This window comes from Grus americana, chromosome 7 (assembly GCF_028858705.1).
Source record: "Grus americana isolate bGruAme1 chromosome 7, bGruAme1.mat, whole genome shotgun sequence".
Lineage (NCBI taxonomy): Eukaryota > Metazoa > Chordata > Aves > Gruiformes > Gruidae > Grus > Grus americana.
The window spans coordinates 19,082,768-19,226,946 of NC_072858.1; the positions used below are offsets into that span (position 1 = coordinate 19,082,768).

A 144,179-nucleotide genomic window follows, 5' to 3' on the forward strand; every position below is an offset into this window, starting at 1 on the left:
ATGAGTGGGACTCAACGCAGTGAGACTCCAAATCTTGCCCTCCTCACCACTGACCCAGAGCCGCTCCTAAGGTGGTGCTGTGAAAGCCTACACTTAAACCATTACTGACAAATACGGCTTCAGAAAATGTTTTAAGTAGCCATGTGGCCTCATGTCTGACTTCTTTTTCTAAAAGCAGAAGTTACCTGATTAAGTCTGTTCTGGAACAACATTGTTAGTTGTTTTCTGAGTATTCAGAAAGTCCTGCTTTGTTTGCAAAATTAGACCAGAGAACAAACAAAAGTAATTTGTCAGCTTCAGCAAAACTATATATTTGAATCTGGAGGAAAATATCAGGATACCTTCTTGCCTGAACATTTTGGGCCAGACTATACCAAATGTTGGAAATCGGAGTAAAGTTCATTAATGCGATTTTGGCAGAGCCCAGTGAGTGAGCATCTGACGCTGGGCTGAGCTGCCCCATGGGCAGGCTCCAGCACTTACACCCGGGCAAGGTTTCTGCTCCACAGACCTGCAGAAGGGTGCGAGTGACCAGCTGCCCTGCAGATACATGTTTTAATGTAGCTTCAGCATCTGCGAGCGAAGACAAATGCCTTTGCTTGCATAAAGCACCAGGCTCTGCTCAATTTTGCAAAAAGTTATGTTTATTATGTTAAGTTTCTTTAGGGAAGAGGGAGACTAGAATTAGTCTCCTTGAAGCTGTTTCTTCTGCTGCTGCAGCTTTTTTAAATATAGAATTTATTGGTGTAAAAAACCAGACGTGCTTAATGCCAAAATTCCAGTGCCCAACGTTTTATATCCGTGTTTACTTTGCAGCGTCATTCAAGCCCCAGAGCTGACTGGTCTGAGTAGTCTTAATAATAATTGCCTAATAATATTACAGCAGCTCCTCAGGAAGTTCCCACATGAAAAATCCACTGCTGGGCAGATTGAGGAGGGAAGAGGTTCAGGTAGAAATTCTCCCTCCTGCATACACATCTTTAGGATTTTATGTGAACCTAAACATGTGAAGAATATAGCTTTCACCCACAGATGGCGATGAACACAATCTATGCCTTCCCAAAGAGAAAATTGCATATTTAGACTCAAAGAAATGCCAACATATAGCTTAAGGAACAGGGCTCTAGTTTATGTCGAAACATTATAATCAATTTGGCATGAAAAAAAGTGAGAGTCAGATTGGTATCTACCCATTCACCAGGCTCCTGAGCATCGCAGGAAAGCGCAGACTCTGAGAAGAAGACTGCCTCATCCTAATAAGGCAGAGCTGTTTGCTAGCGACATAGTCTGGATGCCATCTATATGAACTAATGCAAACCATCGGGAGAGCTGCTTCTGTGCGGCTGAGGAGCCGTATCATCTTTCCATCAATAACAAAGTATGATCATCTTTGCAGGATTATTCGTGCTGAGTGGCACACAAATGCATTGCTCATATGCGAGCTGCACGAAAATCTCACGTTACAAGAAAAGCCACTTACCGATGTCCTGGGTTACCCTCTGCATCACCTTCAATATGAAAGCGCAGTGAAAAAATCCCAGTCATCGTGACCGAATAGTAAGCATTTTTTCCACGGAGGGAATATAAAATTATAGCAAATATTTGATTTATTTTTGACACTGTAGTAAATTGATATTGCTTCTTAGTTTGACTTGCCAGGACCTTCCTTTGTTTAGATTTAACTTGATATGACTGAATCCTTTCGAAATAATAGATGTGCTTCGGAACAGAAGACAAGAGCTCAGAAGAGGGGCACCTATCCCAACAGCCATGCTTCTGCCTGTTGCTGAGTGGAGGTGGCAGCACGTCTGCTGAGCTAGGAGCTGCTGCTCCCTCACTTTGAAGAAATGCCTTTATTTCTTGATATATTTATGACATTCATATCCACTACTTTAATGTGTTTCGGGGAGAGCCAGATCTCCCTACTGACATGAAGAGACGCAGCTGAAAACAGGCCAATAAAAATTTTTGGGTTTTAAAGCAGGCTCTGTGGCTGTGCGGGAAGGAGGAGATTTCTTGTTAAAAGCACAAATAAGAAAAAAGTCATTTACAAAGAAGAAAGTAAATCATGTCAAAATTATTCATGTTTTGCTGTAGCTCTTACATTTTGTTGCCAAAAAATGATCCTTCCTGCAGCAAGATTTCCATCTGAATTATTAGAAGATTTGCTTGATTAAGGACTGCAAGATGTGGCTTTTGCTCCAAAACCTCATTTTGGTCTATTGGCATTGCGGGCTTTTCTCCTTCAAACAGAAATACCCAATATATTAAAATGAAAATGAACACTCAGCTACATCTACTACATCGTACTGTTTTCTCTCAATAATTATAAACATCTATCCAAAACATGGTGACATTTAGTACTTTTGCAAGAAAAGCTGAGTTAAAGCAAGCGGTGACCTTTTCCTAGAGCCTGCAATAATCAAGTATGGCTCTACTAGCCTGCTAATCCCCTCCATGCCCTCCTTTCAGATTTCTTCCTGGAATGGGATAATAGTGGCTTGAAAGAGAGCAAGGAATTGTGGTGAGGGTAGGAGAACATGCTGTGGTGCTCGTGGGTGAATAAACGGGGCAATTGAAAAGATTTTGATTTAAGAGATGTTTATCGCTGTGCAGAGGAAAGCATGAGCATATTCAACTTGCATTTTTATGAGGTGGTTTGGTTTTGTTTATCATCACTGGGGACTCCTTAAAGTTTGGTTACAATTAATTTTCAGTTCAGAGGAGCTGATGTCCCTTGCTGATCAATTACTCAGGGAACGAAGGTGGCCCCGACATTCACACACAGAAAGGAACCTCCACCACAAACCTGCCAGTTACTGGAAGCAGCTCCTTTAATAGCAAACTTCTGCAAAAACACAAGATACACAAGAGGTGCGACAGACTGAGCATAAATACACCTCTATAGCTAATAAAACAGAAGAGTTGTTGAAATTTTGAAAGGTACTTTTAAAAACCCTTCTAATGAATGTATATACACAAAGCCAAGGAAAATTATGGTGGATCTCTCTGATGTGCCATCTCCTACAGAGATGTCTTTTGTCTATCAACAAACCACACAAATCAAACCTACCTGTGACAGGAGAGAAGCTGGGTCTGACTAGGGATCTATAATTCACTCCCAAGGCCTCCTATTTCACATGCCATTTTCTTTGATAGTTTCAAGTTGCTAGTTGTATGGTTTCGACAGGGGGCAACTTCCCTGCATGAATTATGATTTCCAGTTCAAATTTCCACATTTGAGTAGATGGACAGACCCAGTTATTTGGACTTGTAGATCTTGGGACAGTGCATCTCCATTGGAGCGACAGAGAGGGATTGCAGTACGCTCAGCAAAGACCAAAAGGTGAGCAAGCGTAGGGCACTGGTGTGGCAGAGTGCCACTGAGGCATCGTCAAGGTGCCCTGCCAAGTCCTTGTAGGTGTGGTCAGTATAGTTACCCATCTGAAATTTTCCAGAAAACAGTTTCCACGTGACCAACATCTTCTACAGGTCAAAAAAAAAAAAGTTCATTATTTCACCTCTCTGTCCCAAGCAGACAAGACAGTAACAAATGCTGACACTTTGGCATTTCACACAAGACAGAAATTGTCATTTATGGCCACCTCTGCATTTTTCTCCTTTGGATAAAGGATTTCATTCCTCTGCACCAGAATCTGTCAGCACACACCAAACAACAGTGACGTATCTCAGTGTAGATACTCAGCGCTATGTGCCTGAGCACCTACAGCTGAGCAAGCTATTCATTTAGTAAGCCAAATTCAGAGCCTCATTCTGCTCACCCCGAAGAAATGCTCCATCATCATTCCACTGCTTATGCTCTTGTTCTGCCATCCACAGAAAGCCTGATGACTCAGAAGTGGCCACTCTTGAGCAAAAGAAAATGGAAGACGCTAAAAACTAGAAGTACAAGAAAAGAAACCTCCTTAAATCCAGGAAAGGTAGGTCTTTTTTTTTTTTTTTAAATTTATTTATTTATTTATTTTGAAGTGGGCTGGCCATAGAGGAAAACTTCTTCCCTTTTCCTCCATGTTGCTGGAGTTCTCTAAGTATGCACTGAGTCCAGACTGTGGTTGGGAGGGAGCTCACTCATCTTTAACAGTAGTTGTAACCCAGGGTTTACTAGGCTGAACACCCTCATTCTGGTTGAGAAATAGTTCTCTCATTTCATTGCTTTCTTTACTCCTTTAAGTTTCTATTTGCTCTCTCTGTGTCACTATGATGAGAGAATGCCAAGTCCAGTCCCAAGCAATCATTTTGAGTATGTATTTCAACATTGTTGTTGTTAATTAACTTGTCAGATAGCAATCCAGGAGCAGTTGGATATATAGGTACCTCGGGCATGCTGCATATTTAATCCTTGCTGTATCTCTAATTATAATCATAGTTGTGATCAGAATGCTGAGATTCACGTTTTTACACCTCACTCTTCCCTTGCCAATCCTAACTTTCATTTCAGCCTCCTCTCTCTGGCTCCAGCGGCAAAGAAAACAGACATCAGTGATGGGGAACGCCTGCCAACGCAGCAGGAGCGAGCCAATGCTGATCCCTCTTCCAGGAACATGTCCTGGCTGAGCATGTCCAGACTAAAAAGTCATTAAAGCCAAACCTACACATCCTCAAAAGCAGCTAGTATCACTAAGTACTAAAATGAACAGCGCTGTCATCAGAAGCTTCTTGAACAGACAACCTTTAGATTAATGGAGAAATTGGAAGCAGGTTTAAAACTAATATCTAACCTCTTGAAATGCTCATCCTTTCAGAGACCTGGTAGGGTCCTTGCAATGAGGGAATTCAGACCAATAGAGCTGGGGAAAAAAAAAAAAAAAAGACAAAAAAGGATACAAGGCAACATCAAAAAGGACTTACGCAGGACTCAAGTCTTGCATCAAGTACCTGATCCCAGATTCTCTTTGCTTGGTTGCTTCCTAGCACTGGAGAAAATTCAATTTGACAGATACCTACTTTTTCCACTTCACAATGCCCAGGTGCCCTGAGCTGTGCCACTTTATACATCCAGAACTGTCTCAGCTCAGACAGAGGAGCTGAGCATCCAGCTCTGTTTCCACCTACTCTACATCCCAAGGCAGGGCTTTAGCTCAAACAGGTGGCAGGAATCACTCAGCTGCAGTGCTGTTAGTTTCCAGGTCTGAGATACAGACAGATACCATGGTGGCTCCTGTCTTCTTGTAGGACAGACAATGAGGTGGGGTCCTCTCAATTCGTTATCAGTCTGATGCTTAGCTGCTTCTGCCTGTGGGCAAGAAAGCTGTGATTCTGAGCAGAATGTCTTCGTCACTATGTGACAGCTTCATCCTCCATGAGGCAATGCTCCCCATCCCACCAGCTGAAGCCGTGACACTGTTCAGGGAAGCGCTCACCATGCTCAGGGCACTCCAGTGCAAGCAGGGAGTTCTGGTTGCTCTCTCCGCTGCCAGAAATGCTCACATATACTACTGTTCAAGTGCCAAACACAACTCATCTTGGGGGCAGGAACCACAGCTCACAACACCCGTCTTCCTCATGAATGCCCTAAGCATTAGCCTACAGTCCTGCAGCTTTTTTTATTTCTTTGTATTCATGATTTCTCTCCTTTTAATTAATTTTAGTTTAGTGGCACACATTCAAAAGGAGAGGGGAAGGGTGTTCTTCCAGGATAAGCAGTTACCTTGAAATTAGGACATGTGGATTTGAATTCTCTCAGGTTGAGAAGGGAACTGAAGGTAAATCCCCTGCTTTCTCTGCAAGGGCTGTGACCACCCGTAGCTATGGGAAAGGCGCACATCTGACACACCAGCAAGCCGTACCCTGCTCCTTGAAGGAACGGACCTTGGAACCATCCCCAAGGCAGAGCCAGGACCAGGCTCCTGCAGGAAGCTTCTCCCTGAAGCTTGAAGCTCATAGTAGGATGTTTCACTCAGATAATTATCCAGGCAGCTTCCTGCTGAACATACAGACTTCACATGATCCTTGCCACAGGCTTTCTGGCTGCTAATCTAAAATATTGGGAAACCCGCACCCCTGTTGGTTTTGCCTAAAAATTGGTGTGGTAATGATGATGCTTTCCAGGTTGAGCCAATACATGCGAGCATTACACTGTCCTCACAGTTTGGGCGAGATGATCGTATACCTGATTTAGTTACTTTTTTTGGCTGAAATATGCTTTCCCCCCGTAACTTCTTTTCAAGCAATGTTAGTATTGGGTCCGGGTTACTTAGAACAAGTCAAACTGCAAAAAGGTTTTCTCAGGGCATGATCTTTCTGAAAAAATGCCAACAGATATTCCCAAGCTGGGCGTAGATCACATGCTGAGTTTTGTAGGCTACTGTGAAGGTGTCAAATGATGACCACTTCAGGCATCCATAGCAAAGGCCTAGGGGCTGGGGAGGCTGTGACCCTGCCAGTCCTTTAAGCCCTGCTGTCCTGTGCGCAAAAGATCAAAAGCAACTGAAATAGCGGTTATTATGTTATGTTGATTCAAAACACAAATATACATATTTTCACTTCAGTTTTTCCTGTGCTTTGAGGAAAGTGCAATTTAAAAAAAAAAAAACCAAACCAAAAAACCAAACCTGTGAAATTAAATTGTCTATGTCCAAAAGCCAAGCCTGTTATGTTTTGCTACTTTTCAATTAATTTACACTAACAGGATTTTTAGAAGTTCAACATACCACTGCTGTCCTGTAATAATACTTCACAGTATGGTAAGATGTGCTGCCTTATTTTTCTCTTTGGCCAAGAGTGAATAATTCAGTGTTGCATGTTTCATTGTCTGAGTCATAAATGTTGAAATTGATTACACAGAGGCATTGGAGTAGTCTCTCATTTTGCTTGCTTAAAGATCCACTGAAATTTGTTGAGACATTTACAATTCCCATGAAACTCAGGCTACTAACTTAAAGCTTTTTATTCCCCCCTGCCCCCACTGTCAGGACAGCAACTCCGAGGACACCATACTTGTTCAGAAATCACGAGAATGCCGAAAAACCCAGATATTGTCTGAGAAGGGAAGATGTGATGAACGTTGCTTAAGTTGCTTAAGCAGTGAGCAGGTATTACCAGTACAGAGGCATATGCTAATCCTCAGTACCGTGTGACCTCAGTGGCAGTCCCTGTTCCTCTGCCTACAAAGAATTTTAGCATTTAACCAAATTTCTGTTTACTGAAATTACCACTTTTAACTCTCTAACACCCCTTTTGGTAGCAGAAGAATGTAAGATCCTCCCAACCTTTTCTGCTCCTGGGTCAACAAACCCACCCCTCCTAACTCTGTTCTCCTCTGTCATATGCTCAGCCTCTTCCTCAGCCCCCCATTTTAATGCCTCACCGCTGAATTAGTCTATTTGTCAATAATTGCACTTGTTTAAAACAAAAAAAAAATATATTGCTTGTCTTCCTACTGGAAGTAGGTCCAAATACACTAGGGTGCAGGATGAAAGACATTAAAGTTGGTTTTTTTAAAGGTGGGATTTTGCTTCTTGCCAACAGAACCAGTTGTGGTCAACTCAACAAGAGTCATTTGGGCCCCTGGTGAAGTCCCTACAGAGCAGGAGTAAATCTACTACAGGAAATGCAGCGAGTCCAGGGTTGTTTGATGTTGTTCTTTGTACAGGTGTAACTGACTTGATCCTCTACACCAAATGCAATGCCAAAGCAGATTACTGTTTGCCATTTTGGAACAGAGATCAGACCTGATACTCGGCTGACTTCCCAAAGACACCCCCAGTGCAGGAGCTAGCTAATTTAGCAGAAAGGGTGCAGCCCAAGGTAATGCGGCTAGCATAAAAAGGGCACTAGCAACACCTGCTTCGAACTCTGGATATGCTGCCCGGGGAAAAAAGTCAGTGGAAGACTTTAGGAATTTGTAAACACGCTGGCCATTTAAATAATTGTGTTATGTTACATACCATAGTGCAGATCTTCATCCATCTGTAAGTACTGGGCAAACTTTTAATGCAATGCTTAATTATTTTCTCTTCTGCAAGCCAATGGGTACTGAAATGGAGGCTCTGGGGCAGATCAAGGGAGCTGATGGAACAACCTCAGCACCCTGCTCATTTGTCCTACACGCACGACCAGGACTGGGCAGGATTTTCTGCACAGCATGTTCCTCTTCCCCATCCTCACAAAGCAAATTAGAGTACATCCAATTAAGACACAGAGGAAGCTTCAGCTAGAAGGAAATAACCTAATTCGTATTTCACTGGGACATGAGGGTGATACATCCATCTTTATTAAAGTAAACAGAACAAGGATAACAATGCTCTGGGGTCCAGGGCCAGAACACAACCCTTATTGTAAATAGAGGGTTTAAATGTTATTCTTCGAAGGATCATCTTTTAAAGAGTTACCAAAACCCTCACTGGCCAGATGTAAGGCCCTCTGACATGTAGGGGGCTGTATTTATATAAATGCTTTGTCTTCGTGACAACTTTATCCCCTAATGAAGGGCCATCATCCCCTTCATTCCCCCCCCCGCCCCCATTATAGTTTGCTGTGTCGCAGCTTGCTTTGTGCGTGTTTCACACCTTGCAATCCTCCCTTTGTTGGTTGGATTTGCAGCACTATAGTTTAATACCGCTCTGATCAACTGATTCCCTGTAATAACCTTCGGAATCACAGAATCATTTAGATTGGAAAAGACCCTTAAGACCATTGTGTCCAACCACTAACCTAGCACTGCCAAGTCCACCATGAGACCATGTTTCCTGGCATCCATGGGGAAAGCAAATACTGTTGGTATCAGATGATGATAAATCAAAGTATTTTTAAAAGACTGCATTCCACCGTCTCTTGATTGCACAACAGCTTCATGGAGAGGAGCACAGACGTGAGGCAAAACAGTGCCCACCAAGAGGGAAGAGGAGGGCACGTGGTGACACTGGGGCACAGCCAGATCACCTGGTCCCCCCTGGTGCTGCGTGATTGCTCTGCAAAGCCCCAGGTACATGGAGGGCTTGCTTTGCTTGCTGCATGCTTTTTCAAAAGAGGAGTATCGCCAATGTTAGAGATGTCTCTACGGCACAGTAATGTGGGGAGGGATTTGCAGTGCAAACGAGTAATGCTCTTGTAAACATTTTACACCTTCCAGCCTAAGACCTCAAAGCATTTCCTAGACGCTAGTGGAGCCTGAGGGCCTCCCCAGGACACGACAGTCCCGAGCACAGCGGCTCCCACCACGCTCCCGGAGTGGCTGCTCAGCCCCACAGCATCTGACTGCGAACCCCTCTCTGGTGCTGAGCTCTTCTGGTTTTAGCTCTGGCAGGGAACTTTTCAGCTGCATGAGTGCAGAGCCATTCTGTTCCACGGGCAGCCTCCCAGAGCAATGCATGCGTTTTAAAAGCTTACTTAGCACAGATCAGATTTCATATTGTTTCATCTACCATTTCCCACCCCAGTCCCAAGGCTAAGGACAAAGACAATGACGCAAATTTGCATTTCTGATCAGTTTGCTGCCGGTCTCCTCTCCCAGGGTTTCCGAATAACAAGCATTACCACTTCCCTAGCAGTCACTCTAAGCCCACATCAACACAAAGCCGAGCGAGGCCATGGCACCTTTTCAGGAACACAAGAGAAAATGAGACCCAAGACACCCACGGACTGGTAGAAGGTAAAAACTATTTCAGTCTGCTCCTGGGTTTAAAGAGCCAGCTGCCAGGACAAAAGACTATGGAAAATGTCCTCTACAAAGACTCACAGTAAATGAAAAAGTTCAGCGGTGACAAAGCTGCTAAAAAGACAGTAACTGTAGCTAATTAGATGGGCTACTGCCTAGCTGTCTGAAACCCAAGAATTTGTCTGTGAGATATTGTATTTTAATTTTTTTGGGGCCTTGCCAGCCGTGCATATTATGCCAATGTAGTTCATACAACACAAAGGTGTTTCTTTTCCCTTTCTTTTATTCTTCATACCTTAAATGCATCATTGTGTTCTCCTTTAAGTCTTTTTTTTTTCTAGAAAAAGTGAAGGTAGATAAAGGATATAGCTGCAAAATCTTACATATGCTGTATTAATGGACACTTGTGAACTTAAACATATTTTGCAGGTGGACAATTATTTCAGTGCAAATTTTTTCTTTAGAAAAAAGTTTTAGGATTTTAAATGACCGGTTCCAACATTTTCCAGTTCAAAATTAAACAATATTCCTGTTAGGGTCATTTTAGCTTGGCATCTCCAAGCCAGCATCTCTCCCCCTTTCTTAGCACGTCTCTGTTCTTTCCCTGCTGGAGATAAGCTGGGGGATTTGCATGCTATTTTCTCACTGACTCATTTTCCAAATATGGCCATTTAACAAATATTATTTCTGCAGGCAGCCATCCCCTTCAGATCCTTCATAAAGGAAATTACTCAATCAATAAAGTTAATTTTCACTCCCCCCTGAAGCAGCCACCCACCCCAGCAGATGTTCAGAAACAGACTAAAACAAAGCCGGAAACCTACTCAGATCCAAACATCTCTTGCCAATGCCCTCCTGCAGCTAAGGTGGAAATTAATACTTTATCTATACTAGGAAGCAATGCAGAAAGCAAGAGCATGTTCTGCTGCTTTAATTAGCTAACTGAAAGATTAATAAACAGCAGTGACGAGCTCTGGTCCATTCTCACTATGTTTACAGGCAACCTGCTTCTACTAAAAATGCTGTTTTCGTGTTGAAACAAAGTCAAAGGTGACATTGACCCGAACTGGGTGTCCCCTGAGGACAGCACAAATTCCTGCGCTGCTGCAATTGGTGCAGTGGGACAGAGGAACTACTCTCGCTGCCTTGTTTCGTCCCAGGAGCAGGTCCACACTGGAAAGGGAGCAAAGACTTACCTGGAGATCCCGAGGAAATCCTGCAGCTGCGTTACTTCAGCTTAGGTCTGGATGCCACTGGGGAGACCCCCAAAACTTCTTGAGTAGGGTCTGTGTTTTGCAAACCTGCAACCTGTGGCAAGTAATGCACAATAGCATTAATCACAAGAGGAAAATACACATCAACACTCTTTTTAAAACTCTTGTTTGCAATAAGAAAAATGAGTTTCAAACAAACAGAAAAAAAAAGAAAAAAAAAAGGATCTTGGGAGCTAATCTGCTTTACATGCATGTGGTGTTTGTGGAGCAAGTCCAGACTTAAACTGAGAAAGCTTAGACTTAGGTTCTCCTCCAAAAGGACCTTGACCAAATTATTGCCACCTGCAATCTCCCTGATCCTGACATGTTGGCAAAGGCAGCAGAGAAGGGGACCCCAGTTTGAATTTCCTTGGAAGTCACACTGGGGTAGAAGGGGCACTGGCACCCTTCAGCAAGATTTCGTGAGAGTGTTAGTTGGTCTTAGATAAAGTTTGGTAGAAGACAGAAAAATGAAGGTTTAAATTTAATGTTTAAGCTAAAAAGAAAAATTACAGTTGTTCTCAGGCATAATATCAAGAAGGGTTGTTAACAACTGAAGCAGGTCTCCACAGAGGCAGAGAGGAAAAAAGAAGAAAAAGCACTCGATTATGGAGAAGGGGATTTCACGGGCAAAACAAACATCATGAAATGACTCAGAAATGCAATACCAATGCAGAGAATCCATCCTTGCAGTATGGAGAGCATAATGTAATAGTAGGACAAAGGAAAAGGACCATTGATTGTAAGCCTATGATATGAAGCTAGAACCAAGGGAAAAACACTGTGAATAATGACAGCAGGAAAGAGAGAATGAAAGGAGAAACTGATCTATTTACCTACTATCTATTTGCCAGGATAAAAAGAAAATAATGCATTCTTAACCAAGTGTGGCTAACCAGGGCACTTGTGGAACAGACCTACTCACATGCCTAAAATAACTCCTGTCTCTGCGGTGTCAGAGTCTCACTACCCTAGGCACTGCAGGGCACTATTTATCTTACAGGTGTCACCATTTAAGAGACAAAAATAGCCCAAGGCAGAGGTGGGCAAATCAACTAACTCTCCCCTGTGCGCCAGGGCAGAGGCTGGGTGGGGGATGCTGCCGCTGCCCCGGAACCCCCGTGGGTTTGTGCCACCTCACACGGGTGGGACGGGAACTTTCCAGAGTAGGGGCTACCTAGGGAGGATGCCCCATGCTTTGGTGTTGTGCTAATAAGGAAGGAGCACTTGAGGACTAAGACAGCTTTGCATTCAGACCTTGGCAACTGGACCTATCTGTGACTGCCGGTTTAGCAGCAATTTCCATCCTGCTGACACGACCGGCACCAGGAGAGCCAGCTGCAAAGATGTTAACCACTGTAATTTCAAGCAGAGCTATTGCTATTAAAAGCACAAAGGCATTTTAATGACAAACAGGGGGAAATCTTCTGCAAGAAGATCTGATAAGTGAGCACCTGATTTGATCCAATCTGAAAGGATGGAAACTGGTAACATAACACAGCTGGCTTCTCAGATGGGACCTCTGGTGCAGAAAGCAGACAGAATAGTCACTGTTGCTGGTAAAATTAATGGCAAACGCTCATGGCTTCATAAGCCCATCGGCTGCTTGAATCGAGTTGATAACAAAAGATGGTGAGAAAAATCCTTCTGCAAATTAAACAAATACTTGTGACACGTATCATATAGAATGAGCTTAAAACATGGAGGTCCAGCACTTTCCTACCAACAGCTCCTGAATATGAATAACTGCTTTGCTCTCTTTTCTGCTTATTGCAGGGTAGCAGAGTATCGGATCAATTCCCCTTAGTGTTTCTACATAAATGCTGTCAGAAGAGATGCAGCTGCATCACCTGTTGAAAATAATAGATCCTGGACATTAAGGATGTTTTTAGAAATCTTTACCACATAAGAAAGCTAGAGCTGCAAAGTGCTGCTTGGTGTCTCATCCTGCCTGGCTATGGAGTCGCTCTATTTAACTAACACCAAGCTCCTAAAGGTCAGGACTGATGACAGACTGCAAACAGATGGAGTTTCCAAACCTTAAGATAACTCTCTGCACCTCCTCCCCAGCTATCGCAGCTGATCTACAGCAGCTGTCTCCTGCATTTAAGCTTAGTTTTTTGCCTAACCACTGTAAAGGTATTATTTACAGTTCAAAACCCTGACTTGGACACATCTGAACCCAGGGAGCGGCTGCTCTGGACTGGTCATTAACAGCAGTAAATTCTATGCTAACAGCTTAGGGCTCAACTATTGTCTCTATACAGGAAAAAGGCCAGATAGTAATGAACATAGAGAACATCTATAAAACCATTAACAAGCTCTTTTTTTTTTTTTTTTTGTAATTCTGCTTTCCTTGGCTTCTACTTTGATGTACAATCCAGTGCATTATTTTTTAAATCTTCTGTAGCTTTTTCTATTTAATAAGACATTTTCCAGTCACAGAACCCTCTTCCTTTGCTGCTGTCACATTTGTAGTATTTCCATGCCACTGAAGGTCTCTCAGTGCTAAGGGAGGAGCTTTGCTTTCTGGCCTTCCAGTATTGGGTTTTACTACTAAATTTAGAAAAAAAAAAAAAAAATTCCTGGGGCTTTTGGGAAATTGTCAAAAAGTAATTTTTCTTCGTATGCAAAGCACAAACTCTCCAGATGCATTCCACCCTTGACAAAAGCACTGGGTGTGGGTGAAAGCTCAACAAGCCTTGATCCATCCGGTTCTGGAGAACCACGGAGGAACTTTTCCTCCCATTCCTCGGAACAGAGGCCTCTGTTTTCTCCGTGTCCCAGTCTGCAACCTGGGCCTTGCATACATCCACACTGCTCTGTGATAGCAATCAGCTGTGCGCTATGTCACTGCTCCCCATTCTTACCCAGAATCATTTTGGCATCTGGGCATTGCTGGCATATTCATGGAAGTCAGGGAAAATCTTCTTGCCACCTCTCTTTGTAAATTTTGTAGAAGCATAACTGGATCATCTAAAATGCTGCTTGGAAGGGATCTCTGATGCTTTGAGTATTCTTAATGCAACCTTCACAGGTCATCACTCACCAAAGCTGGATTTCTCCTCCTTTTCTAAATATTACTGATGCATGAAGAGATACAGATTCAGTTCAGCTTCAGCTCCTCAAATTAGAAATGTATGTGTGCCTTGTGGTCTGTTGCATTAGAGGTGCTTGTACCTGTAGGCTTTTAGAGATGTGTATAATTGACCCTGTACTGAAGTGGAAAAAACCACGTTTGACTCACAGGGTAAATGGAAACAATTGCCAGCCTCTGTGGGGACCACATTTAGATAAGTTCTCTTAGCAGCAGGCTACAACCCACTACGCTCTTGCTCTTGGGACATGGTATCTTTCCTCAGAAGCTATTAATAGTATGAAGCACTATCTAGTGCTTACCTCCTCACAGAGATGTTTTATTTATATTCACAACTGTGCACTCCTTACCCCATTATTTTCCACCATTACCCCTCCCAAATAAATATTCTTATCCAGTGGTTGCTTGTGAGCAAATAAAAGCAGACCAGACAAACAGCTGCTTCACAACAGGTGCCTTTCCTTTCCCAAGACCTATGCTCCCAAAGTACTCAGCAATAAGAAACCTGTGAATCCACAGACTGAGTCTTGCCCCGGGTTTCACAGCCTCAGCCTGATGGCCACACCAAGAAGCCTCCTAACTTCTGCCGTAGCTAGTACACCCTTTTTTCTCTCTGTAATTCTACGGTAAGGCTCTAGGATGCCCTTCTACTTTTTCCACGGTCAAATTCCTTAGTAACTCAACGCTAACAGTGGCTGGAACTAAGTCTAAGCTTCCTAGTAGTAAAATATGAGGACATTTAAGAAACATTCATACCTGCTGGTCACCTCTTTTAACCTGAGGCATGGCTTGGCAGCAGTTAAGAAGATGGGTGATATTAAAAATGTATTTGATGGTAAAAGGTACAATATACTTTGAAATAGTATTTTGTATATACCCCATCGGCAAACATATTGTATACAGTGAAGCATGATGTAAAGGTAGCCTGGCGCGCAATGACCCGAGTTGGTACCTTGGCTCAAACCCCACAGCCGCTGCCTATCTGCTGCCAGTTTCCACGCTCATTGCACAGAGCTGCTAATCGCTTGAACAGTGCTGCACCAAGGCAGCTACGGTACTTGTACTCGACTGGTTGCCTCACTGCTGCTCCGCAGGGGGCTGCCTGGTGTTCCCCTCCGTTGGCATGCTGAGCAAGTTCCTCCACATGGTGCTAGCTGTGATGCTACATCTTTGGAAATCTTGGCCCCACCTGCTGTTGTGCAACTGAGAGAGCCGAGAACTGCAAGAGCTGAAGACAATGTCTTACAGGCTATTCAACTTTGGCTTTAGCGAGTCTCCTTCTGTGACTAACAGTAGATGACATCAGAATAAAGAAAATTAGTACACAGTCCTCTCCCTTGGAAAAACAACTAGTCTCTCCCCTCCACATCTATCCCCTTCTCAAAATCCGGCAGATACTATGAGGAACTTAAAAGAATTTAGGTTCACCTCAGCTTCTTTAAGCAGGGATTATTGTAGTTTCCCCATGTTGGGAAATGAACCTATATAAAGGCTCATAGTGATAAAGCATCTTACTCTGTTCCCTGATGAAAAAATTTTTTTACTCCTGAGAATTTGTTTGCCATAGAACAGGTCTTGGCCAGGAGCTGCAGGTAGAAATGAGTGTTTTGGGGCTGAATGCAGATGGTAAGCAGCTCACCATGGGCAGTCACTGAAAGGGTTTTTCTGGGCACTTTTCTCTAAAGCAGGGGAAAAACTGAACAGATTTCAGTGTGAATTCTGATTTCACGTTACTGTTACCTTGAAAACTTATCTTGCAGTTGCAGCTGAATGTAGTATTACTTTCTTGTGCTATGTTGCTCTATTCGACTTTCACCTATGGCCACGTTGCCATGGCAAAGTCACTCCTGCATGTGTATGTTTTAAATACATAACCTACAAAGCACTTTGGATTCCTTTGACATGGTAGGCATCTATTTTCCAGGTGATTTTCTTGTTTTAGATGCAATCTGTAAAACAAATGGAGAACATGCTACCAATAGGCCAATTTGTATTTCCACAACAGCATCACTAAAATCCTATGTACGCATGTTGCATGTTACACATGTAAGTACTCTTTAAGCATATGCCTGTTTTTTGGATCAAGCATCTACATAATACGTCTTTGGTTTCATGCTGTTATCATGCTGCAAAGTAATTCCTTGTGATTTTCATAGCAAGTGTAGAAAATTATAGCAGCCTTTGGTTGAAAACAAGAACAGTACACATTTTATCCTTCATAGTATAACTTCTCTAAATAAGCTAAAGCATTATTTATTTATTCTTGTATTAACACCTGTTTCTACTTGCCTGTCAAAATGACCAAACATTTTTGATTTTATATGCCTATGAATAAATAAAAAAAGAAGTCAGATTAGATAGGTAATGCTCTGAACACGTACATTGATCCTCTCAAAGTACTAGCCAGAGCGCTCTTCAAAATATCAATTATTCAAATATTGAAAAACAAGTTACATATTGCTTACCTCAAGCAGATTAGCAATGTTCTTCCATTTATTTATAAGGTACTCTGGAAGCACCTTTTCACTGTAAGAAGAAAGATTCTGGCAATCAGCAGAACATGAAAAGAGAGGGTGGTTGACTGCTGCAAGTTACAGAACTATTTACCAGTGCAGATCCTGGGCTCTTTTTTCTCTTGTGCCAGGGATTTTCATTACCAGAGAACAACAATCTGAGCTGAACATTTGCAGAAAGAGAAAGGGTCCAGAAGAAGTCCGTGAAATTGCTGTTTAACATTATAATGCAATCAACACTGGAGGTGAAGAAAGAATACATATACAGGTGCTATTCTGGATGCTGCTTGCTTCTAAGCGGTACCCATTGGGAGAACATCCCTTTCCCTTCTAATGGATTCAAATACATCCCAGAACTTAGAGAAAATGAATGCTGTCCAGATAGCCATTTCTGGATTCTGTACTATGGAACTATTTAATATATGCAGTATAAAACATAAGATATATCCTATATACAATGCTGTATAGTAGGTTTTACAATAAATAGTAGGAAATTCATTATTTTCAGCTATGCTAGCGCTTTGTAGATGTACACGAGAACAAGGGCCAATTTTTTTGCAATGATAAAATTATTTTGCATCAAGGCTGGTGACAGCCAAAATGTTCACATGAACCAGAATCAAGTTACAGTGTTGAATTTTGTGACTCCTGTGGAATTAGGCAAGTAGCCCCTTATATTACAAGTAAATAATTTATTTCTTAACATGAGTCATGCATTATCTCTCTCAGAAGAGACCATTAGATCTGCTGTTCAAAGCCATTTTTCTGCTGGGAGTTCTTCATGAGCAATAATGTGGTTTACAGATTCAACACCATAAACTAGCAAAGCGTGGGAGCAGCAGCAAACTTCCTGAGCCCACTTTTTAAGATCTTCAGAAATCTTGATGTTGTGTGCAGCATAAGGGCAAGATGAGCATACAGAGTAGTCTCTTTATATCTGCATCACTTTTAGTAGTTTATGGGGAGGAGCATGGGAATAAAACTAGTCAAGACAAAATCATAGCACTTTGAGAAAGACATAGACAGAAAAAGTCAAGAATACTGGCTAGTGACAAGCTCTGCCAGTCCTACAGGTACACAAGGATGTTACAATCTATAGAGGCTCCTGGCAGCAGGACCAGAAGTCTGCATGGGCACTGACACATACATGCTGTGGATCTTCAATCACTAAAGAATGACATTAAATCCATGGAATACCAAAACTGGTATTAAGTACAGCTTTTCTTAAGAATAGGCTCATTATTGTAATTATTTTCCATATCTATAAATGCACTTACTATAGTTATTTGTATACTGCAGGAAAGGACAGAGCTTCACCTATAAATAGTTTAGAAAAGATGGACAGAGTGGTTTTGGATATAAGAATGTTTTCTCTTCCCGTGTTACTTTAATGGGATAGATGCCAATGCTTTTATGAATTATGAATGTAGCAGTCTTCTTTCCAAATGAAGATGTTGGAATTTTGCCACTGGAACGAGGTGCTCATATTACATACTGCCAGCAAATTTCTGTTTCTTTAATGAAAACTAGATTACTAAATCACTTTTCTTTTGAAAAACATTACTTTTGTCTATGATGATGTTGCAGAGCATATTCTCCTCTAGAATAAAAGAGAAAAAAATAATCAGGATAGAAAGCAATTTGAATCACAGTTCTAACAGGGAAATTCATATGCTGTGCCCCTGATGTAAACAGCTGTTTCTGTACCACCTACCTTCCTCCTTCAATAAAACATAATCTGGGTTTATGACTGATCAGGCATTTGTTACTAGTCCCATGCATGTTTTTTCCCCCACAATGATTCTCTTCTCAGCTACCTGAAGCAAAGTAATTCCTTAAAATAATTTAATCACCAACATTTTTAATGGAAATCTTGCTTGCTGAAACATGGCTCCCTACTTAGGAGCAGAATTTTGCACTTAAGTGTGATTCAGTTTCTGTTTCATAAAGAATGTAGTAGCATTATGTAAAGTTTGGGGGTTTTGCATCGAGTGACCCTACATCTCACGAACACCTTTAGAAGAAGGGAAAGTATTAGTCTGTGGCTTTTGACAAATCTGGAGGTCAAATATTCAACATGAAAAGGGTTCAAAGCAATCAAGTGAGGCTGCACAGGTTACACAGCAGCCAGCGGGGCCAGCACTTCTCTCTGCCTATCAGCAAACTGCAACGTTACTAACAAATCCCATGGAAACATATTTCATTTAATCGTATGTACATACTGCAAAATACTATATATACCTTCACATTTTGTGTTCCCAAGCAATTGTTATCTTCTTCTGCTAACATCTAGAAGGATTTCACGAGAGGATGCAAAATGCTATTTGTCTCAGGTCACTTTGGTTTAATCAGCAATCCTTTCTATTATTTCCAAATCTGAACCACATCTCAGGTCTCGTGCGGTGGTATTGCAGGGTTCACAGTAGCATTTCAGACAAAAAGTATGAGTTTTCTTAAGCAACAGCTCTCCCTCCATTGTATTTCTCTGCAATAACTCAGTATATAGTATGAAGACTGTTAGTTCACACCAAGGGCTCCTTTATAAGGACGTCCTCCAGCTTCTGATTTGCATGTGCATTTATTTTATGTAACCTTAGAGTTAAAAAACCCCAACAACATAATAAAGGGTAATCAGAAGGTAAGTGCGCAGAACAATAAATACTACTGAAACCATATTAATTCAGAAAAGCATCAAAAAGGGAGAGAACAGAAAGGAAAAAATAAATCTGACCTGATAAAAACCAGTGAAATTAGGTTTAAAAAAAAAACGTAGCAGAAGCTCTATGGGATTGTAAAGGACTGAAATGCACTTTTTTAAAAAAGCCTCAAACACAGACTCACACTGTGTAACCCACCTAGTTATATTTTACAAATGGGGTGCCAAGTCCAGTCAACTTTCATGTTAGGCAGGCGTTGCACCCATCAGAGTTAATGGTAACACTCTCTACGACATTAATGAGAACAAAATTAGGCTATGTAAGTACCTTCTGATTTGTCTATAAGGGAAAATACTACTGCATTCCATTTTCTACTCTGCATTTCTGTGAGTTGATAGTATGCTTGCATGATTAAGATATATATGCTAGAAAATGTTTTAATTCAAATATTACAAACTAGAGAGAAGTCAGATAAAACCAGAGATTTTTTATTGCACAAAATAAATTATATAGAAACAATGCAACAAAACAACTCGTATTGTAGGCTGCACAACAGATGTTACAACATGAATATATTTATTGCTTTGAGAAAGGAGCAATTCAGTGCTAGTAAGCAGATTAGTTATACTTCTTGCTCATCTAGATTTGTCATAAAATTAATCCAACTGGGCTAGAGGCATCTTGCAGCATACGGGTCACACCAAATTGTTATTTGTTATCAGCTGCTGTAAAGGTGCTGTGAACATTCCTGACATTAGCATGAAGCACTCCATTTAACATCATGGGTACTGAGCCAGACAGGTAGTTACATAATTAGAAATTTCATTAGATATTGGATATATTTATACACAAGATTCTAAAAGGTCCATTTACAGGGTTTGCATGAGCTGTTGTTCTAAAATAGATCTTGCTTACAAACATTGATGCAGCTTTGAACAGGCACACTTCACTCTACATCAAGAGGCAGGATCATGGGCTTTTGCAAAAAAAAAAAAAAAAAAAAAAAAAAAAAAACCAAAACAAAAAACACCACACAAAAAAACCCCAAAAACAAACAAACAAAAAACCAACAAAAAAACCACAACAAAACCCCAAGCCCCTAGTACCAGCACTTCCTTTACCTAATTGTAAAATTGCTCACTACTGTTAACTCACTTACAGGTGTCTCATTTTCTCCAGGGCCACACTCAGCTTCTAAGGATTTTAGCACAGATTGAAAAAAAAAAAAAAAAAAAAAAAAGCAAAAGCAAGCAAACCAATGTTCCTTTGGTAGAACTGGGTGAAATTTACAGTGTTTTTTAAAATACTTCAAAACATAAAATATTTGGTTCTTTAAAAGATACAAGACTGCAATCCTGGCATTGCACTCACCTCAAATGGATTTAAGTTTTTAAAATTGCTACTTCATGGACCCTGAGATGTTAACCCCCAATGAAATAATACAGAAATTAGCTCTTAACAAAAATTATAATAATGGTCAATATTGAAATGATAAAACACATCAGAACCTGATCACTTGCAGATCTTTGTGAAGCATGCATATTAACGAGATAGTGGCATTACAAATGTTCATAGTCTGAGTGAAATTCTCCCCCAATTTGACAATTATGCAAGTATTTACTCAGCTGAGTTTATAACACTGAATTCTACTGCTAGTGTACACACTCAGTGTTGCAAAACTTATTTACTTCTGGGAAGGTTAATATAATAAGATTAAATTTAAACAATATTAGCCACCTATGAAAGGAAATTCAGTGAGGAAGTGGGAACTCTGGGATATTTCAAGTCTTAGCTACAAGGATAATTAGTAGCTCCACTGAGGTCAAGCTGAAGAGCTTAACTCAGCATCAGGCCCACGGAGTAGACCCCTGTAAAATCCCACTGAAATAAGTAAACAGATTTTAGATTGTACGCTAATAACTACAAACAAATGTGGTTGCCGCTCTTTACTGTGCTTTAATGAAATTCTTTGCTTTACTGTTCGTTTTGTTGTTGTTTTTTTTTTTCCTGAAACTGTTAATGCACTATGTTGAATCAAAATACAGTTAAGAGTGAGGCTTGAAATAGCTGCAAAATATTACAAGAAATGAGTTATTCTGAACTTAAAAAATACTATTTGTACAAATGCTCAGAAACTTTAGTGATGCAATCATGTTCCATGTGTGTACCCAGCAGTAGTTTCCTTTGCAGGAAAGTATTAAACATGACTAATCTGGCATACTTTTTCATCAGGGGAACTGTTTTTTTTAAATACCGTACGTAAAATTCTGTCACCATTTTATAAAAATGTTTGTAAGTACAGTAAGATTCAACTGAATAACCAAATACACCTCAAAACATCCATAAAACACAAACATCACCAAAAAATAACTAGTATTTTTTATAATTATTATGAAGTAGAAATATAAGGCGGGATGAAGCTAATATCAAAGATGAAAAACAGCACCACCAGTCTATGTTTTGCAATTAGCTTTCTGATCGGACAGAAAATATATCATCATAGTCAGATACAATTGATTAAGAAATGCATTTAGCCCAGCTGTACTAACTATACAGCTTCACACAGAATAAACATTCCATAAATCAACCGAAAATGCATTTGAGCACAAAAAATAAAAATATGTAAGTGATTCTCTAAGCAGCATTTTGTTGTGTTTTTTTTCTTTTTTCCCCAAAACATTAACATAGATATTGGACTGATTAAATATCTACAAGTGCTTTTCCTTTACAAAAATACATATATTCTTAATAGTAGGATAGACTGTCATTAACAATGACCTGTGTTTTTTTCACTTCAATTTGAATGATTTATAAGCTAAATTTTACAACCACAAAAAGGTTTATTTGTAATATGATGTTATCACTTTTGACAAAAAGCTTAAAACATTTTATATTTTAAAACAAATTAGCAACATAACATCACAATATGTTCTATGAGCTCCTAAGTACTGTGAGGGCTGTTATATTAAAAACTGGTGACTACTGATCAAATGCAAGGAAGCATTAGAACGTTATTACTGCTCACCACAGGCTCCTTTCTTATCCTAACTTGGATCACAGCTTATATAAGGACACTTAGGCCCCCATCCCAAAAAAAAAATCCATTGAGAGCAACTCTAGATCATCTGTTCAGTAGCCTGGAACATCCAACAATTCAGGCTTTGCATTAATTTTATAAAACATAACATATTTTCCTTTCAATAGTTAAGTCTGCAATAAGGGAAAAAATGATGCATTGCTTCATATTTATTCTAAGAAGCTTGTATTTGAGAAAAAAAAATATGATCAGTAAGTTTTTAGAATGAAATATTTCAGTCAGCTAAGTAATTAAATTGTCCTATTACTTTCCAGTTTAGTTAATCACTATCCTGGAAAAGGAAATCAGGATATTTGGATTTCTTTATTCTTTCTATTTTATACTGCACAAGTAAAATAATCGACTTCTGGCTAATCAATGGTCTCACGCCGAGGACAGCAATGCCATTTGCTAAAAAAATATCTATAAAAATCTGTAAAACACACTTAATATCTTCTCATTATCCTCCAAGCCTGTCCTTTCCACCCTCCAAAATATCACTGAACTACGACTAGAAACCCCAAAAGTAGCTTGGTGAATATTTTGTGCTTTGGAAGGTTTACAGGATTGACAGCACACTGAAGTTTTTTATTAGTTCACAGACCAGGTATAGCAGACACATCAGTAACGCAAGCCTTTGTGCTTTTCTTCGTGAACATGAGCTATGACTCAAAGAGCTACTCTAGGTCTGTCAGCTCAACCTTTATGCTACTCCAGTTGGTTTTTCTCCTTCTCTATTTTGTTTTGGAAACTGCTAGGTGTGCCTAACCCTTCAGCATGGTGACACAGAGAGCTACCACCAGTCAAGTGCTGCGTGACTGATTCCGGGTGTAACTCTTGACCACTGCACTCCGGAGAAGTGTCAATGCCTTATTCCAAGTCAGTTTCTGGGTGTCTTTACCTTTGGTATTAAAGAGGTCCTTAAAACTATTAGGCAATCAGATTATCCATAAAAATAGTTTATTTTAAAAAAACCCCTTTTTTTTATGAACAAACTAAATATCTGACAACAAAGAGTAATTTTAAATCAATTAGTATGTGATTTTTTCAGTAAAAAGGGAGCATATTTCATTTTACTGCATCAAAATTCATAAGACAACAGCAACAATGTCTACTATACTCAGTATAATACAAAACAGAATTTTAGGAGTAGAATACCATCACAAAATATGTGCCTCGCACTTTGATAATAAACATCTTAATTACAACTTCATTTGTAATACAAACCTCAGTATGTTAACTAGCAGCACAAACGTTGCAGCAATTTTGTATGGTGTATAGCAACCTATTCTCAACTCTTACTTCGCTTTCCACTCGCTATCAGGAGGAAAAAGGAAAATGCACAGTAACTACTTCTGTTCACCTCATCCTGTCACCTGTCACATTATTAAACCTTGTTAGAAGCATTTGCTAAAAATACACGTAAAAGTCACTTCAAAGACAAGTACGCCTAATGGTTCAGATAAACATGCAAAGTCAAACTAATGCCTCTCTTTGGTTAAAATTAATGTAATTAGAAAAACTTCCACCCGTAGCCGTCTTTCATTCGAGAATGTCTCCTCCTTCCTGAGCCTCCAGATATGGGTGTCTCTCTGCAAGTACAAAAGGTAGCCCGAATCTTTCTTCCCATCTACAGAGCTCCTCCATTTCACTGCCACACGTCAGAACCACACAGATCTAAATTGCTTACTAGAGAATGAAACAACATCCTTACTCAACTGTAGTAGCAAGCTACCTGAATTCAGACGATGATTTATGGCACACACCTTGGATGGAAGAATGTGTCAGGAATTCATTAATTAATCAGTTTTGTATTCTGAAATCTGATGTTTTAATCTGATCTACAGACAGTGTAGACAGTAGGTTTTTTTTAAAAATTCAACAGGTAGATCTGCTTATGGAGAAAAATACATTACCATTATAAGATCACCTTTGGGGGACATTCCTACAGAAAGATGTTTCAGCTGAGTTCTGAAGGCCAGACTACCCATGTGTGATAACATTAGTGGTAAATGAGCAGTTCGAAGCCTTTCACATTTCCTTTAGGGTGAATCAATCCCTTCGTGTCTTGGAATCCATCCTGGAACATGCTCCGGTAGAGTGCAATCCCTCCTCAACCAAGTGTCTTCAGCTGAACATCTTCTGGAAGCATTATCTTGTTCAAACTGGTTATAAAGGATTCAAAATGCAGAACTGTGAAAACTTTACTGAAATCCATGAGACCTGCCTGATGAACCAAACCTCTTCCTCATCTGCACTTTCTCCTTTATAACTCCTCAGTGTTTCTATTTGTTGGGCATGAAACGGGGTGGGGTATGGGAATGGGCAAAGGATGTGTAAGAACCTAGAATTAATTATGGAACACAGGGTGCCTGAATAGACATTTTAAGGGAGATAAATAATAAAATAACATTGCATGAAGTAAAACAAGAGGTGAATATCCTGCATGATATGTGCATTTTCGATGGAATCATATGCCTTCAATCTGTCTAGGTTAAGTGAAGAAACTGGACCAAGCTCTTGATCTAAGCATCTCTATGTATTTGCTGTGGATAGGCATGTAAGTCTTAACTGACCTTGGTCTCTTCCAGGATAAAAATGAGTTTGATCAGTCCATGTAATTGACCAGTATTTTAAGTAGCCCCTCTATAAACAGGGCTCAATCTGTTTATTTTGAGACTAATGACTGGCTTTGAACAACTATCTGTTCTCTAATATTTCTACCATCTGTAGTACCTGGCTGAGCTGGATGCTATTCCTTTTGTTGCAAGTCCTCCCAAGAATATTTCTTCTGGAGAGCGAATGCCTCTTGGTGTCTTCAGTGATATGAAAATGTAAAAAAACCACAAATGGAACAATACAACTCAGTGATTGGTTCAATTAAAGGACTAAACCCTGGCCTGCTTTGTTATTTTAGAAAACAGCAGAGAAGGAAAATTGTTTACTTCTCTCACAAAGTCTTGTCTAACAATTATACATGGGAGACATAAGATGGAACTTATCATTTTGTCTGCAGCGGAGAACAAGAGCCTAGCTTATATCTAAAGGGACTGTGATCAACCTCTTTTCTCTTGCAGATATACTGGAACTGTTTTTGATAACTGTGGAAGAGAAAAGACAAGTCAAATTGCTGGAGCCTAAGGAGAAAAAAGACCAAGATCCAGAATTCAAGGGTTCCTCACGCAGAAAATGAAATAATTTCAATATAAATGTAATTCTTCTCATATAGTTTCTACTGAGATAGGCTTTTTTCAATTTTAAATTATCTAACAGAACACATTTCTTTTTCTGCTTGTTTCCCATGAAAGAAAGCTTCTCAATACAGCATGTTTATGAAATAGTCTTGCTGAAAATATTAAGACCATAGATAAAATACAGAAGCAAATATTACCCTGTCAAATGCAAATAACGGGCTTAAAAGGTATTCTGTATTAACAATCAGGCACTTTGCTTTATATAACATTTTCAGTAAAGTCAAAATAATACTTTTTAGAATTTTTTTTTGCATAATAACTGCAAGCTAGCTGAGTATGCACAATATACTTATTGCGTTGCATACTCATAGGACCCAAATCCCAGAAGCTTTCATACAAACAGTACCCACTATAGTGATGAGTCATTTAGATTACTGTAGTAATCTTATTTGGTATTTCATCCAAATAAAAATATGCTTATAGGACCAGGCCCTTTGCTACGAGCAGTGTAGTAATGCATGACGGAAGATATATTTCTTGATTAATCATTTAATTCCGTATAGTTTGAGATATTATAAGATCTCGCTTGTAAAATCTAGCTTACAGTTTGTTTCCAGACAAATGCAGCATACAGCTATGCTCAACAAAAAGTTGTTTGTGACTTTCATTAATGAGTTGCCCCCACAGTTAAAAGCAGACAAAAGTTTTTCACTTTTTTGGGGGAAAAAAATGAGCACCAAATGTGCTAAATAAGAGGCAGCAAGGTTAGGTAGTAGCATGGAATTTTTTAGGTCTTATTTCTCTGCAGCTAGGTACTGCCAGTATGGGAAAGCCATAGAAACATAGTGGCAGCAACACTTATTTTATATTCCTATTCTTTACAAACATGCAGTGGTGACACTTTGTCATGGAAATGCTCAGGAAGTGTGACTGTATACAGCAATCTGCTCTAGGATGGCATATGGTGCAGCTTTAACGGAATGCTTAGGTACTCATTTTGCTTTACCTCATCTTTGGCACATAGGAATCTGTACACGCATTCTCATATTCCTATGCTGTTCAGATATACTTAATTGGCACAAATGAATTAAATATGCATGTCTGTAGACACATGGCACATAGGTACTATACAGGAGAGAAATTTTCTGTAAAGGCGGCAATGCCTGTGCTATACAAGCTGCCCAGTTACGATATGTATTTCACTGGCACTTCACTGCTACAAAAACTATTAAACTACAACAGCACTCAGGCACTGTGCCATCAGATCAGAAATGTATAAAGTGTAGGTGGCTAGATCATATGCATTTAATGCCATGATTCTCGGCTGGGAACATTAAATCATATCTGTCAGTATTTTCCATGCTTAAAATGAAGATTTGCCTTCTGTAATCTAGCTTTAAGTTGCATGAAGAAAATATCATGAATTAAACCAGTGTTCAATTCCGATCAAGAGAATTCATGGTTCTCTGAATTGTGAATACAGAAAGTCATTAAACAGTCAAAGCTTCTATTAGTTGCCATCCAGAAGCCAATACAAAGTAGTCCTAATTCAGGGGTCCTGTTAGGTGGATGCAAACTTTCATGTAAGATACCTGAAAACGGATTAAAAATAATATGTTCTTCTCTTTCTAAAACAAGTCCATTCAAATTTGTCAAAACAGCGAGAGCAACTGCTGAGAAAAAAATTGTCCCCTGAACCAAGCAGAAATTATGCTTAAGATTACTACCATTAGGTTTGTGATCAAATGAAACAGGCGTTTTATGTCAAGTGAATCTACAGTGAAAATTCTGGTATAAAAACACGCGAAATATATAAAAACTGTAAGGTGTCATTTGTATGTGCATGTAAATATTTACAAATAGTATTCTATTTCTACCGTACAAAACAACTGTATATACTAAAGAGAAGAATGATTTGCAATTAGAATGCATGCTCTGCTCTTCCAGGCTGCTCCATGAGGAGGACCTCTATATACACAAAGAACCTACTTTTCCCTAGAGACTCTGCAGAGGAGAAGAGCTTTGCCTACACGGAGTATCTTCTTGTTTCTGTCAAGTAGCACATCACAGACTGGGTGGGCAAAAAGACAACTGCTTCCAGCAGCCAGTATGTACACTCCTTCCCATCTACAGTGTGGGCAAACCAGCGCCTATACCAGTCAGCACACGATGCCTGCAGAAACCAGCAGCAGCTTCCTAAACATTTTGCTTCCCCAGGTTCACTGGCGTCTGCACAATATGTGCAACCTTGACCTGCAATGGCAGGTTTCCTAAACAGACCGCTACCGACAGCATCTTTACTTCTGCATGTCATATGGGCTTTGGAGTGCAATGGTAGAAGTTAACCTTACTATATATGGATCCCTCAAGTCATCAATGTCAGAACTCCTACCAACATTAAAGGGGCCAGATTTAATCCACAACATGCTTCTTTCTCCTACAGAAACATACTAATGTACACAAACAAAAATTTTCAAAGGAGCTACAGCCTTGCATCTATCTTTTACACTCAATCCCAAGATAGAATTTTCCCTTCGTCTTATCTAAGTATGATTAGTTCACTCTATAGTAGCTTCTGAGAAGTTGATTTGGTTCCTTTTTGCTGTATGCAAAAGGCATAAGAAAGTAAAGAGTTATCTACAATACTAGCAGGTGTGTATTAAGTAGAAATTACATAAAGGTACTGAATTATAAGTATCTTCACAGAATTTCAAGTGAGAAATCAACTGACTTTTAAGCAGAGCAAAGACAACGGAAGACTACAGAAAACATATGCCTTACTATGTTCCCTGGAACATTACCAGAAACCTCAATAAACATTCTATACTAGAACCATTACACTTGCAATACCTAAGGCAACAATCACTTTTTATCCAGCACTACCAGGTCTTAAGAAAAAGACGACCTGAACTATTATTTTGGTCAGACTGCTTATCTTCAGTATTGCATTACCTCTAATTTTATGGAAAAACAAATGAAAATTTCTGTAATGAATTCTAAACTCCAGATAGTCACAAGAGATACATAATGTAATTAAAGCTATATATTATTTTTGTTTTAGCATATTATATACCTCCAACCAATCTTAAAAGGAAACGCTTACTACGAAAGGCAATAATTATGTAAAATTTTGCCTTGGTTGCAGTCTTACAGTGAAATTTATTTACTCCATAGACACTTACATTATTTGTAACTTCCTTTCCATGGAGGCTTTATTACAAGAAATGTAATCTGACCAGAAGCCATTTTCCAAAAATAGCTAGTATCCCAAATTCCAATCGTTAGGGAAACCATAGAAAAGTGCAATCACAAAGGCTGCGATGCTTTTAAGCAATATTAGCCGAATTTATTTAGAAGATTTAAAATTTAAAATGTTTTGAATTACCATGTTCTACATCGCTTGTTAAAGGTAATTAATCTTCACTTACTGCAAAAGGACTGTTGCGCACTCATGAGTGAGCTATACCTGGACCCATGAGAAGCTTCTCAAGAAAAAGATAGTGGCCCAATCACCACTTTTCTAAATATATTTTCTATACAAAATATTTTCAAGGTATAATCCTTAGTTATTTGTACAGTACTCTATGATTTAAACAACAATATTCAGTAAAATAGTAAGTGTGTGAAACTGCAACACCACACGGAATGAGCACTCTGCCATTTTGCTAGTGTGATCAATATTAGGACCAGAAAAATTTTCTACCACGCAAGCAAAAATATTCCATAGTTTTTGAATCTTGACTGTACACTTCATGATTTTGGCTATGATTTGCAGCACACTCGTAAGATACACAAATATCTTATGCACATTTCAGTAGCAGAATGGCACTTGGCTTGCTCTAATAGAAACAACAGAGATGCAACTGACAATTTTAAGAAAGACAATGTCCTTATTTGCATGCTGAAATCTGGTTGTGTCCCCCTAATCCAGGCACATCCATTCATTGTGCAATCTGTCGATGGGTAAACAAATAGTGCAGGATTCATCTCAGTGGGATCTGGCCCTTTGGTCTAACCGAAGTCAATTCTAGGTCGATACTGAAGTACCATAGGGTAAGACTAAAAGCAAAACCAAAACAACAAAAACAGACAAAAACACATGAAGACGTAATTCATAAAAAATACAAAGAAAATGCAATTAAAGAGTGCCTTAAGAATAGCCAGAGCTTATCCCTAAGACACAGGTATATGGCAATCAGTTTTATTTATGTGAAATAATTCTATACATTTCAACAGTTAAATCCACACCTTTACTTCAAATCTATATTTAATCTGTCAGTTACTCGTAGCTATTTGTCGTTAATATAAAAAGCCCATATCTGCTTTTATATATTTCATGATTTATATGTTTTACAGCATATATATATATATATGGAGTGCTCAAACAACTCTTATTCCTGTGTTGCTGTGTTTGAGGAAAAGCAATCTTGAAATTTTATACTTTCTAAACCAAAGTCCATTTATAGATGATGTACTTGGTTTGATTTTTATATATACGGAGGTTCCATAATTATACTAGTAGTCAGCAGTAATTAATGGGAGCCAGGCAGGCTACTCTGGTATTAAAAAGAAAAAAAAAAAAAGAAAAAAGATCAGGTCAAATTGCTGTCAGCTGATTTTCTGAGACATGAGGGCTAACTTCTCCCTCAACTCCTCAACTTCAGATCCAGCGATACATTTTTATTAGTTCTTAATGGAAGAAAAAAAAAAAAAAAAGGCTAATCAACTGCTTGATCCCTGAAGTGGACAAAACTGTTGTGGAACGGGAGGCAAGAGTGGGTGGGTTTCCAGAAAGTGCTGTGGAATACCTGGGCATTTGTTGCTGGAAGTTCTGTTTTACTAAATGTCTTATTTTTTCAGTCTTACAGCATTTCATTTCAGTCATGTTTTCCTCTTAACTCCATTAGGGTACTAGACATTTTCTATAGCATAAAACCCAGGAAAATCTTATTGTCTCAGCAACTGTATGGGCTTAACTACCTCTCTGCCACAAGGCAGAGAGGAACATCACTAATTTAAGTCTCTTTTTATTGCAAATTCGGAATTATAAAGAATTATTACAGAAGCTATCATTAAAACCAGAAATATTTTACTGGCTCCTTCAAATGCAATACAGATGAACTTCAGTGACCAAAAAGAAAGATATCACTGCAGACACCTATACAGGTTAATACACTTTCCATGCCATGGTAGTGAAATGATCACCAGAACTAAATGTGATCATACTTGTTGGGGATTTACAAACTGGAGTGCAGAGAAATCAAAACATAAACCCAGAGGTATTCAACAGTAGCAGGAGCATTGAGGAGAGAAGACAGGGAGCACCGTGTGTAGTCTGCACGTGTAATTAACAAACATATATTTGTAGTACCATAAATTACTGATTTTTTTTTGCATAGGATATGACTACCATATTATTTAAATGCTATCTCACGTGTTTTTCACTTTGATTATATAAATTGTCTCTAAAAGTACCCAACTCTAATTGGAAGTGCACACAGGCAGAGACAGAGCAGTCGCCTCACTGAAACTGCCATGTAAACTAGTCAGGCTCAGTGTTTTTTGCAAACAAAATTACAAACCAGCTGTATAAATAAAATGCACTATGCTGGAACAATTCTAATTATTGAAGTAGGTACAACTGCAGTAGTTTACTCCCATCCATAGTGGGGAGTGACTCTCTACCATTAACTTTAATTTTTTGCTCAAACAAAAATATTATATCAAACTTCCAAAGTAACTTCTAGAAATTAGTTCAAATCAAAATTCTCAATGAGGAAACTGAAATATGGTTTCATATAGGTGTGAACCAATTTGATCAATGACATTTGGAAATCAGCTTCAGTTTGCAGGTTCTGGAGGTTTAGGTTTGTTATATTCTAGAGACAAGGCATTATTCCATTTTTAAAGATGTGAAAGGAATACAGCATTAGAAAAATCTAGCATTTCTTTACTCCATTAAAGAGAATATATGAATTGCCATAAAGAGATGAAACCAATGTAGTCTCTTTTGATTCACACTCTTCAGTTTTAATTCCCTGTCAGTGACTGCCCAACACTAGTAGTTAGAAGGATGAGATAAGAAGAGGTAGATGATGTTTCCAGACTGATGCAGATATCAGCCTACAGAATGGTATCTTTCTAACACAAAGATAAACGGCCTAATGTAAAGTGAAAGAAACCTCTAAAACTTTTGAATGGATTCTATTTGTTCATTCAATAAAGTTTTCTCTGAATGATCAAAAATGTTCAGGCCTTGCTCATAGTTTTAGCTCTTTGTAGCGAGGAGTTATAAAAACTCCACAACTTGGATTACAATTGGAGTCTGACAGGACCTTAACGACTGTAGTATGTACAGTCGTGAGTGCCTCTTACCTGATAAAAAGTGCCATCCTGTGAGCAGACTTGCGAAGATGAGCAGTTCTGACACCGAAACTGCGGAGGAGATGATTTTCTGATCAGATAAGAGGCATCCACAGCTGGACATATACATTTACCATTATTTTTTTTTAAATTTTCAAATGTAAAGCTTAAAATTAGTTTACTTATTTAAAATAGGAAAGAAGTCTCCAATGAATAAATGGATATTTTCCCTTTACTACTCTACTTCTTGTAAGGTCCATGGGTGTGCCAGTAAAAGCTCATGGTGAATAGTACCATAGATGGAGATAGTGGATTTACTTGATCTTCATCCAAAAGAAGAGATTGTTAACTAATTACCATTACAACTTCTGTTTTATAACAGGACCCAACACAGTTACGGAAAACAAAATCATAGAAGCCCAGATGTTACTGGATTTGCTACCAGCACAATGTAATGTTTACAGGTTTTAGTTTGTCATCTCTGACTTCAGGGTAGTGATATAAAACTACATAAAGCAAAAGATGAACACATACCTGACTATACTGTGTGTATATAAACACAACTTACAAATCTAATCAAGAGTTTTCAACTCTTATATTCACTTAATGTTAGAAACTATAGTTCTGAGATTTTTGAAAAATTTTAACCAGAACAAATAAAGTCCTTTCTGTCAAGTTGATAGTTACTGTTGCTTCCAAACCAATGCAACTGCCAAAAGTCCATTTGTAGGCAGGGGGTGCAGAATTAAATGTCATGAAAGAATTCTATTACCACTAAAGTTGTTGCCTCAACACTTCTTAATAGCACAGCCAATGCTAACAAAAATATAAGATGGTAAACCAAACAAACACCCACTGGTTTCAAGGTAGTACTGGAAGAAAAACAAACTTAAAGCTCCCTTATTGGTATCATATTGGGGCTTCAGCAATCATCACATCTCAATATAATATTACTTTCAATTTAATGAATACTTGCCTATATACATTAACTCCCCTAATTCCTATCAAAAATCTATCCTTCTCTCCCCTTCAGATTTAAGTAAAACTTTAAGAAACTTGTGAATTGCTAACTCCACAGTGTGCTTAATTCTCTGTCTTCTCTCTCTGTGCACCAGTGTTTTTTATTCCAAGTACTAGAAAGCTTAAAAAAAAAAAAAAAAGACGACAAAGTTTGGAATTTTCTACAGATCAGTACACATAAGTGCTTAACCTTAGCTGCACTCCAATATAGCCTCCACTGGTAGTGGTAGACAACAAATCTGCATATACTACAAAGCAATAAACAGTGAAGAACAATCAACAGCCACACACAAACAAATTTATAAAAGAAAGAGAAGAAATGGGGATATGACTTTTAACAAAAAAACCCCAACAAACGAAACAAAACAAAACCAAACCCAAGGCAATATAAGGGCTACTAAATCAAAGTGAATATCAGACCTGAAAGAAATGTCTTTTAATAAGTTAAATATTGCAATTCTAAAATATACACATGCAGCAAGGAAAACTCATTTAGCTGTGTTATCTGGATGTTAATGTTATGCAGCATATCTAAAAAAAATGGGTGTAGTATTGAAAGAAACAGTAATAAAACAACTAGATTTCTGCAATAATTTTTCAGTGTCACTTTCAGTTTACTACTGAATAAAACAGACTCTTAGTAAAGAACTGCTGGATGCAGATTCCCCAATTATTGTAACTCAAAAGGTCACAAAAGCAAATTTGCAGAAAAAAGAACAAGTGCTTGGGTTTTTAAATAGTTGACTAAAAACTCCGAGCAGAACTTGCATGTAAACTTTGATACATGCTATTTTTAAGTTTCAGAATCTGCACAATATACGTACTACAGGTTTTCACCTACAGGATTTAACATAAGAAAACCAGAAAACATGCAAAATGCATTTTTAAATAAGCATTTTTTGAAGGGTCATAGAACATACTTTGGACCAATCTGTGAAGGCATGTATACTTTCTATAATAAATGTACCAAAACATCATTTATTAATAATGTAACAGCATTTACGTTTTCGCCTCTTAGTCTCCATCTCGTCATATAGATGAATTCCATAGTATGATCCTTCCCCATGATTTCTCCATTGCATAGTACATCCAGCTTAAAATACAACAGAACAAACAGTAAGACAAAGGAAGGCAAAGTTTTAATGTCTAAATGAACTCTTAAGTGAATCTCTGAAAGTTAATCCCTCAACTCCTATCATTATACAGTAATTCCATCAGACATGTATATCAAACCTCAATAAATACAGCATACTGACAATAAACTATACTGCTGTTTTTAATAGTAGCATTCCACTTTATTTTTTCACTTTTGTGTTTTCAGTTAAGGTGTGGGCAAAAGAAAGTCTACTAAACGAGGTAGAAAATCACTAGTAGACAAACACTCCCTATATTTATCAATAGTACACACTGTTTGAAGAGAAAGCCTTGTGCTGTATTTTGAAGGCCTTCTTGCTATGTCAATGCTTTTTCAAACCCAAAGATACAAAACAGAAGTACTGTAATTTTCATTTTTTTAAAAATAATGATAAAGTAATTTTTAAAAATTACTTTAAAAATAACTATAAATTACAAGGAAAATGCACTTCTGAGTATACAAACATGATTCTTCATTAACCGAAGACAAAATAAAACAAAAGTAATGATCTTACTGTGAAAAATGACTTGTTCAAACTGTATTGTAGCATCTTATTTCTACCCTCCACTGAAAATGTTTGAAAACTCTTTCATTACTATAGACACACTGCTTTTCTGGGTTATAGAAGAAAAAAAGTCAAAAATTTGAAGTAAGCGTATAATATGTAACACAAGGCATTAAGGTGCCAAGGATAGATTAAATTAATATAATTAATAAAACCAAATGATATCAAAACAGCTGGTCAGCACGTGATGATAGTGTGAAACTCCTGCATATAGCTCTGCAACAACCTAACTCAGCCGTACCGCCAAACAAAGCTGGAATGCTGCCGTTTGTGCTGAAGGCAGCCTGCAGTTCACGGAGTCATTGACTCCTGTGAGAGAACTGGATGACGAAACAGTCTGTGCTGAGGTCAAAATTCCTGTATCCCTGGGAAGAGGGAAAGCAGAGGCAGGAGTCTCACACTTCCCAACACCATCCTGCATCACAACTTCTATCATGTTAGGAAGTCCACCCAGGGAACAGTCTTGGCCAAGATCAAATCACTCATGGAGCAAAGTCTCTCTCCGTCAAATTCCACCTAATTCCACAGAAGGTGCAAAAAAAGTATCTGCAGTTTGAAAGATTCAAATGGTATTGCTCCTCACTTCTTCATAATTACTGGATAGTTTCTTACATCTAAAGAAAAAGAAACTGTGGAGTAATTTGGTGTATGTCTAGTTGGATCTCTCCTCTTCCCCAGTAGCTACTAGCACAGAACTATATTAAGTGATTTTGTTAGTCACATGGATAGAGAAAGCATTTCTTTCTTATGTAACAATAGCAAAACCTAATGCATCTGTTCCTTCACATGCAAGTAACAAACTGAAATTACTAGAACTGTGTGAGTTCCTGGATTAGCAACTTTAGTCACCCTGATAAAATGATCACTTCTGTCTCATTTAAGGGTAGAAAATATAACTTCGAATACTGAGCAGTACTTAGTGATTGGGCTAAAAAAATATTCCTCAAGTTCAAATATGATTAAATTTCATAAAAACCTAATACTTTGCAGGGAAATAAAAATACAAGCATTGTTCTTTCAAATGTACCTCATAAGAACTTGGAAGTTTTAATTTTAAGCTGAGAAACTTTTTGATAGTTCCCACGGTCACTCGAGTAGAACAGCGGATAAATTTCTTCATTAAACCCTAAAGCAACGCAACAAAACAGACAAACCATGTTAGAAATTTTGGAGCATGTAAGCAATCTTTACTGCAAGAACAGCTGCAATTGCTATTTTTTTCAACCAGTAACCAATTTTACTGCACTCTCTTCTAATTCATAATGGCACCATAGGTTCGTTTTTGTCCACTTTTTTGCAAAATCTACATGACAAACAAGTTCATTTAACCCATTAAAGAAATTTCCAAAAGATACAGAAGGGAGGAAAGAAAAAACAAAAAACAAAACCAAACCCCAAAACCACCAAAATCCCCAGAAGAACTTAAACAATCTAAGCACCTGTACTACTAACATTGGGGGTCAAACAGATATTAAATTTCTTAGAATTTCTTCAGTCCTTGAGAGAAAAAGGAAGTAAAAATATCCTCAAATAATCTAGGCAAAATACAGGGAAGCTACAAATCTGAGATGTGATCTATTATCACAGATTCTGTGATCTAGAACCTAACAGTTTTGATTCAACAGAAAAGCTGGAAAACTGAGACTCCTACATGGTGATGGAATTACAGATTTCTTACTGTATATAGCATAAACAGACAGTGGTAACACATACATATGTTTTCTTGCTGAATCCAAACTTTCTTACTCTGCAAGGACTTCCAAAATTACACATGTAACATACTACATAGAAAATATAAGTAGTGTTTTATTGGACAGTTTTTAAATTTTTTTTAATTCTTGTATTTGCAATTTAATAAAACATTATTAAAATCTAAGAGGATTTCTGAACACTTTCTTGTAGCCTCGATACCATTAGATAATCTTCCCTTCATGAACGGAACCCAAATATTCCTAATTCTTAAAACAGTAGTTAGCAGGTATTACCCTACGTGTTTTACAGATGGAAGTGACCGGTCTGAGGCCACAGATGACACATCAGTGCCGGAATTGGGCTGGATCCCAGTCATTCAGTGCACAACGTATCTGAAAAGTAGCTTCATGCTGGTGTGGTGAGACAGCAACCCCAAAAGTGTGGGGCAGCTCACCTACAGCTCACTTTTTAAGTACCTCTGTGGTATGCTGTAATCTGTTGTGTAACACAGTTATATACCATCAAAGCTGTAGACTACAAAACTATAATCCATTTAAAAAAAATAAAAATCCACTGTCGCAGATGGATTTCTGTATGGAATTGTATTTTTTACAAAATTCCAAGATGTGTTGAAATGTTTCAAACAAAAGGACTAAATAAGTGTGGAAGTGGAGACAGGTCACCACATTAAAGTTTATTGTTGCTGGTTACAAAATGATTCAGTTCCTGTAAGATGCTATTCTGCCAACAATAACAACAGCACAGATTATTTTTACTACTCACTTTGACTACATTATCTCCTGACTGCCCATTGTTGCGTAAACAGTCAAGGCAGATAGCAATCTGCGGGTCACTCCTGTGATAGTCTTTATCTTCTTCATTTTCATCACACTCCTCATCTACTTTGGGTTTATCAGCTTTTGGGCTTTCATCTGTAAAATATGAAAATCATATTATTTAAGTGTAAAATAACTAAAAGTCACAGTAGCAACAAATATGTATTTAAAGTAATACTTCATTTTCAAGAGCATATTTTTTCTTCAAGTTAACTTTATACAAGTTTAATTCAGTGCATTCTTAAATTGATCAATTTACAAATCTCTGAAAACAAAGTTATACTACTGAAATTTTAATGTAATATGCAAACAACAGATTTCTATGTGACAGAAAATAATTAGGCTGATGGACCACTAATGGTTACGGCTGTGTACTTCTGTCTGTGTCCAGTGATTAAAACCCTGCAACTGCACATGCATCAAGCTCACTCAACCACATAAACCTACTCTATGGTGTGGCAGTTCACAGCCAGAAAGTATTACTTCTCAATAAACAGTGGCATAACTAATCCCAATGCTTGTGTACCAAAGTAACATGGGTAATCAATTCATATTAACTGTCTGCCACAATAACTCAGTGGAGATAAGTTCCTGAAATGTTATCATGAAGTAAACTAAGGCAAGATAAAACTTAACTTTCATCTACTTTTGACCTGGTCTAAGTAATGCCATTGTAAAAACTCCAGGTGTCTCTCCAGTAGGATTTTATAACTGAATAGGCTTTTACTTACTTATTCCCCTTTAAAAATAAAAAATACAAAAAAGAGAGTCACGGATGCTGTTACATGTTCTATTGATTCCTGGTTTAAAAATCTAAGTCTTTGGAAAAGGTACCATCTCCTACAGTTTTCAAAGGTTTGGCATAGTTGAACACTCGAATCCTAAGACTACCAAGTACATCTAGATAAGGCCACAACGTATGTAAATAATAACCATACAATGAACCATAAAATAGAGCAATTTTTACAGATTTGGAATACAGTATACAATAACCCTATTATACACGTTTGTTGTAATGATTTTTTCTGTATCCCCAACTTATTTATATTGATTTAAAACAAAGGTTGCTCTCTGTTGGAATAAAACATTATCACAAGTAACTTGAATAGGCTACTTTTGCATTTCCTGAGAAACCTGCAGATCAAATTCTGCTGTTTTCTTATACTTACCACAAACTTTTTGCCATTTAGAAGAGTTAAGATGAGAAGAGAGAATGAAAACTTGAACAAATATCAAGCTATGCCTAAGCGTCTAGATACTTAGTTCACTTCATTCAATTTACATATTCAAGACGAGTTTTAAGCTACATTCATTGCTTTTCTTTCCTACAATTTTGAAGCATTTTAGAATGAAAAAGATTTGTCCACAAGTTCCTACTAGCTACTCACACATTTAGTTGAACGTGTATCATACATACATTTTGTTCCTATCATCTTGTTATGAACAGAATTTAGAGTATCAAACTACAGGTTATTTTTTTTTCTTTTTGTGAAAGTCCAGGAAGCAAAATCTTCTAAACAAGCAGGTGCAGTCTACCTGTCACAAGCATTTGTCTGAGGAGCATCTGCCTATGATTCACAGATTCTTTGGCAATGCAAACACATCCACAACTTTCAACAGTTATCACTGTTGAGTTATGGAGGAAGATTTAGTTATGCAGTTTGAAAAGTCTTGAAAGGCAAACCAGCTACAGAACTAGGGAAATTAGCAAATTTCCAATATAAAATCATTCCAGAAACAGGTACACACACAAAAAAGGTCACATCTTTCAAGGTATTCTGATAGAAATTCAAATGCTCCTCCATGTAAATGGCACCAGAGTATTTACTTAAAAAAAAAAATCCCTGTAGATATTAGAATTAATGATGTTTGTACAGGCAGCCTCCAGAAATCAATGTAATGGTTCATTAGAGGCATGTTATTAAAGTTCAATATGATAGAAGTTTACAAAAAAAAAAAAAGAAAAAAGAAAAAAAGAAATTTTAATCTCACCAAATTGGACTCTTGTGTTCTCTAAGTCAAAAGCATCAAGCCAAGAACAGAAGAAAGGAAAAACAAACCAATGTCCTACCCACTTCCACGCCCCTTTTTCTTAAGGCATAAATAGGTGTCTCATTTTTTTCCTCATCTTTTTTGCAAACCTGGGAAATTGTCTAATTCCCATGCTTTCCTCAGATATTTGATGTAAAACTGATTGCCAGAGAGTGACTCAGTGCAAAGCTGTCTGCCCTCACCCTTCTCCAGTTCAGACTGGAGAGGACAAACAAGGATATTTTTCTCTGTACCACAGTATATTTCCTATCATCATCCATGAATTCTCTCTCGTAACCACTCTCCTAGTGGAGTCACCAATGCCCGAGATATGCTTTCTTGTTTGGCTTTTTTTTTTTTTAATTCTGACATGCGAAAATTGTAAGTCCTGGGATTATTTTTTTTTACAGACTTTAGATCCTAAGGTTGGGAACTGTGTTGTGGCCTGTCGTAAGGACTCTTTTAAACCAGACTGCCCATGTAATTCCAGGGCATGGTATTGACAACTGAATCAGTCCCTTCTTACTGAAAGTATTCTCACCAAATAATTTATTCTCAGGCAAGATTCTAAATGCTTACTTATTGCAGAAAATAGTTTAAATGCTCATAATTTGTCTCAATGAGTTGTCACGACTTTCAAATGGTTTGTAGATCCAAATTTCCATAGCCCAAGGATACAGTCATTAACAGAGCTGGATATATCTGTAGCTACCTAAAAGTATATTTTGAGAGTTAGAGCCTTCCTCTGATTCACAAAACAATCCAATCACTCATTACACTTAGTAACTGATCTCCATTAAGTTTGTCATTAAATTATGGGAGGCAAGTAAGAACCAGAAGATTAATTAGGATAAAAGTAAGTCACATTGTACAAATTTGCAAATTATATGTTATTTTTTTCTGTCTATGCATATACCAGAAAATAGTTTTCTAAACCATCAACAAATGTCTATATTTCATAAAAATATTTTCTAAGTATTTTTAAAACTGAATAGGTATACACTACACAGTTTGTTGTAATAAACTAATATAATTTCATCTAAACTGTCCTGCAGTTCTTGATTTCATTATATAACAAAGATCCTTGTCCCTTATAATGGATGACAAGTGCAAATCAACAGAACTGGTGAGAAAGGAAATGAAATGTTACGAAATTGAAAAGAAGATATTATAAACAATTGAGTACAGAAGAGTATTGCAAGATGTTTACTTGACAGTGACCCTTTCCTAAAAGTAGCTATTTCTTTAGCTTAGCAGAGCTTTTAAAAAAATTCTTAAAAATCAAATAGGCTATGATATCAAAACCTTGATGTCTAATCAGAGAGGCATAAAAACAGTTGGATGTAGTCCTCACTTAGTACTTCAATACTGAGCTCTCAAAGTTCATGGGTCAACTAAAAAAAAAAAAAAAAGAAAAGAAAGAAAAAAGAGAAAAAGCATTTTGGAATCTACATAAAACAATTGTTTTAGCAAGTGTGGAAAACTGTTTTACTACTTGTCATAACTAATTCTTGACAACCTCCTACTTAACAGCTGGTCAAATTCAGTACCAGAAAATAATCTGTAAAATCTCAAGTAGTTCTGCAGCTTGCTGTATTAAGAGAATTAAGAATTCAAGTGGAAAATTGCATGAATTGTTGAAAGTGAGAGCTTAGGGAAATGCAAATAAAAATAATGGTAAAACAGCTAATGTTTGTAAAACAAATGGTTAAAAGATAAGCAGCAGTGCATGAAGGCCCAGACTACATTTACCTGGATTTGTTAGGAGTTTCTGTAGTCTCTTTGAATTCAGTAAAAACAATGTGCACGCAGAAGTGTTTGAAGAAACACGGCCTAATGAGCAGTTACTTAACATACAGATAAGAGAGGGAAGAAAAAAAAAATCATCACCTTGTCCATTTTCTTGAGGTTTGTTTTTCTTCCAAAATTCAATCTCTCGCTGCAGTTCCTCTAGTTAACATCAAAGAACAGGAACGTGACTTTTTAGATCAATACTACGGGATGTCATTATAAGTAGCTATATTCCCTCTGTCAACCCAAACAGGTACTCAAAACCAAATCAGAAACTTACGTTCTCGAAGTCCAGGCACCAGCTTAAATATAATTTCCTCTAAGGTATTATCCAGCCTTTCAAAGGGAAAAAATACATTTTACATTAAGTAGAAAGTAGCATTTTAAGTATTTCTAGCCTTTAAACAACAAAAACTTTTGAGTAATAAAATGCATTGCATATTTTTGGTAATTACTACATCATGGAAAACCCAATTGATTTTAGCTTGAGAGACAACATGCATTAAAGCTTATCTCAACCACCTCTTGAACTGTTTTTTTAGAAATAACCAAGGAATTTATTTTTTTAATGTATAAAGACAAAAATGAAGCAAAAGAGAAAACGCATTATACTTTTGTTTTAATTTGTGTTACATGCAAACAGTTGTGTTACTAAAAAGAACAAACTGGAAAAGTAGTATCCAATTTTAAGGTCCAGGTCATGAGCAGTAAGCCTGAAAATTATTAACTCCATTATCATATTAAGCATTCAAGTGCTTTGTAATAAGGCTGTTATGAAAAACTGAACAGACTATTCCCTACTCATTACAACACAGACAAACCAATCTTGGCAGGATAAAGAAGACCACAGAGCATCCATGCTGCTCTGGCTAGACAGTTCTCAGTACTCAACCTAATTAATTTAAACTATTTAAATCTGTCATGAGTTTGTCTACCAGATGACAGTACGCAGCACAGGCATATCCTCTGATACCCTGAAATGATCTATTGTTCTCTATAGTACCAAAAATAGCTATTACAGTCCCCTCCAGAAGGCACACTGCATTTACCTTTGTTGTTGAAGCTAAAATATTTTTCTTTTCTCTTAATTTTACCTATCGTCCTATCCATTTAGTTTATCATCCTCTTTCTACATCCACTTCTTCTCCCTGTCTCACTTATTCTTTGGTTTCCTCCATCTCTCATTCTGTTTCCTTTTCCTTTCTCTCCTCTGTCCTCTTCATCTTGTGAACAATAACTCCCACTGTCCCCAGCCTAAACAAAAACCCATGATAAAACAAAGTACCAAGTAATATGGCCACAGAAATTAAGTACCTTGAGATTCAGTCAGAACCTACAAAACAATAATTGCTTTTGGTATATTTTTAATTGCCTTAATTTTTCATCTCAATAATAATATATATCTCTCTATATATGTTTGCATATATACATACCTGTATGTGTACATGTTATTAATAATACACTATATGCCTGTTATAAAACATATGGCTGTTCTCTATCGTTTGTTCACTAGCAGTGGCAAAGTAGGAAGAAGAGTGAATGATTTTATTGTTGAGGAATGCCTAAAGGCCATTTTAATAGATAATAATTATCACCTTATAACAAATATATGAGCATTCTAGGTTCTCTTCTTTACAGAATTTGTATTTATAATTAAAAGTCTACAATTAGATTTATTACTCAATCATCTTGTTTTGAGACTAATTCCCTAAGTTATGCGTCAGTTCATGGAGATATTAATGCCATAAGAATATTCATATTTAAGCTCCGACCACGACCCATTTTTAATTGCTTCTTCTTATAAGGACAAAGAAAAAAAATAATTCAGCAAGTAAAACAGATCTCCCCTAAACAAAAGCAGCACATAGAGCACTTTCTCACAGATAAGAAGAAAAAAAAATAAATCCTTGGATGTTATGTCTTCTAGCCTCTCCTTTCAATATCTAATGCAACTAGATAGTACTGTGGGTTTGGGGGTTTTTTTATGAAGTTCCCACAGCAGAGCACTGGGAACCTGCCCGGGAAATGGAATTCATTTCACATTGTAAGAAAACTCCAATCTTCATAACTTACTCATTAAGAGAAAAGAAGTAAGGACTTCAAAAGAGAACATCACTACCTGAACTCCAAAACCCACGAACCATCCTCAGGATGATATAATACATGCTGTTTTTTCTACATTTATTTTTGAAAATTCCCACTTAGCGCTTCCTAATTCGTCTTCAATGGCCCAAAAGAAAAGTCACTAGTAACGCTAACATAGCAAGAAAACCAGTATACTTAGCAAATTTACGATGCTAGCAGCAAGAACTGGCTTCATACTCTAGTCAATGACTTCATTTTCTTTCAAAAACAAAACAAAAGGAGCTATTCAATCCTTATGAAGTATAATTCCTAATTAATACTTTAAAAATGCAGAAAGAGTAACACTTATCTAATCTTCAACTACAGGGAAACCAAAATTAAACTATAGGAAAAAATAGGAAATTATAAAAAGATTCTCAATTTCAGATGCATCTTACAGTGTTCCTATTATCCACGCCTATGAGAACTCTAACAAAGATTTGTATTTCTGTGACTCGCATCAAACTCATTCCAAAACGAAACTACTTGACGTAACTCCAAAGTTGGCCTCAGTCATTTAATACCATACTTCCTGGTAACACTGAAACAAGAACACATATTTGTGACGCACCTCTTTCCACCCCCACCATCTTCCAACCTCCAAACCAGAAAGTATAGAAAGAAGAACCAAGCATTTATGTCAGCTTCGTATAGTTTCTTTTTCCACCTCTTCTATAATACTGAATGAGTTATAAAATTAAAGCTACTCTCTGATAATTGCTAATTATCTGATGTGAAGCAAATGAAGACTATGACTCAGGAAAACTTGCATCCAAAGAAGCATGCTACCAAGAAGAGCAGCCTGCCTTCATGGTGTAACCAACCCAGACCCAACTGAATATTGCTGATGCAGAATTCTGCTAAATCAGGAAAGGGAATTCTAGAATTTAGCACTCTTCTTGAATTTTCATTTTAGAGTTCCATGTTGAATTTCAGACTTAGGTTTATAGTTTCAACAAACCCTAAGTGTTAAAGGTTAAAGTTTTATCTCAGTTAAAAATATTACCCAGAGTGTTCAATACCATTTCTCAGAAAATGACTGCATTCTTGAGCAATTATGTGGCTGGTCTCTAGTCAGAGTATAAGACATGAATTAAGTTATGCAAGCAACACGCAAAAAAGACAATTCCATTACACTGCTCATGTGCTCTTCTGATTATTAGTTTAGCAAATGTTTAAAACTGTTTCATAAAATACAACCAGCAAACTACTAGTTATATGCAGTTTGTTGGCAAATAAACCCAATTACTCTAAGAGAGGTTTCAGGAAATAATCGCAGAGAAAATAGCTCTTCCCACATTTCTGGCTTGTGGTCTCAACTCTTCTCACCCTTCTATCATTTCCTGCTTTAAAGCACGTTATTATTTTACTAAACATCTACTAGATGTTTCAGAAAATGCATTTTTCAGCTCCTATGAAATGGTCCTGTCAGAATAAAAGAAATATTTCTAAAATGCTTTTGTTTCCAGCTTATTAGTAGCCTCTGTACAGCATCTTCTGTTACAGCTGACACAGCACCTCAGACACTGACAGAAAATCAGAAAAATACTTATGGTAAACATCTACAGAAACCCTTTTACCCCTTCCAAAAAAACATTCAGACAATAAAGACTTAAGCTAATAACACCCTTTAGAGTTGCTGAATTTAATCTCTCTCACCTAGGCTCTTGGCATGTAACTGAAGCATGGGAATTGCTCTACACACATATCTGTCATAAAAATCAAAGCAAAATATGGCAAACTGTAGCAAACACAATTACATTAGGAAATAATACCAATCCTAGTAAATTCCAGAGGTAAATATTTATTTTAACATTGATGTAAGAATATTTCTTCCTAAGTTCACAACAGCATTACAAACTAATAATATTAGGGGGTGGGGAGGTGGAGGAAGTGTTGGGAGTGAGGGCAGGGAGTGGTGTCATCATTTTAGGAAAACATGAAGTTCTTCCACTTATGATGACATTTGTTGATTTCTCTGTACTATACTTGTAGGATGGCTATCACCTTTGCTTCAACATAACATCAATAAATGAGAATCCAGAATTTAAAGAAAAATAATTAAACAAAGATGTGTTATTGTGATATAAAAATGCAAACTCTCAAGAAAGGGCATTTTCAGTGTCAAAACTTTCTTTCATTAATGTCGTCTTTAATCTGACAGCAGATTTCAATTCAGATTGGTAGATCTACACCCTGGAAAACATTGTTATTTGCATGATTCATTTTCTATATTGCTCTAAGAAGAAAAACAAGTTGCACGCAGTTTGGAATACCCTAAATCATTTGAAAAAAGAAACTCTAAAATTTAATTTCATGTAAAGAATAAAAGGTATCTGGTTCATTTGTTTAATAGATGTATTAAAATATTTATTTTAATTTGTACAATATACTCAGCCTTTCTGTGTCTTTCTCTTATCTTTCCTCCTTTTATTATATCTGAAAAAAACCAATTTACGATTTATCAGGAGATGAGAAATTGACAGAATCTATGGCCAAGAACAGTTGATATATGTATTACACAAATAAGCAAAAAAATAAATTAATTCCCTTTCAGGATAAAGATATTAAGAATTTTTTAAAAAAAATTTTTCTTCTTTCATTTCAGCAAATGTTGTGCAATGTCATCTTACCTTAACATTTCTAGTGGATTGGTCTCATGCACTTGGTTGCCACACCTGGGACAGTCATTGCTGTCTTCAAAGTGTTGAACAATACAAGTCTTACAAACTGGGGGACCAAAAAAAGAAAAAAGAAAAAAAACAACTTACGATTAAGATCTAAATAATATTGCTTGAACATGACCTAATGGTACCAGCCAACTATTCACGCATCAAAGATAAAAGGCTATTATTTTAAAGCAAATAACTACAATGTATCCTATTCACTTCTTGTTCCTCAAAGCCATAGCTAGTTCTGCTCTGCCAAGACACTGAGTTCAGCAGTACTGAGTTCAGCAGAACAGGTTAGACAAGCGCTGCTTTAAAGTATGCAGTATTGTTACTACTTATAAGTCTCCCAGCATCACAAAATGCAAAACCCGTACCATGTAGCACATGTAAAGAGCAGGTTCTGAGAAAGCGCATGCTGGGGAGCTCTGGCCCAGCAGAGCCAATCATCACTTCAGATGATTTGAAAATGACTTCTGCGCATTATTTTCTTTCCAACACTGTTGCTGGCAACTGAAAATACTGTTGTAAATACTTCTCATAAGAGAAAAGTTCACAGACATCGTACACAAGTTCAAAGTGGGTATGTTTCCCTTACGACATAGGGCCTTCAAAAGCAACAACAGAGCTTACAGTAAACATTTAATACTTGATTCTTATAATAAAAATGCAGGATGATGACCATGGCAACTATAAACAAACCCGAAACAACAACAATGTGCACTTAAAATCCAATGAACTGCAATCAAACTAAACAAGGTGCTACACTACTGTTGCTTCCAAGTGATTAATTACAGACTGTAGATTTTACCGCCATTAATAAGAGAATGGAAGCCAAGCTGATGAGAACAAATATGCCTGCTATTATTATTGTGTTACAACATTCTGGATGGAGATAAACTCTATCCTCTCTTTATTACTACTTTACCTAAACTGAAATTAGAACTGCAAATTCATCAGTAAACGGACTGAAAAAATAAATGGACTGCTGCAATTGCAATATGCTTTCTGCTGAAACACTGTAATTTCTTTCATCAATTACCTAAAGAGCTAAGAGTACCTCTAAAATGAGCTGGTAAATCCTGATTATATGACAATCTTTAAGGAATCTTGAAACTCCTTTAACAAATGTCACCTAACAAGCAAAGCCTGCATTTATCTTTGCCTTAGTATGCGCAGAAGAGTTACTACAAATCAGTTGATGCTGATAATGCACACACATTAGGTCTTTTTTCTAACTGCTTTAAAACACTAACTTAAGGGCATTAACTTCATCGCCTTGGTTGAAATTACAATGCACTTTCCCCTTTAAGTCTGATGGACAGACTTCAGAGCTCGCTGGCTGGCTCTTGGCACTCTCCCCAAGCTAAATGGCTCTACAGCAGCGCTGTATGCAGGGCAGATTTCTGATGATCCAGTACAATGAGCCCAGGAAGCCCACGGGTCCTGCCAAACAAGCCCAGTAAGTGGGGTGCAGTGCTGTCTGCTGCACATGGGGACTCCAGAGCAGAGCTGAGAACACTGATGCTATGAGAGCACCGTTCACCCCTCAGGAGACAAGTTAATTTTTTCTTAACCTCGAGTTGTGAGGTATTTAGCGCTGGCATACAGATGCAAGAACCTGTAATCACAGAACTCTTCTTGTATCACAGATCTTTTATAATTTGTTAAATTACTAAACTTAATTGACTTTTGCACCTGTATTCCCCGACACTTCCACAGGGTAAGAAGTCTAGTACAGAGCAGCAAACGTGATGCGCTGTACTTCAATCTCTTCACTTTTCTATATACTTTTTATAACTAATGTTCCTAAAACTAAACATTTTGCTACTACGCCTACAGAATACAAAGAATTTCATCAACCACACAGAAGCCCTCATGCCAGCCCAATGCGGCATTTAAGAACACGCTTAAATTAAAGCGCAAGTCTCAATAACTTTTAAAATATATGTAGTTAAGATTTCTACAATCTCTCATTAGTATGACTGAGAATCTCCTCTAGAAGTGAAAATAACAGAAGTTATCCTTGAAATTGAAAAGATACGAAGATTCTCAGCTTGAAGTTTTTCTTAAGATGCAGTGTTTGCATACATTCAACCCAGGGGCAAACATCACAAGATGGAATTCTTTAGGTGGTCCGTAACTCCTCAGCCATCCCAGCTCCTGTAACTACGTGAACTATCTTTCCTTCTGTCACCCACTTGAAATACAAAGAAGCACAGGGAGCAACTGAAGGCATAGTTCAGTTCCTTCACTAACCAAAACCCAGCCACATACACACAATGATATAACAGGGAAGAGGCACAGACAAATTATATACAAAAATCACCTCTCCAATCACTGTTCTCTTTTCTTAAATTAATGCACTAGTGGGATAAGGGTTAGGGCTTTCTGATTTCAACTAGCTATGCCAAGATTAAATAGAGGTGTGATTTTTTTTTTTTCATTTCTTCACCTACATGTATTATAGACATTTTTAACTGAGTTGTTTGCTTTAGATATCACAATTTTTTTTTGCACTTTACCTGAAAATGGTTTAAATTTTGTAAGATTTTAGAGTAAATAAATAAGAAGACAACATTGCTCACCAAAACATATCATGAATCTGCTTTGCAGTGCTCCCTTTAAACAAATATTCTAAGTACAACTTCCAGCACCTTCAAAGGTAATAGAGTGTACCCTCATTTCAGGCACACAGCCCTGGAGAGGAAGGGATCTTGTATAGTAACATGTAAGAAACAAAAAGCCCTCTCACCTGTAGCTAGATAACAGGGTGCATGCCTTACCCCCTGAGGTGCCAGGGGTGTCATAAGGAGGTCTCAGAGTCACAGATGAAGAAGCAGTGTCACTTTCCCAAAGTTATACTTTTTGAACAGGCATTGCCATAAGACATAATGCTCTGTAAAAACATGTACTAAGGAACAAATAGAAACCCTACAGTGTCTGGACCTGAATTAGTTGTAAGCGACCACCAACACCATTCAAGTGCACAGATAAAATCTGATTAGCTGGCCAAACAACATAATGTAATATTCTCCAAAAATGTTCTTGCTTATCTTCAAGATCAAAAGAAGAAAAAAAAAAAAATGGCTCCAGCTAAAACACGAGCATGCCATGTTGTTTGACTTGAAAGAAACAACAGCCAATAACACTAATTAATATGAAATTCTGATAAAGTGGTTCATGAGAAAGCTAGGATGAAGTGAGCTTTTCTTTCTGAAACAGGCCATCCTGGTATCAAGCCATCCATTTATCTTGCTCTTCTTGAGAAGTGAAAAATGAGCCAATGATAAAAAGGTCCTATTCTGAACATGACAGGAAAATTAAAACATCAAAATCAAAACAAGACAATGTGGCACAAAACCATGATGGACAAGGCTCTTTAACTGATAGTAATACGTATTAAATCCAATGTCAGATATAGTAAAAGTCTGAAGCAAATGTCCTAGAACAAGCACTTCCTGGATGACTTCAATGAGAATGAAAATAACCATATTCTGCCCAAGCTTCTCAAGGGATCTGTGAAATGTGCTGCTGTCAATTGAGCTCTTCAACTGCAGCACCTGATATCTCATAATCCTGGTATCTATACTGTGCTGAAGGTGGAGATGACACACTACCTCTGTCAGGAGAAACCGTACAGATTAGTGGCGAGTGATGACAATACTGATGAGAACTGCAAGGTTAAGAATCACCTGTTATCTCAGAAATTCCATTAGTTTGAGAACCTCACTTTAAAGAGTGTGGGGGGGAGAAAGGCTGAGAAGCTAGTATGATGGTGAAATTGTGAAGTCTAGCAGAGTCAGCTGAAAGTCACTGATGTAAGTAACATAAGGGTTTGGTTTACTGACTTGATTTCATAGAAACTGAGCTTAGGGATAACTTTTTCAATGGAGAACTGCAAGTGAGAGAGAGTTCCTCTTCTGCTAACTCCTATAGCAAATGAAGGGGTTAGTCTTTAATTTTACTTTTTTTTTAAGCCTCCTTTCCAGTAGACACAGCAGCATCTCTATGGAGTCAGTGTTTCTAACCTGACACCAATTTTAGATGACTGATAATTAAAAAAATGGAAAAATGGTATAAACGTGATTGGTATTGGTCAATATTAATTTTGGAACTGATAAGCCTAACCCCTAACCTTCTCCGATTTCAGAAATTTTTAGCAATAGAGGCTCTAAGAGGATTAGCACAAAAATTCTTCCAAAGGATTACCAGTGGCTTTGTATCAATACCAGAGAGGTTTGGGGTTTTTTTCCTGTAAGCCATTAGTACTAGCATCCTTCAGAAAGCATTTCCCAGTGTTTTAAGCAAGCTATGTCTGAAATTCTTTGAGGAGGATTTAATTCCCTTCACTCGCTCTTGGGATCCCTGCTCCACTCATGTCAGAGAAGTTCTTGAAGTCTGTGATGAGATGACACTGATCTGACTGCTTTGAAAAGGACAAATTGATTTGTCTTGTAAAGATATTTTCAATTTGGCTTTGCTAGGCTTTTTGTTTGTTTTCAAATCCAAAGACAAATAGGACCTATCTAAGCTATGGCTTTCATTTACACCTAGAAGAAATTTGAAATTATTACTATTCAGAAGAACTCTATGCCACACGATAGATAACTAACATATTTGTTTAAAGTCATAGAAGTGTAGAATCATCTAGGTTGGAAAAGACCTTTAAGATCATTGAGTCCAACCGTTAACCTAGCACTGCCAAGTCCTCCACTAAAACACGTCCCTAAGCACCACATCAACGCGTCTTTTAAACCCCTCCAGGGATGGTGACTCAACCACTTCCCTGGGCAGCCTGTTCCAATAATTGACAACCCTTTTGGTTCAAGAATTTTTTCCTAATATCCAATCTAAACCTCCCCACGCACAACTTGAGGCCGCTGCCTCTCGTCCTATCGCTTGTTACTTGGGAGAAGAGACCAACACCCACCTGGGTACAACCTCCTTTCAGGTAGTTGTAGAGAGCGATAAGGTCTCCCCTCAGACTCCTTTTCTCCAGACTAAACCACCCCTTTCCCTCAGCCGCTCCTCACCAGACTTGTGCTCCAGTCCCTTCACCAGCTTCGTTGTCCTTCTTTGGTCATGCTCCAGCACCTCAATGTCCTTCTTGCAGTGAAGGGCCCAAATCTGAACACAAACTTGAAGTTTGATAACTCACTCCCCAAAACCTCCCAAATACTAAACACTGCTAAACATAAAGCCTGCTAAAATCCACACTAATGTAACTTGAAGACATATTTAGAATATAAACCAATCTATGGAAAGGAACTGAATTCCTCAGTCTGAATATATTTATGTGCTCTCCTCATACCTTTTTTTTTGAGAGTAGAAGCCACACATGGTCCAAGAAAGAGACTAATGATTAATGAAGAGCTTAATCTCCAGTGTAAGAGAGGTCTTTGAGACTATATACAGAGAAAGCATCGTAAGACACCAAGAATCTTAAGCCAGTCCTATATGGATATATTTCCTGCCCCAACACGCATACAGATGTGGATCAAGTTTTTGTGCAGCCAGCTCAAATCATAAGGTCATCTTATACCATGAAAAAAACCCTTGAAATTCTAAATCAATACTGTAGTAATCTAAAACAACTTTTGCTTTTTCTCATGTAAAGCTACGGTGCTATGAGGATTTGCCTGTCAAAACTAAATGTGATTTACTGATAGCAATGCAAAAGTAAAAAATACACATAAATTCTAGCACTCAAGAATAATGAACTGATGTGATACTCCTAGTAGAAGTAGGATCATCAACCAGTATTTTCAGATATGATAGGTATAATCATCCTCTGTTATCCTCTGTTCTCAATATAAAACACTGAACATTTTCCAAAGCTTATCACTTTGAAGTTTCAGAGAACGGGATGAAGTCTAAGCATTGGGTGAAAAGGGTAGGGAAAAAGGGAATCTTTAAACACAATTAAATTACAGATATATGTAATTGACCACCTTAGGGAAGAAAAACAAAACCCCCAAAAATCAAAACAAACACCCAAACACTTTTAACACTTCCAGTATAGATTACTGAAATGACATGGTTTCACTTGCTTTACTGTGGGTCACAGTGTGACAGCAGACAGGCAAAAGAAAATGGCTTAACCAAAATGTACACAGTTTGCAGAATTCTGAGGTATGTGCTGAGGTATGTGCTACACGTGCCAGTGAAATGAGGACCTGAATTTCATGGTTGTACTATGACAATTTGGATGAGCCATAATAAAAGTTAAACTCACAGAAAATGATTTGCTACAGCTGATAAAACTACTTGTGTGGCATACGCTAATTGGCTGGCAACCATAACATATTACACAATGCTATGTTTTCCAATACAGAGATTTCAGATCTTTGTAATTAGGTGAAAAATACAGATACAACTGTCAGGACTGTGCTGTATGTCATCTTATGCAAAAGAAAAGCTTATCACCATAATCACAATGATTATGGGAGGTGCTCAATGACTGGAAAAGGTTAGTGTGTTATGACCACCTTTAAGAAAGGTGGGAAGGATGACCCTGGTAACTATAGCTACACAGTCTCCCCTAGATCCCTGGAAAGATGGCAGATCACGTCACATCCCTTGGAATCAATTTCCAACTACATGAGGGACAAAACCATAATCAAGAATAGGCAGTATCAATTTACCAAAAGCAAATCGCAGTTGAGGCTAGTAGATGATCTAATAACAGCCTATACCATTTGAATGGCAGTGACAGGAGTGGCGGAGCCCAGCTCTTCTTGGTGGTGGCAAAAAGTATCACAAGGAGCAATAGTCACAAGTTGTTGTTTGGTAGGACGTTCAGAAAAACTTCAACAGGTAAATAGCGTAGCACTGGAAATGGTTATTGAGAGAGGCTGTGGGGACTCCATGCTTGGAAATTCACAACTCAACCCTACAGAGCCATGGTTTGACCTGGTATAGTGTTGGCAACAAACCTGTCTCGTGCGTGAAGTTGGCCTAGACATCCTCCAGGTGTCCCTTCCAACCAACATTTCTACATTTGTGTAAACAGTCTGATATTTTTTAGGACACTAAAGAATGTTCCGAGGAAAGTTTATTTTCCAAGTTTTCTAAGTTCACACTGTACTAAACAATGGAGTAACTCAGGAAACAGATGATGGGACGTACCCTTTAGCTCTTAACCAGTAGTTCTTAAACAACCTTGACAACTGTGTAACAGACTAGAAAAAAAAGCCTCAGTCCACAAGACAAAAACATTCTGTTGAGAGTAGCAAAAAAGAAACAAAGTACTGTATTTGCAAAATAGTTAATTATTTTGTAGCAATATAAGCATTTCCTTCCCAACAGAGATAGGAAAGTTTGTACTGCTGATGCCTGAGTTGCACTTATTCTTCACAGTGATTGGTGGAGTTGTCTGTCCAACATTTCCCAAAACTCCATCAGAAACATCTCTTATTAAAAAGGCACACATTTCTCAGAGCAGAACTTTAGTACTTAACATTTTTCAGCAACACAGATGATGTGAATTAATGGCTAACTGATTTGGTTACTATTGATCACATGAGTTCCTCTGTGATCACTGGAGAATATCTATGTCAATACATGCTTTTCATCTTGTCCAGAGTAATATATTGTACTCCCAGTATCTAATGAATTTAGGCTGCTTCTTAAACTGTTAATATCTGCAGATTTTGATAATTTGTGCAACACTGTTTTGAATTACAGCTATTAGTAGTACAAGACAAATACCAAAGCACAGTTAATATCGTTGTATTTTGTGGTAAGTATTTGGATATGACTGAAGAATCATACCTGCATTTCAAAAAACCAACCAAACAAAAAAGCTTAAATATTTTCTAGAAGCCAAAGTGTAAAATAATTTATCAGCGTACCTTCCTGAATTCTGCCACACACAGATCACCTTTTCCTCTACAGACATAGGACTTCCATATCACCACTTGAAGTTTTTAATTTTCCTTGCCATCATTGTAAGCTTCATATTTTGGCAACTTAGCTGTACTGTAAAGAAACACCACCTTCTTTCCCGCAGTTCTACTTAATGACCCAAACACGTGGCAGCTTTTCTGTGAGGACACCTGTGCAACTAATATGGCAGTTCAGTAAAATCCATGCGCACTAATCTGGGGACTAGACAGTAACAGAGCTGTCTCAGTGAAGAACTCAAAATCTACAAGTGAACAAAAGAAACAGATGCTGCTGAGAAAAAAATGCTCCTTCTGCCATTATTGTTTTGTAATGGGAGCAAAAGTAAATAAAATACATTACCTAAATAGAAAGATACCACAATAAAACAATTTTTTTTTTCTAAGTCTGAGCTGATATCTGATGCAAATTTTTTCCCCTCGCCCCAAGCTTTTAAAAGTTACTACTGTTCATTAAATTTCAACCATAAAAAAATTAGCTAATGCTGGAATTTTTCCATTTTCTTTAAAGGGAAAGATAACTTATTAATAGCTACTATACCTCTCTCCCTCCTGTTTCACTTCAAGTTCTTACAAGGACACTTTGCTTAACTTCTCTCCTCCTGAATCTAAATTCCTTCACCAAGAAATTCAAAACTCAATAATAATACTACATTATAAGCTGATATTAGAATTGGAAAAAGCCAGTTCAACACTATTTTTTTCTCAAAAACTAAACTAAAAATAATATTATTAAAATGGTAAACAATATTATCTTTATACTAACAACAACTTATAGGAATGACATGGTTTAATTCTCCATGTGCTTGATATACTAGGGACATAATACCATAATGTAAAAATTAACAGTGAAGACAAGAACAACACCATGCAGAAATGACAGGAAATGCTAAGACAAGGCTTTTAACTGATATTTATTCAAGGTTTAAAAATGAGAACTCTACCAGAAAACATATAGTTCCCCTTACTCTTCTTTTAGAGGAATTCAAATTTTATTTAGAAAGATGCCAAATTCTCAAGAAGGTCTCAGAAAACTCTCTTCTATTCAGGAAAAAACGTAAAAAATTCAAGCGTGTACGTAACTTAGCTCATGGAAGTAAGACAACTCAGTTTGACAGGACCGTTCATACATTTAATATAAATCATACATGCCAGTGTTTGTGTTTGAATTATATGAACGACCTGAATAATTCTTCCCGAGTCAGTTTCATTCAAAGAGATCTACTCCCTAAACAAATATTTTGCCAACTTTCAAGTATTTCTATGCATTTTGCCATGGAACACGTTACAGAGAGCTGTGAGCCAGTACTGACCAAACTGGTGTACCCATCATGCACACTGCCAAGAGATACATTGGCTGATGTTTCAAAAGCATAGTTATATTATCAAAATACCACACCCAGCCTAATGATCTTACTTGTGATCAGCCAGGCCACACTGATACGTTTGGTGCTGGAGCCACCACTACCTTGGGGGAAAGAAAAGGGGTACATTTACTCTGCAAGGTGTAAAGCAGAGTCAGCATGCCCTCAAGATGACCCAAATGGCAGACCGGTGTCTAGAAACCCCACCAGAAACTGCATACCATTTCAGGCAACACTTCAAAAGTAAACAAAAACCAGCACAGAAATCATATTAAACACATAAGACTTCAAGGAAGTATCATGAAGGAGGGATATTTTGCAAAGCACTACTTACAGGTATGGAGGCACTCAGTTACTGTAGTTGGCTTGATGAGATAGCCTTTACAGATATAGCAGGTGATATGAGGATTGAAATCTTTCACCAAGTGCTTCCTCTGAGTAGCCATTCGTGGGGTAGGAAATGCTGGCAGAGTGCTTGGGGCCAGAGGAGCAAGTCTGAGAGGCGTCGATGCCTGTGGTTCACAAGAGCTGCGGTGCTGCTCAGTGCAGCTGGACCTCTCCAGGCATTTGCTCTTAATTCTGGAGGACTCACTGGGACGTGGCTCCTAACTCCTGCTCCTGTGCCAGGCGAGTCATTTTCCTACCTGTAACACACGTGGAAAGAGAGAGGTGTGTAAGCCTGGCAGCACAACACAGGTGACGATGCCCCGGAGGACAAAAGTGTCGCCAGGAACTTGGCAGGGGCACCCCGGTTACTATTTACATAACAGCGGCTGTGTGCCCGGCGCCCGGCAGCCGAGGTCCGAGGCTGCGCCCCTGCCCCCGCCAGGCTCCGGTCGCCAGCGGGACAAGTTGCCGGGCACCGCGGGACAGCAGTGACAGGTGCAGGGGCCGCTGGCCAGCCCCGCCGGCGCCCCGCTGCCCGCCCCGCACACCCCGCCGAGGCGCGCCGCGGTCCGCAGGCCTCGGAGGGCCCCCGCGGGGAGGAGCCCTCCCACAGCCCCGCCGCCGCGCAGCCCTGCGGAAGCCCGCCGGCAGGAGAGGGCGGCGGGCGGGGCACCTCGGCGGCGTCCGCCGGGCTCTCCCCCCGCTCGCCCGTCTCCCGTCCTTCCCCCTCGCGTCGGCCCCCCCGCCGTACCTGGCGCAGCCCAGCGGCCTCGGGCGGACGGGCGGCCGCCCAGCGAAAGAGAAAGGGAAACGGCGTGCGACTCCCGCCCCTTTCGAGCCCTCCCTCGTTCCCTCCCCGCCAGGCTGCCGCGGCCGGTCCCAGGGCGAGCGGGCGGGCGGGACCGGCGCGCAGGCGCTGCTCCCTGGCCGAGCCCTGCTGCGCCACGGCCCGCAGCGCCGCTCCGGGGCGGGAGCCGCCAGGAGCCCTTGAGCGGCCCCGCCGCCCGGGTAGCGGGACGGGCAGAGGGGCAGGGGCGGGTAGCCGTGGAGGTGAGGCGGTGGGCAGCGGAGCGGGGGCGCTGCCGGCCACAGGTAAGCGCAGGAGCGGCCGCAGCGCAGCCCCAGCCCGCTCCCGGCGGCACGTCACTCGCCCCGCTTCGGCCCTTTCACCCCTTCTTCAAAACAACTTCAGCTTCTGCCCGTGGAAGGGTGAAACTTAAACCCGTTTTTCCACCCCTCAAGAGGAAATAATAAACCACTGGACTAAGTTAGGCCCAAATCCTGTGAACAGTTATAGATGTTATACATGTGCTTCTCTCTAACTCGGACCAACTAGCCGGAGACCGATTAAGCATGAGTGAGAGCTGTCTCTGTGGTTCAGTACATCTGCCTTTTACTCCCCTATTCACAGAAACACACGGTATTACCAGGAAATTATCCATAAAACTAAAGCTGCCTTAATAGTATTTTTCAATTGCACTCTTTCTAGAAAATTTCTTCTATACTACTTTTAACAATAATAACAAAAATATGAGTAATTTCCTATATTAGCTGCAATACCATCATATTACCTATGACTGTGCTAGGTCTTTGCTTTTCTAGTGTGCATTTGAAGTAAATGCTCATTTTGCATTGGTCCTCCAGTGCAGTCTCCCTTTCATCCTTGGGTATGTGCTGCAACAGCAGAAGCTTTAATAACTTAGGGCTACTCTTGCCATCCATTCCTACTTCTGGAATATTTACCCTCCAGTAAATCTCCGTTTACATCAATTCAATTGCCAGGCTGAGGCAGATGCATTAAAAACCTAAAGTTACAGTGCAGTGGTGAATGCATGATAAACCCGATATAGGTTAATTCAACAGAATGCACATAATTTTTCCTGATTAAATTTTCATCTTGTATGAGATTATTTCTCCACAATATGAACAAAAGTTTTTAAAGCTAAAAATCTTTTGAAGCGGCATGTGATACAGTTTAACAAAAACTTGTGTTTAGATGGTTTTGGCCTTCTATTGTTAACCACTGTTTACATTATTATACCATAAAGCAAACACTGCTGCATCAAAGGTTAGAGAACTCTAACAGAGAAAGTAGATAACATAGACTATATATATCTCATGGGAATATTTTAATTAGTAGTCACATTCTGTCAGTTTAGCAGAAGTTGACATTTTTCAGAATGAGTATGAGTGGCCCTGCTTGAACGTGGACTAAGCATGATACAGTGTTATTAAACTTATACACATGCAGTTAAAACAAGCAACTGCTGATGTTCTCCTGGCTGTTTCAAAATGACTGTGTCTGGTAAGATTTGTTTTAAAAATCAACTGGATTCTAAGTGAGATTTCAAAGCATAGTTGATCAAGTGTCCCTATTGAAAAAAACCCCAAACAAACAGCATTTTCTAAACAAATTTATCAGCTAGGGTCATGTTTATACAATAGCGGATACACAATGTTCTACCCAAGCACATTAAAAACACAGTTACAGTAGTAATTGGGCAGCAGTTGTGATACTTGGAAACACACACAACCGGTACAGATTCCCTTTTTTAAGGACTACCAGGTAAGGGACAGTGTGGATGACAAATTCTTGCCTCATGTCTCCACAATGTAGGAGCTTGGTCCTGCCAGTACGAAGTTGTACTTGTGAGATGCTGAGTGGCCTTAACTCTCACTGAACATGATGAAAATTGAAGCATTCAGCACCTTTCAAGACCACAACATAAAGAACAAATGAGAAGCAGTGCAGAAAAAGCTCTCATTTAATTATCAGAGGAAAGCAGCATAACAAAGATCCTAAAATACTTACTCCTACTTTATAGCATGAGGAAGAAAATTATGTTAATAAATGCTTATGAATTAATTATAATTTCAAAGGTGGTTAACTCCTAGCATTGCATACAACAGGTTTATTTAAAAACATAGTGCCATATAAGTGATGTGAGCGTTTTGATTTCCTTATAGCAGTTAAAAAGTAACAGAGGAATAGTGTTTGAATCAAACAACGTGGTCATTTTCATGTTATGAGAGAAACAGAATTAACAAAATAAACTGAGCTAGTCACAGTAAATATATATCACATATTAGCAACAGCAAACGTGGTATTACAGAGAGGGTGATTACAGCCCTCAACTCAGTGATGAAAATACAGCTGCTCTCATTTTTCAGTGTTTCTTAAACTTCTGACTTTCCTGTTGACTGACTTGTACTCAGTAGTTCTTGGAATGTCCTCTAACAGTACTTTTTTAAAAAAACTCATTTTGTACATATATGCACTCATCTAACACATAGAAAATAAAGATTGCTTTCTCAGCATTATCAAAGAAGGGGAGTAGTTTGTTGAAATCCCTGAAGAACTACTGGATCATCCTAATGTGAAACAGAGTAATTCTTTACATAGGAATAAAATGTATCCTTTAAAAGGAACAGCCAGGACACATTAGAACTTGTGAACTCCAAGCATTTCATTAATTTTACTCATTAATGCGGCTCTAACATTTTTGAAAGATATCAATATTTGATGTCAGTTCTCAAGTAAATTCCAGAGAGAAAATAAACATTGGTCTATACAGCCAAGTTCTCAGTAACATTTGAAATAAGTGAATAATTCTAATTCTGCAAGTAGATCTACGTGAGTGCAACCTTACATCCCTATAGGGCTACGCTGGAGTGTGTTTCTAGGCAAGTCTCCAATTACCCTCCAGTTATCTAAGAGTTACTTGTATTTTGTAGATGGTAGAATTACCGGGACACATCTGGACTGGGAAAATAATGAAAGAAAAAAATTTCCCTATTTTTGTTAATAGACATTGTGGAACAATCTGAATGATATTTAGAGGGAAGTCAGAGCATTCACCTTCACTGAATACCAAGTCTCTAGACGTCTGATGGAAATGCCATTTTATGACTTTTAAAATCTTGAAAACTTCACAGCATTGCTTAGGTTGGAGGAGACCTCCTGAGATCATCTAGTCCACCTCCTCTGCTCAAGCAGGGTCAGCCAGAGCAGGTTGTCCAGGACTGTGTCCAGCTGGGTTTTGAATATCTCCACAAATGGGGACTGCAGCTCTCTGGGCAATCTCTTCCTGTTTTGACCACTCTCATAGTAAAAAAAAAAAAAAAAAAGTTTTCTTGTGATCAGATGGGATTTCATGTTTCAGTTTCAGTTTGTGCCCATTATCTCTTGTCCTGTTAGTGGGCACTACTGAGAACAGTTTGACTTCCTCACCTTCATTCCCTCCCATCAAGTATTTATACATGCTGATAAGACAGACACACACACACACCCCCACCCACCCAGCCTTCTCTTCTCCCAGCTGAGCAGTCCTCACACTCTCAGCCTCTCCTCATATGAATGATGCTTCAGTCCCTCAATCATCTTTGTGGCCCTGTGCTGGACTTGCTTCATTTCTTTCTCATACTGAGAAGCCCAGAACTGGACACAGCACTCCAGGCATCGCCTCATCAGTAGAGATGAGTAGAGAGGAAGATCACATCCCTTAAACTGCTGGCAACTTGAATTACGGCATATTTACTCAAGTATGAAAAATAGACCAAATATAACCACTTTTGGATCTTTTATTTCCAGTGTTAAATTCCCTATCCACTAGAACAGTATCTAGGATAGAACCACACACTAATTGGGTTGGATGGGACCTTTGGACACCATCTGGTCCAATGTCCCTGCTCAAAGCAGATCTAACATTAAAGTTAAATCAGATTGTTCAGAGCTTTATCTAAATAAATTTTTAATTTATCCAAGGATGCCAATTCTACAGCATCTCTGGGCAACCTGTCTCAGCCCTTGGCAATATTCATTGTGGATTTTTTTCATTAGGTCCAGTTGGAATTTTCCTTGCTGCATCTTGTGTACTTTCCCCTATATATAATTTACTAGCAGGAAGTAAATGTAACTCTTACTGTCATTACCACTGTCTTTGCCATTATCTTGGGATCATGCATCATATTTCTTTGTTTTTTAGGCAAAGAGCAGTAACATTGTTTATCATATAAACAATATTACTATGCTGAGTGTGAAGACTGTCTTTGATTTTATAGGAAATGATAGGAACTAGGCTATTCTTATCCCCATCTCTTATTTGTGAAAATGATCAGCAGTGAGGTTTTGTGTTTCTGCTGTGAGGGCTTATTTTCATCCCTACTAAGCTCCATATAAAATGCTGTATATTAGCAAATATTAGCACTTCTGGGATATATATAGCATTTTTTTCTTATATGCTTACTTTTCCTTTATAGTCTAAAGTAGCAAAGCAGGTTGCAAAATGCTAACATCTGTATTATTACGCCATTGACAAATAAGTAAACAAGACAAATACATTCAAGATACATTTCAAGAGTAAGGTAAAACTGTGTTCTAACAGTTGAACTAATTTCAAGCATTCCAACTTTGTTGAACTAATTTCAAGCAAATTTTAAAAAGAGAAATTGTAAAGTAAGTTCTTACAGGTTTTATAATAATTGGCTGCTAGTAAAGAAGAGGGAATCAAATTAGTAACTCTACCAAGGGAAAGACGAGCAGATCTGTATTGTTAAACATTTCCTTGGCATGCTAAAATACTGATCAATCAGAGCACACGCTATCTCTTCCCAGTCAGAGAAACACAGAAAACAAGTAAGGAACAAGGCCATAGCACTGTGAGAGTGAGATTACCACTGCAAGAAAAAAAAAAAAATCACAACTGTGAAATAAAATTTACTAGAAATTGTCACTACCACAAAGGAGAAAATTTAGCCACTTGTATGCAGAGGCTGAAGTGAAAAAATACCTGGTTTTGAACATATTATTAGTTGGCCATTAAACATACTGAGGGAAGATCTTGTGACCAGCTTGACATATCTCCCTGTGAACAACAGATTTAAGAACTGTGGTTATGGTCTTCAGGGGTATTGCAAATTTAAAAATACCAATCTATCACAGCAGTATTCAAACTATTCAGCTGAAAGCAGCTGTAGATTTAAGAATTAAGTGTGATAGGCATATTTTAAAAAAAACATTTTCCTTGTGTTGCCTTGATTATTTTGTCGCTATTTTGTATTTTTCTTTTGAAGAATAGTTTTAATAGGTATGACTGTATGCATCAGACAAAAACATGTCCAGAAACTTCTCAAAGAAAGTGGGACAAACTTTTAAAATATTAGTGACCAAATTCTCTATTTAGTTACTCTAGTATCGAGCTGTGTGAACTGTGATCAGCTGTTGCTTTCTGGTTTTTGTTTGGTTTTTGGTTTTGGTTTTCTTTTTTTTTTTTTTTAAGCACAGCAAAGGTACACTATAAACTGCCACATAGCCAAGCTGATTCTTCATCTGAGAATGACCTAATTGACATCATTTTGGCTTCATGGCAAATTCTTCATTACGGTATAGAGCCTTGCATTGTGCCACAATGGTATTTTTGATTCTCTTCATACATAATTGATTTTTGGTGACAAGGTGGAGAGAGAGGTTTTAAACCATCAGAGATTAGGAGTGATGCAACAGCAGGAAGGATACAAGACGTGCAATCCAGAGGCTTCTGTGCATCCATTTGCCTCTGTGCTCAGTTTCAAAACAATGATCTGCAGTGGAGTTAGGAACTATAGGCAACTAAAATACTGGTGGTATCCTCAACCTCTCCTGGTTTTGTCTTATAGCACACTGTAGTTTCAATGCACTTTAGTCTCCTGCATTACATCGCCTTTAGTTTTTTATAGGGTATTGAAAAAATGTTTTGTGGTTCTTGGTATGTTCTGTAGGCTGAAATGGAGTAGGCATAATTTCACATAATTTGCCTGTGATTGTGGGGAATCACAGAGAATGACCAAAGTAGTCTTTTACAGCCCTATGTTTTATATAAATTTACAGCAATTCTGTATAAGTACTTAGAGCAAGTAACAGTCACACATTTTGGTAACAGCTTAAAGAGATGCATAATTTGGAACAACCCACCTTGGTTCTAAATCAGCTGTTCTCCATGCACCACAAAGATCTTGCATCTTCAGAATTACTTTTTTGGGCTCTGGCCAGTTATTTCACTTTCACTGCATAGTTTGTTACACTTTCTCTGAACTCAGTGAAATCACACACGTATTGCCATTTCTATTGTATAATCTCTAATACTTCTTAACTACTTTACTTGTATTGGTATCTGATTATATGCTTCTGCCAGTTCAGTTTCCTTTTACTCTGCTCTCTACAATAGCATCACCTGCTTATTCTGTGGCTTTTCCAGAGAAAATCTACGAGGGAATTAATGCTATTTCAAATCTCCCTGCTACTGCACAATGGGGAAAAAAAATAAAAATCAATCAGTGACAATCAGAGCCACATTATCAGAAAATGCCAGTGGTGTAACATGCACAGGCCAGCCTGAATATAGCTGCTGTCTGTATGGGCAAGACTATGTCTCCTCCACAGATTTCCAGGACCTGTTGGTCGTGAGGCAAACACTTTGCCAACTCTACGTATATATACTTCCAGGGGAAAAATACCTCTATACCAGTATAAGCACAGCTTTCAAGTTTTCTAATTGGGTCTCAATGAAGTCTATGCTTTTCCACAAGACATCCCAAGGACTATTTGCTATAATTCAATTACCTTTTTTAAAAAAAAAAATCCTTTTTTCTGTCAGCATTATATTGCTTTTTCGATTCTATACTGCATATTATGTATCATATATTTTATATATATATATTTTAGTCTTTTTTCCCCTGAAAATATCAAAGCCACTTACATCAACACATACAGCTCAGCAAAGCAATAACGTGAAGCGTTCAAATAGTTTTCTAAGAGTGTCATCTTTCAATCTCTAGGAAATGGAAAATAAACTGTAAGAACCCTCCAATGACTCCTGCTAAAATTGCTACTAACAGATTTTGTTTCTTACAGTTGAAAACTGGCAGCAATGCAAATCAAATTGTATCACACATGTCAAACAGCTTCACAATTATGCAATCAACTTGCACTGCAAATTAAAAACAAGACTTGCTACTAGATCTTAAGTCAAAACAAATTTAAAACTCCAATAAGCTCAGCAAAAGCAATCCTCAAGAAATCTACTCATACCCATTATGATGGCAGAACCAGCAAAGAAAGAGGCTTGCAAGGAAATAGAAAAGTAGCAACCAAATTGCCTCATCTTTTACAAGACAAATTAATGACATTCACAATATCTTAAGGAGTTAACTACCCTACTTCAATCAATTTTCAGTTCTGTTTCCCGTTCTCTCAAGAATAAAACCTTTAACTTAATAAGACAATGTTGGATGGACTCCATTTCATTTGAACTGTATAGGAAGACTCTCATTCACGGGAACTGCCACTTTGTCTGCCCATTAAAACAGTAGGCTTCACTGGAGGAAACCTGATACAGATACCTGTGAATTTCATTTTTAACTTGTACAATAAATAGATAATGGTTTTTTTTCTGGATAAATTAAGAGAAAACGGCGGGCAGACTAAGATACTCCAACCTAAGCTTCACATCCTCATACAATCTTTTTTGACAGCAATTTAGCAAATACATAGAGTCAAACTGTGCAGCAACATGTTCCATGTGATCCAGTCCATCCAATCATACAACCATAGTCACAGCTGAATTTGGCCTACTGAGTTAGGTAAAAGACAGTATCTCCATCTTTCCCTGGCATTAAGAAAAATAGAAGGTTTTTTACATATTTTGGACATTTGTAACAGTTCACATTAATAAATGAGAGTCGCTCCAGATAACATTTTACTGAAAGCATTATCTTGAAATAATAATAGTTTTTATCCAATATACTAATGGAAAAACATTAAGCAAAACTGATACTTTTAATTGATTCTTCATTTGAATAATATGCCAGTTTTAGGAGAGACAAACTCAGGATTCTAGCCAGAAGCTATTCTCAAGTGAACCATCGCTCCTCAGCCCATAACTTGGTATCATATGCCAGTTCTGCAGTCATATTAACTTAGGAAGTTGACAGTGCTGGTTTCCCAACTTTAGTCCTCTGACTGCAGTAAATCATAGAAGTTTGCATAAGCAGTGCCTGCGTCTGACATTATCATCACTGAGTTTTCTAAAGAAAAGATGTATAAAACAATTCCTAAGTATGCAAAAAGAGGTTTTGGTTTTGTTTTTTTTTTTTGTAATTACAAATCATGGCCTTCAGACTCTGTCTGCATCAAACAGCATATTCTGGATTGATGTGCATCTAATCAGACTGAGCACAAAATCAACCAAAAGCAGTGAGACTATGTTTATCATCCCTGCATCTTGAGCTTCCTTTTTGTAATGCTTGGAAGTCTGGGTTCAGCACGGTGCTAATGAGAACACGTGGCTTTGAGCTGAGTAGCCTATGGCAGTTTGGACTCTCTCTTTTTAGACTCTGGACAAGAGCAGGGCTGAGTCCCTCCCAGAATACAAAGAATATACACAATCCTGCTTTTAAAAAGCTGTACTGTCTGCTGAAGTTCATTCTCACATTACTAACTTGTCCAGTCTCATTAACTAGACAGGATCATGAACTACATTGCTAGAAAATTCTGTAGGAAGAAAATTATGGCAAGAAATGTAGGTAATATTTCAGGATATTACATGCTTTTGAGTCTAAGAAATCAGTTCTTAAGCACACTAGTACAGACAAAGCCCTTCAAGAGATGCAGTTGTTTGAATAAAACAAAATAATGTCTGTTTTGGTCCTTAAATATCTAATGGCACTTACTGAAAAGCTCTGACAAATGCTCAAATTGGATCATTCTATTAAGATTCTTGCTTTATATTTCAAAAAATAGATCTTTATTTCCTCTTTAAAAAGTTGTCATTTAGCAAGAATCACTTCCTTGCTAAATTCACTACATTCTCCTACAGGGGTATCTATACTTAAATAGCAATTGAACTATATTTATATTTTATATTTAGGTCCTGATTCTATAAACACTACCATTCATGCTTCACTATGCACGCCCATAATCCGTGCAAGTCCACAATCCAACTCATTAAAGTGGGTGACTATTCATTTGCATCAAGCTTAGTATGTAAGTCCATGCAGCAGTGTATATACATATATATGTAACAGTCACCTCCTTATATTTTACAAAGGTGTATAAAATCAGCAGAGAGCATGCATCATTCTTTACTATTGTTTCATACCTCACTGCTATTTCTAATCTGTATTGCAAAAGTTCCAAATCCTATAGTCACCATCAAACACTAAGAGATTCTAAGAGGTGAGGTTTATCTCAGATAAACCTCAGCTTGAGGCTGCCAGCTGGTTGTTTGGTTGTTTTTTTTTTTTCCCCAGTATCAACACATTAAAAAAACCCCCATACCCAAAACCTTTTCACTTTCAACATTTTTCACAATTGGTTATGGTCTGAGTTGCCTGTTAAATACATTTCAAATATATTTTTCTAAAGTAGATGATAAAGATACCATACAACATCTGACCTTTCTACATTACTACAACCTGTACACACTTTGCTGAGTTTTTTTTTAGATGAGACTGTTCTCTTCAGCACTGCGATAAGTTTTGGTTCTAGAGGCTTAAAGCTAGAAGGTTTCACCTATCAATTTACATGGCAAATCTCACTCCATTCCCTAACCTAATATCCTTGGTAGGCTTTTAAGAATAAAAGACATGATACTCTTAAAATTATTTCCCTTTATCACAAATGCATAGATGGGAATATGAATTTTTGACAAGGTATTGGGCTTATAAGAACTTGTTGATACATATAACACATAGCCTGCTCCTATCATCATCATGCTGTCTATTTAATAATTCACATTTAAATACAAGACCTTAGTTGCCACAGCTCAGTAGGAATAAAATTAAGGAGATTTACATTTTCCTGCAGAGAAATCTGGAATGCTGCCTAATGTTTTATCCTTGTGTCTTTTAAACTTGTCAGAAACACTGGTGCCATCATAACCCACCATCAGTCAGGAACTAATACATGTATTTCGGTGCTATGTCTTCCACTAAGCAACTTACCAAAATCATGAGAGAAACCATTGTTAGAAAATATATCAAAAAGAGATACCTTCAAATACAGACTGCCAATTTACAGTTATCCAATATATTTTAAATCTATTGTACAAATTTCTTCATTGCATCTGTTGGTCTCCATACTTGTCCCAGTGAAGCAATTCCCATGTCCATCCATGTGCCACCCCTCCAACCCTGCCTTTTTTGAAAAAAAATTATCAGTGAACAGTGTAAAAAATGGCAAGAACAAGTTGAAAACCCTCAAGGTGAGGTATTGAAACTGCTTCCTAATAATACTATTTTATGTTAGTGTCCTTCATTCAAAAAGGACAAACTAATGAATTTTAGTACAGAGACACTCAATAATATTCATGAAAACTACAATTTTTGGTAGAATTCATGTGATGCTTACAAAACCACATAACAAAAATTGTTATAAAGAAAAGATAAAGAAGAAAAATAGAAAGTATACTCTTTTGCTGTAGATAGATTACATACAGTCACTTTTTTGATAAAGGAAAAAGCAGCTCCATAGTTTGGATTCTAGAACAACCATCCAAATCTTTAGAAACATAATCTTTACTTTGTAACAAGGTCAATATTACTAATTTTAGGCAAACATCCTGTGCTAGTTTTGGCTGGGTAGAGTTAATTTTCTCCACAGTTGCTGGTAGGGGGCTCTGGTTTGGGTTTGTGCTGAAAACAGTGTTGATAACACAGGAATGCTTTCGTTACTGCTGAGCAGTGCTTACACAAAGCCAAGGCCTTTTCTGCTTCCCACACCACCCCTCACCAGTGAGTAGCTGGGAGTGCACAAGGAGTTGGGAGGGGACACAGCCGGGACAGCTGACCCCAACTGACCAAAGGGATATTCCATACCATATGACGTCATGCTCAGCATATAAAGCTGGGGGAAAAAGAAGGAAGAGGGGGACATGTTCAGAGTGATGTTGTTTGTCTTCCCAAGTCACCATTACACATGATGGAGCCCTCCTTTCCTGGAGATGGCTGAACACCTGCCTGCCGATGGCAAGTGGTGACTGAAATCCTTGTTTTGCTTTGCTTGTGTGCACAGCTTTTGCTTTACCTATTAAACTGTCTTTAGCTCAAACCAGGAGTTTTCTCACTTTTACCTTTCCAATTTTCTCCTCCATCCCACTGTGGGGGAAGTGAGTGAGTGGCTGTGTGGTGCTCAGTTGCTGGCTGGGGTTAAACCACCACAGTCCTCACTATGAACATGACCTCTCAATGATGTTATTGTCCAAACCACTGGCACTGATGGAAACAGGATCCAATTTAAATGGTACTTAGTGCACAAAGAATCATAAACTTGTAACCACTTACAAGACTACTGTAAGTAATTTATTTAGCATAGACAAAAGATTATGATCCCTACTTCTTTGATAAGTGTCTCTTCTTCAAAGCCACAAAATACAGTAACATTAATCAGACAAGATACAAATATTGACAGTAGAGTGAAAGGTAACTGCTACTCTACCACATAATTTTCTCCCTCTGTTTATGATTTTATCATACGAAGTTCCTGAAGAGCCACTAAGATGATGAAGGGATTGGAGCATCTGTCATATGAGAAGAGGTTGCCTAGCCTTGCTCAGGGGAGTTCTTATCAATACCTGATGGGAGAAGTAAATAAGACAGAGCAAGAGACTTCTCAATATTGTCCAGTGGCAGGACAAGTGGCAGTGGACACAAAGTGAAACATGGGAAATCCCATTTAAACATAAAGAAAAAAATCCACTGTGAGGGTGGACAAACCCTAGACTTGTTTGCTTGGTGAGGCTGTGGAGTCTCCATCCTTGGTAATTTGTCTAGTTGACCCTGCTTTGAATAGACGGGCTGGACTAGACAAACGGACAATGAGGTGGACTGAAAACTGGCTGAACTGACAGTCTCAAAAGGTTATGATCAGCAACACAAAGTCCAGCTGGAGGTCAGTCACTATTGGAGTAACACAAGGGTTGATTGTGGGGCCAGTACTGCTTGACATCATCATTGAACAGTTGGACTTAATGATCTTAAAGGTCTTTTCCAACCAAAACAATTCTATGATTCTATGATTAATGACCTGGTAATGGGACAGAGAGCATACTCAGCGATTTTTCAGATGATGCAAAACTGAGAGGAGTAGTTAATACACCAGATGGTTGTGCCACCACTCACAGGGACCAGCAAAGGCTTCAGAAATGGGCGAACAGGAGTCTTATGAAGTTCAAAGGGAAATGCAAAGTCTTGTACTTGCAAGGAACAGCTCCTGCACCACTACATGCTGGGGACTGATGGGACTGAAGCAGGTTTGCAGAAGAGGACCTGGGTGTCCTGGTGGGCATGAAATTATATATGGTCCAGCAACGCACCCTTGCAGTAAAGAAGGCCAACAGCCACCTGGGCTGCATTATGAAGAGTATTACCAGCAGGTTAGGAGAGGTGGTGAGACACATCTGGAATGCTGAGTGCAGTTGTGAATTCCCCAGTAAAAGAGATATGGACATACTGGAGTAAGTCTAGTGAAGGGCCACAAAGATGACTGAGGGATTGGCACTTCTATTGCATGAGGACAGGCTGAGAGAGCTGGGAGTGTTTGCCCTGCAGGAAAGCAGGTTCAGGGGAAATCTTATCATTGTCTACAAATTCTTGAAGGAGGAGGGAGGGAGGAGTAAAGAACAATGAGCAAGAGTTGTCAGTGGTGACCAGTGAAAGGACAAGACGCAATAGACACATATTGAAACACAAGAAATTCCATTTAAACATCAGAAAGTTTTTTGTGAGGTTGTGGAGTCTCCATCCTGAAGAGATTTTCACAACCCAACGGGATAAGGCCCTGAGCAACCTGCTGTAGTTGACCCTGCTTTAAGCAGGGGTGCTGAACTAGATGATCTGCAGAGATCCTTTCCAACCTTAACATTTCTGGGATTCTGTGAAATACTAACCAGAATTACTCAGTAGGTTTGGAATATGCTCACTACATGCAGTTGTAGGCTACCTGAAAGAGTTAGTAATTCCAGTTGAGTCTGAACTGTATCAGAGGCGTACGCCATGGTGAATGCTGGGGTCTCGTCTCATGGCCATGACATTGGTCCCAGGCGAGTGTGCAGCATGGATACTAGGGATATACCCAAGCATGCACTGCCTGTCACCTCTTTGGCTTCATTGTCATATGGGATCCACTGTGGTGAGCACCATAATGTAAACTAAACAAAAGCCACGGGGTTTTCCTAAAAATCATTACAGATCACTATCATTATATTACACAGTAGCTCTGTGTCCATTCCCATTTGCTCAATGACATGTCTAAAACTTTAAATTATGAAGAAACTACTGTATATGCTAAATAATTAACAATTATAGTAAGCTTCCTGGAATAGTGCATAACAGCAAAATACACAGTCCTGTTAAACTGGGTTAACAGCTGCTTCGCATATCCCAACTTCCCTCTTCTTTCCCTTAATTCAAATTTTTCCCTTTCTCTTGTCCTTCCTGTGTTTCTCTGCTTCTATGGGTTGCTACATTTCTCAGAGGCCCCAAATTTTAACTCAAAATCTGATGAACCTGTTAGCTTCCAGAAAAATAATTGTGTTTTCAAAATATTGTTTTGGGGTAGAGGTGTTACTCCATGTTACTTTTGTAACAGGAGTCTAAATACTTCTTGAAGAGGAAAACTCAACAATCTCAAACTGCAGAATATGTCCTTCCATAGTATAGAATTCTACTCGATCAAGTTTTATATTCAGTGCACTACCTGACATTTGAACAGCTATAGCCCAACTGTCATAGAGGAGAACGTAATTTAAGAAGGAAATGAGTGCTCTGTTAGAGGTGGTTCAGGACGGGAATGAGGGTAACTACATTTGGGGTCTGGATTATGTATTACCACTATCCAGCCCTAGGCAAATCTGTGCAAATCTGTATTGACTCAAGCTTTAATTATGTTTATTTCTTGTTTTTCTTACAGCACCAAGGAAATCATACTTCTTGGGAATTCTGGGGCAGCTGTCAACTAGTATTCCCCAGCAAAACAGCTTTGTTTAGCAAAGCAGCCACAGAGGCATGCCTTCTGGTCGTCTGTGGGTAAAGGAAGAATCTGCGTATTATGGTGCAGGGAGGGCTAAGGGTAGATAGAGGATGGAAAAAACTTGCCTCTACAGGAGAATAAATCAGAAGAAAAATCTAAAGGTTGACTGCACAATTTAGTAAAGGAGTAAACCAGAAGCTCATAAAAATAAGACTTTATTTTTTTTTTCATTAAAGGAAAAAGCAAATCTACTCTTTAATCTAGCTAACTCCAGTAATTATGGAAGTGAACATATAGAATGTACATCAGCATAACCTAGCCACACAAGGGTCCAGAGCAAGCTGGGACCCATTTACTGAAACACCTATTTTTATTGATATTTAACAAAGCTGGCTAGATTACACTTAATGCAAATATATCCATTCAGCTAATACACCTTCAGCTGCAGTGGAAACACACCCTTTCAGAGTCCATCTGGTCTAAAGGGTCTCCAGTCTAAACTGTGAGAAGAAAAGGATGCATTACTGAGACTGTTTTACACAGAGAGTAAAATTTTCTAGTTGGTTTCCTAATAAATTTCTGATGTCAGCCACATAGAGAGACATTAATTAAACTTCCAAGTCTCAAATTCCAATACAATGTTTTAATCACAACATTATTCTTCATCTGAATGTTCATTTGACATGCATTTAAATCAGACACCTAATCTCTGAGGTGAGAGATTTTATTTTGGAAAAAATAGCCATACTGAACACTTAACCTACATACTGCCTCATATTGCTATTGATACTAGCTCCTGAAAATAATCAAGATATCTGCAGTTAGTTTATAACAGGATTGGTAAGGAATTAAAAGGTAAATCTCGAATTTGCAGTATATGGAGGCAAGTGTAATATTTTGCAAGCTAAAATATTTGAAGATAAAAAGCTGGATTCTTCAGAATTTCATATCTTATATAGTATATGTGTATTTATGAATATATAATTTTATACACTGGCAAAATGGGGGATTGAAACAGAACATTGTGTTTTAATTGCATTTTTGCATTCAGTTTTAAGAGAGAGTAAATGACCACTTAAGATGACAAAGAATCAGACCCATCTACTCATCTTTCTTCTTCATATTAACAAACATCTCATGAATGTGAATATCACTGTTTACACAGCCTAATCCCACACAATACCTCCACAACTTCCTGAAACAAGTTATTTTTATGTCTCTATGATGTAATTAAATATGCTTTTACCTCTGCTGTGATGAAGAGGTCGTTGGTTAATACACATCTAGTACTGATAGAGTGTTTTACAGCTACACATTCATTATTAAAAAGGAAATAAAAATGCACAGTTATGCTCATTTCCAAAGCAGCAGTTAATATTAACAATCACTGAAACAGAAATACTGTCTCACTTTATACTTGTAATTAACTGAAAGTATTTTTGGTTGCAAATAAAAGAACATTATTACAGATTCCAGCAGACACACATACACTCTGCATTGCAGTTTAAAGACAACATCTCCATCATTGCATTCTTTGCACCATGGTTAGAAGTGTACTTGTAAACTACTCTTATTCCACACATGCACAAGTACCAGAATCTCCCAATAACTAGCAGGGAATATGTCAAATAAAGGATACCACCGGTGTCCACAGTGCATTTGCAACTCTGGGAGAACAAAGTGTCACTCCTTCTAACTCCTGTAAGCATTCCTAGGTGAGAAAATTCCAGCACTACATTATCTAATAAAAAATGTGCTGGAAGCATGTGGACATTATTAAGAACTGAAGTGGTCCTCTGGTCTACTGCTCTACTACACCTCTTAGTCATGAGGCCACAAAGATTGCATTATAATCCCATGGATGCTTCGTTATCTTTGGTTAGGTTTGATGACCACTGCACAGGCAGAAACTGCTCATATGAAAATGCCAAATTTCTATTCTTTTTTCTAGTCCCTTCCTCACACCTCCCAAACCCAGGATGGTTAGATACTGTAAGTACCTTCTGCTCTGTCTAAAGTACTTCCATACTTTATAAGCATTCGAGTGAACTCTTTACTTCACAGTGGAGTCAGTGGCTCATTTCACTAATGACATGTGAGCAGAGATGAGGAAAGAATAAGGTTTTCATGCAATATTCAAACATTGTTATGGAAATAAAATTGTTCACATGAAGAATGCTAGACTGCTTACATCCCTACAGACTCCACGTCAACAAAAATAACAGCAACCTTTTTGCTCTATTCCCAAAACAGCACTGCTAGTAAACCTGCAAAATTCTCAGTAGATTCCAGCAAAAATTTCAGTTTCACTAGAGACTAATGCCAAATATGATCTTTCAGATGTTATTTCTCTATAAAAGGAATGCATTATGTTAGACAGGAGTAGGTGGAAACATAAGACACTTAGGCAAAACATCCAAAAGCCTCCTGTACAAGAAAATAAACACTTTGAGAAAGTTGAGCATTATGCAATGCACGCAACTGTGTAAGTAGTCTGTTTTCTGCAGTAAAAGAAATGAAACAGAACACTTACTGACCTAAGTACAAATTTGTGTCCAAGACAAACCTAAATTCTTATTTTTCAATTCATTCAAGTCTTGAGCACTTCAGCGGGACACACTGCTTAAATATGTACCTTGAATATCTTTGATGTGTGGATTCCCTTCTCAGTCTGAGTTAGAAATATTCATCATCTCCCCCACCACGAGAACTACACAATATGTTCAAAAGCTCTAAAGATATCTGTAAAAGACTGCCCTCCTTCCTTCCTGACAAATATTTTGTTATTCAGATGCTACATATAGCTTTTTATAGTTTAAATCTAAATGCTTCCTAGGTCATCCTGCTAAATAACCATACTGGGCCTGGCTAGGATAGAGTTAACTTTCTTCATAGCAGCTCATATGGTGCTGTGGTTTAAATTTTTGACCAAAACAATGCTAGTAAAACAATAACATTCTAGCTATTGCTGAACAGTGTTTGCACAGCATCAAGGCCTTCTCTTTTTCTCAGTACCCACTGCCATGAAGATTAGGGGGTGTGCAATAGGTTGGGAGAGGACACAGCCAGGCAGATGACCTGAACTAACCAAAGAGATATCTCATGCCATGTAACGTCATACTCAGCCATAAATAGGGAAATGAGGAGGGGTTAGGGAGGTTAGCTGTCTTTTGCTTGGGAACTGGATGGGCATCAGTCTGCCTGTGGGAGGTGGAGAGTGATTGTCTTTGCCTCACTTCTTCCCTTCCCTTTCCCTTTCCCTTCCTTTCCTTTCCTTTCCCTTCCCTTCCTTTCTTTTCCTTCCCCCATCTTCCACTTATCCTTTACTTGTTAAACAATTTTTTTTTTTATCTTGACCCCCAAGTTTTTTTGCTTTTACTTTTCTTTATCCTTTCCCAGTCCCACGGGGGGTTGGAGGGGTGAGTGAGTGAGCAATTTGTGGTGCTTAGCTGCCTAGCACGGTTAACCCACAAAAAGAACATAATCGACAAAATGAGTAATGTCTGACCTTTCTGTTGTGTTGTCTGGTGATGTGTGAGTAGGTAGTGTGAGGGTTTATACACACTTATGACATGACTAAGCCTATATTTGTGTTACAACCAGATGTATGCTGTTCCACTTCTCATGGCCAGATACAGATGTGCATTGTATGACATGCCCAACACCTCCGAATGATGGAAAGAATGTGGGAGTGGGCCGGGTGCCAGATGAACTACTTACCCAGGCAGTATCCAGCTCAGTCTGTAGTTTGCCTATAGGTCAATCAACTATAAGACAATAATTTTGTGTAACACTGTACATTGATTATGTATTGTCAACACAAACGCTTTCAACATACCTGCCCCAAAATAAACACAAAAAGTCTACCAAAACATGGCCATCTACTGCACATGCTTCTCTCCTTGGGGAGAGGATGTGTTAAAAGCATGTGACAGATGATAGGCACATTGTTTAATACACTGCTGGAAGATGTTTCATTTACACGGCAATAAACACAGTGTAAGAAGCCATACAGAATAATGACATGATCTCATAACAGATAGATATTTATATCAAGTTATTGACTTTTTTTTTTTAGAATGGGAATATACTATACATCATACTAGTGCCATCTCACTGATACTTGTTACTTTTACTGCATTCATAGTAAAGCACCATTTGTATTACCGAATATTCTTAATGTCCTCTCACTGAGCATGAAAATGCTGCATTACATCAAAAATAAAAAGCCTCTTAGCAGTAGATTTTCATACAGAAATTTTATGGGTAAAATAGAAATCAGAATATATGGGCTATAAATTAGAAGTTGTTGCAAGCAATTTTTCCTATTGACTTTAGGGGGATTTGAACCTGTGGCTTTTGACTTTCAAAATAAACACTGCATCACTGTCACATGAAAAACACTAAGAACACTGAAGTATACTGCAGAACTAGTGTAATCTACTTGTCATAGCAAACTGAGTATCTCTTACAGGGGCTTAAAGATTACTGTACATCTGAGACAAAGCTCTTTCTTGCACACCACTGGAATACAGTACAAATGACTTAAAGAATGCAGTTATTAACAAGGATGTTTATCAATTATAACAAAATATTTATTTTCTAGCAGCGGTATGAAAAAATCTGCCAAAATGAAGAGAAGCCGCCTGAAAGATAGGAACTCTGACTTCTTATGATTCCTAAGCATCTGTTAGCTCTACTTACACAACGTATACCCTTGTGTTACCTTAGGGAAGCTAGGGCATACACTTCCACACAATATTTATATTCTCTAACCTTATTATTTGCAAAATAAATATGAGACGTTCACACAAGTCTGGCTTTCTTCTTTCAGAAAGAACTCTTCTGGAACGCTGATCTCGGACCATTCTCTCACCTTAGTTTGCTTTTATCAGTTGTTAAAACAACACATCTTTTCTATGTTTATTTTTAAAGAACATAAAAATATAAATGGAGGTGGGTTTTATACAGAACAAATAGGGAACAGTATTTTTACAGATATCTAACCTACTCTGAGACCAACATGTTATGTAAATACAGTACACAGCTCTCCCTTGTATCCAAGGGCTATCTTTTGCAGAGCTACAGGGCTACATGTTGCTTTTCCATATACTTTTTGAATACTACCTACACTAAAGGAATATAAAAGGTCATTTAAAATGTAAATAGCCATGTATTTTACAAGGGACCCTGTCATGCCTTTATAAAGTGCTGACAAACTACACTAGATATGCTGTTCTTGAAAATGCCTCATCTGTTTAATAACATCCTACTGCCTTCTTGATATAAATGTCCCTCTATTCTGGTTTTACTTAATTAGCAATCTGAATTCTGGAGAATTTCAGGTAATCTCATGCAGAACATTCTCTGCCAGGGCTGTGTATAATTAAAGATCTAAATGTTATGGTAAAGACTGACTGCACAACCTTTACTATAACACATATTAAGTCAAAAAAGACCACTGTGATCATCTAGTCTGAGCTGCATTAAAAAACCCTACAAACCATAGGATTTATATTAATTCCCACCTGAAGTTCAACAGATTACTTTGACTAAATCATCCTTCTTAATTTTCAAGATTACCAATGCTGAGGAATCTACCACAATCATCAGTAGTTCCAATTAGCAAAAAAATAATAATAATTAAAAAATCCTTAATTGTAGTCTGAATTAGTCTGGTTTTTATTACCTCATTTGCTAAGCTACAGTCATTTGATTTTCTTTTAATCCGCAAGATTGAACAATCTGGTTTTGAATATCAATTACTTTATCTCAAATGTTTCCACTTAGTTTACCAAAGATAACATTAATGGATGGCTTGATTACTGTCTGGAAGTGCCACCTAAGCTTTACTTACACAACGCTGTGCCTCTGGTCTTTCATGATAAAGCATGTTTCCCAAGTCCTGTATCATTCTTTTAGGTCTCCTATACACCCCTTTCAATTTTTCTGCATCCTCCATGAAATGCAATTGCCAGAACCAAGTTCAGTAGTTGAGTAGTGATCACAGCATTAACAACCACAGAAGTGATGTAATTCGACAACTGCTTGATACTCCCCTTGCCCATTCATCCACTACCTTCATTCTTGTGCCTCCCCTTGATGCTGGCAGCTGATTATACCATGACCCTTCAAAACTTTTTTAGAAGTCTGTGCTTTGTGAGGGAAGAATAAGGAACCTGCAAATAGTTTCTACATAGTGATTTCTCTTTTGCTATTTATCCTATTCTTCTATTTTATTATCTCAGATCTTGGAGAGATCATGGAAGTGTATGAGACCTCTATTTGAACTCATCTAACGTCAGGGAGCTTAATTACATTTATATGTAATATATTGGTTTTAGAATTACCCCTATGGGTTTTGTTCTGCTGTTTCCTTCATGAACACCTAAACACCGTATGATTATTTCTGCAATTTCAAGCGAGGAAAGAGTTGGTAGGATATGAATGCCTAGCCCCCCATATGCATTCTCTGGCTTCCATCTCCTTTGTGATACTTTTTGGATTCACAGTTAAGCAGTACTCTAGGCTAACATTTGAATCAAATGTCTATTGTAGGGAAATCACAATTATATTACCTTAAGAATATTGCCAGATTATATCTCCATTTCATTTCTGCTGATGCGCTTGGTCCTTATTCAAAGTTTTGTATCATCTAGTTAAAGTACTTTTGTAATGATTTCCTCCTCTGTCTCCTCCCTGTCCTTTCTTTGGGTCGCCCTGAACATAGAACTTACAAACTCGTAGCTGCAGCATTTTATACCAGCTGAAGTCGGTACTTAGCAACAATGAGATCATAACTTGAATTTCAGTTCAGTGGGCACTAAATGGGTGTTTTTATATAACAGCACCTAGGATATGGGCCTGGAAAACATACATGGCAACCTTCCAGTCTTCTGTCTTATACTTACAAAAAGAAAGCTTTTGAAATTGTACCAGTCAGTCCATCTACATAAGACTAAAAATAATCAATCCATTTCTCTAGGATTAGGTGGTTGGTTCCAGCCAGTCAACTTGTAATGCAAGTACACCTGGTTTTACCCTGATGAGCTTTTACATAGCCAAATTCTGGAAATAATTACTACTCAAAAAAATTCAAATTTAATGCTACAGAAGTGAAAAAAGAGCAATTAAGGTTTTCTAAAATTAAATAAGCTTTCGTGGGTTTTAAACATAATCTGACATCAAGGGAAAGACCTTTTTCTTCTAGCTTTGTGCAAATTCACGGGTCTAAATTCAGAATATCCACAATAAGTTTAAAGGATTCCAATTGTAGCCCCTTAAATTAGTAGGAATGCTTGTCAGTACCTTCAGTGGAAATATGGAGTCAGAAATCAACCAAGGTATTCTCTAGGTGAATACTGATATAGTGTTATTTAAATGCGTGGAAGATTTCAACATCTTCAGTATTAAGAAAATTAATTGCCTTTTGACTTCATATTGTGGGGATGGAAGAATGCACTCAAGAGTATTTACATATGGTTTTCCTTCCGGTATCTTAACGAGGAAAAAGTCATACTCAAAACATTTTTAACAGTGGCAAAAAAATCTAGTACTAGAAAGTTGTCCTGACTTTGCAGTTAGTTTTCATACAAACAAGTTTTCTTGCACGTAAGACACTTCAACATTTGGATAAAGCATGAAAAATATCTTAGTGGATACCACATACAACAGCGTAGGAACTAGGCTAGTCTGAACCCATTTAAACATAGTTTTTCTGTTAAGAAGTAATCTTTGTATGGCCAGCACAGACTCAGTGGAACTATTTTACATGCTATACTCTATATTAAGCAAGGTTTGTCTTCCAGAGCAGACAGTGCCCTGAATTCCAAGGAAAATACTTAGAATTTCATACCAGAACTTGTACTCTATATTCTTCTCCACAATCCTTCCGTGATTTCTTTTCAGTGTATGCAAGTTTCTTCTTATTCTGAAATTTGTCTTCTACCTGGAGTTTCGATCAGTTTCTTGTGCTTGTGAGATAAGCAGGAACATGCAAAGAAAAAAAAAAAGAGACAATGAAAAAATAAAACCATGAATATGAAATCTCGCTAACTCAGAAATGTAAATGTTGCAGAAAAAAGCACAAGCATAAGACCTAAAAACCAAAAGACTGCAAACATATGTTTACATAGACAACAACTCCAGCCCCCCAAACTGAAAAAAATTAGCACCTACTTGCTCACAGGAAAACAACTTTGAAAAAGATTCTTAGCCATTAAGCCCAGTAGTCTCTTGTGCAGGTAATTGCAATGCAGTTCACTCCTGCAGGGACCTCCTAACTATGAAGGTACTTCAAACCGGTATCCCGCAAAGATCTGATTTACTGCCTTTCCTCTAGAGAAGGAATACAGTCTAAATATCTCCTCCTGCATCTGTGCATGGTCCCCACCCGCCCCCCCCCCCCAAAAAAAAAAAAGTTCAAGCTGCAAAAGCAACTATTCTATCATAGTTTTCTTTCTATGTTAGTAGCACTTAAAGTTCTGGAGCTCCTGCTCTATGCTCTGTTTCTGGGTATACTACACCAATTAATTTTGGTACAATGTGAGACAAGAGCAGCAACTGCACAGTCAGCAGTTGGATTTCTCTGCCCTGTTTAGCTAGATAGCTTATATGGAATCATTGCTTTTCTGTATTTGGTATAGGTCCAGGGACCAATGCATGCAGAGGTGGTGACTTCCAAGTGAATGTTGCTCATGATAACATGATAAAATGAGTAATGATGAAGTATCAGGGGTTTCAGCCACTATTTAAAACCTTTGCAGACCACAAGATACATAGAAATGTGGGATTAAAAAGAAAAGTTACTATAGTTTAGAAACTAAATTAACACTTGAGACACAATGTAAACACTTCATTAACACTCCTGCCAGATATCTGACTTAATAGTCACAATCACTAATGCCAACATTTTACCACTCACTTTTAGAGCAGTACCACACTAAGTTGCCTGACCTGCTCTGACCTATGACAAACTCCTACAGCACAAGGTTCTGAAACATCTATCAATACAGGATGTTCAGCAATGTTTATGCTTTTCTTACTAGTAGGAAAGCACAGGAATCGACATTTAACTGTCTATCACCACTTTCAAGGAATGTGTAGGTTTATTGCTGTGAACAAGGTAAATCTCACCGACTCCAATAAGCAGGATCAATAACATCCCACTCAGGTATAGAAGAGAAGGTTCTGCATTGTCCAGGTTTAAGTATTGTGGGCTTCTATTATTCCACAGTTGCACTAGTTCTTTCCTAAACTTTGCCTGTCTCTTCCTGCAAATACTATATTCAGAACTCATCCATAAGACCACAGCTTCCTAAAAACCAGTTTGTTTGCTTTAATAAAGTATGTTTAATGAATCTTGTTTGTTTTAATGACAAAAAAAAGTTGCAAGCTGGGTCTACTAGCAGTCAGATATGTTTATGTTGTAAGCTGATTAAAACCCATATTCTGGTGTTACCATGGCACTGAGCCACAGCTAATATACTCTGTCTTGCTATTACACTAACCATAGGCAGATATCTTCTCAGTTTCTTTAAAGTCAGGCAGCAGGGGCCTACATCTTCTTAAAATCACATAGATGTGCCCCAATGCATATGTAGTTTAAGGAATAAAATAACGCCTTTGTACCTCCAAGCAGCACACCCTGGTACATTATGAAAAAATTTCTGTATGACTGGTGCCTCTCCCTGACCCCAATTTGTCTGTTACATTCCTCTGTCTAAACATACAGCCTTTAGGCAAAACCAATCTCTTATACATCTCCATGAAACCAAACTCAACAGAGTCATTTAGCATCCAAGACGGGTAGAAACTAGTCCTCCAAGGCGGCATTCAACCTCCCTAAGCTGACACCATTCTTTGCCTTCCTGCATTCCTCTGCACCCATTCTACACTCTACTGCAGACAACTCCTACTGATAAATCCCCAAACACTTTACAACTTTGCAGCAAATAACAGGGTGCTGGGAAGAAAGCCTTTTAAGAACAGAATTGAAGAGCACTACAATGGATAAATTATGGTCACACTAACAGCCTAAAATAAGAAATGCCCTAACATTTTAGCCCTTCGGCCTTAAAACAGCTATATTACAACAGTCTATTTTTTATACTTAACCATGCCCAAAATACAGGAATTCTACTGCAGAGTCAGTATGACTCCATGCAGTGTGAGTTGTCAGCAGCTTGACTTCTGCACCCACCAAACAGACCTCACATGTATGAATAAACAGAATCGATACCAAACCAGCAAGCACTGAAGGGAAGAGACGTTCTTTGCCTGTTGTTCTCTCTGCTATTTGCTGATAGTAGAGGAAGGAAGAGGCTTAGGAAGTATGCTCTCTACTGGTTTCGGACCCTTACCCTCCCCTGAGCAGGGGACCTCGCCAGATCACTTGACATCCATGTACACATTTCCCAGTGCCTAGACACTCCTAATGGTCTTCTAACCTCCTTTACCCTCTGATACTTGTGAACAGAAGACACTTGCAATTCTCACTTTTCTGCAAATGTCTGCATTCCTTCATGATGTCTGTGCCTCTAACAGTCAAAGCAGAGTTGATCTCCTCCTTTTTAATACTTGCATCGGAGTCCACATTGGGATTCCAGGAGGAACAATGACAGGGAAAGTTCTACTCAACTACTTGGCTGCAGATGCTGTCTTTGGAAAATGTCACCGCCAAACTCTCACTAGCTTCTTGTAAGAACATATATAAACTTAGATTTTTTTTCAAAGGCTTATACTTAGATCAAACACTGTTCTATTTTCACAAGAACAGGAAAAATACATTCATAATACAAGGGCAATAATTAAGCCAAATTTGAAGTCCTGGCTTAATGAAAAGGTTACAAAAATCTGTTTAACTGGGCAAAATGACAACTTTTCCCTAATCTTGTTCTTGGAATTATTTAATAACTGACAATTTTAGAAGCAATTCAAGGCAAGGTCTACAGTAACTTAACTATGGTAAGTACAAGCAGTACTTGTGGTTAGACTTTATCTACAGGCATATTCAATATTGGCATAAAGTCAAATGAAGCAACTGAAGTTTAAGTTGCAGCAGTTTTCATCAGCTCAGGCTAAAGTTCTAAATTATTTGTATTTTTATGGCTTCTACCTTGGATTCATGAGACTCAAGACACTTCCTCTGACAACATACAGTAAAAATGACATGGTAAGCAGCTATCACCACTGGTAGGAAATACAGGAAATTTCTTTTCAGTCAGCACATTACCTGTCAATGTTATCACACATTACCCCCCAATAAAGATGGAAACTGTAAATCCAAAGGCCCAATGTTCAGCAGATCTTTGCAAATATTTTTATATATGAGAGTTACTTGAGAAATCTAGATACAGGACAGCTAGATGGGAGAAGCAGGGAGGGTTCTCCACTGCCAAAAAAGAAGTCAGATGCAGAGTCTGCACCTAATGGTCCGAAACCAGAGAACGTCAAACTTGCTCCAGCAACACATGTCCGTGTGACCCAAACCCACTTCTAGTACAGCAGCCTAGCAAGTATCCAAGAAACGAAGGTGCCAGAATGAATTCCATGAGAATGTTTTTCATCAGAAAATTCCACCTCTCACTTCTCAGTCCTGATCACCAAGTCAATGCTGGAAATGAGGATTCATAGATCTTCTATATATCAAAACTGATAGACTTACTGGAGATGCTGCCTCTACTGCATGATGGTACTCCAGCTAAAGCTTTCTGGTGGTAATGACCTGTTTTCTTTCTGCCCATGATGGAGCATTACCTCACAATTTCTCCCTATACTAATATCCCCTTTGTTTTTACAGGTGATAACCACACTTTTCCCTGAAATTAGCTATTTGATTGCTACAATTATAATAGACTCAAAGCAACTATTCCCAACTTGTCCTAAAGCTACAGTTAACTGAACAGCAGAGCTGATCTAACGGACCAGTTGTACCAAAAAAAGGAAGTATTACTCTAGAGCTCGTTGATCTATCTTTAAGTCCGTTTAACATACTAGCCTAGCAGAAAACTTGGTTTTGTTAGTTTCTTGCTGGGTAAGTTAAACTTATTTTGGGGTTCAATTACTGCCAGAGGTCAGATAGCATAAGAGATAGTAGCAGCACTTCCCTCGTTCAATAGCAGTGACTTTAAATGCTTTCTGAAACTGCACCCTTAGTTCAAGATTCGCTGCTATTGTTTGAGACCTGAAGAACGGCTTGTATGCCGAATAGTTTGTGTGTTTTTCCCTATGGTATTAGTTGCTGTAATAAGAGCTATTATACCTTGAGTAGCCAGGTGTTATAGAAAAGCTCCTCTGTTACAAGTTTGTCACTGGTTTCATCCAGCTTCACATTGAATTCACTGGAAAAACTCCTCTGCAATTAAGGGAAATTTTGAATTGTAGACTAGTCCCATGTAAATTTATGTTCTAAATTTTCAGCAATGAATACACAAAAGTTACATATCAATAGTAGATTTTAAACACTTGCCTGTGTGAGGCACCAACTGTCACTGAGTACATTATTTCAAATACATCCATTTGCATTCTGTGATCACTGTCCGCACAAAACACTTGTAAATTTTGGTAAATATGTATTTGGGATGAAAGCATGAAAATTTAGTTTATCTATGATATATCAAAAGAGTTAAGATGGAAAGCTGAAAAATATTGGTTTGATTAAGCAGCTCTTCAAAATCACTTTGTATGCAGGGAAATTCCACAGCCAGAATCAACCAAGAGTACTTAGTCAAAATATCATTTATATCATATAAAGGATCTTTTGTCTCTGCAGCTAGTACTGATGATTCTTCAAAAAAGTAAATAACAATTTTATAAAACCATAAAAGAAAGAAACATCTTTAACTTCATTCAATCCACACATTGGCTATTTAAGAGCTGATCTTCCATCTGAAAAAAAGAACTGTGTTTTCATTATGAAATTAATCAAGAGCCTGGTTTCTTACATATTCTGTTCTTCTTGAGGGAGGAAATAGATATAATTGCACTTGCTTTAATTAGTGGTGATGCTTCTCTAAGAATCACTCAAGACTTTTATCTCAAGATCAACTACTTCTTTGTGGCAGAGAGAGTTTATCTGTCTGTCAGATCAGATCAGTAGTAACTAGCACTGAAATCTATCTTCAGAATATATAATTTTTTATTTTATTACTTCAATGGGCTTTGTTAGTACACAAAGATTTTACTACAAGTAACACAACGCAAAAAGTGATCTGAAAAATTCCATCTAAGAAACTTACATAAATAGATAATCCCAACACATTTTACGTCCCAAAGAAAAGTGATAATTTCTCTTTTGGGGACTTTGAACACATACTGGTATAATCTAATAAATAGACTTTCCTATCCAAATTAAATTAATAAGGTGATAATATTTTAACAGTATCGTTAAAAAGGAGAACCAGAGCTAGGAAACGTAATGTAAAGTCTTCTGCTGTTGAAAGGAACTCCCATGCCTTTTCTTTCTTCTACATACAGCTTCAGATTCAGGAAATTAATACCTTGTAATAGGACATGTCAACAGTATTACATTGTATTGTTACATCAGCAACTGTTACGGAGACTCAGTGTTGACTTGGAGAGCTGCTTTTATGAATCAAGCCCTGCTATTGATCAAGACCAGTTAGAAATTATGACCATACAAGTAATTTCAATCTGCAGGTACTTCCTTTCTGCATCACAAATTCACAAACTAAGAAAAATGCAGTGATTAGGAGAATGCCAAGACTGGAAATAAAGACTGTTCCATAACAGGAACTTTTTCATGGCTTAGGATGCTCGTGCTTTTATGAAAGCTACATATAACTGGGCCAGAATACACATTACAGCCTATGTTCTTGTCTTATATTAGGGTGTTTTTTAAAAGCTCTTATTTACATGAATTATCCCTATTTTAAAATGACTGAAACAAAAATGAAATGTCTATAGGCAGATGAAAACATAAGAATTAATCCAAGTGTGTTCTTGTACATCCACACTATCGGTATGAACACATATTAAAATACTTTCATTTCTTATATGATGGTAGACATTCTTTTAAAAAAATGTAAATGTTAATGCATATAAAAATGTTCCATTTTATAGTTCCAAAGAGAAATCTCAGATATTCTACTTCTGCAAATTAGTTTGTCAGGTGCAGCCACTGGGAAATATATGTTACTGTCTCATAAAAAGTCACAACATCATCTCTATATGATCATACAACTCCTAGTTCACAGTTGTTGCAAACTAAGTTGGGTATTTTCTTGTTTTGTTTGGTAAAATGGAATTCATTAGTACTGACTGAAACTGCTACAGAACAATTATATTAGTCCTGAAAAAGTAATCTATTAACATTAACACTTTTAAAGATGACTGCAAAGAAAAATGAATATAAACATACCAGGTAACACTACATTGAAAATCCATGTATTTCTTATACTCTGATATAGTGCCAATGTGAAATCACCCTTGTAATTACAAGGTGAAGATAAACTGCCTCTCTGTCATCAAGTTATAACCACAGCATTTAGTTCCTCATGGAAGAAGTCAATTGTAGCAACTTCATCTGTCTATAATCAGTGTAAGCAGTCTCTTATCTCCACATCTCTGTGAAGAGAACCAGGATAGCTGGTACAAAAAGAACCGTGTGATTCCAAGCCCACAACTGAACAAACTTCTACTCAGGATACCACAGGGTGTTTTGGCTACACAAGAAAATCACCAATATTTTTTTTTTTTTTAAGAAGAACCAAAAGATACTATGAAAATTACCACCAATCTGTCCCTTACAGAAGTTCATCACATTTGAGAATTCCTGTGAGATTCTTCCTGCTGAACTATGTTAAAACAAAATCGAAGTCTTATTTTTCTTAGGGTTTCATTTTGCTCTTGGTGGCATTCATAGTCTCCCTCACTGGAACTTCACATGAGTCACAAAAATGTGAATACAAATTTCATCTGTACTGTTGTCTATTTGGAGTCATATTTTACTTATAGTGTTGGTCTTTGGACAAATGTTCTATTAAAACTGCAGAAGAGTTGTTCCATTTTTTCTTTGCACTGGGATAAAACACAGTAAAGATTCAGGCAAAAACATCTAAAATGAAAGCTATTATTTATTACTTATTTCCATAGAGACCAGAAGCCAAATCAGCCAGGATACTGAAGTGCTGCAAATTTTACAAATACAGAATGAATGACAAAGTGTTCTCCAAGAGCTCATAATACCAAACCTAAGCTATAACAGGTGAACTAAACAAGCGTGCAGGGTGGAGTTTGGAAGATGGGAATTATAAACTGGATGCAAGTAATTCTATGGCAATTACAAACTATGGCCCTCCCTGCTAGTATCAGATTGTACTCACTGATTCAGCTGTCTGCTATCCATAGGTACAGAGCCACACATTTTTCTAAGGAAGCAGATAACTGCCAGAAAAATTGCCAGAAACAATGCATCTTTGTCAGAAAATAATTTTGTAATGCAGCCATCAATAATATGCATAGAATGAATCATACCAATGAATCAGGAAAAAAACATAGCTTCACCATTTAGGTCCCGACACTATTTCTTGGTACATCTCCATGACTGATTTAGTGTGTAGTGTGTAAGAAGGGTTCTTTTTTGACAAGAATTTGCTTTGAGTAGAAGTGGTATGACTACAAAGTGGTTTTCCTCCTTGTGGAAGAATGAATACTGAAGGTGTGCACAAGGGGTCACCAAAGGCACCCCACTTGCAGCGTGGATACTTGGTTCTTCAGCAGTCGTTACTCAATGCTCATGTGGTACACTCTTTAAAACTACTAGTGCCAACTCAACTGGCAGTGAAGATTCAATGTGGGAAAGCAGTTTGCAACAACTTGAAGCCTGGTGCCTCCCTCTCTGCGATGCATCAGTCAGCAATATAACACTGTCTTAAGGAAGTGAAGATACTCCCAATAACTTTTACTCTCATATTTAACATCTTCTGAGAAAGTAAGTCTTCTTGTCTTTTCCTGTCTAGGTCTTTTATGAAAATAGGATTATTATGGCAAATTAGCAGGCTATTTTTTTTTTTAATTTCAGCCAAACCTCTAAACACATATAAACCAATGACAAACAAAGGAAGAAAATTATTCCATACAGGAAAGAAATGACCAATGCACAGTAGCAAATGAACAGTTTGGCCAGATGTTAGGAAAACTGCTGAGACATGCATGAATTCAACTATTAATAATGGGATAAATGGTTTCAGCTTTAAGTAACCGGTCAAAAATATTTGTTTCACATGTAAGAACTAATAGCGACAGCTGTTGAGACCATAGCGGTCAAGTAACACTATATATCTTTCATTCCAGAAGTGTCCTACACTTGACAGTGCACAATTTTTATTTTATAAGCAATAATTAAGATAGAGACAGTAACACTGACATTTCCTACGTGCACACATGCAGCTAGATATACACAGTCTTGTCATAGCATGGTGGAGCTTGCTGACAGAGCTACAGCTGCTCTGCTCATTAAGGGCTTCAGTCCCAAAGTCTGTCAAGCTGGTACTTTTCATGGCACCACATTTAGTGGAAAAATGTAAAGAGCAAAACACAATAATCAGGGAAATAAGCTTCACTGTAGGAAATGTCTAAGACACTATCCGCCAACATTCAAGAACAGGTTAGTTACAACTCTAATATACAAACCAATACAAAGTGATACACCTTGGTATAGTATCAACTTTTCCTAACTATTTTCTTAATATTTTAAATATTGAGACTAGTAATAGAACTTAAACTTCTTCCCAGACAACTGCAACAAATGTTTTTAACTGAGGATTTGAGGAGCAAATCACCCCCAGGTGAATGTGCACTTGGTGCAAAGTTTTCAATAGTTGAAGAAAGGATTCTCTTTTTCAACACCAGCAGTATGTCCTTCAACAAGAATAGTTCAAAACTTTGCTTGGGACTGCTGCATCTGTCCAGAAAGGGTCTTTAAAGCAAAAACTGTGAAAAGTAAAGAATTTTTTTTTTTCCATTGGGATGTTAACCATTCACTTCTAGTTGAGATAGCTGGAAGGACATATGAAGTGGCTGTTGGCACAAGTCTTTCAGAGCACAGAATCTGCAAAGCATGCGATAACTTGAACTATTTTTTTAAGCAAAATACTATTCATTTCAAATAAGCATTATAACTTCATCTCTTTTTTTTTCTTTTTGATAAAAGGCAGTGCAAGATTTGATATATGTTCATAAATTTATCATGTTAAGAACAAGGCCTGTGTATCCCAACATAGCAAAAAACAAGACACAAAGTTCAGGCTCCGCTTTTATCTGCATTGTGCTCCGCTCTTCTCAAAGTTCTGCTGTGCATCCTACAGTAATCTGCTTATCAATCCTAAACATGGAGTTGCACAGAAGCAAGCTTAAACCATTCCATTTTATCTCACTTTATTTTGCACATTCTGCAGGCTTAAAAGTGAAACCTAGAATTTTTCACTTCTACTTTGAAGCCCAGTGCATATACAGAACAGGGGGAAAAGGCTAGAGCAGAATGGTGGGTCCACTTTCAGTATTATTTGCTTTACTGCTTTCAGCTGAGGTCTGGGCACACAGAATGTGGCACACAGTGTATGTTTCTATCATTTTTATGAGAAAATTAAAAAAAACAGGATGAATGCTATTTGACTGTTGATTTAAATGCACAAATAAAATAGCATTTTTTCCTGTTTGTTAACTTGACCACCCAATATGCCTAACTTAAGAGAATCTCTATTACAAACAATGTGTTCACAGTCATGTGCAATCTTAACTTGGTTAACTTCAGAAGTTTCTGATGGTGAGGTGTTAAAAGCCACACAATGAACCCTGAAGTAATACAGTTTTCCCACACTTAACTGCTCCAGTCCTGTAATTAATGTTATAAAACTGTTTTGGAAGTGCCGGTGCACTCAGTTCTAGACAAGGAAAAATGGTAACATACACTTTCCCCCCCACACCCTTTCCATGACTGATTTACTCCTCCATTCCTGTTTGGAGGATGACTAGAGGTACAAAACACAGGTAGCTAGATAAAGGATACCTGATGCCAAAGGAGACATACTTTTATATTGTAAAACCAAGTGCTTGCATGTGTAAAAGCACTACCTCCCTGATGTGAACAGTGACTTTGTTTCTCAACAGCAGCAGGCATGCTCATAAAAAAAGGGGAATTAATTTTGTAAAATTCATTGTTCTATGTCTGTACAGGGAGAGATAGATATGTCCAGAAAACATGGAGGACAGAAATTCTACTTTGGAACCAAGTTGGAGCTGAAAGAAAAACTATATATAGGACCCAGCCTCCATCCGATTTACAAGAGCAACAGGCAAGAGGATCGGGAACAGAAGTCTATCTAGGCACAACTCTAACATGCTTATTAAATAAACTAGCTTCATTTGTTTTCCAAATATGTATTTATATATTTTTAACAGAGACTATCTACTTTTGCTTAACAAAACTAAGCAAAACATCCCAGATTAAAAGCATGTGGGACCTGTCTTTGGCTTCAGGGTATGGACATAATGTGATACCATTTCAGGGGTTTTTGTTTAAATTTTATTTTAAATTAACACACTTTGAATAACCCATTTACTTAAATCTTACCATTAATATCCCCCTTTTGAGAATTTGGCTAAAAGAAAGGTAGCAAGTTGGTAAAGAAGGAGGTTACCATTCAACCACTAAGCCATGAAAACAGCAATTGAGTGTTGCAAAACTTTCACAGCTCACAAACGAGCCCCAGGAAACCTGATGGGTTTCTGAGCACTGTCTATACCTCTTACATCCCATTGCAAGTCAGAAACTGACACTAACCTTTCACTATCTACAGCAACAACGATGCTCCCTCACAGTTGTGTGTGTGTATGAGAGATGATTCACTTGCTTTTATTCCATGGAACTGATGATTCATTCAATCGTCTCCAGATCATGCTAACATACTAAACGTGCACACAATGGAAGCAAAAATCAAGTTCTTCTTAAACTTTGTTCTGCTCAACTGCCTTTTTTTTTTGTTTTAGTTTTTTTGAGAGAGAGAGAAAAGAAGAAATCAAACACGCGGAGAGGAACGAGAACAGGTTATGTTTCTGCTCACAGGCAAGGTTTGGGAAACACACCCAACCCACGTGTAAAACGAGCTGCCGCGTTTCACCGGCGGGCTGCGAGGTGAGCTCCCCGCCCTGCCCGGGCCGCCCGCTCCGGGCCAGGGCTGCTCCCTCTGCTCCGGTACCTGGTGCGGAGAAGGCACGGCGGACCGGTGTCGTGTCTCCCCCCGCCACAGAGAGGACTTGTGCCTCTCCTCCTCCGGTGACATCTTATATAATAAGCCAAGCTAATCACGACGGAAGCGAGCCAAACTGCCACGGAGCATTAGCCAGGGATAATTACCCGCAGGAACAGGCGCTTTGGACCAGAACCTACTCCTCGCTAACTAGCCGCCCAGGCGCCTTGCTAGAAAAATCCTCGCAGCGGTGGAAACGGCTCCCGCAGCAGCCAGACACGAAGCGCTCGTCACCCAGCCGCGCTGCGCGCCGTCCCCCTCAGGAAGCTACAAGCATCGCGAACGGCATCAGCCTCTCCCGAGCGCATTCCGCGGTCCCCGCCAGCAGCCAGCACCGCCGCCCTGCCCGCGCCGCAGCCGGTTCCCTCCTTAGCGGCGAATTCGAGGAGAAAGTTACTCGGCGGCCCCTGCCCCGGGCGGCCCCCTCCCCGCCGCAGCGCAGTTCAAGAGCAATGTCACGTTCAACAACTTGTTATGACACATGATTCCCCCCCCCCCCCCGCCTCCCCGCACGCATCCACACCCCACCGCCTGCCTGCCTGCCTGCCTGCCTGCCTGGCGGCCCCCGCCCGCCCCTGCCGCCGGCCGGCTCGGCGGGCCCCTTACCTTCCCCCTCGAGAGGCCACGGGCACCCGCGGGCGTGTGCGGGAGTGGGGTGCGTGTGGCAGCGCGGGCGGCGCCGGCTGGGCGGGCGGGCGGGGGGAGGGGAGGGCGGTTGAGGCGGTTGGGCGGCGGGAGCGCGCGCCTCGCCGGAGTTGTTGGCGGGCGGCGGGGGAGGCTGCGGGGCGGCGCGGGGAGCGGGCGGGAGCGGCGCGGAGGGGAGAGCGGGGGGCGGAGGAGTTTCCCGGGGCTTGTTTACGCATTGCCGCCCCGCTCGGTGCACGCACTTCACTCTCTGATTGGACACAAACTGGGGCACAGCCTGGCTCAGGCGCTGCCGGCCCGGCAGCGCGGCAGCCCACGGCGCGGCTCGGCCGCCGCTAGAGCCCCCGCCGGGCTGCGCCGCGTCGAGGCACGGGGCGTGCCGCCACTGCCCCACGGGCTCCGCCAGCGCCCGCCGCCGCCGGCCGCCCTCCCTCCCTCAGACGCTTCTCGGCCACCGCCTCTGCGCACGCTCGGCGCTCTGGCGGGGGCTCCTGAGGCGCATGCGCCCCCGCGGCTGCGCATGCCCATTGAGGCGGCGAGGCTGGCGCCAAGCCGCTGTCCGTTCTGTGCCCTCACCTCCCGCTGGAGGCCGGTGGCGGGGACGCTGTGGGAGCTGGGGGCGGCGGGTCAGTTTCGGGAAGCTCGGCGCAGCGGCCGGGGGGGGCGCAAGAGCGTTGTCCGCCCCTTTTGGCGGGCTGAGGACGTGACCGAGTGGGGACCGGCGGAGTTGTGCGCTGTGGTGGTCGCGGCTCCCCTTTCCTGCGCTTCCCCTGAGGCGTTATGTAACCGGCGGTGTCAGCCGCGGCCCCGCGCTGAGGGCCCGGGGGCGGCGGGACGGGACGCTTCGTCTGTGCCGGCCTTCGTCGAGTGAAGGCGCACGCCCTTGCTCGTGCCCCCGCGTCTGTCCGTGATAACGTCTGGGAAGAAGAGGCATCGCCTCGGGGCTGCTCCGCTCGTTGCTTGTGTGAATGCGTTTCCTTACCAGCGAGATGTATTTGCTGTCTCCGGCTCCTGCCCGAGGACCGGCCCCCAGCATGTAACGGGAGCCGCCGGGGAGCGCCGCTGCCCCTTTCCCGCCCCTCCCTGGGCAGGTGCGTCCCCGCGAGCAGCCTCCGGCCATGCGTGGGGCTGTCCCGGGCGTTCAGTTCGTGACAAGAGCACACCGTTACCAGCCAGTGAGGGCAATGACCTTTCTTCTCATGCTCCTGGCACATCGGATCAGGAGAACTTCAAAGTTTGGGTGGTACGCGGGCACAGAGCATCAGGTGCAGGGCGTGCGTCGTGAGGCAGCGAGGTTTACCTCTTCTGTGAGCAGCCGCTGCACAGAAATACCATGTTATTCCTGTTTGTGTAGGCAAAAGGCCATTGCAGCAATGGGTGTTTTCTCCTTAGTTTATTTCTGCTGTGCTGATCGTGACTCATATCTTATCCTTGGTAATTTCCAGTGAAAGAAATAATTTTAACCAAGGAATTAATGAAAATATAACACGAGTATGACATTACTCATGTATTCATTAATCCTAATTAAGCAACTCCTCACCATTCCTTTTACTCCCATCCCACAGTCAACAATGGCAGTAAATGTAATATTAAAATATATGCCATGAGAGCTCTTTGCAATAGAAATCCCCAATTTGCAGTCTTAGCATGCACCACAGGAATTTCCCTGACTCATTTTCAGATGAGTAAGCTACTCAAGCAAGTTTTCCTGAGATTTAATAGTAAAACACTCAATTCTTCTGGCTGGTATAATATTCCCTGTAACCTGTCTGATGTTGCGTCTTGCATGAAGTTTGGGATAAGGCCCCTTGCAAGAACTGCTTTCCTGCAAGCCAGTAGAGCAATTGGCCAGCAATCAGGACTGCTGACGCTAACTTAAAGCTGAGCATTCACCTGCAAGTTAGCACCTTTCATGAGTTCAGCTTTCATTCTTAGATGGAAAGTGAGAGAGCAGTTTTGAAGGGCTTGCTTTATCCATGATGCTTTCCAAGTAGCACTGCATTAAAAAAAACAAAACACCACAACACACACACACAAGAAAAACCCAAACCCAAAACATTATCTAGGTAAGAGTTCTCTTTTGCCTACTTAGATCTTTTTCCCTTTTAACCACTTCAAGCCTTTCTGGGAGCACTTACCAGGATATCTGAGTTTAAGATGCTTTAGCATCATCTGACCAGGTCACCACATCACATTTATTTAGACATCAATGTGCACTGTAAGTGGATATTCTGAGGACTTGCTGGTCAGACTAGCGCTCATCTTGACTGTCAGGTCAGCTGTTGGCTATAATTGGGTTTGTTGGTAATCAGCCAGATTTGTGATATCAGAGCAGTGCTCAACTCCTTTGAGTTTATACTGAGTGGGGGTCACACAATGCACAGAGTAATTTTAGAGATTAAAAGAAACACTGAAAATAAACTAGGCTGTCTATCCTTTATTGCATCAGGCTCACTTAAAACTCAGATGTATCTCAATTGTTTACCTGGGTTCTATCCTTAAAAGTTTTGGGGGGTTGACAAGTAAAACTTCTCACTGCTTTCATTTGCAGAAAACGGAGATACTCTAGATCATGAAAGAACATTTCCAGAGAAAGACAGTGGTTCTCACTGGGGTTTTTGTTTATCTTGGAAAAGGGCAGAAAGAGAAAAATTCCTGTACACGAAGGTACTTGAGCACTCAGTGATTTTGCTGGAAAACAAATCCTATATTAAAACTGAGAGCTCCCATTTCTGGGAGGCAGGATAACACCAAATTGTAACACCTAGAGGGAGGACTGTGAGTGAGGAACAACTGATGCCTGCAGTGGAGTCATGGAAGAAACCATACTAGAGGATACCCAAATTATTGTTACAAGTAGAAAATGTGGCTACCAGTGATGGTCTAGATGTGGCAGGACAGAGGTCAGAGCAGATTAGCTTTCTTTACAGCAAGGAAGGCATAGAATAAAACCAATGCAAAACACAATTCAGGATTAAGATGGTTATCTCACCAAGTGTTCTCTGTCTACCTAAATGATAGATGTGGGTTTCCCCTTTCAAGGTTTTCTTCACAGCCAAGAGGGCCACAGATTTAAATATAACTACATACATATAATATATAATAGTAAATTTAGATGAAAGCTTATCTTCTCACGTTTGCTTGGCTCCTAGGAGACACCAAATAGCAAGAGACCAATAATCAAAGCACAAGAGTTGGCACCACTCGCTCTATTTGTTGCAATGTGAGACATAGAGGTCTAAATCCATTAAGCGGCTGTGAAAACCTCAACTACAGATTCCAGTTTTATTTTATATTTTTAGATGATACTGAATTTTTAGTGTAAACAGCTTTTACATCTTCACAGTAGACTTTGCATACAGCAGAAAAAGGTTTGTCTGGTTCAAGACTCAGTTTTCTAATTATATTTCTTTCACTTCCTCTGCTGACTTTATTTCTAGTGGAGTGAGGAGCCTTCAACTGCTCCCTGGGGCTCTCTTCTTGATCCCAAGCTTTTTAACATGTAAGCGTTCCCTCAAGATAATAGCTTTTATAAGCTGTCAGTTAATTGTGATTAGAGCAACATCCACATCTGGGTCTCCTCTTCTGATGATGCATCTTTGAAGAACTGGCACAAATGTGGTTCTCAACTGTAAAATATGTGGTTGGGAAATATCTTTTAAAACTAAAAATAAGCAAAATCAAAGCAACTCAGCAACTGCTACATTTAGGGTTGCAAGTTAACTTACAAGTCATTAGGAGAGTCTGCCTGTCAAATAAGCCCACATAATTTCCACTGAAGGACGAGCCATAACCTTTTGGTATATGTTTATCTTTTAGATCCCTGGCTCTCAATTTCTGACTTGCATATGTGCCTCAATGGGTGCCCTCCCTACCTCCTCAGGAATATTGCCAGGGTACATTTTTCCATTTCCAAAGCTTATGTAGGAATTGCAATTCATGGTTTCAAAATATCTAGCATTAATTATGCAGCTTTCTTATGAGCTAGGACTCCTTGCCAGAGTGAGTGATGAGTCCCTCTCTCCCTTTCATCCAGAATTTGACTACTAAGCTATCTTGTTTAGCAGAGTACTAGGGCACTCCATGACTGCTTCCATTTGAAAAGAGCATCACCACTCACAACTCCCTATTTAGAACCATTACGCTATTTTAAATACTATTTTACACTATGATTTTGCATTTCAGGCATTTCAGTTTCATTCATTGTATATGTTACTGTGTCATATGCAATAGGCTCTCCAAGCAAGGTTATCAATTATTTACTGGTCAGCTATAGGCACCGTTGGGTTTTAGTTTTACTGAGCACAGCTTAGTGGTACTCTAATTCCAGAGGATCTCATAGCAATAGTAAGACTAACTTGTGAATTATTCTATTTGGTGGATGTTTTCAACTTGAGCATTGTTTTATTTCTATTGTATAAGTGCTGAAACACACTAACATGAGTTACACAGCAGAAAACAAGTATTCTCTTGCCTTTGGGCTAGACTGAGAGAGTTTTCACGCGATTGCAGAGGAGAAGGAAGAGGTGTAAAACACCTGCTCAGCCTGGCTTCAGCTCCAGCAGGAGGAGGAGTTGCCAGATGGTCTCTCTATCTTCTGTCAGCTGGAATAGCTGCTTAATTACAAAGTTGGTACAGAGCCTACCACAAGAAAATGTAGGAGTTTACTTTCTCCTCAGGACAAAGCTATTGAGATCAGTGGGTAAATGGCATGTTTAATAACATTTATTGGTGCATTGTAAATAAATGACAAACATCATCTAGCTCCCAGCCAGTATCTGGTACTAAAGACAAACCTTTCCAGTGTTGGAGCAGATCATAAGCACAGCTACAACAAAATCAGGGCTACTAGACCCTCAACAGGATGTTCAGCACTCCTGCAAAGGCAGCAGAGTCTCCACAGACCCTCTCTAGCGCTTTGAGGCAACTCGTATCTCATCTCCAGTTGCAGCAGAAATTTTCTCTACTTCCTTCCATTTCACTTTTTTTTAACTAAAACATGCTCTATAGCTTAGTATTATTGTGAAGCATTTTAGTTTTAATGTCAGAGAAAGGTGTTTCCCAGCAGTAGTTTAAATTTCATCATTTTATGCAATATGAGCTAAGGTATAATTACATTATGTAAGAGACTATTACAACATATCATTTTGTAGGCGGGATGAAATACCTGTGAATGACTATGGGCAATCTCCCTCCAAAATAAAGGGTATAGATAGGTTGTCTCCTAGTAATAAAGCTGTATTGTTTCACACTGGGGAGTTCTGTTCAGAGAATTGCAAGAGTAGATTTTAATAGACTAAACTATTAGCGTTTGTTTGTGTGGGTTGGTAGGACAGGACTGATGCCTGTGCTCAATAATCACTGTAGCTGTTTCTGAGAAAGTCTCCCTCCTGTCAGTGAGGAAATAATCCCTTATCAAGAGATTTCGAGCATAATTACTGAATCGAGTCAATCCTTCAGCAGCCCAGAGACCACAACAGACAGTCATTTTTATGCTGCTGAAGGGACAGAATGAATGAAGGAAAGGAGGATGACAGAGCAAAGGCTCCAGGAACACTTTTCTTCATATACAGATGGGGAGATAACTGATCTCCTGCTCTTCCCTTCCGTAGCCTGTGGTGTGCAAAACAGCTCACAAGTCCATTGAGGATACCTACATTTGGATCACATGCATACCCTGCCATGTGAACATTTTTGGATTATCTTAAAATAAAGACTCAATACAATAAATATTTTTATTTCTTTTGATGATGTTTATATGTTGAAGTGGAAGAAAGTAGAGCTAGACTTTTTTTTTTTTTTTTGTTAAGATCCCTAGAAATCAGTGTCTTAAATATCTAGAGTTTCTGCTAAAATACCTGCAGTGGGTCTTGCTGGCAACATGAACAGTTAGATAAATTACAACCAGTCAAATTCACTTATTACAACCAATTTCTAAGTTAGAATTTAAAATCCTTAAGGTCACAAGTGTTTCATCAGGTATGTTTTGCCACAGTCCTCACTGGGGCATCTGAACAAAGGGCAAATATATTTTAAGGTATATATCAGCTAGAATGTACGACTAGAGATTTCTAAAAGCTATAGAGAAAAAAAGTTCTGCTTAACACAGTATTTATTTTCAGTGTAGCCTGTGGACCTTGTTGAAAATAAGCAAGTTCTGAGGGGTTTATGTATTCAGGATGGAGCAGTTAAGGACTCCATGTAGATAACTAGAGCTGTGGATACTGGAGATTTCTATTACAATGAAATGCAACAATACGAGGCAGAAAGGAAAGAGAAAGATTTGTGTGGCAAATCCGTCCCACAGATCAGAGATCTTCCTTGAATTTCTTTAAAAAGAAGCAGCTGCTAAGAACTCTTCCCACAGGACAGAGCACAGATACATTGAAAAGTTCCTGTATGAGAATAAGCTTTTCTAATTAAGGCTCAGCCTGTTCCCTAGAGAATACTAAGGATGACACAGCACACATGATATTGAATTAAAAAAAAAAATCTATTTTTTAGCACATACCAAGATGTGCAATATAAGACTTCATTTATTTTTTTCTGGCCCATAGCATGAACATATTTATCACCTCTGCATGTACCTGATGGCACCATCACTTGGAACATAGTAACATTCCTTATAAACTTCCTCCCAGACAGCAGGGATTGAGCAGTTTTTAATCCCAAATGATTTTTAAAAACTATTTAAAAACATATCTGAGCAGTCCAGTTACTATTGACAGCTTAAATTATTATTAGGTGATATATATATTTTGAAAATGAGTCAGTGAAAGATTTACTTATCAAGCAGTAGTGTACTAGTATATTTTCTTGGCAAACATAATAAAGATTTTCAACCAAGAGATAAGGAAGGGGATTTTGACAAACTGCTCTTTATACTTCTAATGAGAATGGTTACCAAGATATTTTGATTTATCAAATGCATAAAAATTCTCCCACTATGTGAAAATTTTCACTTGTTAAAACATTAAGAGCTTATAGCTGCAAGTCCATGCAGAAAAAAAATACAGTGTTTTCATAATTTGATTTGTCATATTCAGAACCAGGTACTGCATAGATCCATAGTGGTATATCGAACATTATTTATTTTCATCTCATTGTATTTAATGAGGTGCATGATCTCCGAGTTCTGCTGTTTGCAGATGAGTTTATAGCAAACTGAAAATGTTTTAGTGGCATGTCCAATGGTTACTTCTGACTTCACCCTGCTTAGGCAGAGCTGCCTCTGTCTTGGCAGCTGGGCTGCAGCTTCATGGTAGGTAATGAGAGTAATCACAGGTGGCTTTTATTTGTTCAAGGCAGACATGTCAACACCTTGGACTGTTATACTGAATACTCCACAGAAAGACTTAAATATCCTGTCCTTTCAATTAATTTTCAACTTTGCATATGAAAAGCTGGCATAAGCATGGCTGCTGGGAAACACTGGGACAACCTGACATTCCCCAATAAACTGCATACAGGCAGTTGCCTGTAAGTCAGAGAAACACCAGAATTGCAGAAACACTCTGTCCATCAGATTAATGAGAAGTTTCTTGCCAGAGCAGCATGCCTGAGACAGCCATCTCTCACCTCTGGATAATTAGTCTGTAAAGACTAGGGGAAGGAGGCCATGCAAAAGTACTTCTCTCATCACATACTCCCTTCCTGCTGGTTTTAAATATGAATTACTTTGTAAGCCAACAAGTTGCTGGTCTGCAGCCACCTGTTCCCTACCCATTTTTGTCCTACAGGCTAACACTGCCCCTTTCCCCAGTGCTTCCAGATACCCTTTTCCCCTCCCAAGCACGGCATACAAAGCATCACCCACCGCCCTTCTGCATCCCTTGGAGCTAGGCACATGTCAGGGACCAGCTGCCATTCACCTGGGTGGTTCTCCTCTGACCAGTTACTGGTTTTCACAAAGCTTCAGGAGCTTCATGTTCTCAAAGTGTCTCTGTCAAATATAGCTAGAACTTGTTGGTCAATTCAATCATCATTAGGGAAGCCAGCAGATGGACAGACTGTGGCACTGTAGGGTCTTATTTCCTTCAAATGCCCAGCTGAACTCCAGTTCAATCTAGCCTTCAGAAGTTCTCTTAATACTAACCAGTTTCCTGTAATACTGACTAAAAGCCCAAACTATGCTTTCAGTAACCTTATCATAAACATATTAGTGTTTTTAATTGAAATTCAAAGTTTTGAGAAAGACCTTTAAGCAATCAAGTTTATAGACATCCTTGGTGACAAATCAATGGAAGCAGGAGGACATCTAATTTAACATTGAATCTATTTTCCACACAGACAGAACTGTAAATAGGAAAACTCTACAAGATGAATTGGCAAAACTGAAAAACTTTACACCCCCAAATTTTATGTAATGGAAATTTCAAGATCTCATTTAAATTCCTGCCAAATCCAGAATCCATATGCACTGCTGTGGAGTTCATTTGAATTTGGAATTTAAGGTGTTACTTCTTCACTAGTTTATAGCATGTTCGATAAAGACAGATTCATAGTTGGAGAGATTAAATGAGAAAGAGCAGCAGAGCATGAGGAAATAAAGATTGGAAAAAGAAGAGCAGTAGAGAGAGAGGATGCATGTCAGGTGCCTGTATAATTTAGGTTCTTGGCTGCACTGGCAGTTCCTCTGCCCATCAGAGAGCTAGCTGCAGGTACAGTGTCAGGCTTTTTCATGCTGTTAGGAGATTTCATTCACAAACTCGAGGGGGAAGTCAAGAAAAATCAGTGCCACTTTTTCCATCTGGTTGCCCACAAGATCATATGAATGAAATCTGCCAGTGATGCTAAATGGCTCGCCAGGCTAGATGACTGTGTCGTTAATGCAATTTCCTTCTTCCTCCCTCTGTGTTTAGTTTATGTTTTCTCTGCCGCATTCTGTCCAGCCCCATATATCCTTAGGTACTGACAGAAGTCACTAATTTTAAGCTTACTAATTAAGTGCATTATAGAGAATCATGTAGACCTACCAGAAAGAAAGAGAAGCCTTCATGATTGCTTAGATACAGGCATTGGTGGAAGAGTAAATAAGATGGATGCACAAACCATCTGGTGAACTGCACAGCGAGAAGCAGGTAGGTTCTGTCTACCTAGGATGATATCCTCATTTACAGTCTTATACCTCTATTGCAATGCTCTAAATTCAAGGAGGTATTTTGGAAACACGAGGAGAAAAGGGCACCAGTTAAGTATAAATCCAAGTTCTGCAGAAAGCTCTCTCCCTTTAAAACACTATGATATGTCTATGTATTTTCCTAAAATAGACGGGAAGCTATCAAATACCTTGAAACCTATTTAAAAGGCCCTCACATATTAGAAGTGAGAAAGAAAATACCTTGTTCCTGACTGCTTATTTCCTACTTGGAACTAAATAATTTTTATAATCCTGTTGCCACCACACAAAATAAGCTGGTCAGACCTGGTTTAGTAACTGACATACAGATAAAGCTTCATCAATTCTCTCTATGTATAGGCAGAAATACAATAAAATCAGAATTTTTAAATAAATATCCAGAGATCTTTGAATGTTGGTATTTTCAGTTTCAAATAATTTCACTAATATTTTAAGATTTGCTTTTACAGATGGAGGCTGGCCAATTTAAATTTTGCTGTCACTGCAGCACTTTGGACTTCATGTTTCAAAGCTCAGACATCCCTAACTGGATTCTTATTCAAAAATGAAAGTCTTGTATGGTTCAACCAAATTTTAATTTCTGTTTGAGATTAATTCTTTCAATTGTCAAGTACCAGGCTCAAAAATGAATCACAGTATCTGGTGAAATAATGAAATCAGATGGCTGTCTAAATGAGACCACGCCCTGACCAGCAATAATATTTAGTGAAATCTGACAGCTTATCATTTGATGTTTCAATATCTCCAAAGCCTCAGAAACCTCAGAAACCTTCTTTTTTTTTGTTTAGAACAGTTCTTAAACCATTAGCTGGAACCCCTCATCAGTGATATACAGACACCTCCAGTGCAGCCCCTGCTGCACCATGATGAGGGACTAGGAGAAACTGGAAGACTTTGCATGCAAAATACATCACCTTTCCTATAGAAAAAAAAAGTACTGATCTTTTATTTATTATCACTTTGACTCAGGAGGTTGTTTGGACTGCGACTGCAAAGCCACTTAAGGTGACAACTGGAGCGAGGTGTGTCCTTTCTGCTGTATCATAGCTGCCTCACTTGGTGAGGTGAGGAAAGAGGCATACTGATGTGACAGGATACACTTACACTGGCATTAGCCATGCTACGCCTGTCAGGTAGATAGAAGACTTTTGTCTCCAGCGCAGATTTTAAGCACATTTCATCAGCCCAAGTTTAATCCCTCCTGACAGCATCCCTGCTTTAATGCCATCTTTCTTTTGGAAGATTTCACCCATCATTCCTCAACGGCTTTTACCAGAGTTCCTGGGTAAGTAGACCTAGGGGTGTGAAGGGTGCTGGTTTGTTAGCAAGAGAGGTCAGATTCCTTTATCCAAGAGATGTGGTGCAAGTCCCACAAGATACTCAGCTAGACAAGTGGCTTCACCACTAGCGTGTTTAGATGATGCAGTTTATACACTGCTTTATGCTTAGCCAGATGCTTGAGGCTGATAGTAACTCCTCATAGCCGTAACTGATGATTTGTCTTCTGAAGATCAGTCCACTATCAAACTTTCCCCAGGTACAAGAGACACCAAATGAGGGGTCAGCAGCTAAAGTTAGCAGCGCCTGATTTGTTCATCTTTACTCTTTGCCAGGAAGGTACCTTAGCTGCCTTGTATTCATTCTTCATTCAGCAAAATGTGGAACAAATGTTCAGTGAGCCTGTTACACATCAGTTTAATAGTGCATAAACAAAAAGGCTACTGATAGCAGCTTTTGGAAATTTAGCATTTTGTATTTAAAGCTATTCAGCTTTACAGTAATGTGATGGTTCATTCTGCAGTTCAATTTCAAAAGATGTGTGGCTTAAATACAGTAATACTGCTTTACATAAAGACACTTTTGGATTTCGAGTAGAATCCTTTGTAAACTCCTAAGAAAGAAGTTTGTTCCAGATATTGCAACAGGAGGGGTTAATAATGCAAATATCCCACTAACCTCAGAAGTGTACTTTGTGCTCCATGTTCTCCAAGAAGTCACTAAGAGATTCTTGAAGATGCAAAACCCAGCAGCAATTTAAATCAATAATAACGATACATTTCTCTGGCAGATATGTATTTCTACCTACTGGAAAATCTTAAATGCTATTTAAGCACTTCATTACCAGACCATGTATCTTCTGACCACTAGTGAAGCTGTGTTGCTGCATTAGTGAAAGACATGTTTGTATTAGAGGGGAAAGCCACAACCAGTTTTTCATACTTCAGATGCGGACTTGGAGATATATTGTCCCAAATTTCCTTCTGTCTTCCCAGCCTTTCCCTGTGCTCTTTTTTCACTTTCCCACTTAGGACTCTAAGTAGGTGCATTTTTTCAGAATTCTCTCTCCATCACAGGTCTCGCCTTACTATCAGTTACTTTCCTCCTATATTTCTGTTGTCCTGCCATACCTTGCAGAGGTTAAGCATTTTCCCTCCATAGCACCCATAGTGGCTGCATGAAGGAAATCCCTCCATCTCTTCCGGTGTGTCTGGCGAGTGGTTCAGTGCGGTACGAAGAGGCGTAGAAGCACCTTTCCTATGAGGATCCTTGGTGTCCCCACGCCTCAGTTTCTGCCCTGGCTGCTGTAAGCAGACTGTGGGACGGATACCCCATATAGCCATGTGCTCTGCCCATTACATGAAAGGCTCCATTATTTCCTGGGGCTGAAGATAGCAGTGCTAACCTATTCCTATCCCTTTCTCTTAAAAGGCTTTCAAAGATTTATTTTTTGTGTCTATCACTGGATAGCTGCTTTCGCAGCAGACACTGCTGAAGGCTGCAGAAGGCAGGCCCCTTTCTCCCTGCTTAAAGGGCATCCCTGGGATTACAGGAGAACATATTGGGTCTTTCCAGTTGTTCTCCTCCTTGCTGGACTAATATTCCCATTGGCAGCCAGCTCTTCTGAGCCAGCCATGAGACATTCTTGTAAACAGAACAGAAGGTAAAGAGCAACAGAAGCCAAGAGCATGCTTTTTACACATAGCACTTGGTTTTATAAGAGCATTTGGGGGTCAGGTATCATTCCCTGCCTGTATTCAATTCCTGTGAAAGTTTTTAAGCATCTTTGAAGACAGCTCTTAGCAGAGCCTTCCTTTTCAAGTCATACATTAAACATAAGAAATGACATTTGAAGAAATACTTTTGTATATGGTTAGTCTCTAATCTTCTAAGAATAAGCCAATCAGATGCAAATCTATTTCCCAACAGCATGTAATATGTCATCTTAATATAGACATCTTTCCAGGCAGAATGGTTTCCCTAATAGCAAAAAATAGAAAGCTGTCCTCATGGAGCGGGGTGGAAATAATACAACAGTGAGGAAGTAAACCTATACAGTCAAGAAGCCTTCAGACTGTAAGCTGCCATTGAATCCTAATTGTCACCTGCAGCTGGTAGCAAAGCCAATACCTCTGAAGAGTGGCCCACTTCAGTGGTTTCCCTCTGTTTCCCTCCGGCACACTGGCAGCATTGTTGGAAGGACGCAAGCTGTGACAACTCCAGTCGTTTGCGAATGCGAAGGAACTACACACAGAACAAAAATGTCTCAGCTCAACTATCATCCATGCCCAGAGATTTAAGCGAAGAAGAGGTAAGTGTCAGATCCTTAAAAAGTCACCACCTGCTAAAGAAAACCAGAAGAACCCAAGTGACTGCTAGCTGAATGTTCTTACCTTCCATCAGTACTGTAGCTGGGAGGTGAGCAACATGAAAGGGCAAAGGTTTTGTGTGCAAGCTTTCTTACAGCAGTAGGTGAGAACAGCAGTTTTGTTTCAGGTATAAATATTATAAAACTGAATATGTTCTCAGTTATCCCTTTTAAGACTTTTCCTTAACAAGGAAGTAATGGTAGAAACACTAATTTTGCGTATGGAAAAACTCCACAGTTGTCTCTATAACACTGTAAGACATTAAACAACATTTTATAAATCAAGTCAAAGAAAAGATGGTATTTCTTACGTCCTGAAAATACATTTAACATCTCAGGAAAATAAAACCCAGTAGCTCGACATAACTGGTGGATCGGTGTGGTTAATTTTCTTCAGAACTATTGAAGTGCTGAACAACACTATGAGAATTCAAACAGCAATAACGTGCCAAAAGGATGATTTCATTCAGTTTCATTTATGCAGAAATGAAGCAACAAATTACCCCCATCAAGACAAAACCCAATGCATAGAGTGCAGCAAGGAGTCCATATTTCTACCTTCGTTCATCCAAGAACAGCAAGGGAAGGTTTGCAAAGTGCATACTGGTCTGTCAGAAGCACTCACTTTAGAATGTTTCAGTCACCACAATGCCTGTGACCTGGAACGCCTACCACTTTTTTGTGTTGATTAAACTTCAGTAGAGGTGAAAAAGCTGCATGCTGTTGCAAGGGAGGGGAGGAGGCGACACTAACAGGCCACTTTCCAAACAGATTTCCCAGAAACAGAGCAATTAATAAAGGGCCCTAGAAATGCTTTTTTGTGCACTTCTATTTGTTATGTCACGAAGTGTCAACTGAAAGCTTAATGAATCATAAAATGCAGACTTTTATGATTATTTCTTCACGCCTCTTCCAGATATTTCTAAATACAGAGTATTAGTAATGCATAGGCAGCATTTGGCTCTAGCTTCCCCTTGACCAGGGTCACATACACAAAACAAATAGTTCTGTGAGCAGAGGAGCTAACAGAAAAATCCATAGCAAACCAGTCTATCTGGGGGCTGAGTTCACTGTTAGCAAGCTGGGTGTGAATTTCAGGTGAAGTTTTTCCTGGATTTAGGATACTCATAACATAGCTCTTAGAGGACAACAGCAGAGTAGAGTCCTCAGTAAAGGGGCTTCCCCTTGTTAGGGGCACTCAAGGCCTCCACACTCCCCTCTAACGGGCTCTCAATTTTCATGAATTTATAAGAATATAAATTGCTTGGAGACTACTGCTGCTGTCTAATTTGGTTAAAATTTGCTAGTGGGTTAAAAAGCTGCCACAGCAGGACAGACAGATGCATGACCACATCTAAATCACATGATTGCATAAGCTTTGTTTCCTTAGAAAACCAGACCGAAAATTCCCAGACCCACAAAAAGGAAATAGAGAAAGAGGAGAGCAATTTAAACAATATATTGACAACAGCTAAAAAGTACCTCTGACTATCCACAGCAAATCTACGCACATGAAAGAAGGTTCTTGAGGCAAATGTTGTTCATAGATTAAAAACATCTTAATGGCTCTCATTTACTACAATAGTTTCACTTTTTCACACAATAAACACAACTGAGCTTCACTGAGCTACCAAAGTACATGCTTCGTTATTATAATATCAATAAAACAATACATTGCATTAACGAAATGTTATCTAGTGAATGACATTTCTTATTGTAGAAGCAAAAAGACATCAATAGATGTCCAGCTTAGTTCTCTCTGAAAAAAATGTAGAAATTAAGTCAGGTACAAATATTTCTGTTCAGATAAATAGGAGAATAAGGATTCAATCTCTTTAAAGATTCTTTTTGTGTCTTGTAAGCCCTACAGTTTTCTTTTACGCAGTATTTTTCACTAGAAACAGGATCAAAGCAAACTTTCGGAAAACATCTCCTTGGTTCTGCAGAAGCTCTGCTTTGGAAAATTGTCTCCTTTGATTCCCTTCCTTTTCCCTCCCCATGAGCTACTTTCAGTATTTCCAACAAGTTTTTAGTCATAACAAGTTACTGAACCTGGAGGGTATTAGCTCTGCAACGAAGCAGGAACAAGTCATAGATGAGGTTATCTCTGGATAGCTTCATTGTATGACACAGGAATCATAGCACCCTGGGTATACTGATGCAACTTTGAACCAACAATTTGGTCATATTTTTAAACAAACATATTTCTGACGAAAACTCTAAATAAGCATCTCTTCCACAAGAGAACTTCATGTTGTTCTACAAACATCAACACGGGTGATAGAAGACAGTGTTGTAAGGCACCAGGAAGGCACGTTTGCCCTAAATTAAGATCTGTAATGCTAATTATGGCATGACAGCAACACCTGTAGTCCTCTCCCAGCTTTACACACACCTCCCATCCTTTCTTTTATCCTTTCTCTTGTCTTTCCTCCTAGCTGTAGTTCCTGCTCCCTTGGTTCTCACCTCCCCCACCCCTCCTTTTCTTCACCTTCTCAGCCACCACGGTGGAGCAGAGCAGCAACTCAGACACTGGCCGCAAGCACCCAAACTGCCCGGCAGCTGGTGCAGATGGTCTGTCATCCCCGCGCTGGAACAGCAGCACTGCGCCGTGTGAGCTGACCTACGGTCTATCTGCAGAAAGAGCGACACTCGGCATTTGCATACGTGCCAGGGTTTTGCATAGACTGAAAAAAGCTCACTGTTTCCACTGAAGTGAGCTTAGGTGGGTGATGCTCAAGCTAAGTGAGTCTTCAGCAGTGGAACCCATCCCTGCCAGCTTTTTCCACTGCAGCTGCTGACCTGACTGCCTGTGCTGCACAAGCATCATTCACCTGGGTGCAGCGCTGCTTGAGGGGCTCCGTTTGGGGAGGCTGTGCAAAGCACTAGTGCAGCTTAATAAACAGGAGATAGTGCATTTGTGAATGCTTAAGTTGGTAGGTAAATTACATTTGATACTGGGAGAAGAGACTATAAAACCAAAGGTTAAGTGATCTGTATTGTCACTCAAGAGAGCAAATTACATTATGCTTTCCTTGCTTCTGAATTAGCTGCAGTCTCAGTATCATTTTTTATTCTCTTAAAGTTTACTCCCTGCAATATTGTGTTGGGTTTGTGTGGCAGGGTTTTGGTAGCGGGGGGGCTACAGGGGTGGCTTCTGTGAGAAGCTGCTAGAAGCTCCCCCTGTGTCTGACAGAGCCAACGCCAGCCGGCTCTAAGACGGGCCCGCTGCTGGCCAAGGCCAAGCCAATCAGCGCCTCTGTGATAACATATTTAAGAAGTAGAAAAACACTTAGAGAGAGAGAGTTTTTTGCAGCCGGAGAGAGGAGTGAGAAGATGTAAGAAACTCTGCAGACACCAAGGTCAATGCAGATGGAGGGGGAGGAGGAGCTCCAGGCGCCGGAGCAGAGATCCCCCTGCAGCCCGTGGTGAAGGCCATGGTGAAGCAGGCTGTCCCCCTGCACCCATGGAGGAAGGATGAGGGGGTGTAGCGATTCCACCTGCAGCCCGTGGAGGACCCCACGCCAGAGCAGGTGGAGGCACCTGAAGGAAGCTGTGGCCCGTGGGAAGCCCACGCTGGAGCAAGTTCCTGGCCAGACTGGTGGACCCGTGAAGAGGGGAGCCCACGCCAGGGCAGGTTTGCTGGCAGGACTTGTGACCCCGTGGGGGACCCCACGCTGGAGCAGTTTGCTCCTGAAGGTCTGCACCCCGTGAGAGGGACTCCATGCTGGAGCAGGGGAACGATGAGAGGAGTCCTCCCCCTGAGGATGAAGAAGCGGCAGAAACACCGTGTGATGAACTGACCGTAACCCCCACTCCCCGTCCCCCTGTGCCGCTGAGGGGGGGAAGGTTGAAGCCGGGAGTGAAGTTGAGCCCGGGAAGATGGGAGGGGTGGGGGGAAGTGTTTTTAAGAGTTGATTTTATTTTCTCATTCCTCTACTCTGTTTTGCCTAGTAATAAATTAGATGAATTCCCTCTCTAAGTTTGGTCTGTTTTGCTCGTGACAACAATTAGTGAGTGATCTCTCCCTGTCCTTATCTCGACCTGCAAGCATTTCGTTATGCCTTTTCTCCCCTGCCTTACTGAAGAGGGGAGTGAGAGAGCGGCTCTGGTGGGCACCTGGCCCCCAGCCAGGGTCAACCCACCACAAATATATGCTAGTTAAACTCAAGTCAAGACTTCAGTATTTTTTCTGTTTAATGGAACACTCTTTACTTGACAAACAAACAATATGGGCCTCTGCTAACAAACATATTTGGAGTCTTATTTTTTCCTGGGGAGGTAACAGCACAATTTTCCTTACCAACTGTTCAGGTAAAATAGTCAGTTGTGAAGTTTGTGTGTTCAGAAAAAAGCTAGTGAAGTGCCAAGTTCGAGGAGTAATGTAAGTGCTCATTATAACGGTAGCGTTTCTCACAACAGTCATGCTTTGTCTTTTTAGCAGACAAGCTGTACTGGTTGCTGCAGGTTTGTTTTTCTGATGGCCTCCTCTCCCAGGGAAACAAAATCTCCAGCAAGCAACAGTGACTGCTATAATTGCTGAGAGCAGAAATAAATGCACATTCAGGACTGATGTACTAATAATCTTTACCCCCCTTGCCCCCAGCCCAGCATCCATGTTTTGCATCAGTTACAGGGACGCCTAGAAGTAACTAGACAATTCTGAAGCCTGAGCAGCTGAAATTGTTTCGGTCCCTCCCCACCACAGAGGAGCTTGATCCATCTCTGGCAATTACACCATGATTAAAACCCAAACTTTAATTCAACTGAACATGTATGTATTTTGAAAAATACACACACTGGATCTGGGGTAACCCAGAAATAGCAAGGTATTAATGCAGACAAGAATTTTACTGCTCTGATGTACAGGGTATTTGTAACTTATCACACTTGAATTATTATTTTCTCATCTCTAAATGGCAGTCTGCCAGTTGCCTCTACCTCTTGAACTGCTCCTTTGTATGCTAGATCCAATACAAGCATCAGCATGCATTAATATTTCTATTTTTGCACCGAGCACCAGCTCATAAAATGACAAATATGATAACACAAAACCAGAATTTAATAGAGGCTGCTGCTGATCAGAATCAGATTTTTCCTGGTGAGAAGTGAAAAAATTTTGATGAGATCTAAATGGAGTTAAGTTTTGTCATGTGCAGCTTTGGGTATTCAGATGAGCACTGATTGGAATTTGTTCCTTTTTCCTCCCTTAATGTATTAAATATCTCTGCTCAGGACTCATCTTGTTTTCTTGCTGGAAGAGAATATGCTCTCAAGATACTTGCTACTTTCCCTGCCCCCTCCCTTGCAGTTTTATCTCAAGTTCATGTACAAATAGCTGTCCACCATTATTCTACAGTGCAACATTCAGATTTGGCACTTGGGTCTCCTTTGAGATGGGAATATACAAATGCACGCATCTTAAAGTATAAATGAAGGATCCTTTTTTATTTTCATAGTTTAAACATTTCATAGTGCAGAGGGCTTATTTTTAGTTCAAGATCCCACTCTAGAAAGTTCCGACACCACCCCCCCCCATTTTTCCACTTCCATTCAGGCATAAGAAGTCAGGATTCAAATCCTTCCTTTCCTCATTTTTGTCCTCCTTCATACAGCAGCAGAGCTCACAGTATAACCTCCATCAAGTGTTCCTCTTGATTCTGCCTTCATAACAAGAGGCATTTTAAGAGACATGTGGAAGAAAGTATAGTTTATTCTGCTTACTGTAATGGAACTAAGAGGATGATAGGCAAGAGACAGCAACCACACAAAGCAAGATTTCTGCAGGAATAGATATTATAATAAGTATCTAAGCATTGGATCCTCTATTTCATTCTAAGCGATCACTAGCAGGGGTATATCATCAAAACCAGTCAGGTATACAGCTGTATTTTGGAACAGCACAGCCTAGTTTCTAATTGTAAGAAATTAATGTTTCAATCAGTTATTTTATTTTAAACCAGAGTCAGAGCAGGCAAGTTGACAATATTAATTCCCGCTGCTCTCACCAAAAGCTGAGACTGTCAGGCAGTACTGACAAGCTCTTTAATTAACAGTGGGGTTTGCTCTTTGTTCACTGAGTTGATCTTCCCAAACTCGAGTCTAGAAAATGGCATCTTCCATTTAAAGTCCAAACGTAGCCCCAAAAGTTAGATATACACTTATATACATAAAAATACATATATAAAAACATATACATATAAAATGATAGTTAAAACAGCTTTGCACTCCCCCTTGCCCTTATTTAGCTGTCCTTATCAAAAACACTATGAGGAAGCAGCTGATACTTAGCATTACGAACAGCACAACTTTAGATACCCTGCCTTTATTTTTAGTTTGTCAATTGTTAAAGAAATTGGACACAGAGGCACTTTGTGTGACTTCCCCCACTACTGAGGGGTAGATAACCTTGAACAACAACATAGCAAGAAGCAGGCTGGATTTTACTGGCCCAAAATCTTGCTCAAATTTGGTTCCCACCCCTCCTCACCTTTCAGGCAGATGTTGCCAGTGTCAGAGTTCCTACTTCCCTTTCAGAGGCAGCTTCAGGAAGGGACTGTTTTGGCTGGTGTTAGGCAGGCAGTCATGCTATCTGCTGCAAGTCCTAAAGCAGGACCCCAAGAAAATATTTCCTATTGCAGTAAGAGCTGTAACTTCACCATTTTTCAGAAGGCAAACAGCATACTTCTGGAGATGTCCCATGTCCAGACCATGTACCACTGCCATCTGCAGGAATATCAAGGTGCGATTCAGCTACAGCGCCAGAACTTCTCTGTGAGTACACAGACACAGTCACACCGCTGCTCCTTGCTAAGGTTTCCACTCTGGCACTTGTGGCCCTGATTTCAAGGTAACGCTAGAAAACGTTACCACTCCAGAGACCTGCAGTCACAGTTACATGAGAGAGCAGGGTAACCTTAGTCAGTGGTGAGTCTGCAGTCATGAGGCCATTTACTTGCCAGGTATCTCAGATAATTTCCTGCTGAGTAAGGAAACATCCTCTCTATGGAGAAAGGTTAACAGAAGCACTAGAGAAGCTATGTGTTGATATCACCCTAGAAACCTGCTACCAAAGCAGCTTTTCTGAGTCCTAAGGAGTCACCTTATTCCCTGGTAGGACCATTCTCCTTTTCCATCATCACTGGTCACTCTGAGTTTGGTTTGTGGTCACTTCATGACTTGTAGCTCCTGCTGACTTCAATGGGAGTTAGGCCAATATCAGATGCTTTTCAAAACTAATGTCTGAAGTGTACCTTAAAATTAAAAAAGTTTTCAAAATAAGGCAGATGAGAACAAAGCCATATCAACACCTAATCCATGCAGTTAGAAGGCTCACACAGAGAGCCTCGATGTGTATTTCAGTTATCATCTAGCTTGGTTTTATAGTCTTTAGCTTACTGGATGCATTCCCTTGTCACTCAATAAGGCTGAATCTGAGTTCTGTACAGAATTTTCTGCCAGCTTCAGGATTTTAGTTACCTTCCTAGAATCCGAAAGTGTGGGGGAAAGGAACCTAAACCCTCATCTTTAAATTTTTTGGGGAACCAGAAAGTGCTGAACTTGCTGATCAATATCGTTTAAGCAGCTTTTCACTGTCACTGTGATGAGTAGGAAACAACCTTTCACTCAGACTTGAAGTAGTGGAAGTAAAGCTCTAATTAATTTCAGGAGAGCATAGACAGCCAAGTCAGACAATTCTTTCTCAGGTTCAAAAGAGAAGAGACTGAAAAAGGCTTTGACTCATCTGTTATTTATGCTGCCCTAATATACATGGACTACAGAACTCCTTATGAGAGCAAACTCAGACTAAAGAGGAATTCTCAAAGCTCATTATACAGTACTCGCAAATAAGTCAAAGTGCTAAGGTTTTGATTTCTGGAGTTGCCAAACACCGGCTCAAATCCCAACCCCCTCAGCGCACAGCCTGCATAACTAGGATATGCACTGAGGAAATCAACAGGAGAGAGGTTTCTTTCCTCCTTGAGAGTTCAGCACAACAACAGAGCCACTTTGCACTTAACCATTCAGTAATTTGATCTCTAATAACTCTCAGACATGTCTTTTCTCCACTGCAATGACAGGCATGGTTATGTATCTGCAGTGTCCTACCCTTTTCTTTCCCCAGCCCTGAGAAGACTTTATTAGTTACCCTCCAGGATGGTTAACATGGGTCTCCCTGTGCAACAGATGCAGCGTCTGCATGGCTCTGCCTGGGTGCTCAGATTTGGGAAGCTGTATAGCATATTGCATCTATCTGAAAAGATTAATGTTTCATTGTCTTATTTTTGTGTCTGGCTTAAAGAGCCCCCAAACCCTCAGCTTCCTGCTGCAACACTACATATCAGCACAATCCCAATGAGCATTTGCTGCACTGGGCAGGAGCACTTCAACAGGAGCGTATTCTCTAGTCAGGCTACGGCATGGGCAAGTGCCAGAGCTATGCATCACAGGGCCAGTTAAGAGGCTTTTTTATGCACCTTGAATTCTGGTGAGAAAAAAAGCCAGCTAACATTGCCATTTCCTTCTTTTTGCTGTTTAAGGGTGGGTGGGGAGGAGAGGAGAGGGAGAAATACATTTTCATCAGGAAGTGCTTTTCCAACATGATGTCATCTGAACATGGAGAATTAAATCCTCTGCTAACATAGACTGACATAAGTCAATTGCCTTAAAGCATTGTAGCTGCATTACATCTGGCCCAAAGCTTCTTCAGTCATCTTTGGTCATCAGATAATGTATCACTAGTTACTTTTGGCATCACTAGGACTCCTTCCTTTCATTCCCAGGAGGCAAAAACTGATATGGAGTTACACAACTGAATAGGCATCCTCCATGTGATTTACTTCTTTGTGATCATTGAGAACTCAGTGTATGAGCTCTGTCTTTGTTAGTTTTGTGAGACTGAGCTGCCATAAAACCCAATAAGTTGAATTTTATGATTATGCAATTAAAGTCAGGAGGGAAACCTTCCACAGTCTCAACAGGAAACAGTCTAAGGTAATAGCTTTGGTGTGTTTCTTAAGATGTACCTTAACTACATGATTCTTCTATTTGGGTTTGGTTTTTTTTTCCCCCCAGCTAAATAAACCTATACTGTGTGGGCTGTTTACAGAGTACTAGTAACCTCATCAAGGCTCTGTCTGATCCCTATATGCTGGGAGCACACTAGGTAGAAAAGGGTTCATGCACCTCAAAATACCCCAGAGTAGCTGGTAACTTACAGCCCAAGGGGGCAGAAATCATCCTTTTAGTAAAGCTCTGCAGTAGGTTCCATAGACACCGCGTAGGATTATCCACCACCAGCATTTTGCAAGAGGAGAGAGCACCAGCAAGCACATCATCAGTAGGGTCTAAGAACGTAGTCTCTCCTGCTTTGTGGAGAAAGAACAGCCTAGATTCCCTGTGATCCTTTTTATCTCAGGGTTAGGTTTTTCTAAGGCCTAATTTATTCCTTTAATCCACAGCTGAGGAGCTACAGGCTCCTCAAAGGTAAGTCACAATTCATTTTGTATCTGTTTTCTGGATTAGTAATTACATGTGGAAGAAAAACAAGCCTCTCCTGAATCATACATAGTTATTGGTTTGATTTCAAAAGCTCTTGACATTGAGGGTATAAGTAATCTAATTAGTCTTTTGTACAACAAACCTTTCCTTTCTTCTAATGAGGATAGTGCATTTTAATTATTATTGTGTTACCAAACCAGGCCACAAATTAAATAAAACCTGATGCAGTTGGTTAGCAATGTTAACATATTTCCATTTAACATAAGAACATTAATGGTTAAATTTGGGGAAACACATCCTGCATGCTCCTTCACAATTTCCACCTCCTCTTTCTTCTACAGCCAGAGGCCCATGAAACAGAGTGCCTTTCTGTTGAGCAGGGCACCAAGCGTCCAGGAGACCTCGTGCACTTACAAGATGTTGTTACAAACTCGTCTCCAAAGGACCTTTCTTCTGTAGTTCCCTGGAGAAAAACTAGTGGTGATGTATCAAGCTGATTTTCATGACACTGGAGTCATCTGTCTTTCCTGCCTGTGAAGAAGGATGTATACCACCAGACATTATTGTGGTCACAAAGAGAAGTTGATAACATCTCACTGAGCTTTGACTACAGCTCTCGCATCCTTTTCTGAGATAAGGAGTTCACTATAGTGGTTGGTTGCCAGGTTTCTCTTCCCTTAAATATACAGTGGAATGAAAAAAAACCACTCTCCCCTTGTCCTTACAGTTAATACTTTCAGGGAATCTCATATTTTTCTTTAGACTATTAATAAAGTTATGACCTCAAAAATACACATTTTGCTCCTGCTGCCTACAGCAGAGAATGCATCTTGTGTCATCCTCAGCCTTGGAACTCCCTTGTGTCCCACCAGGTGCAAAGCAACTTCAATTTTGTCTCCTACTGCTAAGTAAAAAGGAAAATAAATCAGTTGGCAATCATTTATAATACAACACTCTAATAAGAGCAGGCCAGGAACTATTATTTCATAAAGTTAGGGAGCTGTGAAGTTAAGTGCTGGTCTAGCAAAAGAAAATATTTGTACTGTGGGTTTACAACTCTAAACTGTGGGCTTCGGAGACCTGAATTTTAAAAGACATTATACAGTTTAGCACAGTCCAGAGTGCTTGGGCAAACTTGCATTTCAGGTGTTTTCAATCTAAATCAGCAAAGCAGAAGGGGTCAAAGCTGAAGGAAGAAGCTGTGTTTTGGGTCTGGTGTGTCAGGAACACCGTGGGGCAGAACAGATCACAGCTCGGTATGCAACTGGATATGCTGTGAGCAGGTAACCTAAGGACGGAGCTGATGACAGAGTTTAAGTTAACAGTAAAGAGTTATTTTCTTTGACTTTATCCATGTTGCTTTGCAACAGTTCCATATGGCAGCTTAGCACTCACCCTCTCTCCGACATCAATGGTAAGTCTCTGCTGAAGGGCCTTTCATGTAGCGCTGAGTACATTTTAGAACTTTAAATGATAAATCTAAACAAAAAGGAAAAACTTTCATGCAAAGATTTTCCTTTGGGGCTTTATAGAACAGAAAATCTGTTCAAAAGTTTCTTCCTTCTACTTTTCCTAAGTGCTAAAATATTCTGATGTGATAATATAATTCATAGTATTTTTGACTGTAAAATTCTGTGTCAGCACAAGTTGTGATTTTAACCTTCCTCCTGAATGGGCAAGGCTAAAAATTAAGGACTTTAATGAATCTATTAAGTCAAATATCCCACATCTACAATTCAACATTGAAAGAAATCTGTAGTTTTCTCACTTTATCTTGTTTCACAGCAATTATCAGAATACAAGAAGAATTATTTAATCACTCAGTTTTCAAATCTGGCAGCCATACCAATGAATGCATAAAGCCTTGTTAAATAAGTTAGCTCTGATTAAAGCAAACAACCTTTTTCACCACTAAAACCTTGAGACAAAGTACATATGCATGAACTCACACATACTTCTCTGTCATCCTGAAAGCATTGCTTTAATGGTTGCACAGATGTGCAAGCTGGGGACTTAGGCTGTGCACTTCCACAAGATACCAAACACTACTGCACCACTGTATAAAAACTGGAAGAAATTGCAACTTGGATTCCTGTGCACGAAGACTTCAGGGAACCAATATTTGACCTGAACTCAGTACCTGGGCCCCATCTCCAGCCAGAACCAGAGAAGGAAAAAAAGCCCCACAAAAACCTCAAACCAAACAGATTAAGGCTCCCTATGCTTGATCCTGCTGTCCCTCAGATCCAGAATAAATGCACATTCAAACCACAAAGGAATCCTATTTGACTAGCATCTCTTTGGCCCGTCATCCTAACACACTGGCAGAAAGGGGGTGGTTTGAATTTCTGGTCTCTCCCATCTTCCAGGGCCCCACAGACACTGGAAAGCTGGTTCTGGACCACAGTCAGCACCAATGCTGCACACAGCTACATTTGTGTTTATTTTTGCCCATCTAACATGCAGCTCTTGTTCAGCTTTCCTACACAACAGGACAGCTAGAGCTGCTACATTGACAGGAATAAAAGGTGTAGAGGGGGCAGGGAGATGTGCTGTCCTGCCCTTAGCAGAAAAGCACTGTCAGCCTTTGTTGCCCACTGGAAGGTTCAAACAGGCATTTCTATCCCTGCCGTTCTACCCCCAGGCTTGAGGAGAAAAGGTTTTTCCAGTGTTTACAGGGAGCTCCTCACCCTCTTTTGAATCCTTCCTTCAAGCCTCTCTTCTGCTTTAGCAGCAACACAAAGATGAGAGCTGTTTGGCACCTGGACATCACTGCCATTGCCCACCATGTGGTGGTGGCTGTCCACCATCCTGAGGACCCTGGCTGCTTGTCTCCCTCACCATCAGCTGTCCGCACACCTGGAGAGGCAATTCCACCTCCCTGCAGCAGGGACCAGCTTCATCCTCTGCACCTGGGCAGCACCGGGTACAACAGGACCCCAGGCAGCAACACCAGCTCTGGGATCAGTAGTCCCAGCCCCATCGAGGGAAATCAGAGCCTCTCATGGACCAGGCTCTTGTGCAGAAAAAGAGCTATCTAAATCTTTAATCAAGTGGGTTCACTGGAGGTTGTTTGAATTCATCAGCCTTTGGACAAAGATTTCAACACCCAACCTGTTCAAAGGCCACAAGACCTACTTCAGACTGGAGTTCTGCAATGGAAGTTGGATTTGGAATTATAAATACACTTCAGTAAATATTTTTGTTGAAAAATTCCTCCCTTGGGAAGAGGAAATCAGTAGAGAATGCCTTCATGAATACAGTTCAGATTTAGGATGCAATGGTGACCAAGAGGAAAAAATAGGAAAGTCAAAATACATTGATATTTAGCTGATATTTGTTTTGAAAATTGCCAAACAAATGCTAAAACAAAGTAAGCTTTCTACTTTTGAGTCAAGTAAAACAGTCACAGGTAAGGAGATCTCTTCCTTATCTTATTGAGAAGAGATCCAAGAGAATGTCACTTTGAGTGTCAAATATTCCAGTTTAGCCGCTGATGCAAAAGCCCCTGCTTATTTAGGCAGCTCTGATTGCAACCCACTCCCTCAGCTAGTTTCTAGAAGCAGAGCTCTGAGGACCTTTTTGTTGCTGCTCAAGGGGGAATGTTTCATAGGCTCAATTATAAGAGAAATTGCATCAGTTAAAGCAAAAACACCAAAACACCTCCATGTGCAATTTAAGAATAAAAATTTAAGTTATCCTAGTTAGAGAACCTATTTCAGCTGCGTGGGCCTTCAGGAAACTAGGTATTCCTCCACTGCCATTTGTAGAGCTGAATGAAGATTAAATGTTTGAATAATCATTTATCAACAACAGAAGAGCTTTCCAAGTAGGGTTGACACCTTTCTTGCACAAAATGTTATTTTTTCTATAATTGGTGAAAAGGGAGGTAAACCATTGTTTCTACAATCCAAATTTTATTGGCAGAAGCAACATTTATCAAGGAATTGTATGAAATCCCATATCTTTGAAAGTCTGTCTTTTCAGAATTAAGATGCTAATTTAACTAAACTCAAAAATGTATTGGCTTGTCTGAATTTTACCCTGCTACCTTAATGAAGTCTATTTGTAAAAACCACACACTTGTTCAAATGTAAGGCTACAGAAACAATTTTGGAATAGCAAAACTTGCCTAACATTAAAAAGAAGTTTGGAGACCAAGAGAATTTATCGGTCACTGTGAAGAGAAGTGGTGCTGGTGCTGTCATGCATTACTGAGGCTTTTTACTGCAAATTAAATTGAGTGGTAATTATTCTGACTTTGGAAAACAAAGAAGATGCTTTTAGCCACTGATTCAGGTACTTTCCTCACTCTAACTTGTAGGACTAGCAAGGATTTGACAATAACTCAATCTCACATAGATGACACCTGTTGAATTGGTAATTTTATTGCAGCTTCTGTGTCTTCTGACCCTAATCCTGTTTCATGTTTTTGTTGCCAGCAGTAAACAGATACACTGATTAGCACCAATAAAGAAAAGTTTACCTTTGACTATTGGTCCAACAACAACTAAGCACAGTGACTATATGACAGTTTTCAGACAAATAAACAACCCTCAGAATGGATGCTTCAACTCTTCTCTTTCTATTTCTGCCTCTTACAAAATATTTTTACTTGTGCATCTAGTGCTGGATTATGTGGAAGAATTAAAGAAATTTATCGTTGAAAATAATGGGGAGGAAAGTCTTGCAAATCTCAGATCTAAAAGAAAACTGGAGTGACCATTACTGTTTAAATCCTCCCCCTCCTACCGCAGAGGTTCACTGAACACACACTTGTGCCCTGTAGCTCTTTTCTTGCACTCTCAGCTGCATCAGCTGTGGTGCTTGGGAGAGCAATCCTGTTGGTTTGACATAGCAGCTTTCCTGATTTCTGCTGAAGTTATCATGGTTTGAATGCATTCCCTTTCCCTCTGCAACCTCTGGCTTTGCTTTTTGGGGGTGGGGAGGAGGAAGGGGACATCATTTGGACTGCTGTAAATGGATTTAAGAAGTTACCTGAAGTATCACTCTTTTCTCCCCCTTCCACTTTTTGCCTTGGGTTCAAACACGATGAGAAAAAGATAGAAGACTTGTGGCAGTAAGAGCCATATCATTTTAGATATTGCCAACAGATGAACTAGCCCTCGCAGTAATTTAGCATCCTCTTTCCCAATGAAACTACTCATGATTACAGTTTCAGTATTTGCTTTCTAACCAGGTTCTGAAATATTTGTTTAAAGGGCCACTGTTTTGACAACCATTCCTGGCATTAAGCGTAGGCACTAGGCTAGATGCAGAAAGACTAGAACAAGGTAGACCTGAATTTACATAGTAGTGAGTTTTAGAAGTGAAATGACCAGTCACAGAAGCTCGCTTTGCATCTTCCCTCTAGCTTGTCAACACAAGCCTGCAATGCCGTAACGCACACTTTAGAATGAGTTTATGGCCATGTTATTTTTAGGGAATCACTGTTGGGTATTAAGTGAAGTTCCCCACTCCAGCCAGTACTGGTTGCTTTATTTAAGAGGAAGGGGCTGCAGTGAGCTTCAGTTCTAGTTCTCCACCAGTGCTGTCCTACTTGCACCCCAAACAGCTGTTCTCTGTTTTGTGCCCTGCAACTTGTTTATAAGTTTGAGATCTACCTAATTATTCTGAACTACCTGATAAGAAGTTTGCATACCTGTCATAACAGGTGCAGGGGGAAGAGTCTTGGAATGAAGAGACATAATGAAACATGGAAATGCTGTTGGAGGACACTAAGCTTTTTTGTAAGGACGGCATGGGAAAAGCAGCAATTTTTTTTGCTAGAACAAGAACTGCTTCTTTCAAATAGCTACAGATTCCATGCATGAAGTTTTGTCTTACATGGAACTGGAAGAGAAACTCTACATCTTTATTGTCAGTGTGTGCCATGACCCTGCAAGCATGTAAGTACTCACACTGCCAGTGCAGATGAAGCCAGGCAAAGCTACAGTCCTTCCATGACAAACCAGCACTCCTATGGCTCCACCTTCCTGCTTTATCATGCCATGACGGAGTGCCTGGCACAAATCAGCAGAGGGTTTTCTGGCAGCCTTTAAATTGCAGCCATCACAGGTTAGCCCAGTAACTAGAATTCAGGGGATATAGCACCACAATCCTGTTGCTTGCTTGAGGCCACTATTGCCTGCAGGTAGCTGTGTTATTATTTTGAGACTGCTGCAATAACCATTGTTTGTGCACTGGAAGACAATCACTTTCCTTGTTGAAGAGTAAGCCTTTTCCTCTCATCCTTTTGCATATTGCCAAATAACTACATAAGAATAGTAAGCAACAGGTCATCAGCACAAATCCATTGGAACAAGTTTACATCTCTGATTTTTTCTGTTTTGTTATATAAATCTCTGAAGAGTGAAGGAACAGAGGAAACTGCTTGATAAAGGGGAATAAAGTTTCTATCCTGACATAATTCAGTGACTCAGGAGCTTACCTGAGACACCACATACCTGGGGGTTCACAACCTTACCACGTGCTGTTCTGACAAGAGCTTTGAAAATGTTTCTCTCTGGCTGGGAAATGTCCTAATCAGTAGCCATTTGCTGCTCTGCTTTTGTATTCTGGTAGCGGCAAGAATTTAAGGAAGAGCAAGTTTCCATGAATCTGTTTTAGTGAATCAATATTTTTGTATGGAAAGCCAATATATCAAAAAATTCCTTATCAGTTCTATTCCCAATGACACTAAGGGACTTCGGAGCCAGGGTGTGCACAGGGAGGCTCTGCTTTCCAGGAATCCTGCAGCAGCCCAAGGCTGGCAGCACAGCCCCTTCCTGAAGGAGGGGGTTTCTGCTTTGCAGAAAACCCCTGTGAGAGGGTGGCCAGGTGGCTTTGGGGTCCAGCTTAGAGACAGTGGCAGGAGGAAGCCCAAAGAAAACCTCTCAAAGATCAAAACAGAAAACCAGCATGAAAACAAGGTAAGTAGTAAGAATCCATCCCAGTGGATATTTAAGATCTGAGGGACTGCAGGAGAGAAATAGTACCTAGTTCTTTATTTGTAGGTAATAGACCCAGGTTACTCAAGATTCTGTGATTTAGAGTTTAGGTTTGAGAGAAACAGGGTTGGAGAGAAGATAACATTAAGACTCTGAACTGTAGCAGGGCAAGGATCGAAAAATGGATGAATACCTAGGTGGGTGCTATATGAAATTTACTGTAGGCAGAGGGGAAAATGGAAAGCAATCAAAGTGAAATTGCCACATGTGCAGCAGCAGTACCTAAAGCATGAGCAATACAGGCACAAGGAGTAGAATAAGCTTATGTTGGGTGAACTTGGCGTTATTGAAAATTGGAAAACTAGAGTCTTCAGGGAAGGCTTAGCCTCAGGATTTTAAAATGAGAGCAGAAGAAAATGAGAAATTATTTGGAATAGGAGAGAAATTGCAGCACCTTCACTTTTATATTAAAGAAATAAAAAAGAAGAGTAGTAGTAAAAGCCAAGGAGTAACACAAATTTACATTAATTATAAAGTTGTCTTAAAGAAAACAAACAATCATCAAAACAGGATAAGAGCAGCCTGCAGATCATTTTCCATGAAGATCTTAAGACCTGACCTCTCACTCTTTGCTTTGGACTGCAGGTGCTTCCCAAGCTCCTGGCCTGCCTTGAATTGGGGATTTTGATGGCTTCATGTCATTGCCATAAAAATTGCTTTTCACCTGACCTGAAAACAAACAGGACTGGCTTTTACTGCAATAGGGAATACTGGGATTGGTCTTCCAGTGCCTCAAATGCTGGCAGCAAGAAGTTCTCATGTTACTTAAGGGACAAAAGCATCTAAAAGATTATGATTTTATTATTTTTATTATGACCATTACTGTGTTCTCAGCCAGCCGCAGAAAGACTGCGGGCATCTAGACCAATGCAATGCCCGAAGGATTGCACCATGAAGATGGGAGCTCTCAGAGCACACTAAGTAGCTGTGCATCACGCTTGTATTTTCTAGCATAACCTCTCACTTCTCTATGTTCATTATGTGGCAAGTACAAATGCACACATTTGGTTTGCTATGGAATGTTTCTAATAAAAGACAATTTCAAAACATTTTCTCCTAAAATAAGGTGCCAGGATGTTTTCAACATTGCAAATCCCTGTATCCTCTAAGCTCTGAAGTCTGTCTCTTGAAAGTGAGAAAGATTCCCAAGAAGGTTTGTCCCAAGACAGATATCAGCACAGAAAGTTTCAGCCCAGGCAGTTGCTTACAGTTTTCTTAAAATTAATTTTAAGAGGTACCTTGTAACTGCCATTTCCCCACTAATCCTTTGTAAGCCAGCTTGCACAAGTTCAATCTTTTCTTACCATATCTCTACCATCCACAAATAACGCCTCGGTGCCAATTCCCATTTCTCCCACCCATCACATCTGGTCTATGCCAGGTTATCAAACCCCTGTAATATCATGAAATTAAAGAACGGAAGGAACAAGATGAGTTGTTCTGACTAAAGAAATGGGGACAGACCACATCTGTGATGAAGACTCTAAAGTAAATATTTTCTGAGTTTTTAATCTTTCCATAGCTAGTCATTCACTATTTCAGATGACTCAACCATAATAAGATGAATCAGTAGGTCTTACAAACAGGTTGGGAGAAACAAAAAACCCAATTTTTGCATCATGAGCAGCAAGCTGACTTCTCTGATAACTAGTGTTCCCCCCTCTCTTCTTCCTCCCCATTTTAGACACCTGCTCACCACAGTCTTCACAGGCAAGCTTTCTCCTCTCCACTCTTTTCTTTACAAGACTCAAACCACATTTAAAAAACACATGGATGAGTGCTTTCTTTCAGGAAGCAATACCACATAGGAAAAAACCACGTTGCTCATCCTGAGGTAATGCATGGAGGTTAGCTTTGTACAGCTGACACACTTGACATAGATCCTCTCCACACCCATCCAAGAAGATCAAGACACCCCTGAGAAATCTCATTTAACTTCCAAACAATTTCAGAGCTGGATCAACTGTTATATTCTTTTTTTATTGAATTTCCAAGAGGACTGAAGCAGACTGCTTAATGCCCTAGTAACCAAAGCACATTGATCCATGGAAATCTCTTCAGCTCTAAGTTCCTACGCCCAGCTTATCAGCTGAGTGCTTTCCAGCCTGGCATTAGAAAACACAGCTAAACTCTGTCACATGCTGTTTGTTCCCATCTTCCCCCCAGGCATGTGCAGTAGAGTGCCTTGTTTTGGTAGGTTTTTTTCCCTGAGAACACGCATACTGCTATATGCTTGAGTTGTAGGTTGGAGGATGAGTGCCTTGTTCTTGGCATGTTTTGTTGAAAGCTGCAGTGATCTCTAGCTTGCAGAAGAACATGTTTCAATGTCTTGGAGACTGTCCCAGGAAAGATTCATCTCCTTTATAAACTTGCACATGAAAGCACACTTACTGACCATGGGAGACCTGGAGGCTTGGCTGAAAACCCACTAGGATGCCAGTGTAGAGGAGTGGGAAATAGGTTAATTGAAAGAGTTTAAAGACAGAAATCCCTGTTCAGCGCTGTTATTGCTGAGGATGCTATGGGCACAGCTGTTCTGTGGCAAGACATAGGAGCTACCTCCGCACCAGCTGTGCTGGACCCTCCAGTGATGTGGCACAAAGCCAGGGGAGCTTCACAACAGAAGCAACACCTATACAGGGCAGTGCCCAGGTCAGCCAGTATGCTGTTGACAGCCCTCCTAACAGCTCTGCTGCTTTTGGAGTCCAGGGGAACAGTCATGCTGCACAGAGTCTCCCCATGTGAAGTCCAGAGCACAGTCAGTGACAGCTGACTATGCATGTGAGGGGGGTTAGCCGTACTTGCTGTTACATGAAGCTGACATACCCTTTGAGAACAAAATAAGGATATCTGCATCTGTTCCCATCACAAAATATGACCACCATTCAACTTCTGAAACTCTCAGAGGAGTAACTACTAGGAGTTTTGCATGTTAAAAATGAGGGTCTGCAGAAGCTTACAGAAGCATCACCACGTACGTGTAGGTGCAGCAAGAGGATCACTCCCACCCTCAGAGAGCTGGTGTTGGAGAGGCCTCCCTTGCTTTGCAGTGCATTGAGGTATTTTGTTCATAATGAGGGGCCCATTTAATAGGGTTGTTGCTCTACCAGATAACAAGGTTGAATAACTTCTCACCCTTAGAGGTTGCTAACCTTACAGTTTAGTGCTGCTCTGGAAAAGCCTGAGCCATTTTCTCCAGCAGGCTATTAGCAGAAGTTCCTCTCCCTCTTTCACTGCTGGTTGGGATGCAGAGCCCTCCTGTCCATGCTCTTCTCTCCTGAGAAGCTCTGCAGAGCCCAGCAGGGCCAGTACTTCAATTTTTATGCCCTGGGAAGCTAACACCAGCAAACCTCACCCACTCCCCAATGCAGAGAAACAAGAGTATTTTCAGCACGACAGCTAAAATCCCCTTTCCTTCTCAACTGCTCACCTTTCAGCATCTTTTCCTTGCATTGAGCTAATAACAAAGTTTTCACTTGCCAAAGTGTTTTCATGTTAAACTGAACTGGTTCCCCCCTCTGAAAGCCATCCGTGCCATCTTTCTACTTCATGCAGCAGCGCCACAGGGCACCAGCTCAATCCTGCTCTTCTAAGATACCCTTTAAGGCAGCTTCCTGCAGATGATTGAATCTGAACTCCAGATATCTGCAGGCACAACCTACAGTGGCAGATAATTAAGCTACCAAGCAGTACTGTATTAGTTTGAGTACAGACCTGCAGGATTTCCTGGCCTAAAGCCAAAGCTGTGTAGACCCTGTCAAAGATGAAAGCCGAGGTTTACACACTCAGTGGTCAAAGCTGAGGATGGATTCAGAGGCTGTTTAAAAATTCAGTTTCTGGTGGAGAAACAAAAAGAAGAATACCACCATCATGTAGCTGTGAAATGAGTACACCCAGTAGGCAGACACAATAGGTCAGTACCTACACAAGACATGGACCACCAAGAATCAGTCCCATAACCCCTCAGCTGCCCCTTTTCAGATCACCAATATGCTCTCCACAAGCCTCCAAGATGTACGGCCAGCTGCACCAATAGATGCTCTGTCCCTCAGAGCATCTAGACATGAACTTCTACCAGCCTGCACAAGAAAAACCCCTGGAGCAGCTGTTGTTGCCCTCCTGTGCAGGGGAAGCACACCCCTGCAGAGATTTGTTACCTCTTGTTACTCACAAGGATCCCTGCCTACACCAGTTACGTGATCATTTCCGCAGCTTGTCACGTTCATTTCTGCCCATCCCTTTGCACTCTCTCACCATCATGGAAGCACTGGACTTGCCCAGCTCCTGAGCACTCCCAGTTCAATCCCCTGCTCATTTTGTTCTTTCTACTTCAGTGCCTTGTAAATGGCTTTTTGACTGCATGTTTTCTGTAAGCACATCACCAGATCATTCTGATGGAGCTCCTATAGATACACAGTGTTTGGAAAAGATGTTAGAGAAGTAGCTAAATGAAAATGGGATGTAACAGAGTGCAACACCCTACTCTGCTACAGAGCTTTCCATTGCAAGACCTCAAAGCAATGATTTTTACTTCAAAACAATCTGAGGGGTGAGCACTTTGTTAACAGAGCCTGTCCTTCCCGCTTCTGCCTCAGCCTCACCCTGCAGCCTCTGGCAAGACTCTGAACTTTTTCTTGTTTGCTTGTTCAGGTCCACTTTACACATGCCTCCCCAGGGAGGCAGCAGTGTTAGCAACAGAGGATGCTTTCTTTTCATAGTGCATGTTTAGCATGAGCCTTGGAGCAGTAAAGGCAGATCCTCCTCCTCACGTTTATTTCAGGAGCCAATACCTGATCAATTCAAGGCTGTATTTAATATGTTTTTCCTCTAACAAAAAGCTCTAAAGCCATCTACCACTTGTTACCAGTGCTGCCAGGCTGAGTCACTTTTATTACTATCTTAAAGGGTAGGTGGAAGATCACATGGATCTTTACTGTTTCAATAAAAGGAGTTTTATTACAAGCTGCTGTTGCCTTTTTGTTCTCTAATCAGCATATGTGGCAATGCCATCTGACGTATTCACGATTAATTTATTCATTTCTGGAAAAAGAGGTATTTTATTTTATAGCCTTGACACAGACACATTGCATTTCCATGAAGAAAACGGATGCGTGGGATAAAACAAAACAGCTTCCAGCACTAGTCCTCTGAAGTCATCAATTTTAATTGAACTCACTTCCAAATAGCTGCCTTCAGATGCACCAGTGAGAGGAGTTCTCCATCCCTGGAACTGCACACACTCTTCCTCCACAATGTTTACAGGGCAGGCACCAAAATGCAGGTCCACAACTTCCATATGTCAGACCTGTCAGGAGAGCTGGCACATGAGCAAAGCAGATGTAACTGGTGGGACATCAGAGTAAGTGAAAAGAAGTTGTACTTTCTTTGCAGAGAAGGGAGAATGAGGAGAAGGCACTCATGTCTCACTTCATGAGACACCCTGCTCCCAACATGAAACTTGTTGCTTACACCAGTTTAGCCCTGACTGTCATCCCACCCTGGCTGGTTTGGGCTCTCAGCCTCCTTTGCTTTGCAACAGATCAGCCTGGAATAAGCAACCCTGTGAATGAGGACACCCTCAGAGGATCCTGCTGTGTTAGGCATTACACATCTCTACAGGACCAAGTCATATATGGAAGAGAATGGAAGATGACGAAAGAAGGAGGAAGGAAAGATTCCTGCAGAGCGAGATGGCATTGAACTCCTGATAGTTCCTGCCCAGTTTTCTTCAGAAAAAATGCAGCCCTCAGTACAACACTTGCATCAGTGCATGCAGTATTCTAGCTCATCTTTTGCTTGTTTTTAATTCAAGTTAGCAGGTAAATACATGCTCACAGGACAATAACCTGATCCCAGACTAAGGCAGCCTGCGTTAGGGCTGGATTCAGCCACACAACACCTGCCAAGGTGCCCTCAGAGCCGTGCTCCTCATGTGCCAGCATCAAGAGGGCAAGGATGCCTGGGGCAGACAGGGAGTCCAGACTCTCCTGCCCTGGGGTATGTGCAACCCTGCCAAGGCCATGCTGAAACTGTTTAATCCTATTAAAGCATAAGCAGGGAGTCCACAAGACTTGTTAAAAGAAAATAGCTTGCTTTGTTCCCAAGATCTAAACCCCACAGCAGCAGACACTGTGGGATAACCCACCATTATTGATCTCCGCAGGCAGGGCTTGCCATCCCATTTCACTGCCTGAAGAAATCCCACAGCCCTGCTCTTTGCTGCCACATGAAGAGACAGGTCTGGAATCCCTGTTCAGCACAGGTGCCAGAGCACATGTATTTCCAAAGGGGATTTGCAAATGTGAGGACCCAGCTAGTCCTCCAGCTGCTGCTTTACAGGTAGAGCCCATACAGAGCCACAGCCAGCTGTCACTGTCCCCACACTGGCCTTCTCACTATTAGAGTACCAAACAGAAAAATGAGCATGTAATCTTATACCCCCCAGGCTGGCTGTTCCTAAGCCTCTCACTGTTGCTGCTAGCTTTGCACACATGAAAGTGACAAGATGCAACCTTCAGGATAAGAGGGGAGAGAAAAATATTGGATAGTTATACAAGTCAGCAGCAGAAATAATTTATCAAAGGTAGAAAAAAGGTCTAAGATGGACTGTGCAAACTCACACAGACTTTTTGTGTGGAAGGTACAGGAATTCCATAGCACATGGGAAGATTTCTTTTGCAGCATCCAGCTCAAGCACAGGATTCAAGATTTCCAATGGTTTTAGCCATCCCAAACATTAATAAGTTTAACAGATTAAATCAAATATCTGAAACACAAAGAAATTCTCCCCTTCCAGAACTGCTTATTTTTAAGGTACTTGTGCTGCAGTGCAGCACACAGAGTTGATTAGATATCACCTTACTAAGGAAGTGATGGAATCAGCATTGTTACTTTTATTCATTCCACCTATAATGAGTTGAAGCAATTCCTCCCACTCATGCCATTCAGAAAGACGCAGCCACGTGTATCCAGGTAACCACTGCTGGCACCACAGAGCTCACTGCAGGTGCATGCCCAGGGACACATCTCCCAGGAGCTGACAAAAGGACCAAGAAGGAAGGGGCCGACCCTCCTAAAGTGGTAACACACCTGAACCTACAGAAGCCAGCATGCTTGTCTGCCCGTCTTCCCAGGAGAAGCCTGGTGAGCGTCCAGACACTGAACTGCTTTGTGCACACGTGGAGCTATGGAAAGCAGAAAAATGCAACAACAAAAAAAAAAAGAAAGAAAAGCAGGAGAACAGCAGCAGCAAGGGGAAGAGACATATGCATGTAATCAAGGATTAAATGTTTTTCATTCCTTCATGCACATTTCCCATCTTGTTTCTCTGCATTCCCAAGTACTACAGCATTTCCTCCCTGTCTTCTGATAGCAAAAAGCCTGCCCCCCAGTAATAACCATAAAACCTGTTATTTAATGAGACTACCAGCTGATCCTGCTTCCCTCCCCCCCATCAACTGAGCTGTCATTCTCCCCTCCCCCTTGACACTTGCCTCAGGTAAGTCCCTTTGAGATCTTCACTAAGTATTAATTCACTGTGCTGCTGAAGAAATGATCACCACAGATCTTTCCACACTGTCTGCATTCACTAACAGTTTACATAAACAAAGCAGAAGTCCCCCCTTCCCTATATATAGGGATTTTTTTTTCAAAAAAGTGGTGTCATTTAAACCAAAACATTAATATAATTTTTTTTGCCACAAAAAAATAACATTACACAACACTTCCTCCACACAGCCAATTGCAAGTGGTTTTTCAGAGCCTGCGTAGTCAGTTATTTCTTGAGAAGGTGCTTTCTATGTTCGCCGAGGCAGTATTCGTATTATCCACATATCCTCGCTGTTGCTATGGAAATCATTCCTCCATAAGCCGATGTGCAAATGCAGGTCTCATTGCCGAGTACAGAGGCTAAAGGTGTGCATGAGTCAAACTCTTTGCTGCGCGTTATTCCTCTGCAGCCTCACTGCTGCCAGGGGGCAGCGGGAAGGAACAATTAGTGTCCATAACGAGAGCACCTGTAACAGGGTGCACTGGAGAGAGTAAGCAGGGAATTAGCAATACTAGATAGTCACAGAAAGGCTCTGGCCAAGCCAAGCATGATTTAGTCATGCAGCTCACCTGCTCTGGGTGCCACAGAAGGGACAGGATCCAGGCACAGGAGGTACAAAGCATCACAACATTTCTGAAGACTTGAGGGGGAAAAGTAAGTCATGATGCACCATCACGGATACAAGGCAGACTGTATCCTGCCCTGTCTGCAGACCTGTAGCCACTCAGAAAGGCTGATGATAAAATTAGACCTTGGACAAGGACCTGCTGTTGGCTACAGAGAGTAAAAGACTGCAGAGCTACCTGGAGAGCCAGCAAGGCCAAAAGAGAAACACACCTACAAAAGTCAAGCTCCTTTCCATCTGCCATGTTTGGCAACTCAAATACAATTTTCTTGCTCCTTGAGACCTACAGATAAGTACTAAGGTGGATATTGGGGCACTCCCAGTCAAAACACAGCTTGACATCAGCAGCCACTTCTCAGTAACAAGCTCTGCCCTCTCACAATGTAGCAGAAACTGAAGAACCAGGTGCCTCCAGGACTCACTGACCCTTTACCATCAGTGGAGATGAAGCCCTTGGAGCAGAGACCAAACGTGGCCAGGTGCAGAGCTCCCCCACACCCCACTCCAGCCAGACACGAGCATCTCTCTGCGTATAGGAGTTTATGTGAACATTTCAGCTTCCCGAGCAGACAAGAACACCCCATGCACATTTCTTTCTCACTTCCCTGGAGTGCTTGGTAGTAATTTTCACAGATATTACAGTAAGTAGTACGTCCCAGGGCAGCTCCTATGCCTTGGTGGTTTCCTAGTTCAGTGCCCTATATCCCTCCTTCAGCTTGGGGGGGGGGAACTGAGCTCAGGGAGGGAGCAAGGACTATAAGGCACACAGTTTTACAGTAGGCTTAAGAGGAGCAGTGGTTGTTTGGACAACTACTAGAGTGGCCACATGAGGGTTGGGTGTTTGGTTTGTTGGGGTTTTTTTTTTTTTTTTTCAAATGAGGAACTAGAAAACTGCAGTAGAGGAGGACAGATTCATCAGAAAAGCAAATATGGGATTTTTTTTTTTCTTCCCTCCTCCACCCCACTGAAAGAACTGCTCCTGCAGAAGATTGACAAATGGTTCACCACACAAACTGAAGGTCTCTATTCACATCTTATCCTCTTTCTCACTGCTCTACAAGAAACACAGATGTTATACCCATCCTCTCTTCATATTTATCTTCTGTCCTAGACATTAGGGAACTCTTAAAAGCCTAACAAGTAGATTAGAGTTACAGATTCATAGAACTTAGTGAAGTTTTTACCTGACTTTTTTTTTGTGTCCATCACCCTGGGGAAAAGGCAGCTAGTTGCAGAACAGAATCCAAACACCCAAACAAAATCCAAACACCTACACAACATCTCAGATCACACAGGCAATAATCTCAAAGCACAAATCCTTTGAGGCACCATTATATATGACAATTAAACACAGTAAACAGGCTACAGCATGTTACTGTAAACAAAGCAAGCAGATCTCCCTCAACCACAGCCCAAAATAAAGGTAGCACTTACTTCAGAGCTAGAAAGGAGACTGCTATCACCTAAAGCTGCTCTGCTCTGTTCCAGCTTGCTTCCCCATGCAAGGCTGGTCTGAGCTGCTCTCCTCTCTTATTAGCTATCTGCCAGAGGTCAGCCGGTCAGTGGTCCTTAGTAGAAACACCTGCTAGTTCAGCACAGCTTGTTAGCTGAGCGCAGGGATGCCTGGGATTTAACACAAAACAATACAGTTAATGAATCTTTATAAAGTTTGTGGTAATTCTAACTATCTGTAATGGGCATTTTAATGTTATCTTTCTGGTTAAAACCAGCTGCATTCAGACTTGATCAATGCCATCCTAGTATTCTAATAAACTGTTACACCATTTTATGAAAATACAATAATATGCAAATAGCAGTGTTTCCAATTGCTTTAAGAAGATATGGTATGAATGTGAATAAATTACATTAAATCATGCTGTCATAGAGAAGTATCTTGTAGTTTATAAGTACCTACCTTATGTAAATTAATACCACACAATTCTGCAGCCCTGTGGATAGATGTCTTTTGTGTCGTGTTATGAACACATATACTATGCCTCAAATGCTTCCAAACATGTGGGTGGGAATTGGAGAATACAAATGACATAAGAAACTAAAGGGGTTTATTTCAGGAACAGCTTAGTATGCTAGAATGTGGTATCAGAGATTAGAGGTTATGGATTAGCGATTCACTTTCACTGTCTTGTTGGAGAGGCTATAAAAGAAACAGAAAAGGAATAGTAGAGGAATAGCGAAGAGCAATGTGTATGTTTGCATTTATTATAATTAATCACCATTCCTTTTATTGTTAGTATAATGGTATTCACGATGAATCATGTTGTGAGTGTAAATTTAAGAAATGTAATTGTCAACGGATTTAGTACAATCTGTTTATGACATTCATAAATGCAGACACAATGCCACCATCAGAGGGACTGGGGAGGATTCTTCTCATGTGCATGAAAGTCAAAACCTCAGATCCCCTATACATTTAAACTCTGAAGAAGTTTCTGAATTTGCTGATCCATGAGGGTGACTTCTTCCTTCCCAGCTGCATCATTTCATGTAAACTCCTTGTTTGTTGGTATCCATTTCAGAGGGTCCATTTGAGCTAAAATACTCCTTAAAAATATTTGATACTCTTCTTTTAAAAGTGTAAGTGAATTTAGAAATCCAGATCAATCAAGTGATAGATTGGCTTCAATATTTTTCTAACATCATTTCTTCAACAACAGAAACCAAAACCAAGTCAAACTCAGAGAAAAAATTCTTGCAAATGTTAAGAAACCTTCCCCTTTGCAGGGATTGCTTCATTGTGAAATGAAAGATTAAATTAGTACGTGAAGGGAGGATGCACATCTAAGAAGAGCATCAGAGAGAGGGGGAGAGGTGTACTTACTCAAAGTTGTACTAACTTTTAGTTTTCCCTTGGGACAGACACTATTTTTCTGCTGTGCATTAGAAAAGGCTCATTCAGCTATGGCAAAATTACCCAAAAAGGACTTTTACATCTCATCTCTCAAGAACAATTGCACCTTAATTAATGTGTGTGACTACAGAGGGACACAAAATATACATGCCAGTGCCAAATTCTAGAGTTAAACTGCAGGGAAGAAGGAGGGTTTGTCAGCATTGGAGAAGCAGCACCCTGTACATCACCCTCTGTATGGGGTGCACCCTAAGGTATCAAAAGCTTGCAGCTCCGATTGCAGTGCCTCTTTATACTGGTTCTATACGCATAAATACACTCTAGTAAATCTCATCATCAACACATCAGACCAAAATTGGTGCTCTCTTGGCTGAACATTATGCAGCTTGGCTTCACTTGAACAGCAACACGCCCTGAGATACAGATATAGGAAGGGTATTTTCATCCAAGCAGACTGTTGGTGAAACCAAATGCTATTCAGCTTTCCCTGCCACTCCCCTTTGCTGCTGGATTTATTTTGTGAGAACATTTGTTCTGTAAACAAGAAAGAAATCATGTGTTTGCTCTTGTCATTTAAAAAAATAATCCCAGAAGCTTTTAAAGGTTGATAGTGTATAATGCAACACCCTGTCCTTTCACAGGCACAGAACTGGGCTCTAGTGTTTTTTCTGTTACAAAGCAGAGAGAGCAAGTGATGTTTCCTTCTCTTCTGTGAGCATCTTGGCCCCGAGTTCAAATCTCTGACCATCAAATATAGATTCAGAGCTGGAGAAAGACAGAAAATCATATATGATTATCAGATGCACCAATTCTACTGATTTGGGATGGCAATATGCAACCTACCACTTCAAGAGGAAACCTCCAATTATTTGACTGCTGAACATCGGGAAATCACAACCAAGTTGTTGCTGTGCTCACAACGGAATTGTTCCAAATATTTCCACAAAGTCCAGCATATCCAGGATGTGTCTGAACATGATACATGATCAGGTCAACTGCGCCACCCACTTGTGTTTGGAGACAGTGACCAGAAGGCACCAGGGCCCCCGTGGCGTGGAAGGATGGATTCGCTGGTGCAGTGTGTGTCCCCAGCAGGTCCGACGGATGGGGCACATTGCGCTTTCCGGTCGCTGGTCTGTGCTGGCATCCCTACACACTGTAGTAGTTTCTCTGTGTGCTTTACAGCTCATCAGGCTGTCTGTGGCATCTCACTGTGTTTTAACAAAACTATTCCTAACAAAAATCAGATTTTCGTAAGATTTCAAAACTCAGGTTCAAAAATTGACTGATTCATGGAAATGGTCTTCCAGATCAGTTCTACAGTGTTAGCCAGTAGAAAGGCATGTTGTTCCCAGAAGACTGATTCAGGATTACTTGAAGAAAGGCATTTCAGAGCAATCCAGCAGAACTTTCACTTTGGTCAGCAGCACCTCATCTCCCTTTATTCATCAACTCATCCAATCCGCCTTGTGTTTTTTCCAGATGATCCTAAACATCACACGGATGATCCCAAAAGACATGCTGCCTTAGGAAGCACAGTCTTGCAGGATTCTGGAATGGGACATGCATGTCCCTTGTCTTACTGTAACCTGGAATCAAACCTGATTTAAATGCAAGTTATTGACAGGGCTACTATGGTTACACTTCCTCTCCTGCAGTGAGACACAGTGGCAGCTACATGGTTCTGGTAAATCTAGAACTTCAGAAAACAGTAACTGGATACAAAGGAGGCATCAGGAGGGGTCAAAATGCTGCAGAGTAGCAGCAGTTCCTGGTCTGGGAGTACAGCTCCAGATGATGTTAGGATGACAGCTCAGTATCCCAACCGCAGTGGAGAATACAAAATTGTCCCCGTGTGACATGAAAGATGACACTGTCCACAGTACACAATTTTAGCAATTAGACATTTGTTATGAATACCTAGCAGCTGCAGCTGGGAATAGTTTCTAGTGTGAAGGGCTTGCATTCCCTGTACGGACAGAGCAGAAGGGAGCGTCAGCAGCTGCTGAGGTTATTAGTCCTCAGCAGAAACTCCACAAGCTTGTGACCCCACATGTTTTCCCTGGACTTGTGGCTCCATGACCGTGCAGCTGCAGAGGTCGCAGAGGTGGTGGTGCACTTGCTCTGATAGGGAAGTGTGTTCGCAGCCCCACGTTCAGCTCCTCAGAGCAGCTGTTTGTCCACTTCTGACTGATGCTTCTAATAGTTACTTGACTCCTCTTTCTCACTTGGAACTACTATGACTAATAAATACCTCGTCATTTTTTTTAAAGATACTATTAGCAGCTATTCCCTTTCATCCCCCACGCTCAAGCCATCTTAATGAGATAGGAAGTATGCTCAGCTCAGAGTTCACTACGCTAGTTCCGCCTAGCAATAATCTTGCAGATAACTCTCCCTGCAAGCTGGGAAGACATGATTGTGGAAACTCATCTATGATTAGAACAAGTAGCACTTGATTAATTTTTCAGAGAAGCTGTTTCCATTTCTCTCCTGTGAGCAGAACTGGTATTAATAACTCGTTCCTGTCAGCTGGGAAATCTTGTGGTTGAGTTTTTTGTGTTTAGTTGACTTTTGACACAGAGACAAGCTGTGCACTTCAACGTGGTGGTGTTTGTGGTCATTTTATTGCATCCAGCAATGCCTTCCATATGGATGCTCTGATTCATGTGACAGTTCTTCATGAGCCATCTCACTGGCTGACAGCACACAGCCAGCAGGACCTAAGTGAGATAAATTTGCTCTGTGCTGGTCAAAGAGAGGGTAAAATGGTTGTTTATCATCTTAAGTGAACTGGGACAAACAGAGTCAAGTCCACTATAACTATGGCACAACCTTCTGCAAAGATGCTGAAGGTAGCACCTATTTTGTGGTTATAGGGTTTTCAAAAGGCATTGTAGACTAATTTATGATTTTGGGATTCCTGCTTTTAACTGATGATGCTCTTACGTAGCAACAAAACGGCTCAAGGGCTTCTTCTGTTAGCATCATCTCTGTTTTGGACATATTAGCTTCAGCCAGCTGTTTTTTAGCCAGTTTGAGGTAAGAGCTGATTATGGGGGAAGCTTCAAACTCATCTATAGCATCTCAGGAGACTATGGCTTTTTAGGCCATAACCTTCAACTCATATAAGTTATGAACTGAAGAGCTTACTACCTGGAAAGAGAAAGAGAAATTATCCTGAAATACAGATAATCCGTGGGTAAAACTTACCAGTTCATTCCAAAAACTTTGAATTATTTGCTTCAATGAAATGCTGGAAGTCCGACAATTTAAAATGAGTTGAAACATCCAATCAAATATGTTGTAAATTCTGGGTTTGAAGTAACTTTTAAACAAGATGTTTTTGACTACTCTGATAAGTACAGAATTAGGGCTCCTTCTAGCAGGTCTAAAGCCATTAGACATTCGGTATCTATAGCATAATAATGCAAAATAAAACACAGGTTATGCCTGGCATAACACCTCTCTGCAGTGAATAGTTCGTTAGGTCTTGTTGTGTTTCAATAACCTATATCCCATTAATTCACTTACATTTTACAGACTCTGTACATAGATTGAATTTATGTAATTTGTGCTTGTGGCTATTTCTGTCAAGACGAAATTGCCAGATCCTTATGCTGTGATTAGTGTTCTGTATTTCAAATGTCTGTCTGCAGGTGGTCAAAACCATCAGCTCATAAAGGAACCAGTCTGCCTCTGTTACTGGCTCTTGCGCAAAGACTGTTGTGATTTGCAACACAAAACTCATGACAACCATAGAAACAAACCGAGTGGGTTTTCCCCTACCTAACTCTCTCAGCTAGTGGCAAGCATGGATGTCCTATCCCTATGTGTTCTTGAGGCCTCTCTGGGCACGGTTACACTGCCCACTTGGTGCAGCAAGCATGGGGAGGGGCTGGGCTACAATTTGCTGCAATGTGCTATGGCTCTGGGGCTGTATGACCGCATCATGCCTTTACCAGTAATGAGGCGGCCTGTCTTAAGCTCACAGCGTGCACGGCTCGTGTGGTGACTGCTGTAGGACCCTGCCACCACACGGGCAGTGAGCCTGGCTCCAGGGCACCCCCGTGTGTGACTTGACTCTGATCCCACCGAGGGAAGGACTGGAGGACTCCAAGTATAGATGTAGGAGAAATTTATCAAAAAGAACTCCTCCAGCACAATCAATAACCTTAGAGAAGCGTGTGGTGGTCTGTCTGAAAGTGTGCTTATAAAGGAAGACTACAAAAGAACTAGGAACTCACACCTGACTGAATGACAAATTTCTAGCAGGAATTTTCAAAAACTCAAGCATCTCTCAAAATAGATTTTATTCCTTAGCAGTTTTGGGGAGAATGTCAGTCCAGATTTGAGTTCAGCCGGGAAGTAAACATATTAATTTAATGATAAATAGTGCATGTTTTCAGATCAAAAGTCAACAGAACATAGCATAAGCTCATATTAGTCCCCAAGTTTTGTGTTAAGAAATGCTGTGATCACTGAAGTAACTGCTTTAAAGAAAATCATGCCTAAGAGAAAGTACTCATTAAGCTATTCACTGGGGTTTGTTGGGTGTTTTGGTTTTTTTTTCAAGAAACTGGAACAATCATGTGAGATAAAAGTGCCAAAGATTAAATAGAAGTTCAAATGCTACTTTTTTAAAATGTCTGGACACCACCACATATTTTTATGAAGTTTTTATTGATTCACCTGCAAGGATGCGATAACGGTTTTAAATAACTTAAGAGTTTCACTCTGTGAAAGCTGCTACCACATGTCCCTGCCGTTATTCTTAGACAATATCAAGCAAGAAAATGCTTATCTTTTCCCCACATTCTGAAGGCTCCGTTAATATAGACAACCTGGATCTTCCTAAGTAACAAATAATCATATTGATTAATGAACATGTGAAACAAAATACAAAGAAAACATACACTTGAAGGGACTATTCATGAGTCTGTGAGTGCCTGTAACTCCAACAGAGACAAACGGGAGATGCACATACAAACAAAAGGAAGCATACATTCACCATGCTGGATGGAAAAAGGCCAGCCTGGAACAGAGTGGAATGCATAGAGGGATTTAAAGCAGGATTACAGATGCCTGTGGCAACTGCTCTCAATAAATTATAGTTAGATCAAAGAAAAATAGAATGCTTTGATAAGAGATTAACAAGTGCCATTCTCAAATGGATAGCTGTAATTAAAAAAAAAAAAATTACATTTCAACCCCTTAACGTTTTCTATTTTTTCTAGTTTTATTTATGAATGACTTCTGGCACCCAGGTATAAAGACAACTTTTTCAATGTCATCATTCTGTTACAGCCAGCCACAAAATAAACACGCAATCATTATTTTTATGCATGCACCAAGAGTTCTGATACGGGACGTGGGCTTGGGGTGGTGGTGTCAGTTTTAGGAAGACTGGGTGACATGCTACAGCAAAATGGTAAAGAGATAATCAGACAGCAAGGCTGCTGCTTTCCTTGAGTTGCTAGCTAAGTATTTACCAACTTGTAATAAAAAAGAGAAGAGCAAAATTAGATTTGCTTTCATCTGTTTTCTAGAACCATTTTTTGCCCTAGAACATAATGAACACATGCATGCTACCGCTTACGCAGCTCAGTAAAAAAAAATTAGTTCTTTGAAAGGTCAGTGGAAAACTAAGAGTAAAGTAATAAGTTACTACAAACATGAATGTCCTTCCATCATCTTATATAAAATAAGAAGGTTGCTTTTTTTTTTTCTTTGTTAACTTACAGCTAGCGTGGGAAGATGCATTCTGACTGTTCCCTTTTAGCATAAGAAAAGCAAGCAACCCAACACGTGTTCTTCAGTGGCTCTGGGACTGCAGAAGTATTTGCAGGTGCTTGATGCTAACTTCAGAGCAGAAAGGGTAGGACTTCTCCAAATATGAGCATTTCAATGCTGCAGTAGTCTAGAAATTCTTTCTTTGGAAAAATCACCTTCACATGACTATTCCTCATTTTTGATAAATGTTCAGACAGCAAAAGTCAAACTTGGCACTGCAGCCTTATGATTTCATAACTGGGAACTGCTTCATCTACAAATTTTTCATCTGAAGGTAAAAATCTACCATTTTCTCCCACTAGTTCCTGGATGTGTAAATCATAAGCAGAAAGTCCTTTGCACTTACAAAGTGCATTTAGTAGTTGACTTGACTTCACTTGATCAGCTGGCACTAACGGTTCTAATATTTTACTTGGAATTAATTCATTTGGTTCAACAGGCTGGAGGTCTGCTTCATAGCTATATGTGTTCCTGTGAATGACACTGTAACGCCTTGAGACCTCATTCTACCAAACACTCATTTCCGATGTGAAGATGCTTTCATCCTCTCATCAACAATTTATGGTTGATATAGTGTGTGGTGCTCTTTCTCCCTTAAAAATCCCCAGTGAAAGCAGCGTCATTTCCAACCTCATAAACACTAATGTATACATTTTTCCATGAAACCTGAGGCATTACGCTGAGGGAAGCATGAATGCATGCTCTTGGGATTCATTTTGTCATGTTTATGAGAAGTGGTAGCCCAAATTCAGTGTGTGAAGTCCCAGTGTTTGTCCTTCTGAAACAGAGGCTGCACATGGCAGTAGCCCTCAAAAATTAAATGATGGTTGTAGGACGTAGCATATACCGATAGTATTCTTATTGCTGGGTAGATGTTCAAAGCATGTTGCAGTGCTTTATTTTAGCTCTTTTTGGAATATATTTTTTCTCATGTTGCTGATCTATTGATGACTGACTTTTGATCAAAGCAACAATTCTTATATCTTCCATCTGTGCAGGTCTCTGGGTCACCTGGTAGGAATTTCTGATAGGAAGTGACAAATGTCATATACCTCTCAAGTGAATAATTTTTTTCCCCTCAAAAGAGAGGGAATTTTTTTCTCCTGATTTCTGTGCTCAAGCACTGAGAGGAAATTGTGAGGGTAACCACAAATTCATCTGTACCTGGCTACAAACTCAGCAGTCTCTCATGCCAAGCAAGCATGTGTAAATATAAGAGTTTGACCCTGACCATGACTTTGACCTTTTACAAATAAGGCTCACGAACATTGAAAAGGAGAGAAAACATTTCCCTACACGTATTTGGGCTGGAAATCAAAGTTGTTGTCAGTCTGAGATCTCCTATACTTCCTTGCTTCAGGAAAGCTGGGACCTCAGCGGAATTTAGACGGACATGCAGTGTTTCAGCATTTCTCTTCCACTTTCTGCCAAAACTAAGAATTGCAGAGAGACTGTATGAAGAAAACAAAATATCTAGCCAAAACTGTGCTATGTTCCACAAGCTGCAGTTTCTTGGCAAAGGTCTGGGTGATTTCTTATTTCTCCAGACCAGTTCTCCCACTCGTGCTGCTAAGTGGGGAAGCAATGCCCTTTCCCCTCCTCATCATGCAATGCGAACACAAAAGCATAATGTTACTCAACAGAATGACCACTCATTGAATGACCACTCAGTTGAAATTCAGACAACACAGTGGTCTGAATCAGTGTCAGAGAAGGCAGTGGCCTCTTCATTCCGTTCAGATGGGAACATCACTGAATGTATTCACTTCTGTGGTTGCCTAGCGAGAACCCTTGGCCATCTGAGAAGCTGAGCATAGGTAAATGAGAATGCCTTTCAGTGATCTCAGTTTCTTGATTTTTTTTTTCTTGTATCCATCAGAATAAGGAAAGTACGTGTCTGGTTTTACATTTCTTCACCATGAAATTCAGTGTTTCATTTGGATTAATGCTGTTCTGTATTGTTCCCCTTGATGCCCTGAGGAGAGGAAAAAGAAGGCGCTCTCTGGTGTTTTTACCACGTTATAGTGAGAACAGTCTACCTCTACACTGGCTTTGCCACACAGATGGTCTAAAAAGACATGGAAAAAAAAAAAAAGAAAAGGTCATAGAAAATTTCTTACAAGGTATGTGAGTTAGGTACAGGCAGAGTATGGGTTTGGTAAAGCCTCAGCAAGAACTGGGGAGTCACAGCCTAGTGAACTTTCTAGCTCTTTAATTTGGATAACAACAGATTTTGGGGAAAAGGCCTGCTCCATGGTCTCCTTATCCAACTGGCTCTGGTGTGAAGATGCCTTTGCTGAGAGAAAATAGCTATGGGGGAAATTTTTGGTATTTTCTCTTGTGAAATAACAACTTACTAAAAATAGTGCCTGCAGATGAATACATTGCAGTTTTCAGGCCCAGAGAAACCAATTTAGATCATTCACTCCTCTTTCCTCCTTTTTCATGCATTCCCTACATTTTCTCCTGAAATAAAACAGAATACAGAAATCCCATGCCAAAGTGTCATAATGGACTCCTGTAAAACTTCTGTGTTATAGAAGGGCACAAGGTTTTTCCCTAGTTCATCATCTGACACAAATTTGCCTGATTATGATACCTTAGAGGAAAAAGGTGGCTTTGTTGGCGGTTTTTTGGTTAGTTGGTTGGTTGGTTTTTAACTACTCTCCTCTCTAAAATTAAACCCCCATTGCATATTTAGTATATGCACTGTACCTGTAACAAATAGATAAAAAAGAGAAAATTGATTTTTCCATCTGCGTTTGCAGTCACATAAATACCTGCTAGCCCCAAGAGGATGACCAACATAATTTCATAGAATCATCATAGAATGGTTTGGGTTGGAAAGGACCTCAAAGATCATCTAGTTCCAACCCCCCTGCCATGGGCAGGGACACCCTCCACTAGACCACGTTGCCCAAAGCCCCATCCAACCTGGCCTTGAACACTTCCAGGGATGGGGCCTCCACAATCTCTCTGGGCAACCTGTTCCAGTACCTCACCACCCTCACAGGGAAGACTCTCTTCCTAACATCTGATCTAAATCTGCCCTCCCTCAGCTTAGAGCCATTACCCCTTATCCTATCACTCCATGCCCTTGTGAACAGTCCCTCACCAGCTTTCCTGTAGGCCCCTTCAGGTACTGGAAGGCTGCTATAAGGTCTCCCTGGAGCCTTCTCTTCTCCAGGCTGAACAACCCCAAGTCTCTCAGCCTGTCTTCATAGGAGAGGTGCTCCAGCCCTCTGATCATCTTCGTGGCCTCCTCTGGACTCGCTCCAACATATGATGTAATGTAATTCCAAAGTTGCATCAATGCTTTTCCACCCTCCCTGGCATTATGGCAATCAAAGGAGATATTTGTTAAAAATAGCTTGGATACAAATCCAATAGTATCTCACTGCCAATGAAACCTCATCTCATGAAAGGGGGGAAAAAAGCTTTTCAGCAAATTTAATGTGAAGCAGGTTTATGCATTTATATTTTAATTGCAATATGTTAAAAGCAAAAAAAACCCCAAACCAAACCAAAATAAAACCCCAGCATAAAAGGATTGTTTTTTCTAGGTAATAGTGATTTTCCAAATCTCCTCAACCTGTTTCTAACATTATGGAGGTTATGGTTTCAATAAATGAGAAAGAGAGAGGCTGCTATAACTGAGTGCATGTATTATGCCAGTGTTGTGACATACCATTGTTTTGCTAGGAGATTACAAAAATCAATGTTTTATGAAAACATTCTCATGTTTTTAAGCAAAATACATCTGATTCTTTCTCACCTTGACTCCCCGAGCTCACTTTCATTCACAAGATGCAGGAATCTCCCAGAGGTAGAGCATCTGCTTGGCTTGCATCCAAAGATCTCACAGGCCAGCCTCAGTGCCGGTAAAGCGGAGAAGCTCCTTTTTGCTTTTCCTTAGCTCCCAAGATATTTTTACTGGCTGAAAATGATGAAAGAGAACAACAGGCAGGCTGACCTGACTCAGTTCTGGGAAAACAGGGGGAAGGGTTAACCAAAGCTTTATCAAGAAAGAATCAGACACATTACATGCAACGAATGCCGATCCATGTGGCTGGTTGCAAAGCAGATCTTTTAAAACTAGTCTCTTTCCACAGGATGAAAGATCTTGTTGAGAGTAGCATTCATGTCAATGCAGTTTACCTAGGTTTTGCCAAAGCATTTCATTTCATGGCATATGTTGGTATGATTAAAAAGCATGCATTATATGGAATTAAAAGGATGCACTTTGGAAGAACGAAAAGCTGGCTCACTGACAGATCGCAAAGTGGTGAGAGTAACAAGTGGAACTATTTCCAGCAGATTCCCACAAGGATCAGTTCCTGGTACAACATCGTTTAGTATTTTCATCACGTGTCCAAACAATGATGTAAAATCAGTCCCAAGATGGTCGGGGGCTGGAGCACTTACTGTGTAAGGAACGGCTGGGTGAACTGGACTTGTTCAGCCTGGAGAAGACAAGGTTTCAGGGAAGCTAAGAGCAGCCTATGAAAAGGTTACAAAGAAAACAGAGCCAAGGTCTTTACAGACGTTTATGGGAAGAGAATGAGACCATGATCATAAATCGAAACAGGGAAAGTTTCAACTGTATATAAAGAAAAAAAACCTCTATGAGGATACTCAGGCATTGCATCAGGATGGCCAGGGAGGTTATGAAATCCCTGTTCTTGGAGGTTTTCAAGATCTGACTGGATGAAGCCCTGAGCAACCTTACCTGAATTCAATTTTGACCTTATCTTAAGCAGAAACTTGGACTAGATGACCTCCCAAGGTCCTCCTTGTTGTCGCATGTTATGACTGTAATTTAGTCGCTTCTGCCTGGAGAGGGATTTGGGAATCCTGTTAGGTAACTAATTCCACATGTGCTGTAATGTAACGCTACAGGGAAAAGCAACGTTTGCATGTTATTTGGCCACTGCTGGTAAGCAGCCCCACACAAAACTTGCCACCTTTGCAGAGTGGAATTCCCAAAATTGAAGCAGCCAGTCGCAAGTGACCATCACTCCCTCATGAACAGCCCGTGAAGTCTGGCACTGCCACCCCACACAGCCCTCCTGCGTCTCCTGAGCTGCTGCTTTTGCTATGTAAGTGGAGAGAAGGACAGCTAGGACCTGGATTTTTTCTGCATAAACAATGAACAGTTCTGTGCATGCTACGCAGCATTTCAGAGGGCTGTTTGTATCACCCAAAACTACAGCATCCCCTTACCCTTACACAACAAAAAGGCATTGCACTGCTGGGGTGAGAGGGAGCACTTCGGAGCTTTCAGGCAAAAGTATAGCAAGATTCAATAACTAGAGGCTTTAAGTTAGACTATGTGAAATTAAAAATAAAAATAAAGTTCAAAAATGTCACAGCTTCTCTGGTGTGACACTGAATTGTCCCTTGCTGCCAGTCAAAAGCGCTGGCTATGCCTTACTGCAGAGCAGTTGGCCAGCGTAGGTACCTGTTGGATCATGACTCAAGTGACCAGATTTGCAGGCATGCCCTCACTGTAAGGATAATAACTTCTTCTGCAGTTCTCTACTTAAAGCACTTTTCCTTTTCTGACTGAGTTGGAGTTGCTCTGGACTATTTATGAGTGGCAGAAACCTTTCAGATAATTCCACATTGACAGAGAAAAGCCATTTTGCAGCAGCTGAGGGAATATTGTACTTCCTTGATGACACAAAAATGTAGTCAGAGGTTACATGAGCAGAGCATCAGCACAGCTGTGCTGGAGCAGCAGGACCTTGACCTATATTGCTGACTAGGAAGGCCAAGTAGCCAGTAGATAAACCCAGCTGACCACAGATAACAACCCTTCTGGTGTGTTTTGCTGCACTTGTTTGTTAACTGAGAGCCATTAATGTGAATTAGCCAGATTCACGTGTTGTACAAATGCCATCATGCTAAAGATAAATTAAAATCCCTTGTTTTTAAATAGAAATCACAGTTTGGGGTTTTTTTTTCTTTTTTCTATTATGTGAAATCCCCAACCCTAACGTCATTTGAGGAGGGTTTTTTTTTTTTTTTTAAGCCCTACAGTAAGTGATGCAACTGTTGACTCATTGCTGGTTTGGGTTTTGACACCAGAGGACTGTGCTGGCCAGACCAGCAGTCTCCTGGACTATGACTCCTTCATTTCTTCGATAGCAATTGATCTGAAGAAATGGAATGATAGCCTCATCCTTTAATGTAATAATTTCTCATATTCTAATTTTGTACTTAAAACTAACTTTATATTCCTAGGTGAAATAATTTTGGTTGTTGGTTTTGTTTGTTTTTTTCCTAAGGAGACGTGTTTTCCTTCAGCAGTTTATACATAAAAATATACATCGATAAGAAGTCTCCAAGTTATTTTAAATAGATGATTTAGCAATTCGCTAATCACTTTAGAAAAAGTAGATGGACATACATCACCATGTTGAAAAAGTTAGAGCATGAGTGGTGTCATTTGTATATTATAGTTAACTCATACCAAAACTGCTTTTTGACAATAAATATCAAAAAGTATGTATTAGACAAATAAAAGCTTTTCCTGCCTTTTATGGAAAAACAGCTAAAAAAGAGGAGGAAGCAAATACAGTTCTTGCAATATACTGTTATTTACTGCTCTGTTGTACGTAGCTATACAGAAGGCATGCTGGATGCTCACACATACTGAGAAATAAACAAGCCATTACCCACCAACAGATCACTAAACCAGTAAGCTATGGGTTACTGCTTCTTACAGTACCTTGGGTATGAATTTATCCTCGACTGCGCACACGTGGAACGTATCCATGTGCATGGATAGGTGCGTAACCGCTCCCCAGCAACTGATTTTTTTCATACCTTTACTTATTTAGCAGCAGGAGACGGAAAGAGACAGCCAGGCACAATGGCATGCCAAAGGGCAACGTCTTCGGATGCAAGGACAGGGCCAAGGGCAGAGTGCTGGGAAACGTAAGATAGCTGAGTACAGCAGTGACGGCATTGAAAACATGATGGTAATACACTTGACAGGAGGTGGCAATATCATCTGTATCACACATAATGCTTTCACTCTACCATTAACCTCTTTAAAAACTAATTACAAAAATTCTTTATACTGTTCAGACAACAACTCATTTGATAGCAGGGAACAGGGTGTGCCATATAGTTTTCTCTCTGTCACGCTGAGCCTACTGCCCTTTTGTGTTCTTCTCTGTGAAGTTTTTTTTGTGACAATATCCAATTGCCTTACACCTTGCAGATCATTGCTTTGCCCTTATCCTTTAGCGGAGTGGCGAGAGTTTTTCAGATTCCCGTTACACGTATCCCACTGGCCATCTGCTATTACCACCTTAACAAGAAATCACTTGTTGAAAGGTGATTAAGTGGTTACAGTCCAGCACAGGGTTGCAAGCTCATTATACTACTTCCCCCTCCAATATTAAGCACTAGCAATAAACATCCAGCAGAGAGTCTTAGCTGATATGAATCAGTGCATTCCCACTATTTCAACAGGGTTACCTTGGTTTACATGGCATTTAGCTTAAAAGCATTTACCATTAGGTTAATTTAGATTCTAGCTTTTGGTTAAAATGGGTATCTGTGTGCCACCCTTTTCACACAGAAACTCAGGATAATCAAGGAAGACTCTTTTCTATTCTTTATTATTCTTTTAGTCATCAGGGGCGGGATGTTTTAAAGATAATTACTGAATTATCTCTAAATAAGCTGGGTTTTTTTGGTAGCACTCATGATGTGAGAAGTGGGTTTGTGTTTCCCCACAGAGCACTGAGGTTTACTGTAAAGCTACTCTGGTTCTGGATTTACGTACCATTTGCAGAGGAAGATCTATCCACTTAAACCTTCCAGTTTA

The 144,179-nt window shown here is 39.8% G+C and overlaps 1 protein-coding gene across 5 annotated transcripts; it reads right to left on the reverse strand.

The window, feature by feature from the left end:
• Positions 1–19,606: 19,606 nt before the first annotated feature.
• On the reverse strand, positions 19,607–90,313 carry PCGF5 (polycomb group ring finger 5). Of its 5 annotated transcripts, XM_054831175.1 has the most exons (12): positions 90,166–90,313; positions 78,147–78,264; positions 55,238–55,547; positions 45,597–45,693; positions 41,120–41,175; positions 40,939–40,998; positions 36,965–37,113; positions 35,517–35,615; positions 33,793–33,882; positions 31,782–31,841; positions 24,949–25,028; positions 19,607–24,377 (listed from the first exon to the last, which is right to left on the reverse strand). In XM_054831175.1, the coding sequence occupies exons 3-12, from the start codon at positions 55,347–55,349 to the stop codon at positions 24,326–24,328; spliced, it is 855 nt and encodes a 284-aa protein (XP_054687150.1). In that variant the 5' UTR covers positions 55,350–55,547; positions 78,147–78,264; positions 90,166–90,313; the 3' UTR covers positions 19,607–24,325. The 5 variants fall into 5 exon arrangements, with proteins under 5 accessions (XP_054687150.1, XP_054687153.1, XP_054687149.1 ...); XM_054831178.1 differs by having other exon boundaries at positions 19,607–29,465; XM_054831174.1 differs by lacking the exons at positions 78,147–78,264; positions 90,166–90,313 and adding an exon at positions 56,042–56,156.
• Between the last annotated feature and the right edge of the window lie 53,866 nt (positions 90,314–144,179).

Excerpts from the sequence above, each read along its gene's own strand:
- PCGF5 (XM_054831175.1), bottom strand. The coding sequence starts at position 55,349 with ATGGCTACTCAGAGGAAGCACTTGGTGAAAGATTTCAATCCTCATATC. Across the intron at positions 45,694-55,237 it reads AACTGAGTGCCTCCATACCT|TTTGTAAGACTTGTATTGTT; the intron begins GTAAGTAGTGCT and ends TTGGTCCCCCAG. Across the intron at positions 25,029-31,781 it reads AGGATGGCACTTTTTATCAG|ACACCAAGAGGCATTCGCTC; the intron begins GTAAGAGGCACT and ends ATATCACTGAAG.